General features: G+C 33.9%; 13 protein-coding genes and 3 long non-coding RNA genes across 23 annotated transcripts; 8 read left to right on the forward strand and 8 right to left on the reverse strand.

The window, feature by feature from the left end:
* Nucleotides 1-11,755: 11,755 nt before the first annotated feature.
* On the reverse strand, nucleotides 11,756-30,676 carry LOC142546882 (clustered mitochondria protein-like). Of its 4 annotated transcripts, none has more exons than XM_075654842.1 (29): nucleotides 30,483-30,676; nucleotides 29,728-29,927; nucleotides 29,226-29,287; nucleotides 28,823-29,012; nucleotides 28,419-28,556; nucleotides 28,159-28,315; nucleotides 27,824-28,017; nucleotides 27,624-27,725; nucleotides 26,748-26,883; nucleotides 26,517-26,645; nucleotides 25,949-26,345; nucleotides 25,560-25,664; nucleotides 24,599-24,717; nucleotides 24,186-24,294; nucleotides 23,890-24,024; nucleotides 18,713-18,841; nucleotides 18,458-18,628; nucleotides 18,217-18,303; nucleotides 15,755-15,886; nucleotides 15,371-15,520; nucleotides 15,224-15,292; nucleotides 14,601-14,759; nucleotides 14,212-14,268; nucleotides 14,092-14,132; nucleotides 13,858-13,977; nucleotides 13,179-13,488; nucleotides 12,987-13,094; nucleotides 12,756-12,827; nucleotides 11,756-12,551 (listed from the first exon to the last, which is right to left on the reverse strand). In XM_075654842.1, exons 2-29 carry the CDS (start codon nucleotides 29,918-29,920, stop codon nucleotides 12,093-12,095), a joined length of 4,230 nt encoding a protein of 1,409 aa, XP_075510957.1. In that variant the 5' UTR covers nucleotides 29,921-29,927; nucleotides 30,483-30,676; the 3' UTR covers nucleotides 11,756-12,092. The 4 variants fall into 4 exon arrangements, with proteins under 4 accessions (XP_075510957.1, XP_075510958.1, XP_075510959.1 ...); XM_075654843.1 differs by having other exon boundaries at nucleotides 29,728-29,945; nucleotides 30,483-30,658; XM_075654844.1 differs by lacking the exons at nucleotides 29,728-29,927; nucleotides 30,483-30,676 and having other exon boundaries at nucleotides 28,823-28,966; nucleotides 29,226-29,277.
* LOC142546883 (uncharacterized) lies at nucleotides 12,473-13,307 on the forward strand. Its single transcript, XR_012820538.1, has 4 exons — nucleotides 12,473-12,590; nucleotides 12,623-12,833; nucleotides 12,926-13,076; nucleotides 13,166-13,307. It is a non-coding gene; the product is annotated as an uncharacterized LOC142546883 (long non-coding RNA).
* Nucleotides 30,677-33,087: 2,411 nt separating the features above from the next.
* Nucleotides 33,088-34,966, reverse strand: LOC142544831 (serine/threonine-protein phosphatase BSL2 homolog). Of its 4 annotated transcripts, none has more exons than XM_075651866.1 (4): nucleotides 34,633-34,665; nucleotides 34,027-34,172; nucleotides 33,859-33,922; nucleotides 33,088-33,772 (listed from the first exon to the last, which is right to left on the reverse strand). In XM_075651866.1, exons 1-4 carry the CDS (start codon nucleotides 34,634-34,636, stop codon nucleotides 33,759-33,761), a joined length of 228 nt encoding a protein of 75 aa, XP_075507981.1. In that variant the 5' UTR covers nucleotides 34,637-34,665; the 3' UTR covers nucleotides 33,088-33,758. The 4 variants fall into 4 exon arrangements, 1 of the variants encoding a protein (XP_075507981.1); XR_012820112.1 differs by lacking the exon at nucleotides 34,633-34,665 and adding an exon at nucleotides 34,710-34,966 and having other exon boundaries at nucleotides 33,195-33,772; nucleotides 34,027-34,333; XR_012820113.1 differs by lacking the exon at nucleotides 34,633-34,665 and adding an exon at nucleotides 34,710-34,966 and having other exon boundaries at nucleotides 33,104-33,922.
* Nucleotides 34,967-40,682: 5,716 nt separating this feature from the next.
* LOC142544833 (uncharacterized) lies at nucleotides 40,683-41,591 on the reverse strand. Its single transcript, XM_075651868.1, has 2 exons — nucleotides 40,937-41,591; nucleotides 40,683-40,838 (listed from the first exon to the last, which is right to left on the reverse strand). The coding sequence occupies exons 1-2, from the start codon at nucleotides 41,553-41,555 to the stop codon at nucleotides 40,810-40,812; spliced, it is 648 nt and encodes a 215-aa protein (XP_075507983.1). The 5' UTR covers nucleotides 41,556-41,591; the 3' UTR covers nucleotides 40,683-40,809.
* A 4,871-nt stretch (nucleotides 41,592-46,462) lies between these two features.
* On the forward strand, nucleotides 46,463-47,275 carry LOC142544834 (histone H3.2). Its single transcript, XM_075651869.1, has one exon. It carries the CDS (start codon nucleotides 46,552-46,554, stop codon nucleotides 46,960-46,962), a length of 411 nt encoding a protein of 136 aa, XP_075507984.1. The 5' UTR covers nucleotides 46,463-46,551; the 3' UTR covers nucleotides 46,963-47,275.
* Nucleotides 47,276-48,053: 778 nt separating this feature from the next.
* On the forward strand, nucleotides 48,054-48,893 carry LOC142544835 (uncharacterized). The gene is made up of 2 exons (XM_075651870.1): nucleotides 48,054-48,551; nucleotides 48,672-48,893. The coding sequence occupies exons 1-2, from the start codon at nucleotides 48,245-48,247 to the stop codon at nucleotides 48,686-48,688; spliced, it is 324 nt and encodes a 107-aa protein (XP_075507985.1). The 5' UTR covers nucleotides 48,054-48,244; the 3' UTR covers nucleotides 48,689-48,893.
* A 15,950-nt stretch (nucleotides 48,894-64,843) lies between these two features.
* Nucleotides 64,844-66,141, forward strand: LOC142544836 (uncharacterized). Of its 2 annotated transcripts, none has more exons than XR_012820115.1 (3): nucleotides 64,844-65,089; nucleotides 65,185-65,592; nucleotides 65,679-66,141. It is a non-coding gene; the product is annotated as an uncharacterized LOC142544836 (long non-coding RNA). The 2 variants fall into 2 exon arrangements; XR_012820114.1 differs by having other exon boundaries at nucleotides 65,686-66,141.
* A 3,541-nt stretch (nucleotides 66,142-69,682) lies between these two features.
* LOC142546884 (uncharacterized) lies at nucleotides 69,683-71,042 on the forward strand. The gene has a single exon (XM_075654846.1). The coding sequence runs from the start codon at nucleotides 69,748-69,750 to the stop codon at nucleotides 70,852-70,854; it is 1,107 nt and encodes a 368-aa protein (XP_075510961.1). The 5' UTR covers nucleotides 69,683-69,747; the 3' UTR covers nucleotides 70,855-71,042.
* Nucleotides 71,043-72,357: 1,315 nt separating this feature from the next.
* Nucleotides 72,358-73,899, reverse strand: LOC142546885 (large ribosomal subunit protein eL31-like). Its single transcript, XM_075654847.1, has 2 exons — nucleotides 73,723-73,899; nucleotides 72,358-72,695 (listed from the first exon to the last, which is right to left on the reverse strand). The coding sequence occupies exons 1-2, from the start codon at nucleotides 73,806-73,808 to the stop codon at nucleotides 72,419-72,421; spliced, it is 363 nt and encodes a 120-aa protein (XP_075510962.1). The 5' UTR covers nucleotides 73,809-73,899; the 3' UTR covers nucleotides 72,358-72,418.
* Nucleotides 73,900-75,748: 1,849 nt separating this feature from the next.
* Nucleotides 75,749-78,418, forward strand: LOC142546887 (sm-like protein LSM7). Its single transcript, XM_075654848.1, has 6 exons — nucleotides 75,749-75,860; nucleotides 75,935-76,002; nucleotides 76,151-76,232; nucleotides 77,098-77,169; nucleotides 77,667-77,719; nucleotides 78,122-78,418. Exons 2-6 carry the CDS (start codon nucleotides 76,000-76,002, stop codon nucleotides 78,209-78,211), a joined length of 300 nt encoding a protein of 99 aa, XP_075510963.1. The 5' UTR covers nucleotides 75,749-75,860; nucleotides 75,935-75,999; the 3' UTR covers nucleotides 78,212-78,418.
* A 398-nt stretch (nucleotides 78,419-78,816) lies between these two features.
* On the reverse strand, nucleotides 78,817-81,788 carry LOC142546888 (zinc finger A20 and AN1 domain-containing stress-associated protein 8-like). The gene is made up of 3 exons (XM_075654849.1): nucleotides 81,645-81,788; nucleotides 81,454-81,509; nucleotides 78,817-79,725 (listed from the first exon to the last, which is right to left on the reverse strand). Exon 3 carries the CDS (start codon nucleotides 79,711-79,713, stop codon nucleotides 79,201-79,203), a length of 513 nt encoding a protein of 170 aa, XP_075510964.1. The 5' UTR covers nucleotides 79,714-79,725; nucleotides 81,454-81,509; nucleotides 81,645-81,788; the 3' UTR covers nucleotides 78,817-79,200.
* Nucleotides 79,722-81,317, forward strand: LOC142546889 (uncharacterized). Its single transcript, XR_012820539.1, has 2 exons — nucleotides 79,722-80,507; nucleotides 80,729-81,317. It is a non-coding gene; the product is annotated as an uncharacterized LOC142546889 (long non-coding RNA).
* A 1,820-nt stretch (nucleotides 81,789-83,608) lies between the features above and the next one.
* Nucleotides 83,609-84,654, reverse strand: LOC142544837 (uncharacterized). Its single transcript, XM_075651872.1, has one exon. It carries the CDS (start codon nucleotides 84,630-84,632, stop codon nucleotides 83,763-83,765), a length of 870 nt encoding a protein of 289 aa, XP_075507987.1. The 5' UTR covers nucleotides 84,633-84,654; the 3' UTR covers nucleotides 83,609-83,762.
* A 7,253-nt stretch (nucleotides 84,655-91,907) lies between these two features.
* Nucleotides 91,908-92,915, reverse strand: LOC142544153 (mitogen-activated protein kinase kinase kinase 20-like). The gene is made up of 2 exons (XM_075651222.1): nucleotides 92,480-92,915; nucleotides 91,908-92,443 (listed from the first exon to the last, which is right to left on the reverse strand). Exons 1-2 carry the CDS (start codon nucleotides 92,913-92,915, stop codon nucleotides 91,908-91,910), a joined length of 972 nt encoding a protein of 323 aa, XP_075507337.1.
* A 6,008-nt stretch (nucleotides 92,916-98,923) lies between these two features.
* LOC142544838 (zinc finger protein WIP2-like) lies at nucleotides 98,924-101,796 on the reverse strand. Its single transcript, XM_075651873.1, has 2 exons — nucleotides 101,274-101,796; nucleotides 98,924-99,574 (listed from the first exon to the last, which is right to left on the reverse strand). Exons 1-2 carry the CDS (start codon nucleotides 101,733-101,735, stop codon nucleotides 99,116-99,118), a joined length of 921 nt encoding a protein of 306 aa, XP_075507988.1. The 5' UTR covers nucleotides 101,736-101,796; the 3' UTR covers nucleotides 98,924-99,115.
* Nucleotides 101,797-105,398: 3,602 nt separating this feature from the next.
* Nucleotides 105,399-106,704, forward strand: LOC142544154 (uncharacterized). Its single transcript, XM_075651223.1, has 2 exons — nucleotides 105,399-105,723; nucleotides 105,887-106,704. Exons 1-2 carry the CDS (start codon nucleotides 105,399-105,401, stop codon nucleotides 106,702-106,704), a joined length of 1,143 nt encoding a protein of 380 aa, XP_075507338.1.
* Nucleotides 106,705-111,968: the final 5,264 nt, after the last annotated feature.

A 111,968-nucleotide genomic window follows, 5' to 3' on the forward strand; every position in this document is an offset into this window, starting at 1 on the left:
AATGGTACAAAATTTTTGATCAATGATGCTTTATATTCACCACAATCGAAAAGAAATTTGTTGAGTTTTAATGATATATATTCACATGGGTATGATACTCAAACAATGAATGAAGGGAATGAGAAATATATGTGTCACATATAAATCAGGAAAGAAATATGTGATTGAAAAACCACCAATGTTCCCTACTGGACTGCATTATACACATATAAGTCCCATTGAATCAAACATGGTAGTTGATAATTCTTCAATATTAAAAAATTGACATGATCGATTAGGACATCCTGGTTCAACAATGATGCGAAGAATTATAGAAAATACACATGGTCATCCACTGAAAGACCAGAAGATCTTTCAGAATAATAAGTTTCAATGTAAAGCATTTTCTCTTAGAAAACTTATTATAAGACCATCACCAGCCAAAGTCCAAACTGAATCACCAATGTTTCTTGAACGTATTCATGGTGATATTTGTGGACCAATCCATCCACCATGTGGACCATTTAGATACTTTATGGTATTGATTGATGCATCCAGCAGATGGTCATATGTATGTTTATTGTCAACTCGAAATGTTGCATTTGCAAGATTACTTGCTCAAATAATAAAATTGAGGAATCAATTTCCCGATTATACAATCAAAAAAATTAGACTTGATAATGCTGATGAATTTACTTCCCAGACTTTCAATGATTATTGTATGTCTATGGAAATCATTGTTGAGCATCATGTTGCTCATGTACATACACAGAATGGATTGACTGAATCATTGATTAAACGTCTGCAAATGATTGCTAGACCAATGATTATGAAAACAAAGCTCCCTATTTCTATATGGGGACATGCAATTTTACATGCTGCTGCATTAATTCGCATCAGACCAAGTGCATATCATAAATACTCCCCATTGCAGCTTGCATTTGGTAAAGAACCAGACATTTCTCATCTGAGAATTTTTGGATGTATGGTGTATGTGCCTATTGCACCACCGCAACGAAAGAAAATGAGACCTCAAAGAAAGATTGAAATTTATATCGGTTATGATAGTCCATGAATCATTCGATATCTTGAACCTCAGACAGGTGACGTGTTCACAGCACGTTTTGCTGATTGTCATTTTAATGAGAAAATCTTCCCAATGTTAGGGGGAGATAAGAAACATATCGAAAAAGAAATTACATGGTATGTATCATCATTGTTACATCTGGATCCAAGAACAAAACAATGTGAAAAATATGTACAGCAAATTGTGTACTTGCAAAGAATAGCAAATCAAATACCAGATGCATTTGCAGACACAAAAGGGGTAACTAAATCATATATACATGCTGCAAATGCCCCTGCTCGAATTGAAATTCCGAAGAAACAAATTGAAGATACTCATGATGTCATTAAACGCCTAAAGCGTGGAAGGCCAGTTGGTTCCAAGGATAAAAATCCTCGAAAAAGAAAATTCATAGAGAAACATGATGATCACAAAATAGATAATGATATTCCTGAAGAAACACATGATGATCACAAAATAGAGAATGATGTTCCTGAAGAAACACATGATGATGAAAATGTTCTGTCAGAACCACAAACTGACGAGAATCGTGAAATCTCTATCAATTATATTAATACTGGAAAAATATGGAACCGAAAAGATATAGAAGAAATTGATGATATATTTTCTTATAATGTGGCAATCGACATCATAAATGATAACTGAAGATCATGAACCAAAATCTTTTGGTGAATGTAAAAATCGGCATGATTGGATAAAATGGAAAGATGTCATACAGGTTGAATTGGATTCGCTAAATAAACATAATGTTTTTGAACCTATAGTCCTTACACCTGAAGGTGTAAAACCTGTTGGATACAAATGGGTTTTTATTCGAAAGCGAAATGAGAAAAATGAAATAGTAAGATATAAATCTCGACTTGTTGCACATGGTTTTTCTCAAAGGCCTGAAATTGATTATGAAGAAACGTATTCTCCCGTGATGGATGCAATTACGTTTCGGTATTTGATTAGTTTGGCGGTATCTGAAAATTTAGAAATGCGTCTTATGGATGTTACAGCTTACTTATATGGATCACTTGATAGTAATATATATATGAAAATCCCTGAAGGATTTAAGATGCCCGAAGCACAAAGTTCAAAATCCAGAGAATGTTATTCTGTGAAATTACAAAGATCATTATATGGGTTAAAGCAATCCGGTCGAGTGTGGTATAATCGACTAAGTGATCACTTGATGAAAAAGGGATATGTAAATAATTCAATATGCCCTTGTGTTTTCATTAAGAAAACAACATCCGGATGCGTAATTATTGTTGTATATGCTGATGATTTAAACATCATTGGAACGAATAAGGAAATTCAAGAAGTCGTGTCATACTTGAAGGAAGAATTTGAAATGAAGGATCTTGGAAAAACCAAGTATTGTATGAGTTTATAAATTGAACAAAAAGAATGTGGAATGTTTGTTCACCAGACAAATTATACAGAAAAGATCCTTAAACGTTTTAATATGAATAAATCAAATCCTTTAAGTACTCCAATGGTTGTTAGATCATTAAACATAGAAAAGGATCCATTCCGTCCATGTGAAGATGATGAAGATATTATTGGTCCAGAAGTACCATATCTAAGTGCTATCGATGCCCTTATGTATCGTACAAATTGTACAAGGCCTGATATATCTTTTGCCATAAATTTGTTGGCAAGATTTAGCACATATCCAACAAAGAGACACTGGAACGGAATTAAACATATATTCTGTTATCTACGAGGAACGACAGACTTGGGACTTTTGTATTCAAAAGATGCTAATCCAAGTATAATTGGTTATGCCGATGCTGGATACTTATCTGATCCACACAAGGCACGTTCCCAAACTGGATATGTATTTACTCGTGGAGGCACTGCAATTTCTTGGCGTTCACAGAAACAAACGCTCGTAACAACTTCTTCAAATCATGCCGATATTATTGCACTACATGAAGCAAGTCGTGAATGTGTGTGGTTAAAATCAATGACCCAACATATCCAAATCTCATGCGGATTATCGTTCGACGAGAAGCCTGTGATACTATATGAAGATAATGCTGCATGTGTTGCTCAAATGAAAGAATGATACATAAAAAGCGACAGAACTAAACATATTCCTCCTAAGTTCTTTGCATTCACCAAGGAGCTTGAGAAGAATAAATGTATTGCATGTTCGTCACATTCAATCAAGTGAAAACTCATCAGATCTCTTCACAAAGGCACTTCCTACGACAATATTCAGAAAGCACGTATATAATATTGAGATGCGCAATCTACGAAATTTGTGAAGAATTGTTCATGTCAACATGAGGAGGAGTTTACGTGACTGCACTCTTTTTCCCTTACTATGGTTTTTATCCCAATGGGTTTTTGCCTAGTAAGGTTTTTAACGAGGCAGTATAAAAACACGTAATGAATACAATCATTATGATCATCATCACAAGAGAGAGTGTTGAAAAATAATATTTAAAATGTGTGTATTGAATATTTGAATGTTGAAAATAAGAGTTGTAAATATTGAAAATTAGTGTGTGATGATGTAGGTAATGATGTATTTTATTTTTGGATTATTTGTAAAGAAATTCTATAAATAGCCTCACCATTTGTGAAGAAATTCACAATTGAGTAGAGAGAAAAATATTATAAATTGTGTAGTTTGGTAAATTTTGAGAGTTTGAGATTTTTACTTTTTACCATAAATTTTTACTTTTTCACAACAAAAACTTTATTTATTGGGTCCCTAACAATATGATCGCTGAAGATAATTGCACTAACATAATTATCAAGTGTATATCCATATATTATCAAGTGATGCACTAACTAAAATCAGTAAAGATTCTATTTTTATATACATGTAAAATTACTGTTGCAACAATTCTATTTTTAAAATATCCTTCTTTAATTCTGTAATAAAATAAATAAATAAATAATTTAATTTTGTTCATTATATTATATCATTAAAATGGAAGGACCCACTTGGAAAATGGTGGTGGTATCAATTTTCAACCAGCTTCCTCAGCAAGGAAATTGACCACAACGGGTAGTGACCATTATTTTGTTTATTTCGAAATTAAACAACAAAAAAAACATATTCCAAGATGTCTCATGCACGGTTTCCGGTGTTTCCTCGTAAATTTCTATTCTTGATTAAAACTTGAAAATCCAGGAAAATATGATTTTAAGTAAAATCACATTTTTTTTGTTCGCAAATATGATTAGTTTCCATTAGAAGTGACCAAGCGGAGCAAATATTTGTATGATTTCTTAAAATATATTTTAAATTTGTACCATATTTTCTATATTTTGATTTTATTGTGTGTTAAATTGCGGCACTATGGCAGGTATCTTAGATGATAAAATTCTCAAAAAAAATTCAAATCTCAAATTAATTTTTTAATAATTACTGTGGATTTTAAATTCATAAATCAACAATAGACAGATACATTAAATATGCACCTGCAAAATTATCTTTAAATTACAATTACAAATTTAAAGAAGAAACTCTGTGTAAAAACAGCGCAGAAGTTCTACATCATCAAGAAATGCTTATATAAGTAAATCGCTTAAATATTAATCATTTAATTTATCTGATTGATGCAAGAACATTTAAAATATTCCTCCAAACTTTACATTGGTACAGGTATGAAGGAACTTGATTATCCGTCGATCGACAGAAGAAAAGCGTCGCGCCAGTCATACAATTAATTATTATAGCCAAACATCACGAACTAACTACAAGAGCGACATTTGCGAGTTAACTGGGAAGTAAGAAATCGGAATCGGAGGGCGAGGTGATTTCTCTTTATTCTTCACTTTCATGGTTCTTTGAGCACTTGAATCAGATACGCGTGGCGACGAATTACAGAAGAAGCTCAGCAGATTTGACAAGAAACCCATTGATGTTTGTGCTTTCGAAATTGGTGAGATGGTAGCTTATTTTTTACGTTCAATCGAGAGTATCAACTTTGTTTTTGTGATATGAAGAATCTTTTCGATGAAGAACAAGTTGGAGTTGGCGGGGTATACATATAGTGAACAAATGATACTGTTGGGTGAATTGATGAGCACGGAATGATTTATGATTGGTTGATTCGTGTCATTCATATGTACTAATGCACACCTGTCAATCTCTTTTATAATTTATTTGATTTATATTTAAATTTGAATCAAAATATAATTATAAAAAATATTTACGGATTACACTGTCATTTTGATATATAAATAAAAAAATAAATATAAAAAAGAAAAAAAAAACTCGAAGAGGAATAAAACATCCAACTTAATATTTAGAAAATAAAGACTCTATCTGCTAAGTCACAGTAACTTACATTAAATTTTTAGTATTATATATATATATATAATTAAAATAAACCATTATGTCAAATGTTAGTTATTTTAATTATCTCAATTTAATAATATAATATAGAAGAATAGAGATTTATTTATTTATTTATTTACTATTTTTGGTCAAATGTAATTTATCTAAAATAATCAATTTTTTTCCACTCCCATTGTGATGTATCCGCGTAAACTTCTTCAAATAGAAGAAAGCCATGGATTCGAACCCCATGTAATAGAGAACAACCCCCCACACACACCACATGTAAAAAAAATGTCTATCGTCTTATGAGATGTGTCCAAGTTGATAGAACAAATGAACATTTTATCAATAGTCATGAGTTCGATTTCTCCTGCCAAATTATTTTTGAGACGATATGTCCAATAGAATTTGCTCATCGTGGTTTACCGGATAGCGATGTTTGCAATACTACGACGTTAACCCGAAAATTTACCGAATGTGTATTGATGGGTAGAGACTCTGGTCTCCATAGTCATAAAAAATATAATTTTTTCCCTTATATTAATTTTTTTTTACTAACTATATATACATAAAGTTAAAAACTCCCTTATATAAAAATATAAGTTTTTATATAAATATATATACGGATAATCTGATGCACTTGGGTAGAAGATTAAAGCATCGATCGTTGTTAGGTCTTGCTTGGTATGCACTGAGGAAGAGTCATACGTAGCAGTGAGTCATGTCGATTAATTAGTAATTTTTTTGTGAGATGGTATCATCACCAATTCAATAAACGCGTCTATACAATATATTAAACTTGATTTGAAAATCTAAATTATGGGTTGAGGGAGAAATTGTACACCTGAAAATTCTAAAATCCAAAATTTTATTAATAAATTACTCAAAAACTAAAAATCAACTCAAATAAATAAAATTGAAATTCTTGTAATCAAATGAACAAAAAGTCTGATTACTTCTCAAAACCAATTCTAACATTTTCAAATATAATTTAATAATAAGGACAATCTCTCGTATGATTTTTTCGCTGATTGACAAAAAGATATCACACCTCTGCTAGCTAGTTCAACAACTGACCTAGACATATCATTTCCAGATATTCTTCAGTTCCAATTAAACCTGTCATCAATGGGTTGAATGACGAATTATCCACCAAATATTTATGATTATTATCGAGCAAATTACATACCTTAATGGTATGATTTCAAAATGATAAATACTGTAATCGGACATATAAATTTTTTTTTTATAGACATCATTTGACAGAGTTGACCATTGATTACAAAGTTCTTACAAAAACTTAGTACCATTTTTTAGAATATTTGTTCGATCGATCCTTCATCCCTGTCCTCTCATTTCTATAATGTTTTTATTTTTATTTTTCAATCAATTGAGAATATTCATATTCAAGATAGATGGTCCCACGTGATCAAATGTTCGGATTCCCATTTCTGCTAGCTGTGTCTGAACAGATCGAAATTCCTATCCAGACGCGTGAGTTCATGGAGGCATGCATCTTGGCAGCAAGGGAGTTCAAATGGCAATCATGGACCATAGAAACGGATGGGGTTATCCGTGCGATTCACGCCATTCAGCAACCCTCGCCTTTTTACTATAACACTACTAGGGTATTCATACGTGGTTTGGTTCGATTTTAGAGAAAAATAAAATTAGAACCAAATCATATTTTATCGGTTTTATAAAATTTCAAACCAAATTAAACCGTAAAAAAAATTATAATCAAACTAACCCAAATCATGAATTTCGATTTGGTTCGGTTGAGTTAATTAGTGCATGAAAAATTGTAATTTGAAAAAAGTAGCAATGTCGGCATTTGACATAAATTGAGTGAATTTTTATTTGATGGTGAACTTAAATGTTTATAAGTAAAAATCATATTAAAATACTTATGAAGGTTACAAAATTGTGCATCTTATAAAATAAAATCTAGACTTCTAAGATTATAGTTACGTTTATTTGGACTAAAATTATAATAAATAAATTCTAAATCTAATCGGATGGTTACAAATCTCATTAATAATATAATACAAACTTAAAAAAAATCATATCCAAAAAAATATACTAAATTAACATAATTTACTACATTATTTTTTATATTATTGTAGTCATGGATCTATATGGTTGGTTTTTTTTATTTTTTAAATCCAAAGTTTGAATCAGACCGATTTTTATAGTTTGGTGGATTTTAAAACCAATCTAAACTGAGATTGCCTAAAAACTGATCCAAAACAAGCGGTTTGGTTTTGGTTTTACAGATTAGTCCTGTTTGGTTCATTTTCTAAACACCTCTAAATATCATGACACACATTTAGATATACCAGGAAAAGACATGTGCAACACATGTGAAAACACACATCTATTGTTGATAAATGTGGTTAAAGAAATGAGTTGAGAAGAGATTATTAGTTTACAATTAATTAGTGATTTTCGTTATTTTATTTAGTTAAAGAGTTAAATTCAATGTAATATAATTTATATAACATATATTATAACATGAAAATGTTATTTGTTCAAAAATTATTGTGTATTTCAAATTTAATTGAATTTATAATTTTGTAAAATATATTAGTAATCAATCTTTAAAATATAACATAGAATTGATGTCATAAAAAATTATTAAAATAAATAAGAGATAAAGAAAAAAATATAATGCATAGTGTTGACTACATTATTTTACCATTATTGATTTAGGAAAAATAAAAATATAATGTAGATAATGCATTATAAACATTAAATGAAATAATTGTGTCAATATTTTCTTCCTTTATATTTTGGACTTTTCTCTCTTTCACGATTTTTTCTTTTGTTATTCGTCTTTTCTTCTTTGTGAAAAAAAGCAATATTATCATTATCTTTAATAACTCTTGTGATATTATCGTCATCAATCATTTGCATTTTCGTACCTTGCAAGAGTAGCAATAATTTCATCATCCTTAATCTCCATTCTTGTATTGTCGTCGTCTTCTATTACTCGTATGTCAATATCATTAATGATCGATACATTTGTTGGACATCTTATTTTATTTTTAAATTTTTGTTGTTCGAAATCCACTGATCTCTTTTTGTTGTGTTCGTTGTTAAAATATATGCTTGGATTTTGAATAGCTTCAATTACAAATGCTAAATTTCCGTCTTTTATTTCTACTGACTTGTCTATTTTGAAAAGAAGTGTATATTTTTCTCTATTTGGTGTATATTTGGATTCAATTATTTCATCTATCATGGAAGTGAAAAATTCGTAAAAGTAATGAATATGTTTCTCTAAATATATATAAAGATTGAAAAGAAAAAAACATAAACATATATCATGTTGTTCCTCTTAAGGATATTTTCAATAGAAGAAAAGTTCGATTAAATATTATCTCGAATTTGAATATTAGCTTCCCTAGACTTGTATTTGGGAATATTTTGATGTCAATTATTCTCTCCATTCGGAAAAAGAAGCGGATGTTGTAAAAGATCATAACAACCAAAATAATATTTAATTCTATGACTCTGGTCATTGCATCCATGAATTACAATGTCGCTATCATATGATATATTAGCATTATTGCCTTCGATCCAAATGGCAGCAACTTATCAGCTGTAGGAATATTGTAACATCGTTGATCCACAACAACATTTTTACAAATATGTAGCCTAATTTCCCCAAGAGACGACCAATCGTTTATTCTGCGTAATAATTGAGCATAAGAGTTTCTTTCCAGGACCTCCATTAATATTTGTTGTGTCTTCACTGATATCGGCAATTTTCATCACATTCATTCTATTATTTAACTCATTACTTGTATCCCAAAAATACAATTGGAAATGAGATGGACCAGCCTCATCGGGCGCCATAGGTGAACAGTGTGGAATATTTGGCCTAATGCTCGAAACGTGTAAATTCCATGATTTAAAGAAACAAGTTTTTTGTCTATCTTAACTCCAAATGAAGTAAAAGAGAATAGACTATTATAAACACTGATTTTTTTTCTGAAAATCATCAGCTTTGTGAAATTGATTTCTATTGAACAGATCTATCAATTCAGACGGCATCACAGTGTTTGTCAACTTAATTTTACCATTGTCACAACAAAATGTTGGAGATTCAAATTCAAACTTTCTTGCTTCACAGTAGCGACATATATTCATAGGTTTCAATTCATGCAGATCAACAAGTGATTGACCTAAAAAAATACAAATATGATAATAATACAAAAAAATATGTAGTTTCCCGATATTTTATAAATGTGTGTGAAATTAAACTTAGTTTTATTTCCATGAATCAAAGTTTTCAGTAACCAAACTGTATTTTCCCTATTTAATTTTGTAGATGTGTTGGATTCACATTCGTTTAATCTTTTTTCTTCTAGAATTCACAACATTATTAATGTAATGACATTTTTTATCTATTGCCAAATTCGAATATTTTTTTCCAAATTCGAATATTTGTTTTCGAAAGTGCAACACCTATTAAATGTCAATATATCTACAATTTTTTTTTAAAAAAAACTAAACAGATTTTTAGAAATCAAATTTGGATACATATGATTTCAATTAAATACTAAAAATTTGAAATCTTCAATTGTTATACCTTGGTTAGTACTATTTTCAATTAATGGATTGGTTGGTTCAAAGAACTTACTTTTTAGAAACACAATTAGTCACAACTTTTCTTTCAATATATTATCAAAGATGCAAAGGACAATAAATAAATATAGCTTTTATCACAACTTTTCTTTCAATATATTATCAAAGATGCAAAAGACATTAAATAAATATAGTTTTTTATCAATACATCTTCGAGTATGAGGAAGATGATTTTCTACCCATAATAAACAGAAATTTTGCAAAGTATACAAACATAGGCTAAAATTTTCTTTGATACCTCGAATCGAGACAACGATTGTACCTACATCCAAAGTTATTACAAATATCAAATATTAGTACCAAAATCGAACCAAAAGTCGAGCTAGACAATAAATGTTCGACATTAGTCTCTTTCAAATAAAAGCAGATTTAAACTGTGTGTAATAATTTTATTTGTTTTTCTCAAAAAATGTGTGATATTTGTTTGCTTCGAGATCTGTTGAACATATATAAAGCGCATACTTTCCGGCATTAATCAATATTACAATGATTTATGTAATGAAATAAATATTAAAACTTTCATATTGTTTTTTAAGTAATTTGAAATGCTTTTGCCAAAAAAATTATGGTTTCTTCATTTTCCTCAAATGAACCCTATAAAAATTGTTAGTTTGTTTCGATTGACAAAGAAAATGAAGTAACGAGGAAGATGAGATTGAATTAAAGTTCGACAAAGATTTAGACAATGTTTATTTATGTATCTATTAAGCAAGGATCTGTTATACTAACAGAAGATGGTGTCTTTTTTACACCAATTGATTTTTATGAAAATACATACATATCAATAAATGTAAGAAAATTCACAACTTCTCTCGCACAAATTACATATTTAATGTAGATAGATCGTTGTACGAATAATAATAAAAAGTAGTGACTTTTTACATGTGTTGCTTGCTTATACAGTTGAACTATTTATTTAAAGATAATAAGTTTTTATTATTTTTTATTTGGAGCACCAATAAACTATCTACTCTAAAAATATAAATATAGGATTGAATTTAAATGTATAGATAATGAGGATAATTGTAATTTTAAATAAAATTAGTTAGTATAAGATATTTAACTTTAATTAAATAATAAAATATAACAAAATAATCACAATTTTTTTTTAAAAAAAAACAACAACTGTACAGGTACCAGGATGCTAGTGTGATATAATTGTAGAAAATGATGAATAAAAGTATAAAAATATGATTTTTGAAGTTTCATCTCAAAAGTGGTTGGTGCCCCTTCTCTCTCACGTTGTGATCACCAGACAACCAATCACAATTATTGCAAAAGAACAACAAGGACACAAACTCGTGTTTTGCTATCTTTTTAATGCACGAGATAAAATTGTGAAACTTTACATTTTCAAAATAATAATATCACCACACATTTCGATATGTTATCGACCAGACCAGACCCGACCCGACCCCAATCTTAAATATCTCTTGCTTGTCTTGAAAAAAACAAACTTGAAAATTTTGACTAATAAATAATTACATTACAGTAATTTTAGTCGATTTTAAATTGTACACGAATGTTTAAAATTTGTAATTATTTCGAAAATGTATGAGAGTTCCTTAACTTCTTCGAATTTCTTGGGTCAACCCCCAGATGATTATTGAATTTGGGGTTCAAATGTTCAATGCATCATCCCTCAACACCAAGCTAAATAACCCGAAACCAACATTTAAGACGATCAAGAAAGAGGATTAAAAATTCATTATTAGAAATAATTAGAGGGGAGAAAAAGTGGATAATGGGCAGCCAAAACTATTTCACGAATCATGGAAGGAAGATGTTTCCTTGTGTTCTTTGTTATAACGACATTACATATAATTCTCATGACTAAATATTTTGACAGAGATTCTTCCTGAAGCAGTATTTTCAGGAGCACGATTACTGAAAGAATAGATGATATCGGAAAGAGCAAACAGGCATGTCTATACACTCTTTCCATTTCTCGAACCGGAGTGCACCTAGGGAGCCTGTAACTCGATTCTCAGAGAGTAAAACAAGACTCTGCTTCTTATCAAAGCCACACCCAAGTCATTGAAAAAGAGGAACCTCGCGAACTTCACCGCGAGACCCAAGTCAAGATGTGGCTTTGTCTTTAGATTTCTGCTTCTTGGCATCCAAAGCAGCCAACCCTGATCCTAATCCAACTGGAGGAGCCTGATCTTGCTGACATAGTTTCAATAAATTCTCTTTGGAATCGGGCTTTCCGTTTACAATGTTAGAGTTAGCTTCTCTCTTTTCTTCATCATGTGCATTGTTGTCTACAGCATCAGGGGTCGTTCCTGAATTTATTATGTTGAGGAACTGAGTGAGTGGTGGTAAAGCTTGGACAGGAACTCCATGAGGGCGAGTCAAAAGACCCCTGGCCGCTGCTTTCTTTCGTGCTTCTGCAGCAGCTCGAGCTGCTCTTTCATCAACCCCCCTGCCTCGGGGAAGGGCTTCACCGACGATGGCACTGTTGAATGATTTGTTTGCAGTGGCACCATGACTACCACCAGCAGCCGCTTGAAAAGCTTGTATCAGGTCAGGATGAGCCTGGTACATGCATATAACATAAATAAAACACTTTCAAAAGTTGTTTCCAAGAATTCAATACAGTCTCTTAGCTAAGCTGAGAGAACACTAAAATATCAACTCCGTTTCTTTTTATTTCTGTGACCAAATAATCGAAGATATAGACATAAACAAGAAACATGGACATCGAGCTCAAACAAGAAAATATGAGAGATGAACAAATACCTTGAGAATATCGATAGCCTTTTGAGCAGAGGCAGCATTCAAAGCCTGACCTTTCTGCTTTTGAGCATTCATCTGTCAGTATGTAAAACATGTTATTTTCTCTCCATGGGGTTTGGGTGGGTTGCGGAGAAGGATTTTAATCCGTATTTTATTTATTTGTTATATGGCAGGAAAACAAAAAGGCATAAATAGGCATGCACCAACAATTAATCAACAGACGGCAGAAATAACCTGAGCCTCACGCATCTTGAATGTGTTCATCCAGTTCTGGGAGTCACGTGTTCTGGAGTCGTCCTCTCCAAGTTGTTTCACAAGAATATCGTATGTTTTCTTTTCATGCTACTATATCGAAGATTAAATATATAAGGATAGCCAATTGCATAATCAAACTTCATTAAAGAAATATTCAGATAACGCAGCAACCTGGTGAGAAAGTTTGAAGGCTCCCATGCAGTTAAATGCAATTGCCAAAGCATGATAACACACAGCAGTTTGAATATGCTCCTCTCCTAGCAGTCTTTCATTCTTTTTTAAGGCTTCTTGCAAGTATCGAAGGGCAGTATCCATCTTTCCAATATCTTGATACATCATTGCGACATTTATAAAAGTAGCAGCAACATCAGGGTGATCTGGGCCAGATGACAAACCTAAGAGGAGCAATGCCCTTGACATATGGCGCAATGCAAGCTCTGTCTGGTTGAGACCATGGTAAAACAGAGCCATATTCCCATAACTGCAGCAAAATACTACATGCATAAGCAATAGAAGATCACAAGAGTAATGAAAGATACAAAACATCCAAGAAGGTACTGCAGCATAGAAGCATTCACCATCTCACCCTACCCCTAGTCGCCTGCTAAATTTTATTCTTTCCAGTGAATGAGAAATATAGTTTCAAACAATGATTAGTTACAACATCAAGATAAATCAATATCATCATCCTTATAGAAATTTCATCAGTGTCTAATCTATCCCAAGAGTGCTGACAACCGAAATCAGCCAGCTGAATCAATCAACTGAAAAAACTGTGGAAAATAAAAAGGTCCCAAAATGCTGATAGTGTAGAACATAGTAAATAAATTAAAAGGTAAACGATATGTGCCTGTGAGCAGTGTCAGGATGGTCCAGTCCAAGGCAACGTTCATTAATAATAAGTTCCTTGTGCTGTTGCATGATGGCTCCAGCCATATCTCCAGCGTGATATAAAACCATGGCCAAGTAGCTGATGATAAAACATCGATGTTAAATATTTTGGTAGAACTAGCATAAGTAAATGACAGGCTAATGTTTTGATGCCTTGATTAATGACAGTAACATGAAGTTCAACCATAATTACCGGCAACAATTAGCAACCTCTCGATGCATTGGACCAGTAACCTGCATTTTATGTTCATACTTGATCATAATGCATAAAACAATGAAAGAGAGCATTCAAAGATTAAATAAATTATCGCACCTGCTGGAGTATAGCAAAAGCCTCAGAAAATAGCGTGTATGCCTCGCTAAGCATTCCCTGAAAAGGCAGTAAAAACTTGTAATTTTTCATGGTATCAAGTCCAACAAGAGCTCTTGATCACAGAGAGATTGAAATTATTTTTCAGGAAAATTGTGAAATTCTGATTGCTCAACACATTTGAACAAAAAAGGATAGAGCATAACCAAGTACAATTTTTAAAATCAAAAGTATCAAGATGGATGACTTTCAACCTGTTTCAAAATTTTACACAAGTTATCACAAAAAAATGTACTATCACATAGAATACTGTTGATCTGAGAACACACATGATATCTGGTACTGGAAATTTAAATACATACAAGTTACACTTCTGCTGACATGTTAATTACCTCTGCTAATTGAATCTTTCCTGTCTCGACGAGTTCCTTGGCTTCTGAGCAAACTGGAATGGAATGCTTCGCCACAGGTTGTAGATTCAATATGTCTGAAACTTGGAAAGGCATTGGGGAGTCCGGATCAAACTTGCGAGCAGAAAGGGTAATTCCGACCTATTAAGAAAAATAATAATCGTATGAATAATACAGGCTCACTGCTATTTCATGAGCACAATGGATACATACAACCAATTCAAAAGGCACTGATAAGGGCCATGACATAGAACTTTTACTGCAATTTACTACAAATTTGCTTTCTTGAATAAAATCCCATGTCAACATATGGAAGTCAAGCTCAGAGCTTCAAAAGCTAAAAATAACACATACAACTAGATAGGTTCCGCACCCCTATGGTAATACACATGTGATTTATATTTCTATTAGAACAGGAATTTTCCTCATTGATCACAAGCTGTACCCTGGAAATACATGGATTGATTCAAATAGTTATGTGAAGAGTAAATGAACAAGTCAACATATAGCATGCAATCACTTCCATCTCCCAATAAATAAACTGTGATACTTGAACTATTTGTAGAATGAAACTCAAATTCACAATCATCGTAAAAAATCGTTACCTTTTGGCAAAGATTTCGGACTGCGGAAATTTTCCTCGCCCTCAGCCTCGCATCTTTTGGCAACTCGAACTGCACATTCAAATAATATCAACAAAAATGTTTTCCACCAAGAGAGATGTAAAATAAAATCAAGCAAGGCAAAGATACCTGATATTTGAGTTTTGAAAATTCCTGGATGTCAAACCACAAACTTTCAGAGGTAATACTCAAATACAAGGACTGCTTCTTCTTTGCATACGCTCTAAACTTGGTTTGTGCCTTGGGCGACTTACCAGAAGCATGATGCCCTATATGAAGCTTTGAAATTTCCAATTATGGAAGTCAGGATAGCTGGAACACAATTTGACAAATGTGCCAAAAAAAAAATATAGAGCTAACAGTTGTATATATAATAATAAGTACACACAGCAACAACAAAATTTTATCTTCAAAAGAAGTAGGAAACAACTAAATAGAATTTCTAGATCAAGTGAGCGAAAAGAATAAGAAGTCATGACAAGCATTCAGAAGATCAAGATAATGTTTGCCTACCTTCTGGTTTTTCAGAGGTGTGCTATTTGCAACACCTTTAGCAGGGACAGACTGGACATTTCCACAAAAACAATTGAAAAAATGTGATACTGCATGTCCAAGATCATGATCCTCTATGTCTCTTAAGATGTCCTACAGGTCCAGAAGAATAGGTAGTAGTAATTAGGTTAACTTCATTATAGCATATATAACGACCAAAAGATCTAGCCTTTGAAAAGTGTTTACAGATAAAAGAAATTTAGCATTGGTAATAGCTTCAACTCCTAACCATTCATGAGAATCAGATCAAGTTCAGAATACAAAAGCATCCCAAACATCAATGGCACCTTAAAAATGTCATACGTTGTAAGAAGGAAAGCAAAAGAAATACATAAATACATAATAGGTTCTTCAAAAGAAACCGTGCCGAGAGCTAAAGAACAGCGACTTATATTAAATAAAAGAATGACTAAGCAATTCATCTCAAAACGCACTAGTACCACCAAGGAGCAAAAGTTGAACATACACCAGAATTTCAAGCATAACGACAAAGAAGAATTAATAAACAAAATTTGCACCACCCAGTAACGAGACAGGAAGGTCAACATTGCCTCCCTGATTGTTGAATTGCACAATGTGTGGCTACAGGTTAATTAATGTTCCACTAGATGTATAATTGGCATCATACTTCAGCGTCATAATCCATTACTACTCTATTACACCATGTCAGATGAATAAAGAAAAGTCAGGCTGCAATTTAAGTGAATAATGAAATGACAACGTAGTCACATCAAAATTGGTGAATTCATTTTGTGACCATATGTATAACAGTAGAACCTCATGACCTTATCTGTGATAACTTTAAGCGCTGGAGTGAAATTTAATATCCAAATTCAATCTTTTCAATTTTTGTTCTCTAGATTCCTACACGATAGTGAAAAAAGGTAAATGAAAAACGATACTGGAACTTGGGAGTGTTCACTCGTAATTGAAATGACAAGACTATGAGATTTTAAGGTAAAAAAGCATGATCTCTAAAAAAGATTAACAGAATCAAGGGGAAACCCACAAGTGGATGCTAAGTTAAAAGGACAAGTGATGTGCCAGGTCCAATTCCCAGAAGTTTGCCTCATTTTATTAACTGCGCCAAAACCGTAGAACTTTCAAGCAAAAATCATGATGTTTAAAGTAACACTTACCTAACAGTATACCACATTTTAGGCCAAATCTCCAAAGGAAACCAAGGAGAAAGAAAAGTAGTTTCCATTTAATAATGGAGTTAATTAGTTTTGGCTAAATCAACAGTTCCTCACAAAGAAGCCTATCAGTCACATCCTGGATCTAAAGTGTGATTGAACAATATTTTACCCTCAATCTCTCAAGACTTCATGTCTTCACCAAATAGTTCTGAACTAACTGTTTTACTGCAATTCTCTTTCATTCTGGTCTTGCACCAAACTGAGAATGAAATATACAGTATAAGCTGTTTTAAGGCATGCAGGTATCTCCAGGGTCCAGTGTTTTTCTTCAGAATATTTTTTCTCCATTTAAAAAGATGTAAGACACAAAAATTTATTCAATTATACAGGTAAAGGAAATGATTTGCACATTTTTTTCGAATACAATTCAATTAATTATGAAAAAGGACACAAATATTTTTAAATAGTCTAAATTATTGCTCCACAAAAATGCATAAACAGCAATTACTACATACAACTGCTTTAATAACATTACATAAAATTATGACTTCATTTCTGTTTTAATACAACATAGAAATTCCATATTAATGAATTTCAATGTACTTTTATTATTTTAAATTTAAAATGGAATCTAATTAAATCAATGTCAACCATCTCTTTCGCCATTCAGAATAAGTTTCATTTCCATGGTATTTAACTAATTGTTTAATGGAAGTAAAGTTGGACAAGAAACACCCAATCAGTGTTCTAAAAATCAGCCTAGGCGCCGGCTGACCGCACCGAAAAAGTGCTAGTCATTAGCTGGCCGATTTTCTTTTTTTTTTTGGTTCTATTTTGGGCTTTTACTTTAAATTTAAAAAAATGAAAAAGTACTTTTTTTATAAGCCCTAACCAAAGTCCAACAAAAAATGCAATATGTTCGGCTTGCTCTAACACACCAAACTTCATCTTATTATGTTGATATCATGGAATCCGCATAACGGCGCCTAAATGATGGTATGCGCCCGACTAGCGCCTAACAAATTTTAGAACTGTACACCCAATACATAGTTGTTTGAAGTTAGATTTGGCTAAAAAGGTGAGAATAGATTACAAATACACAATTTGTAGTTTAGGAAGTAAATGATGTTGTTGGCAGCTCATTAATTAAAATAATGTGATTTTAAGAGTTTTGAGGACAACAAAGTTGTTGGCCCTCAAATATTCATTAGTGGCTGCAATCATGGATAACCAACCATACACAACACAGCATCCGGAATTTTTCCTTATCGGATAGATGATCACCTTGATAATATGCTTAGCAGATCTGATAACAATCTCAGTAGAACAAAGATCCCACAGGTGAGGCATATCTCTGGTCCCTTCGGCAGCCTGTAGCACCAATAAAAAAAAGTCAGCCAGTCAAAGCTAGCAAGAGATCCCTGCACCATAAACCTTTGTTTCCCAGTTAAAGCTACAAAAATGAAAAAACCCATGTATGCGATCATAAAAGGGAATTGAGGAACCATCCAGGACATATTATTACTTTTCCGATATAACGAACGTTAATCCCGTGGGCATGAAGAGCTTCAGTTAAAGTTTGCCCATCCATTGGTGAAACCTCAAGGGTGCGAAGATCTTGTATGAATTTAGGTAGTACAACATCTTTAAGATGTAAACTTGCTTTCCGCACAAGCTCCTCATCTGCGGTGATCTCCTGAGAAATATTGTCGGTGGAATATCAACAAACTTTCCAGATATTTGGTAAAATAAAAGATGAGATAAACAAATTACAAGATACCTCTTGATTCCCAGCAAACTTAAATTCGGTAAAAACATTGGGATTGAATAGTATCTCACTTTTTGCATCTTTAATTTCAGAATGAGAACCACTTTCTTGAAAATGTTTCTTCACGCCATTTTCCATAGCCTGCAGCAACCCGTTAACAATCATATGTGACCAGAAATAGGTGTAGCTACACTTAAAACTAGAATATATGCAGAGTAAACACATTAGATAATAGTAAAATTACGTAATAATCTCTAGGCCATGCAACCTAAACTGAAGTCTGTTCAGAGGTTATCACAATCACGATGTTCTACAATTTTGCAGCAGCTGAAAATACACACATTAGAATGTAGTAAAATTAGGTCATAGTAACCATAAATTGCAGTCCGTCCAGAGCTCATCGCAGTTGTGATGTTCTATAATTTTGCAGCAACTAGCTAAGACTTCGGAAAATCAACTTAAAAGCTACATGACATTGCTGTACACCCATTTCATTCATATATGTCAACTGTTATGATAATTAAATGCAAGTTCTTATCTTCTGTTTGGCCAATCACGGAAGATAGTGTTGAAGATCTTAAATAAGAACATTAGGATATTTATTTAAAGTTTAACTAGGAGTGGATAATTAGATATTGTAGGGATATGCGGTTAGGCTTTTCTTTATGTATATTTTTAGATCGTATCATTTACGTTCAATTGAATAATGAAAGATAATTCTTTTCCTTATACAGATTTTATACCAAACTAAATGGTATCAGATGTTCAGAAATAAACCCTATAGCTGCTGCAATGACAGAATGCGGCAATATGGCTTTTTTGTAAGATTCTGATAAACAACCACCAGCTCCGACGGATCCAACCACACCCGATCTCTCTCCGCTTCGATCCATTAGCTGCCACAAACTCAATGACCAAAATTATCTACAATGGTCTCAATCCGTTGTGATGTTTATATGCGGTAAAGGAAAGGAATATCTCATCTCTGGCTCCTCCAAACGACCGGCCACTACTAATAGAAAATTCAAATCCTGGAACGCTGAGAACATGATGCTCATGTCTTGACTTATCAATTCCACGGTCCCAGAAATTCTTCTGCCAAAGAAATATGAGATGCACTCCGGAATACGTATTCTGCCCGTGACAACACTTATGAATTATTCAGCGTGGAAGGCTGCCTACATGACGTCCGCCAGGGTGAGGACGGTCACAACTTACTTCGATGCCCTCGCCAAACTCTCGCAGCAGCTGGATTTGTTCGAATCATATAAAATTACATGGAAATGTGCAACTGGTGAAACAAAATTCAAGGAGATTGTGGAGACAAAACATGTATTCAAGTTCCTGCTCATCCCTCGATGAAGTTCGTGGCCACATCTTGGCCACAAAACCCACTGCCACTCCGAGGTCCGCCACGAGGAAAGTCCCCAGAAGTTGATGTCGGGCTTTTCCCCCTACCAGTGATGCTTCTGACCCTCGTTTTTGTCCAGTCCCGACACGTCATTCGCCACATTCTACTTCCACAAACAGTCAACACATGGGGAATGGCCATCTATGGTGTGACGAGTTCAAGAAACCAAATCACACCTCGGACACTTGCTATCGCATTCATGGCAAATCGGCAGACTAGAAACTAGATAGGGAACGTCCTGCTAATTCGGCTACTGTCGATGTTGTTTCCACTGTCCCGCAACAACCTTTCACCCAACAGCAGCTCAATGCCCTTCAGCGTCTGTTTGGCCAGATTATTGCTCAGAATTATGCCCCATCCACGACACTTTTGAGTACGGCTAATGCAGCGCACCAAGGCAATTTTCCATTGCATTTTCCTCAAATCAGGATTTGTCTTTTACATGGATTGTTGACTGGAGTGCCTCTGATCACATGACCAATAGTCTTTCCATTTTTAGCACTTACAAGTCGTGTGGGGGCTCTCGATATGTACGAATTGCCAATGGTTCTAGTTCAAACATCTTGGGTGTTGGTTCTGTACAACTCTCCCATGATATTATTTGCTTACAAATTTGTGTTCTTCGTCCCTGATCATACTATTAATTTATTGTTTGTTAGCAAGATTAATGACAACATCCGCTGCGCTAATAAATTCTTTGTGACTTCTTGTCTTTTTCAGGAAATGCATCGGAGAAGACGATTGGCAGTGCTGAACTACGTGCTGGCTTGTTTCTCTTCCATATGGAGCCTCACTTCCAGGCTGGACCACTGAGTATTCCAAGACCAAATTTTCCCATTTCCTGTTATGGTTTCAATTCCAATAAAGAGAATGATATTCTTTTATGGCACTATAGATCTTTTTTTTGATACGAAACCGAGCTTTATTAAAATATTAAGTTGGATTACAAAGGATAGTAATCCTTAGAATTAGATTACAAAAAGATAATAAAAGAAAATTTATAAGCTTAAATCAGCAGCATACAAAATTCCAATCCATAACCACATCCGCAATAAGTAAATGTTTAAACTCCGGCAGCAGTGTTGTCCAAGTCGCGACCCTGAATTTTATCTTTGACCATACGTCATCCAAAGACTCTGCCGAATCCGCAAATATTCTACTGTTCCTCTCTAAACAAAGCGACCAAAAGATGCCGCGAACAACCAAATACCAGAAACTGTTGTTCCTTCTGCCGTTTGTGAAGGAAGTGTCCATGATAAATAAATCCCGGGCCTTTCGTGGAAAGGTCCATGCGAAACGAAGCTCTTGCAGTACTCTTGTCCAAAAACCCCGTGAAAAAGAACAATGCAACAGAAGATAGTCCTGGTTCTCTTCATGTTTACGGCTGAATTTTTCTAATTCTACCTCATTTAAGGCTCTCCTGAAAGCACATCCCAATGAAAATTATTATTATTAACTCCAAGATCATTTTCATTTACATCTAAAAAGCTCGCGATTGGTTTGTTAATTGATGTGGATATTAGAAACAGAGATGGAAAACGATCTTTGAATGACAAAACACCGCCCCCCCCCCCAAATATCTTCCCAAAATCGAATAATATTCCCCCCTTTTAGAACTGCCCTAATCAGTTGATGAAAAGTCGAGTATGACCGAGAAATAAACTTCCAGGGGCTTTTAAAGGTCGTGTTCCTCGCCAGCCTCACGTCCCAGCCGTTGTCTTGTAATCCATAAATACTCTTGATAACTCTTTTCCACAATGAATCTTTTTCCACCGAGCATCTCCACCACCACTTCCAAGAAGTGCTCTATTAGTCAAGCAAATATTCCCCAACCCGTGTTTCCTTCGATGTGATTTTTGCTAAGTTTCCAAACATACATGTAGCACTTTCAAACCACAACCATACAAACCCTCGACGCCCTTTTCACTCATCCACAGTGACATCTATGGGGCCATCAAAAATTAAAAATGTTACAGATACTCGTTGGTTCCTTTTGTTTATGGATGATCAAAATCACGTATCGTGGGTATTCCTCGTGAAAGACAAGTCTAGAACAACTTCCTTTTTCTAGCATTTACATTCCTGGATTCAAACTCGGTTTTCTGTCCAAATACAAGTCCTCTGCATTGATCGTGCTCGTGACTATTTTAAATTTGTGTTGGGGACTTATCTGGCTAGCCATGGGATTATCCACCAAAGTTCTTGTGTCAACACTCCTCAACAAAATGAGGTTTCTGAACGAAAAAACAGTCACATTCTTGAAGCTACCCGCTATCTTTTGTTCACATACACAGTCTCCAGCCATTTTTGGGGTGATGATGTACTTACTGCCACTTACCTAATTAATTGTATGTCTTGTCGTGTCCTCGACTACAAAACCCTTATCAAGGCTCTACTTGAACATTTTCCCCAAACTCGTCTCTTAAACTCTATTCAATGCCTTCGTCCATCTTTGTTCCCAACATCGTGGAAAACTATATCCGCGAGCCATCAAATGCAACTTTCTATGGTAGTCTCCTAACCAGAAGGGCTACAAATGCTCCTCACCGATAACCAAAAAGTTATATCACTCTCTTTATATCACCCTATTCGAAAACGAACCGTTCTACCCCAATTTCTCCATTCAGGGGAGAGTAAAAACTGTGAATCTCTAAATTGGGATCCCAGTTCATTTGCCGACCCAATCCATGTCAATCCAGAACCTAACCACCTACCAACTTCCCCAAACACCCCAATCAAGGTTTATTCAAGAAGGAAGGTCACAAGAAGCAGCACAAAGTCAACCAACCCAAGAATCATCTACGAGGCAAATCCCCAATGAAAAAGACCAAGGTACTGCTGAATTGGACAGTAATTCTCCCATAATTGATAATTGCGACATTGATGATAGACATATTGCTTTAAGAAAAGGAACTAGGACATGTACTCAACACCGGATATGTAACTTTGTCTCATTTAAATCATTATCTCCTGCATATCTTCTTTTGTGTCTAGTTTAGATGAAGTACAGGTTCCTGGCTCAATCGAGGATGAACTCAAGGATCCTAAATGGAAGGTTGCCGCCTTTGATGAGATCAAAGCATTAGAAAAGAACAACACGTGACTTGACAAAGGCCCTCCATCGACCGCATTTTGAAGAACTAAAGACCAAGCTTGACATGACAAACATATACCGCCAAACTTGAGGGAAAGTGTTGAAGATCTTAGATAAGATAATTAGGATATTTATTTAAAGTTTAAAGTAAGAGTAGATAATTGGAATATTGTAGGTATATGCAGTTAGGCTTTTCTTTATATATATATTTCAGATTGTACCGTGTATGTTGAATTGAATAATGAAGAATAATTATTTTCTTTTTTTATATGAAACGACTAATTTTATTATAACATTAGAAAAAGTTACGAAAGGGCAGATGAGAAGTCCGCTAAGCACCCTACAACGACTACTACTCAATTTTTAGCTGTAAATAAATTTGAAGGATAATTATTTTCCTTATAGAGATTTTATACCAAGCTACAGATAGTATTTACAGTACATATAGTTGTTCAAAGACGTATTATTGAAACGTCCGTAATAGCATAATACATTTTCTTAAGTAATTTTGACCAGAAAACTTTAAGGTCAAGGTCCTTTGCTTCAACTGATTTTGATAGGCAGGACTGCCAGATGGCATGTGCCCATACAACATGATAGGACACATCAATTTGGTTAACACATATTTACGTTATGTAGAGGCTACTCTTAGCATCAAAAAGGTTACTCCCACAAAACATTTACCAGTGTGTCACCATTTGATGTTGCACTTTCCTTGATTTTATTCACTTCTTCAGCATTAATAATGCTTGATTTTTCAGAGGCAACAGTAGTTTCTTCAGATTCAACCCCACATTCAGAATTTTCAGCCGCTTCAGCCTATTCAATTAAATCATCCAAAAACTTAGGAATCCACGATATCCATATACTTTAGAAGATATGCTGATAAACAAAAAGTCTAATCTATCAAGAATGGAAAATGGCAGTTATTAGTTCAGGATCCTACAAGGCAAAAGGAAGTCATTAGTTCAAGATCTTACATGGCAAAATGCAGTTATCAGTTCAGGTCTCAAAATAGAAAATCTGGAACCTGGGCCAGTATGATTTGCATCACGAGGAGTGACTCTCATCAAGTCCAAAAGATAATATCTGAACACAAAACGACGTCACAACCTAAAATGTGATCAAGCATAAAAAGTAATGAAGCAGTAATGATAAATGTGAAGTCACAACTGCACGGATCGGTCCCCAAAAAACGCTTGTACTCACCCGTCCAGACCAAGTAAAAAGAAAGAAAACTCTAATAACAAAAAAGAAAAAAAACGGCTCCAACGTGTGGCCTGAAAATGTTACAGGTCTTAAACAAGAATTTACAAGATAGAAGGAATTGAAATATCCCTAAAAGAAGCTAAATAGATGATTTACAACACAATTTTGAAGGAGAAAGTTTCACCTGTCATCGCTACCGACTATTCCCTTACACTCAACAGGAGCAGCTAGCTTGAAAAATTTACCAGATCCATCCAGCACAGTATGTTCCTTCAGATGAAGACGTTTGGCAGCTTCTAGTACCTACAAGATAAATAAAGATAAAAACGATATACTTCAGATGAAGACATTAATATGAAAACTACCGAGTCGTGCAAAACATTTTTGAATTTCAACTTGATAGAATAAAGATAAGATAACTAAGCAGAATGTATAAGCATTCACCAAATAATAAACAAGCTACCGCCTTACATATATCTGAATACAACTCAAGTCCACCGCGAATATTCTAGGAAACAAAAATTACATCTTGGAATTAAGTAACACACGCCCTCAACAAGTGCCGTCAAAAGTAAAACATTGCAGTGATAATAATAATTTAAAAAAAGACAACCTAGATACTCCAGACATTTAAAAAATAAATAACAAATACGTAGTTTGAATAAGGAAAAAATTCGTCAGGCAACATACTGCATCAAACTAAGCAAAAGTTCACAGCAGATCTCAAGATCAGAATATTAACACAGATAAATGTTGGGGTCAGAAGAGTACCAATTTCAATAGATCTTTTTCGAATTCAAAATCTTATTGGAGTAGAAGTTAGAGCAAATAAACTTTTTAAGCACATCATGTAACTCTTAATGGTCATTAAACATCATAATCTAAAGTATCCTGCCTTTCGATATTTCAGGAAAGCTGTACTTTTGATTGGCATAACAAATTTCCACCTGTATGCCAATGACATTTCTAGAGCAATATAAGCAGGAAGCGAGATACGATTCCTGATTTCCATGAGTGGATAAAGATTTGGATTTTCGGAAAAACTCTACAGTAAGTATTCTACTAGATATAGATTGAATACGAAAATATATACATACTGATTTTGGGAGGGAATAACTAACACTAGAATGACAGCTTATTTATACCTTGGAATGAAAATCTTCACTCCAGCATATTTTCTTGCCATTGTCAACAGAACCATACAAAAGGGATTCAGACTTGTCACCTTGAAGAATTCCCGGCAAGACACTCTGAAGAAGAGGAAAGGATGTATATAACACAACCCAAAAAATAATTATCACGCCAAGGGAAAAATCATCTTATTGCATCAATATATTCTGTAAAAGATACTACAATCTTCACATGTAAACATGATAACGGTAGCACATATGAGATGATCATCAGCAGATCAGATAGGGTAGAAAGCTCCATTTTCCTTAAAAAGCTAGCCAACACTCTATTCTAGTTGACTTTGACATCTAAAATACTATTAAACTTACTGCTCTCTGTTCAAGATAAGTTTGAGCGCACACACCTGTGCTACAACTCTATGACCTCGGTAATCAATGATTGCCATACCAAGATTGTACAACCCTGGAACATCAGCTTCTTGGTACGCCTTGGTGCCTCTCAAGTCATTGTTAGCACTTGCATATGTAGCTTGTTCGCTTTCAGCTAACCGGGCATCTGCAGGCATATCAGGGGATAAGCCATCGATGTCATTATTATATTTTGTATCGCAGGCAGCAGACTCATCTGCATCAGAAAATCTAGAAGCTCCTTGGGGCACATTGTTATATTTCTTCTCAGAAAAACTCTGCAATGAGGCTATGTTTTCAGTTTTAGAGTTATCTTCAGATGACTGCTTCCGGGACAGTTGTTCAAGATCCGCATCAACCGCAAAACTGAAGAATATGTTGTTGTGAACATACCTAAGTTAAAAAAATAAACCAGTTTTAATGAAACAGAAGTTATTCCTAAATGCAAGTTTCGGGAAAATGGAGGTGGAAAAGCTCTAATACGAAAGACTACAGAGAGAGAACACACACAAAAAGCATAGAGAGAACGCGTGTGCACGCACACACATACGACTCAACACTTACATATGGAAGCACTCTGGATCAGTTGGATTAATAGGTGGAATACATCTGCTAATCACCCCAATAGCACCATTGATAGCAGCATCAACAAAATCAGATGTCGCTTTGTAGAGAGCCCTATCTCTCAAAATCCTACAATAGCAATATATACAGTGAACAACTCAAATTGACTTGATCTTACTATAGGATTACCTAGGTAGGCAATGGATGTGCAAAGATGTACAAAATGTGCACCTCTCCTGATGTGTAGCATGGGGGAACTCCCGAGATGACTGTAACTCTTCATTCCAATCTCTTTGCATGCCAATCAACTCACTTCCAAAAGAGAGGGTAAGAGAACTTTCAGCCCTAGCTGCATCGCGCTTGTGATCTGAATTACCACCATCCATGAGTCTAGTAAAAATAAAATAGATACACAAATTCATACCGATCAAAACTGTTTATAACACACCAAATCAAGTCAAGTCCTGATTAAAATATGTTGGTCCATACTTTAGCAGGATTTACACACCATCTAAAAACCATGCACTCATGCTCAAGCAATTTTGGCCCGTATACATGAGCAACAACAAAATTCTACCAAATAAATTATATAAATTGAAATAGTATACATCTGGCACGTAGATGACCTATAAATTCCACATTGCCTGGCTGAAATCAACATGAGGGTATGAAAGAAAGATAATTGAAATATCAAGATAGCACATACCCAAAAGCATTTCAGAATTAGAGTTTTTGGGATGATTTATAATTGGACAAAATGCTTCCCAAAAGATCAGGTGAAAATTTACTTTTTTCATAAGAAATGAAAAGGAGGTGAAAAATGAGGAGAAGTTCCACTACATGGTCCAAGCCTCCAAGGAGAGACTTGAGATTATTGAGAAAAGAACTGAAGATAAATTGGGGATGGTTTACATCAGCATGTTCAAAAACATAAGACACAATACTTTTAATTTAAAAGATTAACTACCGACACTCCAACCTGCCCAATCAAAGACTAAGATGCTTATTGTCAATAACATAGAGAATAGTAAGACAATAGATACACTATCTCATAAATCTCAATGACCTATAAGCATCAAATTAACTGTTAGAGAAATTTGAACGTACCAGGAATAGGATACGAGCCGATCCATGAATTTGGTTGTAATAAAGATTGAACATTTTCAAAGGGATGTGCAGAGGCCTTCTGCTCCAAAATTTCGCGAAAAGCTTGAATAAGAAAAGAAAAGGAAACTGATATACTAATTCTTAGATTTTTAACCTTGAGGCACAAATTATTAGACAGGTCAGAAGTCATTTTGTGGTACCTTTCTTGAATTTAGGGCTTATCTTTTGCAAAAGCCCAACAAGAGTTGTTGCTTCAAAAGCACTTTTGTTAGGCCTTGGATCAAGTACATTTCCAAGGCTGTAGTTCACGTAGAAAGCTTTAGTTGTTCCTGTTATACAATATTTGTTTCCTTCCAAAGTTACCATGTCCAAATAAATTAAGTCTCCAGAAAGCCTACATGCAGCAAGAAACAAACTCAGTCATTAGCATGGGACTTCTGAAGGAAATAAAATTGACAGTCAAATCTTGAGAGCAAGCGAACTTCATAATTTGATGTGCTCTGTTAGTGTGGCAATGATTCAGAATTTGGGCAACCTTCTGTAGCTTGGAGGAGGATTCAATGATGAGAAAACAATACTTTCCACACATTTAATCTCTTTAGAAGGTGATGACAATAGGTTAGTTAGAGAACCAGAACCAACATCCATAAAACCCAAATTATCAAGTTCGGGCAACTCAGCTTTCGCAACATCTATATGTAGAAAAAAATAGTACCCAAATGAGAATTAAATTCAAAGAGAAAACTAAAATGAGAAACCAACACAGATAAAGGCTGAACAGGTAAAGGGTGGGACCTAATTTTCCAGATGTGGTTTTGCCTATCTCATGTTGTAGAGCAAGAGTGGTGGACAAAGAAGAATGCAGCATCGAAAGAGAAATCAATTCTCTAGTTCGATGTACGTGTGCTCTGATAGATCGATCATCATATAATGCTGCAAAGAATAGGTTTAATTTAGAACCAGGAGCAACAATTGTAGAAATGACTGGCAAATGCATAACGTGAAAAAAATGAACCTCTTTGCGGAATTTTCCACAGCAGATGATGTACTATCCCATGCAACAATATTTATTACATACGAATTAAACGTACGTGTAAGCAACCCACATCTTGTTGATTAAAGGTAAATGTCAATCATCAGTAAGTTCGAAAGTCAGTGCTAATTTTTTGCCAAAACCAGGTAGATTAAGGAGAGATTACCAGGAACCATCTCCAAAAGGCAGCTCCCACTAGTGATATCAGCCACTTCACGTATTTCATTATAATCTTCTAGATGATGAACAGAACCATCCATTGTATGCAATAGCAAATCATAGCAAGTACAGAAGCATGTCTCTGGAGCATCTACAAGAAATTGCCTCACATCCATCACAGAATCTCCTGGACTTAACTACAAACACCGATGAATTTTTAGATAAGAAGTAGATTCAAACAAAATTATAATGCCAGTCGAAGAAGATGAAAAAGTCATCATATGAATATGATTAAAAAAACAGCAGTCATCAACTTCTGAAGCAATTGCTAATATGGAGGAAATCAGTTAAACTGCTACATGCCACGACACCAGGTATCTAAATTCAAACTAAAAAGTATGCCAGCTTACTTGCAGCTCAAGCTTCTCGCCTCCTTGTATTTTAACAGAAACTGGATAAAGATGAACTTCAGCTGCGATAGAAGGAAACACCGATCATTCAGTCAGTTATAAATTGAATGCATGAACAAAGTGTGTGCCTAATGTGTGTCAGTGTGAGTATATGTATGAGGAGACCTTTGCAATAAGTCAACTGGTATCAAAACCATTCAAGTTGGGAAACATAACGGTAGAATGAGATGGAAAATATACACATAAGAGGGCCTCCAAAAAGGGAAAGGATTTTTCTAGGGGTAACGCAAATGTCCCCGGATTCTGGTAAGAGAATTAACTCTACGTCATTAAAAACACACCGCGAAAACTTTTCTTATTATTATTTGATAAACCTCTATGAGAAAAGAGCCGAAACTGCTCCTTCAAATCAAAAGTGGTGCAAATTCGCTATCCTAAAAGCCGGCCGAATTTGTCATTATTATGGGCACGGCCAAAAGAATCGGAGCATCTTAAACATTACCTTGTTTTGAAGGATGCTGGTGGGACGCAGTTCCTTTATCCATTACCTCGGACTTTATTTCAGCTGATTCATTAGAGCTTGCATCACCATTAGCACGGGCGCTCCTTGGACTGTCATTCGAGGGGGGATTAGAAGAGACAGGTTGCTCGACTGACCCTTTGCGATTCTTCCCTCTATTCGACTTTCCGGCCATCTCGAACCTTACGCCAAGAAATGCACTAATTAAAATCACGTAACAAACACAAAAGGATCATCAAATTTCTCAAAGCAAGCTCCTAGTTTCATGCATTGATGGTAAATCACCATTAATGAGCATCAAAACAAACAGAGCCAAATGGACATAAAGATAGAGCTTGAGACAGGACACTCCAAAAGTTTAATATCACCACTTTCCCAACGAGGAATGCGCATTGAACCAGAAAAAAAGTTGACAAAATCTCAATTCCCATATTTAGAACCAGTAAATCCCAATAAGAAGCTCAAAGAACGTTAACATAACTTCAAGTCCTTGACCACGTCAGCTAAACGCATAACCATGAAAAACCCATTAATAAAATCATCCAAATGTGAACAAATAATGAAACAAACAACCAGGTCATTGAAAAAACATTATTTTATCTCAGAATAGACCTCTCAGTTCTCACAGAAGCTAGCCACCGAAAAAAAAACCCCTCGTATAAATATACATGTACATGTATTAAACGAGCATGAAATGAAAATCCGAATCCGTCAAAAAAATGGAAGCAGAATACTACCAATTACAATCGCAGCTCGATTGCCTGCCTAAGTAGCAGCAGGGAGTGGTTCCTCGGTTCGTGTTCTGTCCGGTGATTTGTTGGGTCTGGGGGGCTGCCGAGGTTTTAAGTCAGGAGAGTAGACAGAGGAGAGAGCGGATTCTCGACCAGTTTTATAGTAATCGATAATTATTTGTCACAGACGAGGTATCATCAGATTGTACAAGTGTAATTATGTTTAAATTATGAATGTTCACGTAATAATTACGAAAAATATCAAAATTATATATATATATATACAGTAGATCTCTTGTGAGACAGTCTCACGAATCTTTATATGTGAAACGGGTCAATCCTACCGATATTCACAATAAAAAGTAAGACTTTTAGCATAAAAAGTAATATTTTTTCATGGATGACCCAAATAAGATATATATCTCACAAAATACGACTCGTAAGATCGTCTCACACAAATTTTTGACATATATTTATGTTTGACATTCGAACTTTTTTCTAACAAATTTGAAACAAAATTACAATGGACGTTTGGTCTCTCCAATATAGTGTATGGTAATTACTATTTATATTCTATCGACATCTTTAAAGATGGAATTTTGATATAGATCGATTGTTTTTTAGGTTGGAGGTGTTTCAAATGAAGTCCATGTCTTATTAATGAACATCTGTTAAGAAATAAACATTTGTTCATTATTATAGACGAAATATGGTTAGAGAATAAAAATCAACCAATCGGATCAACTCATTCGAATTTTGGGCAGTAATTCTTAGTGGATTATTGACGATTAGATTTACTATATACGATTAGGGGTGGACATAGTTTGGTTAAAATCGAAATAACCGACCGGATTGAAAAATTCGGTTTAAATGGTTCGGTTTTATCTGTTTTGCAGCCGATTACAGTTCCAAAATTAAAGAAATTCAGTTTTTCGGTTCGGTTTACGGTTTTGATCCTCAGAAAACCGAAATAACCGAATCGGTCCATATTATATTTAACTATTGGACTTTTTGTATAATGGACATTAGTCATGTGACAAGTCCAATATTGACTACTGACTAATCATCTCGTTTGGGAGTTAGGGTTGAACTTAATCATCATTCATCACTATATATTTATACCCCATTTTCTTTCTTTCTTCGTCTGAATTCGCGCAACTCCATTCGCTTCAAATTTCAATCTTCATAGTCCATGGTACTTCAATAACTTGTCACTTTGTTTTTTCTTTTGGATGATTCATTAATAATTATTTTTATTTTATTGGGTTGTTCTCTTCCAAGTTCTTGGTTCTGTTTCTTAGATTGTTAAGTCATAAGTATACTGTAATCATATATGTTCTACTCATCTACCATCATTGTTTCTTTAATATGTGTTGCATCCATCAATCATCAAGCGATGTATACTTTTATTTCTTAACAAAATATTATAAAATCGTATATAACCGACCATATAAACCAAACCGTATTACAAAAAAATCAGACCGAACCGTAATAAAATGTCTTGGTTTTGGACCAGATATATTCAAAACCGAAAACTGAAAAATCGAATCGTTATAGAGAAAAACTGAACCGAACCGACCGACGTCAACCCCTAGATTAATAAATCACATAATATATGTAGTCTTGATCATCAACGTATAACAATTGATTATAGTAAGTATCATTTAATTATAAACAATATAAGTAATTTTTAAATATGGGATGTTATTTTACCACCCGTATCACATACAATGTATACAATTTTCAAATAGTATTATTTTATTTCATCCGTCATAAAATTTTCAACTAAATACCAATTAGAAAAAAAAAATGATCACAAAAAAATGTGAGCAGTCTATTATTATCTATTACCGTTGGTTATTTAGGGTATATGCGTTGTGTGTATGATATATCATACATAAATATCACATTAACTTCAACTAAAATCTGTAAAATAGGACACAACGTTGTTAATAGAAAAAGAAATTTATGGAATTGAAGGTGAAAAAACTGATACGAGTGGAGAGAGGAACGTGATGGAATGAGTTGAAATAAGTTGAGAAAATACCGATATAAGTTGCAAATATGCCGAAATGTTGGGGACAAAGTTAGAAGAAAAATTGGTATCTCACAAACACAATATATCTGATATGTTCATCTATATAATAGTACAGATATATAACACTTGAACAACACCGTAAAAAAACCATTGGGTCATTTTGGATTTATCTAAAATACATTTCTCTATCGAAAAAGAATAATCTCAAATTTAACGATCCATTTTTCTTTCATTATTTTCGGAAAAAGAAGCAAAACAAGAGTCATTTGACATCACCCATGGTGTGAGGGTTGACTTCATACTAGGTAGGGACAGCTCAATTCTTGAGGTGTCTTACCCATATTTATAGATTAATATATGAGTATTTATATTGTTTTTATAGAATAATTAAATATATGTTTATATTTGTACAAGTCTTATTCAACAATGTAATTTTAAAAACTATATGTATTATGAGAAGTATTTCAATTTGGCTTAACAAAATAAAAAAATTGGGAAAACAAAGAATTTAAACGAATCAAATATTGATTAATTTATACCAATACACTATTATATAGCTTTCGTACCAATAACTATATTACATATATTCAAATAAAGCTTAAAAAAACTATTATATAGCTTTCGTAACAATAATTTTATTACATATATTCAAATAAATCTAAAAACAAAAAAACAAAACAGAAAATAAAGCAAAAAGACACCAAATATTTATGCCGTAGGAATAAACTTGTTCCGGATCGCGATGATTCTATGGTTGTCCTAGTAAGATGATACGTTAATTGGATCAAACTTTTTTATATTGCAATCTAAAGCCTCATTCCATTTTCTCTCATCCTTTTAGCCAACAAATTCTTTTATTTCGGCACGTAGAACAAAAACTATAAGCCGATTAAGATTCAAAATCTGTATGAGATTTCAATACCACAGATCTCCATCTCCCATAGATTTTAAGAAAACATTTCTACACGTATAAAAAATGCTTATCAAATTCGAAAAGATATGTTAATAACATAAAATATGACACATTTGCTCACACTATTTTCACTTGAATATCACAGTTGCTCTTGCTTACTGATTAATTTGAATGTATAAATTGTTGAACAAAAACACTAAAACTTCTAAAAGAATCAAATCCAATCAACCGAGTCTCTTCTTCTGAAAGCCACTCAAGAGTGCATACGAGAAGCAAAAAGCCTTCATCTGAGGAATGTAGATCCACCAAGAACTCTCCATATAGCATCACGCTATGTACAAATCACTGGAAATTCTAGGTATATTAACACAAGCCTGGAAGAAGTATAGGAAAGAAATCTGGAAGCAAAATCTAAATCCAAGCAAGAGAACCTCGGTCATTAGCAACTTGAGGACGGCCTCTGGTGGGTGCAGGTGTTATGTTAGCATTGAGTTCCTACGTCCACAAACAGACACCATATGAATATCGGCATATAACAGCTTGTTTAGTCAAACAAAAGACGAGATTTAGAAACAAGAAGCATGAGATAACTGAAGCACCTGCATCCACGTGTCTTTATATGGCGTTCGGGAGAAGTCTCTGGACTCTGGAGATGAAATTGCAAGGGGTGGTGGGCGAATTAGTTTTGGAACAACAACTAAATATCTGCCCAATACCAAGATAGCACCAGCATTATCTGAAGTACCTGAAGAAACAAACCAAGAAATAAACAAGTCAAACTTTAGAGGATAAAGTCGATGTACGAGCGAATATATATCCTATCATCATGTAAATCCATCAAAGCCTTTCAATGCATTCCCAAGAATGTTGGTTCCTTGCAAACAGCTTGGTCTCCGGTTCGTATACCTAGGAGCAACACCCACAATACTTGGATTGAAAAACAATTAAATAAATGCTCTCAAAAAAAGAAAACAAGTACATAAACAGAGAAACCCCATCTAAACTTTAATTTTCAAAAAAAAAAAAAAACCAACACACCTAGAATAAATAAAATTTCGGTAATTAATTCAAATTATTTCCAGCATTAACGCACCCCACCAAATTCGATACAAATAAACTGGAGGATACAATTTGAAACTAACCATTTACTACTGAAAAATCATTCCATTTTTTCATAAAGTACACATCGGTAATATTTGACAAACCCATAATTGATAAAACTGAAGCAAGATTAGCTTTTTTTTAAAGCAAGTAGATAAGTACCATATCGGAAGAAACTTACCTCGAACATCGACAAAAGCCGAGCGGTTGAGAGAAGAAAGCCGAAACCCCGAACAGAAGCAGGAGAAGAGCGCAGCCGCGGTGGAGAGGAAAAAACAGAAACCCCAAACAGAAGCAGGGGAAAAGCAAACCTGAGAAACAAAGAACGGAGTAGACACGCTTTGTTGCCGGCTCTTCTCTGATGCGGTGGACAGAACCAAGGCTTCAAAACAAAGGAAGAAGAGGAAAACGAAGAGGGAAGAAGGGAACAAATCGACACTGGAAATTTGGCGAAAAGTGAGTGCATCATGAAGTATTTTAAAAAAATGATCGATAACTCAATTTACTTAAATGTTTTTGTATTTTAAGTGTAAATACATAATTAAATTTGATTACATGTATATATTTACTTTAAACACATAATTAATTTTCATCAGTCCTCTCCGTCAACCCCTTTTTCATTTCCTTTCTGACTACAATTCTCAACACAAATCGACGCAATAGCTAATAATAATCTGATAATATTAACGTTTATTTCGATTTATTGTTTATTTTTGTTGGTCGATCGACTGATTGAAGAAGAAAATTTCGACCACGTTTTGGTCGACCCAAGCGTGAGTCGACCAAGCTTAGATCGACCATTTAATGGTCGACCAAAGACCAAACAATGGTCGACCATTGCTTTGGTCAAAGACCAATTGTTTGATCGACCAAGCTTAGATGGACCATTCAATGGTTGACCAAAGACCAAACAATGGTCCAACATTGTTTGATCGACCAATGGTCGACCATTGCTTTGGTCAAAGACCAATTGTTGGTCGACCAAAACTTTGGTCGTCGTTGCTTTGGTCAATTCACCAATTGTTTGGTCGACCATCAATTGTTGGTCGACCATTGTTGATTGTTGGGTCTATTCAAGCTTGACGCTTGGATCGACCAAAAAATAGCGTAGGTCACCCACGTTGTCGACCCAATGACAGCTCCAATACATTGGGTCGATCATGATCGATTAAATTGATTTTGGGTCGACATATCTCGATTTGGGAAAAAAGACTCGTAAATTTTAATTGAAGAAAGATTTGTGTCGACAGAGAAGAAAAAGAAGGGAAGAATTAATAAAATTAAAGAGTTTAATTGTAGTTAATGTAATACTCAAAAGTCAATTCCTTGTTTCTTAAAAAAAAAGTCAGAGTCCTTATTTTTTAAATATTTTCTATCTCACACCTACTTTTTTAACTGACCCGATCGACACTCTAACCTGTAACCCACATGTGTGTGTTGTTGTGAGAAGAGCCCATCCTACGTGTTGATGTCCCTTGTATGTGATGTGGTGGAGGAATATGCTCATGACACGTGTTGAGGATATTACCAGGCACGAGACCAAAACTGGCCGAATTGATCAAGAGCACACTTTAATATAAGTAGATATAGCATATTGTCCAGTTTTCCACAAGACCGCCACCATAGACCAATTGCCTCGTCAAACTAGAATTATGAATACATTGTGTCTTTATTAACTAAATTTTGTATCTCTGGTTCGATCACGATTATGTCAATCCCAAAAACTGTTAGCCAAGATCGAGAAGATCGGATCACAAAAATTAATTTCTTGTGATTTCAATCAACTCTTCATCACAGGATCGATTGTTCTACGTATTTAACACGAATTAATTAATTACAACACACAGAACATATAGATTACCTTTGAAGCGTGTTTTCGATCTTTCTCTGCACTAGATCTACGCTCCAAACCTCCAAGCCTTCTCTGGTGTTCTCTCAAACTATTAACGTAGGATTGTGTGTGGTCACATGTTACAATATCACATATATATAAAATATATTTGTAATATCTTGTAACAAAAAGATAATGACAATATCTTTTAAAATATAAATTCAAATGGACAGAATATATTATACCATATCTAGAAGATTTAGATGATAAACTTCCATGTAATATTCTGTCCAGATAAATTTATCCCACATATACCATAAATCATAACTCATATAATTTATCCGAGTTTATATTAGAGCCACCAAAGAGACTTGGTCGGATTCAATTAAATTAAGCTCCAATAAATTAATTTGATCCAATCAACTCATGATTAATCAAAATAATTTATTAATCTTATTCTATTCCACTAAAAGAATAAGATTGCACTCTTAAATTAATTGATATTACTGAAGCACAAAATCAATAATTATATCCTCTGATTTATCGACCCAATATATCACCCCTGTCGATCAATTAGAACATCTAAAACATGGTATCATGACCATATAACCCATATTAGACATTCATAGATTCTCAACCCTCATCTTCTCTTTGACGGTCCCATGTGATCACATCACATAATTAATTCAACAAGAATGTTGAATTACTGAGCTCAGATTTTACTGTCTTCTAGAAGAACTTATGAGTTTATAATCATACCTATTGACTAGGTGACAGATTCCATATTACGAATATATGTTCTTTGTTATTTCACTTTGATTCCCAAAACATCGAGATATTGACCAATAGTTTGGTCTTACCCATTGATGTATCAAAGAACTTCAAGTTAGTAATCAAAGTTCATTGTCCGCTCAGGATTAAGGTGTTATGTACGACAATCTAGTGATTTTGAATTAGTATGGTCAAATCAAATTCAAATCTTATGTGGTCCAGTCCAATACAACAAATGTATCCCTAATTTTATTACCAAACCAAAGATAGGTTTCAATAAAATTGAGACGATCTTATCAAAATAATTTGTCCTTATTTATTTACCGATCGTGGACAATAAAACTTTGGATTGAATTACAAATTGAATCTTTCTATATTTAACGACTTAAACACTCAATTTATAATAATACAACAATCCAATGGACATATGCATTGCTCAAAATAAATTTATTTAAACAAATAAATAAACATTATTCGAATTTCAAAAAGTCATCAACATATAACAAAAGTACTCGATGGGCATCATACTATCGAACATTATTTAATCCTCCCACTTGCCCTAGAGTAAATGAGTCATGTCTAGTAAACCCATATTTTGAATATGTTCCTCAAAAGCTCTAGCAGGTAAGCTTTTGGTGAAAGGATCAGCAAGATTTTCAGCAAATGCTATCTTGCACACTGTCACGTCTCCTCGTTGAACAATATCCCTCACTAAGTGATATTTTCGTTCAATGTGTTTTCCACGCTGATGGTTTCTTGGTTCTTTTGCATTTGCCACTGCACCACTGTTATCACAATATAAAGTAATGGCATTTAATGCAGCAGGAACAACCTCAAAGCTTAGCAAAAACTTTTTCAGCCAAACGGCTTCTTTTGCTGCTTCACAAGCCGCTACATACTCCGCTTCCATTGTGGAATCAGCAATACATGATTGCTTGATACTCCTCCAAACAACGGCACCACCACCCAATGTGAACACAGATCTTGATGTGGATTTACGAGAATCTCTATCAGCTTGAAAATCAGAATCAGTATAACCCACAGGTGCCAACTCTGAAGCCGAATAAACCGACATATACCCTCTAGTTCTGCGAAGATACTTGAGAATATGCTTTACAGCAATCCAGTGCTCTGGTCCTAGGTTTGACTGATATCTACTAACAATCCCAACAACATAACAAATATCTGGTCGAGTGCATAGCGTAGCATACATAAGACTTCCTACAGCCGAAGCATAGGGAACTCTTTTCATGTATTCCACTTCACTTGGATTATTGGGATTGTGATCCTTTGACAAGTGAATTCCATGTCTAAAAGGTGTTTGACCTTTCTTGGAATTTTGCATTGCATACCTCACCGATATTTTATCAATATATGAAGATTGAGATAAAGCAATCCGTTTGTTCTTCCTATCCCGAAGGATTTGGATACCTAGAACATAACTTGCTTCTCCCAAGTCTTTCATGTCAAACTGTTGAGACAACCAATTTTTGGCAGATGTCATCACCCCTACATTATTCCCAATAAGTAGGATGTCATCCACATATAGCACAAGAAAAATCACCTTGTCATCCAAAATTTTCTTATAGACACAAGGCTCATCAAGATTTTGATCGAAGCCATAATCTTTCACATATTGATCAAATATGATGTTCCAAGACCTTGATGCCTGCTTAAGTCCATAAATAGACTTTTTCAGTTTGCATACTTTATGCTCTTGACCGTTGTGAATAAAATCAGTCTGGTTGTACCATATAAATGGTTTCATCAAGATTTCCATTAAGAAATGCTGTCTTGACATTCATTTGCCACACCTCATAATCAAAATGAGCTGCAATGGATAAGAGGATCCGAATAGACTTTATCATAGCCACAGGTGAGAAGGTTTCATCGTAATCGATTCCTTCTCGTTGGCTAAAATCTTTGGCTACCAATCTAGCCTTAAATGTTTCCATTTATCCGTCTATTCCTCTCTTTCTCTTGTAGACCCACTTACACACTATAGGTTTCACCCCTTCAGGAATGTCTACAAGAACCCAGACGGAGTTAGTGTACATGGATCTAATTTCTGATTCCATGGCACTCCTCCATTGGTCAGCGTCAACATCCTCCATAGCTTCTTTGTACGTGATGGGATCCTCCTCTTGTTCAATGGAAACCGCATCAAACGATTCTCCATATAGCAAGTATCTAGAAGGTTGTCGAATGACCCTCCCACTACGCCTAAGCTGTGGAGGTTCTTGGTTGATTGGAATTGATTGTCGTTGTCTTAAGTTCTCTTCTTGACCATTTCCTTCATTCTCTATTTGGATATGATGGGGTGATCGATCATTGGAACCAATGTTTTCTACCACTTCATTTGTTTGGAAACCAGTGGTTAATGGTGGTAGAAATGTGAATTCAAACTGAGTAGGTTCAGTGCGGATCTCTGGAGTAGATGATTCAGCAATCTCTTCCAAAAGAACATTACTCTTTGATTCACTCTCTTCTATGTGCTTGTCCTCTAAGAAGGTTGCATTTGTACTTACAAATACCTTCTTGTCTTGAGGACTATAGAAGTAATATCATCTTGTTCCCTTAGGATATCCGACAAACATGCATAATTCTGATCTAGGTTCCATTTTATCCATATTTCTCTTTAGCACATAAGCATGACATCCCCATATCCGAATATGTCTTAGATTAGGCACGCGCCCATTCCACAATTCAAGAGGTGTTTTAGAGACAGACTTAGAAGGAACCATGTTCAATAAGTATATTGCAGTTTGGATAGCATATCCCAAAAAGGATGTATTGAGCTTAGAGAAACTTAGAATAGACCTAACCATATCCAACAAAGTCCTATTTCTTCTTTCAGAGACACCATTCTGCTGAGGTGTAGCTGGTGCACTCAACTGGGATATTATCCCATTATCTGATAAGTATGTTATAAAGTCATTGGATAGATATTCGCCGCCTCTGTTTGATCGAAGTGTTTTTATGCTCTTACCTAATTGTTTTTCCACTTCATTTCTGAATTCCTTGAACTTTTCAAAAGATTCAGATTTGTGGGACATTAGGTAAACATAACCGTATCTAGAGTAATCATCAGTGAATGTGATGAAATACTCAAATCCATCTCTAGCTTGAACACTAATTGGTCCACATACATCAGTGTACACTAATTCCAAAACTTCATTGGCTCTATGTCCTTTAGATTTAAAGGATTTCTTAGTCATCTTACGTTCCAAACAGGATTCACATACAGGCAAGAATTCCACATTTAAATTACTTAAAGGACCATCATTTACCAACTGTTGAATTCTATTAAGGTTGATATGACCAAGTCTCAAGTGCCACAAATAAGTTTCATTAGTGGGAGACAATTTAATTCGTTTGTTGGATTCAATGTGATGCAAAGAGCTGTCATCATGTTTTAAGACATACAAATCGTTATTCAAATGTCCCTTGCAAATAATGACTTTATTCAAGGTAATATCAACCATCATTTGGGAAAAAATGGACATAATATCCTTGTTTAAACAATAAAGCAATAGAAATCAAATTTCTAGTACTCTCCGGAACATAATAACAATGTCTTAAAACCAAATGTTTATTATTCCAAAAATAAAGATAAACAATTCCAACAGCTTTTGCAGACACCACAGCCCCTGTGCCAACTCTTAGAGTATGTTCCCCTTCATTGAGGCTTCTGGTTACTTGGAACCCCTGCAAAGTATTACATATATGATTAGTGGCTCCAGAATCTACAATCCAAGTATCAGTAGAATCAACCACTAAACAAGACTCAATAAAAGATAACTCACCACTAACTTGCTTCTTGGAAGCTAGATATTCCTGACAGTTTCTCTTCCAATGACCATTCTCTCCACAATGGAAACATTTTCTCTTAGGCTTGCCATCTACCTTGACTTTCTTCTCATTTTGTTGTTGACCCTTCTTGTTGGGCTTCTTCCTTTTATTCCCAATTTTACCTTTCGGCTTGGAATAAGATGGCCCAGCAGAAGCAACAACAAATGCATCACCAGTTTTAGTCTTAAGAACACTTTCAGCATTTTGGAGTTCCTTCATCAGCTCAGTCAGGGACATGTTTAACTTATTCATGTTATAGCTAACTTTAAACTGTGAGAACATCTCAGGGAGAGTCTCAAGTGCCATGTCAACCTGAGTCTCTGATTTGATTTCAGCCCCTAACACCTCAGCCATGTTAAACTGAGCGATCAATGCAAGCATATGATCTCTCACGGGCGTCCCAGGTTTCATGCGCATGTTCATAATGGTTCTAATGGCTGCTTGTCGTGCCTGGCGTCCTTGATGCTCAAACATTTCTTGGAGGCTATCCATGATTTTTGTAGCAGTGTCCATGTTCTGATGTTTCTGTTGCAGCACATTTGAGATGGATCCCAAAATGTAGCAACGGGCCATCTAATCAGAACTGATCCACTTATCATAAGCCTGTTTCTGAGCTACTGTGGACTCCGCCGTAGGCACCGATGGACAGGGTTCATTGAGCACAAACTTGTGTTTCTCCGCAGTTAAGACAATCAATAAATTACGTTTCCAATCAATGTAATTTTCTCCGACTAGTTGGTTGTTGGTTAATATCATAGACAGTGAATTTTCAGTCATTTTTCTGAAATTAAAATAAATTTAAATGAGCAATGCAATAAATAAAATTATGTGTTATGCATGAAATGCATTTGTAGATCCCAAAAAACTACTACAACACAGACCTAAAACTCCAAAATACGTAATTTTTTCTTTAGGAAAAAACATGTTATTTATAGCTAGGCTGAGACCCTCCCACTAAATTCAATATATCTAGCAACTCATGCAATATTAATTTAGTATTGCTTGATTTTGGCCATCAAAAGATATTGTAAAAATATTCTATAGAAAATTCTCACAATATCATTGACTTAAGTGTATACCCTTAAATTAATTATTTATCAAGTACCAAATTAATTATGTCACCTATAGGGTGGTCACAATTACTACATGGCATGATACATGAATGACAAATATAATCAATAATTAAGCAAGAACAAATTTATGGCCCAACCTAGACACAAAAAATTAAAGATCTAATTGGTCCCAATTTGGTCCAATTCTTCAATTTAAAAAAAAAATCCAGTCCAAGTTATCAATCCAGCAGCCTGGTCCGGCCCATGAATAATTTTCCGGATCCGACCCGAAAACCCATGACCCGAACCCGCGACCCGTCTTCTTCACCTCACCCTACAGGAAAAATTGCAGCCGCTGCCGCCGCCGTCGCGCCGCTGGAATCGCCGGAAATCTGCGTATCTCCACCGCGCCAGTCACCGGGAAATCACCGAGACACCATATCCATTTCGAAATCGAAAATAGATGCCCAATTTTCCAGATCCAATGCACAAAAAATTGTGATTTTCGCATCTCCTCCGCGCCGCTCCACCGTGAAGAACAACGCGTGAGAAGGACCGCAAATCACCTTCGCATTCATTCCTCATCCTCGCGGCCGCGTGCTTTCGATTTTTTCGATCCAGAATTGCTTTTTTTCATGGTGGTTTCCGAAATTGCAGAACAGGTCCCTAGCGATTTGAAGAAGATGCACTCTGGTCCCTGGAATCCTTTGGACGAAATTTTCCTCTAGTCCTTATGGTTTTAATGGAATTGCATCCGGCCCTCCAGTTCTTTAATCAGAAACAGAAAAGCCCAAATCCGAAAAAATACAATAAAAAATGCACGAAAATAAACAAGGGGAAACACAGAGTCGTAATCCACCCCCTTGGTTACAGACTCGAAAATACGAAATACAATTTCACCAAAAAAAACTATGGCCATAAACTGTTAAAAAATTAAATCAATCCATTCAAACCATAATCACATAAATCTAACACCGCTTTAAACTAAAACATGCATAAATAATTAATTAATTCGAAATACGCGAAACAATATCAAAACCCGCGGCTCTGATACCATATGTTAGCCAGATCGAGAAGATCAGATCACAAAAATTAATTTCTTGTTATTTCAATCAACTCTTCTTCACAGGATCGATTGTTCTACGTATTTAACACGAATTAATTAATTACAACACACAGAAAATAGAGATTACCTTTGAAGCGTGTTTTCGATCTTTCTCTGCACTAGATCTACGCTCCAAACCTCCAAGCCTTCTCTGGTGTTCTCTCAAACTCTTAACGTAGGATTGTGTGTGGTCACATGTTACAATATCACATATATAAAATATATTTGTAATATCTTGTAACAAAAAGATAATGACAATATCTTTTAAAATATAAATTCAAATGGACAGAATATATTATACCATATCTAGAAGATTTAGATGATAAACTTCCATGTAATATTCTGTCCAGATAAATTTATCCCACATATACCATAAATTATAACTCATATAATTTATCCGAGTTTATATTAGAGCCACCAAAGGGACCTGGTCGGATTCAATTAAATTAAGGTCCAATAAATTAATTTGATCCAATCAACTCATGATTAATCAAAATAATTTATTAATCTTATTCTATTCCACTAAAAGAATAAGATTGCACTCTTAAATTAATTGATATTACTGAAGCACAAAATCAATAATTATATCCTCTTATTTATCGACCCAACAAAAACTCCATTAATAACAAGTAATTCATACTAAGCACTCAAATAATATGAGATGAGAGAAAAAATCGAATGTGATCATTGAATTGTGAAATAATACATCTATTTATATATGTAATTTTTCTCATTTGAAAATGATATAAATTTAAAGATGATGCTTAACTTTAAAAAAAAAACGTATAATGTGATACCTTTGTCCCACATCTTAAAAATGAAAGATTTAAAATGAGTTTATAATGGCTTACAATGGACTTCTATAGCAACTTGGGTTAATCATTTTCGTAAAGCGGGGATTATACGAAGTAATTGCTATAGGAGCCCATTATGCAGTCACGCAACAAAAACATTCTGTCACGCAGCCGCGGGCCCGGGTTCGGGACGTGACATATAATTTGTTTTTATTCTCTTTATCTGCTATGAGCACCAACACATTCACATTAATGGCTCTTTGCCGCCACCCACCCCCGTTCACAATTTGATATATTTTTATATTTTAGAATATGAATAAAATACAACATATAAATAGGATTCTGAAATTAAATGCATTAGTTTACATGAGAAATCATACCGAGTTGTGTCTTCCTATTTGATCTATGTATCATTTCAATGGGTCTAATGAGACGGGCAAAACCAGTGTCGGCATCTAATGAATCTTTATTTATTGTCAAGTGCCCTATTAATGCATGAGTCACAACTTACGTGAAAAAATTCACATTTGTTACATCTTATTATATTCCAAAATCACAATATACTAAACCTACCTCTTCTTTTTAAAACAAAAAATAATAGTCAGTAAATAAGGGGAAGTATATTGAAATGTAAAATTTACCAACAATGTAAGGTAGATTTAGCTTTTCCATCTTGCATAAATATTCGATATGTTGATCCAACGTGCCCGTCTATTAGAACGTGAAATTATTAAAATCAAAAGTCGAGCTAGCCAAAGCATCTATAACCACATTTTCCTCACTATTAGTACGTGTGATGAACAGGAAATCTCGATATTAAATTTTGGGTTCTGCCAAAATTTTTGGCACGAAATTATGTCACGGTGAGTGATTGTCCCATATTTTTATACTCGTGCATTAAAATGCTCAGTTCTTTTCTTTCATCTAATAGGATTTGAGTCTTTGGTTATATAATATTTATGATATATTTGTTCTCCTGTATTAAGAGATTATATGTTCTCTTTAGAAACACAGTGAGTGATTGTACACCATAAAATATTATAGTAAGCTTTTTTCATCTTGTTCATGGTTTTTACCATGATAATATTTAGGGGTTTTTCACGTAAATATCGGTGTCCAATTTTATTCTTTATTTTTTTTATTTAAATCTCAAGTTGTCACACATGAGACCAACAAATACAACATTCATCTTAAATCATTTACCTTAAATTTATACCAAAAAAATATTATCATAATATTTTTTTTATTTTACATACGGTAAAAATTATCGTTTATTTAATATTCATTTATAAATTTAATGGAATAATTATATACATTAATTAAATATAAGAATTAATAGACAATTGATAGATTACTTGAATACATAAAATTTAATCAAATAACATAATATAAATGCGACTTCAAACATTTGAAAACCATATTCATCTCACAAATAATTAATTAAAGCATTTTTTTGTATAGCGAAGTGGGCATCTTTGTTTATAATTTTTTATATTTATCGATAAATTCTTGAAATATATATTCTCGTCGATAATCATTTATATGTCTGGAGTTTGTGCTTCTCTCGTATCTTGAATGGGTGTACTAAGATAACGTTCATCTTTGATAATCATATTGTGCAGTATAATACATATTATTATATCATGTAAATGATTTTTTTTCCGAACACAGTGTTGGGGATGCTACAATCGCAAATCGTGATTGAATAATGTCAAAGTGCATGTTCCACGTCGTTTCTGCAAGACTCTTGTTTAATTGCAAAGTAATTTTTTTCGAATCACGACAGAAAGAACAATACATCATGCAAGGTTGAAAAATATATTGGACGTCTCCAAAACATTTATATTATTATTGGATCATATCATATCAAAATATGCATGTCATAGCAAATATCGTAATCGATTACAACTTTCTAAAATGATTTTTGGAGAACCATTACGACCTACATATTGACCCCAAGTCGTGTGATAATTTTGTCACTTTCAATACATACAATCAAGACTTTCCAACAATATATTGAATCCTCGTTATTTATCAATATAGAGTAGTATGACAACATCACCAGAAATAAGTAATCTCTAGTATATCTATGCAAAATCTTTCACATAGCTCGACAAAATCATTGCATACAAATGAAAATGAAAGACAATTTGTAAAACTCAGAGTCTCGTGTTAATTTATAAGTAATAATAATTAATTAAAAGTCACTTCAAATAACATATATTTATATTTATATAAATCTAAAATTTGTTCTTCAAATATTTATATATCAATCTTTGAGCATTTAATTTATTTAATTAAAAGAGTGACTTAACAATTCACGAACATCCTACGTGGCAAGTCATCATTCGATGTTAGACCAATCACTAGGATCAGCTACCAAAGTCCCATTCCCTTCCAATCCTAACCGTCCAATCAAATCCTTAATCAACGGCCTACCGCCCTCTTCTCAAACCCCAAATTCAAACACCCACCTAAAATTTTCACCCCTCCCGCTCGTTCACCTTCTTTATAAACCCGGATCCGTTCGCTCTTCAAATCATTCATCTTCGTTGCAATAAATCTACGAAATCTCTTTCGTCTTTTAGGATTTTTCTGTTCCTGTTTTCACCTTTGAAATGGCTCGTACCAAGCAGACCGCTCGCAAGTCCACAGGAGGCAAGGCTCCGAGGAAGCAGCTTGCCACCAAGGCCGCCAGGAAGTCTGCTCCAGCCACCGGCGGAGTGAAGAAGCCCCACCGTTTTCGTCCCGGAACTGTGGCTCTGCGTGAGATACGTAAGTACCAGAAATCCACCGAGCTTCTGATTCGTAAGCTTCCCTTCCAGAGGCTTGTACGAGAAATTGCGCAGGATTTCAAGACGGATCTGAGGTTCCAGAGCTCCGCCGTGGCCGCGCTTCAGGAGGCCGCGGAGGCATATCTGGTGGGCCTGTTTGAGGATACTAACCTCTGCGCCATCCATGCTAAGAGGGTTACTATAATGCCTAAGGATATCCAGCTCGCTAGAAGAATCAGGGGTGAACGAGCTTAGAATTAGTCTTTCCAGTCTGGTTTCCGGTTTGGTTCAGGCTTACTATCTTTGTTCTTAGTGGGTGTGATGTCAGGATATTTAAGCTAAAAATATCGCAGGAAAGAAACAAGACCAAAGATAGCTTAAAGAGGTTCTTAGTGGGTGTGGTGTAAATACTTGCACTATCTTTGTTCTTAGTGGTTATGAACGATCTTGGGTCTTGTTTCTTTCCTGCGATTCTTTATTATCTTGATTAGAATCTGTGAATCCAGATTGTACCACAAAGAAGAAATTAATCTCAAATTATATTATACATATATTTTGATTGGATCAATTGGTGATCGACGACAAAGGCCTTTGTTCTTAGTTTTTAATAATGGGAAATCTAATGAATTCCAACCAATGTAAAATTGAGAGCTGGGTTTAGTGCATTCTCAGAACCATTGGGCTGTACAAGAATTTATGTGTTTGCCTAATAGGGTCAGAAAGGTTTCTAGCTTGCATTTTGATGGGATGAATTGATGTATTCGAATTTGAAATATTTAGTATTAATCTACACATTATTTGTATAGTTTTCAAATTCATTAATTATAAATCCATCAACTGAAACATTAAATTACTTTTTGAATGAACAAAATATCCTTTAAATCTTTGATCATTGGAGTCATTCCACTCTTCCAAATCCTTTTCTCAAATGAAATGTTTTGATTCTTACCTAACCTCCCCATTTCTGAACTGCAACATTTCAATTCTAACATAACCTGAAGGATATCTATGTCGTATGTATGTTTAAGATGCAAATCTGTTATCAAGTACTTGATATTGCATTTTAAGCTCTTTGACTCTCCCTTTGTAGATATGGAATCTCCTTTATATTTGTTAACCCTTCAATATTTATTGTTATTTAGACAAAAGAAGCATGAATGTGCATGTTTCCTTTCATTCTTGATACATTTTGTGTCAAGTAATTCTTATTATGTTTTCCCCCATCATTTTGAACGAAATAATATATTTAAAAAACAACTGTTTGAGAAGATATATCAAACAATATGTCCTAATTCTGTATATTTATTGGATCTAAATGTAGTGCCAAACAATGTGCTCACTATAGACATGAATCAACCAAACAATGTGCTCACTATATACATGAATCAACCGTAACAAAGAGTTAGATAAAAAGCACCAAAAACACGTCCCCCCCAAATGAAACCTCTATAAAATCCAAACACTCCCCACATCCAATCCACGCATCAAGAAACCACAACACCTTTCAGCAATATCCCATTCCAATAAACCAACCATAATGAAGACTTCTATCTCCAAAACTCTCCCTTTTTTGATGCTTGTAATGCTGATAACATGTCAAGTTCAAGAGAGCAAGGCGCATCCTTGTGGTGGCACGTTCTTTTCGGCTCTCATTCAGCTCATTCCTTGCAGGGGAGCAGTGAATCCATTCAGCCCCATTCCACCAAATGAGTCTTGCTGTGCTGCAGTCAAGGCACTTGGTCAGCCTTGCTTGTGCATACTTGTGAATGGTCCCCCGATCTCAGGAGTCGACCGTGAACTCGCCAAGCAGCTGCCTGAGAAGTGCATTGCAAACTTTGAACCATGTATATACAATACTTTACTCTACATCCCCCAACCCCAACCCCCTCCCCCTCTCACTCTCCCTCTCTGACTAATATAATACTGTGAGTAATTTGTGCTGATTTGAATGTTTTGTTGTGCAGGCGAAATCGCAAAATGAAAATATTAGGGAGCGGGGAGAAGAAGTGCATGAATAAGTGTGGGCTTGCTAAAAGTTCTCTGGCCACTTATTATATTAGTATCATCGTAGTAGTCTGACATTTGATGCTTATGTTTTCTACTTTTTACTGTCTTTTTTGGTTATTCCAGTTTAATATATTGCAATTGCAACGAATCATAAATCGAATTTGAGATTTTTTTACGTATTCGTCGATTTAACTAACGTTAAAGAAGCCTTAAAATAGATATCAACACAGAACTCAATATAATTTGGTTCATGCCATTTCCTATTCAGGATTATGAACTACATTTTGAAAACTTATTTACGGAGAAACTTTCAAAATTCCTCTGGTTTATTTATCGAAATTTCGACATGGATGAAAGTTTTTAATTTTAAAATTCGACGAAAAACAAATAGGCACTGCACTTCGAAATGATATAAAATTACACACATGAAGCTCAAACACACCCTTGTACGTTTGGGATTTTTGGAGCATGAAATTTGAAACATTTCTCATGAAAATTATATCAGAATCAGTAAATTCTTTTTATATCTAATAACCTGTTTTAAAATTAATTCAATAAAGACAAAGTAAGCCTCATATATAATAAATTTTGATCGATAGAATATTTTAAAAACATATTCTTAATAATAAAAAAGCCTAATATATAACAAAAGAGTGATATCCACACAGAAAAGACCACATTTAACCTAAAAACATTTTTTTTTTAAATCTTAGAATCTATGGTACAAAAGTAAGAAGCATGATGAAGTACAGAAAATCAAGAGCAAACAAGGTAAGAATTGGCGTTGGTTTTAGAAACCTGGACATGGTCATCATTCGTGTAGGAAAACACACACAGCTCTGATTGTTCGAAAGTCGATGCTTCACTTTGAAAACATCTTAATAATACGATTTCCGTAGATTATTCTGTAAATCGAACAGAATGGCATCAACTGAAAGACAAATTGAGCCTCTTTCAGAGAAAAAAAAGGGTATGGGAGCAATACCAATGGATTTGGGATGTGATGATAACCAAGCATCATCCGTATCTTCGACTGCCCATATAATTACAACCGACTGAGAAAAGTCACTATTCATCGGTACCTATAACAATGCCACAACGTGCAAGAACATCATAAATGAAAATTAAATTGTCTACGGTATTATTTTTTATTGTGAATATCGGTAGGATTGACCCATCTCACAGATAAAGATTCGTGAGACTGTCTCACAACCTACTCAACAGGAAGAGGAAAATTTCTTTTGAATTATTTATATAATGATAAAAAATAGTATATCTCAATAATGTTAAGGATGAAAACAAAAATTATAAAAGTATAATATTAAAATATAAATATATCATACATAAATTGTGTCATGCAACTTATTATTGGCTTTTTTTTAAAAATAATACATTTTTAAAACTTATTTATTAAAATATTACAAATTCTAAAACTTTGTGAAAATATTATAAACAGGAGTTTCAAGTTCCAGATTTTCTGTCCCGGATTCTGAATCCAGGACAGCGTGTCACGGATTCATTCCGTGACATAATTTCGTGCCTTTAAATCGCACCGAGTATTTGGCGAATTCATCCCATCCTTCAGCTCATATTTTCGGTTTCGGCATTCTGAGTATTTGGCGAATTCATCCCATCATTCAGCTCATATTTTCGGTTTCGGCATTCTTCTTGATCATTTTCTTTTCTTCAGTCCATGTCTTTTTTTTGTTATAAAAATTCAGTGATTCTCTTTCCTTATAAATTGCGTCGATCGTGTACTTATCGGAATTCCTAATTTGATTTGATATTTTTCTGTCGCATATCAGAATTTGAGGGAATTGCGCCAAGTTTCATTAATTCAGAATTTGATTTGATAGAATTGTGTTGAGTATCAGAATTTGGGAGAATTGCGCCGAGTCTTGGTCAAATATCTGTTTTTTCTTTCTACATTGAATTGTTTTTTGTATATTATTTCTGATAATGTTTGTAATTTATCGCAGATGTTAAACTCCGGTAGCTGATATAATTACAAATTCTGTAATATCATATTTGAAAAGGTAATTTTAATAATTTCTTATATTTTAGTTGTATTATTTATGTTGTATTACTGTAATTATACTATTTTTATATTTTAATTTTATTTTTATTTTAATATTATATAATACTACTTTGGTAATTTTGGTTAGAAATTGTGATTAAATATGTGTACGGCCAATGTCTTTGTAATATATTATTATGTGAAATAAATTATAAATTTGTGATTGTGATTGTGATTGAATAAAATTCTTTGATTCATGAATTTTACGTAGTATTTAAATTTATTATTTAAAAAAATTAATCTATTACTGGAATTTTATCTTTGGTTATCGAAATTTTAGGTTTTATGAAAATTCTCATCATTATCAATGAATAATTGTATTCTAGATGTTGTGTTTTATAAGTTTAATTTTTTAAAAATAATATAAAAATTCTCATAATTAACATAAAGTATATAATAATAATAACAATAAGAATAATAATCCATATAATTATTCTGTATAATAATAATATATATTTTTTCAATGATATATTTTAAATTAATTTACTTAAAAGTATTTTTTTGTAAGTAAATTAAGTTTTAATGTAACATAAATTTTATATGTAGTAAAACAATTTTGAAAAATATAAATTTATCTTGTAAATTTTTCATTTGTTTTTGTTTATTATGTTTTTTTTTCTTTTTAATTTATTTATACTCTTAATTGTTAAAATTGTTAATTTGAAAAATTAATATATTTGAAAATTCTAATTACACATAGTTTAAAATCTTAATTTTTAATATAAGGCATAACAATTTTTTTATTATTATAAAAACAAACATTTGTATTAATAAATATAAATTTTAATTAAATCGATTTGATAATATATATTTTAATAATAATAATAATCTTGTAAGTGATTCTTGAAATTTTATCTCGTATAAAATATATATTTTAATATATGTGTAAGAAACTCATAATTAAATTTTGTTATGATTGTATACATTATGTCATTATTTTTGGTGCAGACATGGATACTGCGAGAGCCTTACTTTACGTAGGTGGCTATGTCATTATTAAAGATGGTAGGGTATGATATATTATCCCCGCGACAAGGCCCATTAAAATCTCTCGGTCTACTATATTTTCTCAATTGGTGAATTATGTGCATCGCAAGCTGGAGATCGACCCATCAAAATTCCTGCATCAAATTGTCCATGAAATATTGTTATAGCTTGTTGGCTCGTTACGTTGAAGAGCATGTCTATATCACAGATGATGATAGTCTACAATTTATGTTTGAGTTGGCGACACTGGATTGCATGTACTTGTATGTTGATTAATCGCCAGTGTTACAGAACATAATTGATTACGATTTTGATGCAGTCATGCCAGTAATAACGCAAGGTTTGGGAACAGTAGGTTTGAATGAAGCAGGACCTTCTATGTATTACGTCGATGAACAATCAGCTCATACATACTCTGGGATCGACACTAGTCCTTGGATCACCATATCACGGCTCACACTGAAGAAGACTATGCATGGGGGATGAATACAACACGAGAATGGGATTATACTTCAGGGGGTTGGGATCATCATATCACAGGGTCCATCAGGAGTTGATGTTGCATGGGGTTCTAGTAGGACATGCCAATTGGATTTAAATTCATGGGCTGATGAGGAAAATACCACAAATGTTAAGACGTTTTGATAGTTCTACTATGGATGCAAATATTCCCACCCCAATGACAGAACACATGCCTGAGCAATATGATTTATTTGGGGACAGTTCGCATCATGTCATGAATAGCGATGATGATTTGTATGCTACATCAAGTGACGGAGAAGATGATCATCATGTTGACAATGCAAATGAAGGGACATCGGCGCGTGTGTTAATGTCTGGAGCAACAATGATAGATAACATTCCTATTGCACCAGAGCAACATTTTCGTGAAATTCCCCAATTTTTCAATGAAGTCTACGACGAACAAATTCTAAATTCATTTGATATTCCTTCTGCATCACGAACAAACTTTTACAATCCTGAAAGGCCAGCGCTCGGTGTAAAAATGGTATTTAAGAGCAAAAACTATTTAATAGCTTCAGTGAAGGATTTTTCTGTACGGGTTTTGAGATGTGAATATATCGTTCTCCAAAGTTCTCCGACAATTTGGAAGATGAAATGCAAGAACTGGTCCGAAAGTGGCAATTGTGGGTGAGGACTTCGAGCATCGTTGAAAAAAAGTTTAGGCTACTTCATGATCACGAAATATGGTGATGATCACACATGCATGTCTACCCAAGTCGGTATAGATCACCACAACCTTGACGTAAACATGATAGCCAGTACACTTTTGGGAATCGTGCATTGTGATCCTGCATACGAAATCAAATATGTGCGAGAAAGTATTAAAGAAAAATATGAGTATGATATATCGTATGCTAAGGCATGACAGAGTTTGAAACGCGCGGTGGAGGTAGTCTATGGCACATGGGAAATCTCTGTAACTTTGCTTCCTAAATATATGGGAGCTTTGTCGAAGTACAATCCAGGAACTGTTGTAGAATGGAAACATCTTCGACCGTATGACCATCCACGTAAAGTTTTGAACTTGGTGTTTTGGGCATTCAGACCATGTATAGATGATTTTCGACATTGTCGCAACGTAATAAGTGTAGACGGTACCCATATGTACACCAAATATAAGCACATACTACTCATAGCAGTGACATTGGATGCTAATAACCAGGTTTTGCCGCTAGCATTTGCGCTTGTTGATGAATAAAATTACGAGTCTTGGCATTGGTTCCTCGGTAATGTTGCACGACATGTTACCAGAGGGTGTAGTGGTTTGTGCCTTATATCTGATAGACATGCGGGTATAACAAGTGCAGTTCAAGATCTCCCTGACTTCAAGCCTCCTCGTGGTGTTCATCGTTTCTGTTTGAGACATGTTTGCTCTAATTTCAACAGCAAGTTCAAAAAAATTCATTTAAAAGACTTATGTTGGGAATCAGAGATACAACACCAAGTAGCAAAATTTAATGCGACAATGGAGGCAATTAGAACAAAGAATGCAACAGCTTTCATGTGAGACCCCGAAAATAAAATAGCATTGATGGCATTTTTGTAAATAAATTGAAAAATATTCAATTTATTTTGATGGCATTTTCGTAAATAAGTTGAAAAATAATTAATTAATTTTAAAGAATAAAATATGACATATCTTGGTCATATGAAGTCCAAATAATTTGAGATTTGGATATAACGTAGAAAACTCAAATGTATAGAAGTTTCATGTTTTGAGTTTTGAAAAATTTGATCGTTTGACTGTTCCAAAGGTATATACCGGTGTTAAAATGTTAAATAGTATATATTATATTTTATTATATTAATATAATTAATAATATTATAATATAATATAATATATATAAAAAATTTTAAAAAAAATAAAAATCGAAACATGAGGCGGTGGAATTGGAATTCAATTCCACCAAACCTCAGCAAGCAGCAGAGATGTACGTGAGGTGAGAGATAAATAGAGATTCAATTTTCTTTTCGATCGTGCGACTTATCGTTTTATCCAATCGACGAATCGACTTCAGTTTTAGAATCGTTGACACGAGGTCTTCGATTTGAGGTATAAATTTTATAGTTTTGGTGATATTTGAAATTCGTCGATTTCTGAAATAAATCCGATAAATTGTTAAATCATACAGAAATTGAAGATTGTTGAATAATGTATGATTTTAACGAAGTAGAGAAAACTATAGTGATGTTGTTTTGAATTATTCCTAATTTATTATTATTAGAGAATTTTAATCGTTGGATTGATATTGAAGAAATATTTGTCAGTTGTTATTAATTCTGATAAATATATACGGTAGAATAACCGACAAAAAATTAAGTTTTGAAGTCGGAAATGAATTATGTTATGATTTGAATTTGATATGAATTTTCAAAGTTTCAAAAGATATTTGAAACTTGTATTACTGAATTTAAATGAAGTTATTGATTGAAATGAATATGTTATTGATGTAGATAGATTATTATACTGATATCTTCAAGCTACATCGACTGGAACGAAAAATTGAAGTATGTTGCGACCGGGTAACATACGACATGTATCTGTATTATATGATATATGTCGGATTGATTTGATTGATTGGAATGAGAATACATGTCTATATGCCTTATTTTTTGATTGATATGACATACATGACATTGAGATTGAGATATCGATGTATAAAATAAATGTTTTGTTAACACACATCGTTTGATGCATACATCGATACATGACATGCACGTTGAGCTATGATCCTTGGATACCCTGATATGATTTGATTGGATTCTGGGGTTTGTGAACACAATTGCTATGTTGGTATTATATGACCCGTAAAACATAGACAATTGTGGCCCCGATGATTGGATATGAGATTTGGGATTTGATGGCGCTTTGTCGACGCTATCATACGAGTATCCCTTATTGAGGCCGGTGTGCCAGCTCGAGCATTGATTTGATAACGATTCGTTTGATTCTGACATGTGCTCAGTGGATGAGCATTTGACCTGATACCTCCACGACATACATGCATTGCATACCATATATCATTGTTTAGATATCTGTGGTATATATGATTGGTTGTTCCATACGGAACTTTGCTCACCCCCAAGGGGGTCTGTTGTTGTCTTTGTGTGTGGACAATGGCAGGTACTCCAGGATATCAGGAGACCGGAGAGGGTACTTCTGGAGGGAGCCACAGTTTGGGCTGAGGTTTTATGTTTATGTCTTGTTCCCAGTATATATATATATGTATTTATATACCGGGGCATGTCCCGAGGATATGAGTTGTTTGTATATGATTGGTTATGATTTCGTGTGGGCATGCTTATGATGTGAGATTAAATACTATTTTTAGTATTTAAATTATAGAAAAAATATTTCGGGCTCATTGTAAAGAAATTTTAAACTCGTTTTCTGCTGTAATTAGTTAACCCTAATCAGATTGCATTGTAATAACGATTAGGAGCTAAGGGTCCCACACGGAGTGGTATCAGAGCATAGCTGGGAATGCTCGATTGAGTCTTGTGTACACTTGAATAGACACAAATGAATTGTGCGTATGTGTTTGATTTATTTGTATTACTTGCTCCTACTTGATTTGATTCGAGTAAGTATCTGATGAGATTGATGATATGAGATGATGAGATTATGAAATTGTTATTGATTTGTGATATTCATCCTTTGATTGTAGATGGATCCCACAAATGAAACTGCGAGTAGCAGTACATAGAGGATTATTGGACAATTTGAAGGATTGTACATGGATGTAGTGATGGCTCGATTCCAGGATCTGAAACCACCGAGGTTCTTTGGCACTGAGAGTGCTGAAAGAGCTGAAGCCTGGTTGAAGGATATTGAGCATCTGTTTAATATTGTTGAGTATTCCAAGGCTCGGAGACTGAAACTTGCTCTTTATCAGTTGAAGGACCGAGCTAAATCTTGGTGGGAAGCCGCTGAGATTGGACTGAAAGAGGCCGGGATTGAAGTCACTTGGGATGTCTTCAAGGCCCAGTTTCTGGAGCAGTATTCCCCTCCTTATTATACTGCTCAGGAGAATGAATTTAATAATCTGCAGTAGGGAACGATGTCTGTTGCGGAGTATGCTTCAAAATTTTCTACTCTGTTGAAGTATGCACCTCACGTAGCTGGGAATGCGAGGGCAAAATATAACAGATTTGTAAATGGATTACATCCTGCTTTATATACTTATGTTGTTTCTGGATTGTCTACCAGCTACGCAGAGGCAGTGGAACGAGCCAAGGCAGCCGAGGATGGACTTAGGAGAGGAGGTCCATAGTATACTCCTCCACCTCCGGTGTCAGCTCAGCAGCCTACTTTGCGGCCGAGGGGTAAGAAGTTGAAGAATACTGGCTCTGTTTCTTCGTCTTCTTCGAGTTCGAGTGGACCACAGCGAGGGAGTCCTGTCATTTCTCCCTACTGTAGTCATTGTGGAGGTAAACATACTATCGAGCAGTGTCGAGGTATGTTTGGTACTTGTTATCAGTGTGGGCAGGAAGGCCATTTCTCTCGAGTATGTCCGAACAGGGGTAAAACTTCTGCTCAACCCCAGCCAGGATTTAGAGGTGGCCCTAGTACTATGATGAGACATGCTGTTCCTGTTCCATCTTTTCAGCAGTCGATTGTCCCACGATATCAAGGAGCGGGTGGTCAGAGTGCCCAAGTTCCTCCTCAAGTGAGAGTGTATGCCATGACTGAGGATTAGGCGAGAGAAGCTCCTGGAGGCGTGATTGCAGGTATTTGCACGCTTTGCGATTATCCTGCACGTGTTTTATTTGATACAGGAGCATCTCATTCATTCATATCTCATGCATTTGTTGCATCTCACGATATTGAGTGTACCCCGTTGTATAATACTTTGTCGATAGCCACGCCAGCAGAGAAGATTATTTTGTCTGAACAAGTTGTGCATAATTGTATATTGATATACGAGGATAATGTGGTATTTCTGAATTTGATTGTCCTCCTAATGCACGACTTTGATTGTATTGTTGGCATGGATATCTTGATGACGAATCGAGCTACTGTGGATTGCGGTCATGGAGTAGTTCGATTTCGACCGATTGATGGACCCAAGTGGAATTTTTATGGCAAGGGTTCCCAAGCCAAAATTCCATTGGTATCTTCCTTGGAAATGTCCCGATTGTTGATTAGCGGAGATGAGGGTTATCTTATCTACGCTATTGATATTTCGAAGAAGGAGTCTTCTTTATCTGAGATTCCTGTTGCGAAAGAATTCCCGGATGTATTTCCCGATGAGATTCCTGATTTTCCTCCTCATCGAGAAGTTGAGTTTAGTATTGATCTTGTACCGGGAATTGCGCCTATTTCTAAAGCTCATTATTGCATGGCACCTCTGGAATTGAAAGAATTGAAAGAACAATTACATGATCTTCTCGATAAGGGATATATTCGACCGAGTGTATCACCTTGGGGAGCTCCAGTTTTATTTGTTCGAAAGAAAGATGGTACTATGCGAATGTGTATCGACTATAGGCAACTGAATCGGGCTACTGTGAAAAACAAGTACCCACTTCCTCATATTGATGATATTCTAGTATATTCGAAATCGAAAAAGGAGTATGCTGAACATTTGAGACTGATACTTCAAACTCTTCGTACTAGTCATTTATATGCTAAATTGTTCAAATGTGAATTTTGGATGGACAAAGTAGTGTTTTTGGGCCACGTCATTTCGAGACATGGCATATCTGTTGATCCTACGAAGGTCGAAGCTGTATTAAATTGGCCAAGACCTACGAATGTTCTTGAGATCCGTAGCTTCATGGGTTTAGCTGGTTATTATCGTCGTTTTATTGAAGGATTTTCGAAAATAGCTAAACCTATTACTCAACTGACACAAAAGAATCAGCGATTCATTTGGTCAGATGAATTTGAAGCTAGTTTTCTTGAATTGAAGACGAGATTGACCAAAGCACCTGTACTTACTATTCCCTTAGGTACTGGAGGATTTGTGGTGTGTACAGATGCGTCTGGTAAAGGTTTGGGCTGTGTTCTGATGCAACATGGCAAAGTGGTTGCTTACGCGTCTCGTCAATTGAAATCTCATGAAACTCGTTATCCGGTTCATGATCTCGAATTGGCTGTCATTGTTTTTGCATTGAAGATTTGGCGCCATTACTTGTATGGAGAAAAGTTTGTTATCTATTCGGACCATAAAAGTCTGAAATATCTCTTTTCTCAATTTGATTTGAATGTGAGGCAACGCAGGTGGATGGATCTCCTAAAAGATTTTGATTGTGAGATTCAGTATCACCCTGGATCGGTGAATGTTACTGCGGATGCCCTTAGCCTTAAGGTGTATGATTCTGTGTTAGCTTTTGTCAATGTCGCCAAAGTACACGAGGATATTTGTACTTCTGGTTGGACTTTTCACTCGAATTGGAATTATGTCACTGTCTCAGCATTGCAAATTGAGCCTAATTTGATATCGAAAATACGAAAGGCCCAACGAAGCGATGCTCAGATCCAAAAGTCGAAAGAACTTGTATCTGCTGGACATCAGTCTGGATTTCAAATTTCTTCTGATGGTTCTTTACGACTTAATGGTCGGCTGGTAGTTCCTAATGATTTTGATTTGAAATCTGCCCTTCTTCGAGAAGCATATTGTAGCAAATACAGTATTCACCCTGGAGGCCGAAAGATGTATTTGACTTTGAGACCTCAATTCTGGTTGAAACGTATGAAGAAGGACATTGCTGAGTTTATTTCAAAATTTCTTGTCTGCCAGCAAGTGAAAGCCGAGAGAATGAAACCTGGAGGATTACTCCATAGTCTCGAAATCCCGAAATGGAATTGGGAACATATTGCTATGGATTTTGTGACTCATTTACCTCGTTCGCCCAAGGGCTGTGATGCTATTTGGGTTATTATTGATCGGCTTTTGAAATCTGCGCATTTTATTCCGTACGAATGGACTTATCCTTATAAGAGAATGACCCGTTTATACATTGAGAATATTGTGAGACTGCATGGTGTGCCAATCTCGATTGTATCTGATCGTGATCCCAGATTTGCTTCTAAATTCTAGGGTAGTTTTCAAGAAGCGATGGGTACGCGTTTGGCTATGAGTACTGCTTATCATCCTCAAACTGATGGCCAGACTGAGCGTACGATTCAAACGTTAGAGGATATGTTGCGTGCTGTTGTGATGGACTTCAGAATGGGATGGCAAGATGCCTTACTATTGGTTGAATTTTCTTATAATAATAGCTTTCAGACGAGTATCGGTATGGCACCGTTTGAAGCTCTATATGGGAGATGATGTAGATCACCGTTATTCTGGGATGAGATTGGTGAGAGACAATTGACTGGACCTGAAATGATACAGGAAATGAATGATAAGGTTCAGTTAATTCGGCAGCGGATGAAAGCTGCTCAGGATCGTCAAACGAGTTATGCGAATAAACGAAGACGACCCTTGGAATTCCAGAAAGGTGACAAAGTGTTTTTGAAAATATCTCCCTTTAGAGGCACGATTCGATTTGGCATGCAAGGGAAATTATCTCCTCGATATGTTGGTCCATACGAGATTCTGGATCGAGTTGGTGATCTTGCGTATCGATTGGCATTACCACCAGCTTTATCTGCCATTCATGATGTATTTCATGTTTCTATGTTGAGGAAATATGAACCGGATCGATACATGTACTTGCACCTGATGAAGTTGAACTTGATCCTTCTCTTTCCTATGTTGAACAACATGTTCGCATTATGGATCGAAAGGAAAAGACATTGCGTAATAAATCAATTCCGCTAGTTCGAGTACAATGGACACGGCATGGTGTGGAGGAGTCAATGTGGGAGTTGGAAAGCAAAATGCGAGATGCATATCCGCATTTATTTGATACTATTCCACCTGTTCCATTGTATTCGATGTATAGTGATCCATTTACCGATTTTAGTTTTGATATGTACTATAACTGGTGACATATTATATGTTTTCCAATGTTATGTATATAGAGATGTTTGAGATTTCGAGGACGAAATCTTTTAAGTGGGGGAGAAATGTGAGACCCCGAAAATAAAATAGCATTGATGGCATTTTTGTAAATAAGTTGAAAAATATTCAATTTATTTTGATGGCATTTTCGTAAATAAGTTGAAAAATAATGAATTAATTTTAAAGAATAAAATATGACATATCTTGGTCATATAAAATGCAAATAATTTGAGATTTAGATATAACGTAGAAAACTCAAATGTATAGAAGTTTTATGTTTTGAGTTTTGAGAAATTTGATCGTTTGACTGGTCCAAAGATATATACCGGTGTTAAAATGTTAAATAATATATATTATATTTTATTATATTATTATTAATATAATATTATAATATAATATAATATAATATATATAAAAAATTTTTAAAAAAAATTAAAAAATATAAAAATTGAAACATGAGGCGGTGTCCAATTCCACCGAACCTCAGCAAGCAACAGAGACGTACGTGAGGTGAGAGAGAAATAGAGTTTCGATTTTCTTTTCGATCGTGCGACTTATCGTTTTATCCAATCGACGAATCGACTTCAGTTTTAGAATCGCTGACACGAGATCTTCGATTTGAGGTATAAATTTTATAGTTTTGGTGATATTTGAAATTCGTTGATTTCTGAAATAAATCCGATAAATTGTTAAATCATACAGAAATTGAAGATTGTTGAATAATGTATGATTTTAACGAAGTAGAGAAAACTATAGTGATGTTGTTTTGAATTATTCGTAATTTATTATTATTGGAGAATTTTAATCGTTTGATTGATATTGAAGAAATATTTGTCAGTTGTTATTAATTCTGATAAATATATACGGTAGAATAACCGACAAAAAACTAAGTTTTGAAGTCGGAATTGAATTATGTTATGATTTGAATTTGATATGAATTTTCAAAGTTTCAAAAGATATTTGAAACTTGTATTACTGAATTTAAATGAAGTTATTGATTGAAATGAATATGTTATTGATGTAGATAGATTATTATACTGATATCTTCAAGCTACATCGACTGGAACGAAAAATTGAGGTATGTTGCGACCGGGTAACATACGACATGTATCTGTATTATATGATATATGTCGGATTGATTTGATTGATTGGAATAAGAATACGTGTCTATATGCCTTATTTGTTGATTGATGTGTCATAATGACATTGAGATTGAGATATCAATGTATAAAATAAATGCTTTGTTAACACACATCGTTTGATGCATACATCGATACATGACATGCACGTTGAGCTATGATCCTTGGATACCCTGATATGATTTGATTGGATTCTGGGTTTTGTGAACACAATTGCTATGTTGGTATTATATGACCCGTAAAGCATAGACAATTGTGGCCCCAATGATTGGATATGAGATTTGGGATTTGATGGCGCTTTGTCGACGCTATCATACGAGTATCCCTTATTGAGGCCGGTGTACTAGCTCGAACATTGATTTGATAGCGATTCGTTTGATTCTGACATGTGCTCAGTGGATGGGCATTTGACCTGATACCTCCACGACATACATGCATTGCATACCATATATCATTGTTTAGATATCTATGGTATATATGATTGGTTGTTCCATACGGAGCTTTGCTCACCCCCAAGGGGGGCTGCTGTTGTCTTTGTGTGTGGACAATGACATGTACTCCAGGATATCAGGAGACCGGAGATGGTACTTCTGGAGGGAGCCACAGTTTGGGCTGAGGTTTTATGTTTATGTCTTGTTCCCAGTATATATGTATATGTATTTATATACCGGGGCATGTCCCGAGGATATGAGTTGTTTGTATATGATTGGTTATGATTTCGTGTGGGCATGCTTATGATGTGAGATTAAATACTATTTTTAGTATTTAAATTATAGAAGAAATATTTCGGGCTCATTGTAAAAAAATTTAAAACTCGTTTTCTGCTGTAATTAGTTAACCCTAATCAGATTGCATTGTAATAACGATTATGAGCTAAGGGCCCCACATTTCACGTATTTGTCAAACATTCGAAAATAAAAATGGTCATTGGCTCATGATGGTGGATGGAGGACGAGGGATAATGACTGACAAACATGTCCGAGTGTACTAATGGTGTGTTGAAAGGGGTGCGACGTCTTCCAATACTGCAATAGTGGAGATGACCTTACAGCGTTGCGTGCACTATTTCATTCAACGGCGAGCGCAAAGTGATAAGATGCTGGAAAAAAATCAACCATGGACCGACTATGCATACTCTAAATTTGATATGTGGTCAAAAAAGTCAATTAAACATCGAGTAGTAAGATTTGACCAAAGGGATAAAACAGCATCCGTCGCGACAGGAGGAAGACTGAGTCGTCAACATCACATACAAGTTGTGAACATTTCTACGCGTGAATGCACATGTGGTAAATTTACAATATTTGGAATTCCTTGTTCACATGTTATATGTGCAGCGAAATGGTTTGGTTTGAATCCCGCACAGCTTGTACAACCATGGTTTACATTGAGCGAATACATGAACACATACGATGGAAGATTCTACCCTATTCATGATGAACAATATTGGGATGAACCTACATTCCAATTACAACACAATGGTGTTCGTCGACAAAAGAGGCAGGCTGGTAGAGATAGCACGACACGCATAAGAAACGAGATGGATCAGCCATGAACGAGGGAGAGACAACGTGAGAGGTAAAAGATCTACAATAACGTATTGTACATTATTTTTAAACCATAACATGTGAAGTTATTAATGTAATTACAAAATTGTGTATTAAAATTTTGTATTTATTAATAATTCTTGTTCATTGCAATGGCTGTAAGTAAATGATTATCATAATATTTAATAGGATCACACTGAATGACACCATAGAAGCCCATGCGTGCAAGAGATATGCGGACACGGAGGTGAATCCCAGCATTAAGCAATCTCCAAAGACATTTGTCAGACCGGCGTGGCGGAATTATTGCATCCATGTTTTCAGCTTTGATATTATTTGATATGTGTCTACCCCACAAATACAACACGTTATCCGTATTTTCAGCCATCTTACAAACAAAAAAATCATTAGTTAACAAATATTATATTTTATATCAACAAAATTTAATAAAATATTTTATAGTAAACGAAATTTATTTACAATTTCCGGCTCGAAAAAAGAAAAGTTATATATTGATAACAAATTGGTACTAAAACTAATTACTGTAATTAAATAATTTCTTTTAAAAATCAATAATACTTCATAAAACGTAACAAGTAATTATAATAAATACATTAATAATAATAATTATTAAATATGGTAATAGTTATAAAACATATACATTAATAATATTTATTTATTATAACATGTAATTTTAATACTTACAAAATAGTTATTTATTATAACATGTAATTATTAAGTATAATAATAGTTATAAAACGTTTACATTAGTAATATTTATTTAATAGAAATAATTATTTATTATAAAATGTATACATTAGTAATAGTTATTTATTATAAAATGTATAACATGTAATTATAATAAATACGTTAGTAATAGTTATTAGAATAAATACATTAGTAATAGTTATAAAACTATACATTTATTTTAATTAAATTAAGTATATTTATTATTTTATAATTAATATTATAATTATTTCAATAAAATAATAACTATTACAATTTTTACGTGATGCGTTCATTATTATACAATTATACAATTAATATTATAATTATATAGTTATTATTATAAAATTAATATTATAATTATTCCAATAACACAATTTATATTACAACTAATTCCAACACTACAATTAATATTATAATTTTCATAATTAAATTAAGTACAATAATTTTTATTACTTAAAACTACTATGATGCGTTTATAAAGTGTTCGGCAATGCAAAAATTCTAAATTATAGTATTATAATTCTAATAATACAATTAATATTATAATTATTGTTATTACTTAAAACTAATACAATTAACGAACAATAATAAATACAATAAACAAAAATAATATCGTTCCCTCTGAATATTCTGAAAAAAATACCGAAAACTTACGCTATTGAATAAATGGAAACTTCTGAAGATGGGTGCTGGAAAGATGCTCGGGACTCGGCGAACGAAAAAAAATGGAAAAAGATGCTCGGTGCTCGGCCAACGAAAAAAAAAAGGAAAAGATGCTCGGTGCTCGGCCAACGAAACAAAAATAAGGAAAAGAGAAGGAGAGCTCACGGATTCTTAGAGTCCGTGACCAGATTTCGGATTGTAATATTTTGATAACACTCCTAATTTTGTTATATTTTAATGAATACTTTTTAAAATAATATTATTTCTAAAAAAAACCCACTTATTATTCATAAATACTTACTGCTTGAGTTTGTTGAATATTTAGACAAAAATAAATAAAATTTAAATTTTATGGGTCTTGATTATCTGTATGGACCATATAAGTATATCATGATTCATAAATAATTGCAACTTGGGCTTGCTAGATATTTTGACAAAAAAAAAATTAAATTTATAGGTCATGATTATGTACATGAATTAAGTATATTAAAAGAAGAATTGGGAAGAATCTGCCGGTAAAATTGATTGATCCGCCCCTGCTCTGAAAGCATGTCAGAACCTTAAATTACACCTAAATCCAAATGAACCAAAATGAAACTTGATTTATATTATAGTGAACCAAACGAATCCCAGACAACCACATCACCAGGCTGGCTCTTAGATTTCTCTTATTCTGGACATATACTTGGAAATACAGGTTGTATTGCCAGATCTTGTGCCGCATCAGCTGTCAATTTGCACTTAGTTGAGGTAAATGGTTGCAACCTTTTATGAATTTTGGAGTTGAGTCTGTGGAAATGAATGGTCTAACAAATTAGATACATTTCTTTGTATTCTTTACTTAGACCTGCTGCCAAGCTTATTTCAGCCTCTTTTCCTGCTTCAGCCACTGGGGTTTCAGGTTGATGATGCAAAGTCAAAGCATGCTGGACTTGATTACGGGCCGTATCCTTCACTGCCCTAAACTGACTTCTTGAAATTTAAAGTCGGCGATCAAATTATGTATGATTTAGCTTAAAATCGCCACCATCAGGAACAATATCTCCAAATTAAAGTTTGTATCCTCAAGAATCAATATTTTTCAGTGTCATCTAGAAACCTTGAATTATCAAAGCAATACTTGCTTATTTTTTTAAAAAATTACAACTTGTAATTGACAAATATAATTCAATCAATCAACCATCCACATCAGATTTGTGGTAGTTAAAGTGCACCCTTCATAGTCAGAGTTTCGGGAATACTTCAGGCAAGAGGTTTCTTATTTTCATTCTCAATTATATGATTCGAGTTGATGTGTTATTTCTCTTATATGAGGACAACTTTTTCGTTGATTATGCAGGATGGAGAAAAGAGGGTTGCTAGCATTCACCAGGAGAGGAACATATATTCTCTCAGTGAGTCTAATATGAAGTTAGCTTGCTTCTGAATTGTTCTGCTTGAGAAAAGATTGAACAAGTAGTTACTATGTCTTCCTGGTGTTCGGAAAAAAAAAATGGGGTGGGGATGAAATGAACATCGGTGAGTTCATCCCCTGTTGTCATCAGTTCTTGTAAGTGGTCGTTCTCTAGGGATTTCCCGATTTACAGAACATGATATTTGCAATTCCTTCATCTCCTCCTTGTTTAGCGGTTGCCAACTTCGTGCGAAGAAGAATATTTCTTCCATTCCCACGTCCTTGATCATTTTGAGAAACGACTGGTTTCTTTTGTATTTCTGTCTCCCCTCCAGCCCAAACATCATCGACCTGGTCGAACTCTTTCCACATATTTAGGGTATCTCCAACCCAAGCAGCAAAATACCGTTTCTGCGCCACATTCCCTCGGCGCCAAATGTGCCGCAGAGTTGTTTTCTTTTCTTTTTTTAAATTTTTTTTTGTTTTTTTAATTATAAATATTTATATTAAGAATTATAAATATTTTTTATATAATAATATGATATTTTTATATTAATTTAATAATTAGATATATTTAAATAATAGTATAATATTTAATATATTATTTATTAATTAGATAATATTTATTATATAATTTTAATAATCAAATATAAAATCATAAAAATTAAAATATTTAATTATATAAATTTACAAAGTATTTTACAATAATTTTATAATTAAACGTCTAACACACAGATTTATTGAATAATATTTAAACATTCAAGTACACAGTTAAAATAAAAATACGAATTCAAATTCAGATAATTTAAATGCAAATATAATAAAAGATAAACAAACTAAATCATCAATAATTTGAAAAATCGGATCCAGATCCTCCAAAATCACCAAAATATTTTCCAAATACGTTGCCCTCATGTTGATGACGTTCTGCATCTCTTTTTTGCATAATTCTTGCTCGTTCATTTTGAACAATTTGACGCATTTCTGGATCGTCAATTGTGCTTAGATCCATGTACAAAACTTTATTCTCCTCCTGAATTTTAGCCAATTCTATTTGTTGTTGTCGAATTTCTAGTTTTTTTTGCTCATTTTGCAATGCTAACAGCTTAATATCATAATTTTGTTGCATATCGGTAGATCCTTTTTGCAATACATTGATAAGCTCGCGATGTCCTTCCTTCATCGTAGAAATTAATTCCAAAACATTTTCTTCTCTTTTTTTATTTAATTTGGATTTTCTCACTCCAAGAGGTCGTTGAGATGGAGTTCCACCTGCATTTTCATCACTGCTTAAATTAATTGAAAATGAATTCACTACAGGGGAACCTGATATTGGAGATTCTGGTTCTTGAGTATCCGATTGTGATGAATCCACATTTGTGACATGTTGTTTGGATACTGGTATCGGTGCACTGTCGTTGGCCGAAAATTTCTCCATTTATTTCATTATAGGCCAAACATGATCAAACTTGAATCATTTAGTGAAATTTTTATCTTGCTTCATTAAATCCTTTGTCATGTTCAACTGCACCGATTGAAGATGATAGGGAAGCACCGACTCCAATGATAGAAATGACTGTCAATGAGCATATCAGATTTCGAGAATTTCTCGCTCGATATAAAAAAATAAAAGACAAAGACGTTCATTATGCATTACGAAATGCTTTAATTGATCATTTATGGGATGAATATGATCGTTCAAATATTTGAAGTTGTATTTGTAATATGTTATTTAATTTAATGTCATGTATTAATTTTATTTCACCAATAGAAATAACTATTTCAATTCGTATAATATAGATTTCAATAATATATTTAAAATAATTAAATTAATCATTTTTGTAATATTATCACATTTATTAAAAATATAATATTAAATATATTCAATATAAAATTTAATTATAATTATATCATTAAATTTAAAAAATATATATTTAACAACTTATAAAAAATGAGATAAATAAAATAAAAAAAAATATTTCGAGAATATTCTTTTTTAGAGTAAGATTTGAAGTAGATGAGTTGGAGATGAATATTGTATTTGATACAAAAACTGCACTATTTTAGAGTAGAATTAATTTAAAATAGAATTTTGGGTTGGAGATGGCTTAGCCCCACTCCACCTCTTTTCTAAAACAATCCACACTCGTACTTCTATCCACTTAACTTTTTTGCCATTACATTATTGTCCTCTGGGTTTATATGCAATTATTACAAATCTAACAACGACCTTGACAATTATCATTTGTTCCCTCTCATAAATCAATCCGTCATTTGTGTCCTATGAACTACGAAGCATTTCTTGTCGACCTTTTTACTCAAATACAATAATGAGTTGCTTAATTGCCTGAAGTGGTGCATGTTTCATTGTTTTGAGAGTAAACTTTGTTAACATCTGGATTGAATTATATATGCCTTTTTACTGCTTATATATTATATTTTTTTTAATAAAAGGGATTGCAACAGTGTACTTATTCAAGAAAATCTTCATATTTTGAGCTAAAATCGGCTGTCTCTAAAGTCTTCAACAATTTTCGAGTAAAAATGCAAGGGCGATTGGCTTGTATTCGGCTCGGAAACAAGCGGGGTTGCCTCCAGAAGCTCTGCTTGATTGTAAAAGCAAATCGCTCGGTGGAGGTACCATTCGAATTCCGATGGTAGAAACCTACGTTAGATGTCTGAATTTGTCACTTAGTGTCGGCAATGCGTGAAGGCAGCTAAACTATGAGCAACTGCAGAAGCGTAGAGACACCATTTCCAACTGAAGATATTTTTGCTTAAGTTGCAGAGTATCAAATATTTTGACTGCTATTTGTTAAAGAACATCAGTTTTAAACTATTCAAATTGCCATTGGCTTGTCTCTGTTAACATTTGATAAGAGGCACGTGATTATTCAGTTCTTTGGAATGTTCTTAATTTATCATGATTTGATGGAAAATTCCCCAGAGTTTCATACGTGAAAGTGAGATGGAAATGTGTGTTTTGAGAAAAACAAGTGGAAATTATTTATCTTAATCTCAGAAAATAATCACCAAGATTCAACTTCTAATCAACACACCGCGTGGTTTAGTAACTTAGGGATCTTGGTAATTGGAACATGGTTGATTTGATTCATTCACCTTACAAAAGGAGTCTTTTGTGGTCTCACATGTACTAATGCATCTTTTTATGTGCAATCACAAGCACATGCCACACTTGACAAATACCTAAAAGCCAGTTAAGCCAACTTTTATTATGTTACAGACAAGAACAAGAATTCTCAGTTTCCATTAATTGAATCTACAAAATCCCACATTACAACTCAAAATGTTGGGTACATTATTACATTGTATTCGTTTGATTCCATGTCAACATAAAGTCGTTAATAATGTGTCCAATACAGAAAATATGGCAGCAGTGAGCTAGCTTCTAGTCACATGCTTTGTTATATCCTTATTTATTTCAAACCAACCACCCCATTCATTATGTCAATGTTTTTTTTATACATTAGTAAATATATATCAAATTTTAACACACAAAAAAATTAATACAAAAATTTAATTTGTCAAAATATCATAATATGTTGAATACAAAATTTTATAATATAATTGATGTAAATATCGATTTACGAGGTATTGAATGTAAATTAATATTATTTTATATATATATATAACTTTGTATTTTTTTAATGGATAATAACTCCATATTTAAATTAAATTGCTCCCATGTTTAGAGTATTTATTTAATGTGCGATTGTTACTCGTATGATGATTGTCTATGTTTGATGCCATTTAAGTGTGTACTTGAGGATATTCTTGATTTAACATAATACCAAGAATTTTTTTTAAAAAAAGTATTTAAAGAATCAAAATTTATATTTTCTAAAAAATTATAGGTCTTTTTCGTAATTTAACCTTTTCGCTAGGGGCATACTTGTCCCCGCGGCCACTTATATAACGTGGCACTACTTGCGAATCCATCTCCCCAATATTTCACATATTCACCATAATCACACGTACGTTCACTTGCAGAGGGATGAAGCTGCCCGGAGAGTTCTTGGTCAGCACATTGGCGGTCCTGATGGCCGTCAGTGCCGTCGTGAACGCCTGCTCGCCTTCGGATCGGGCAGCATTGCTTCAATTCAAGTCGCAACTCACCGAGCCTTACATCGGCGTTTTCAACACATGGTCCGGCGCTGACTGCTGCACCGAATGGTACGGCGTCAGCTGCGACCAGGACACCAAAATGGTTGCGGACATTATCCTTCGTGGAGAGTCTGAGGACCAGGTTATCCAGAAGAGCGGTCGCTCTGGATACATGACGGGTTCAATCTCCTCCTCCCTCTGCCAGCTCGATAGCCTCACCACCTTAGTCCTCGCTGACTGGAAGGAAATCTCCGGCGAGATTCCAACCTGCCTCGCTTCTCTTCCGCACCTCCGGATCCTCGACCTTATCGGGAACAAAATATCCGGCCATATTCCGGCGGATATTGGCCGGCTAAACCGACTTAGAGTGTTGAATTTGGCTGACAACCAAATCTCCGGTTCGATCCCGGCTTCCATCGTGAACCTCAACAGCTTGATGCATCTTGACCTCAGCAACAACCAAATCTCCGGCGTGATCCCACAAGATATTGGAAAATTGGCCATGATGAGCCGGGCTTTACTCAGCCGGAACAAGCTTACCGGTTTAGTCCCCAGTTCTTTTGCCAATATTCACCGGCTGGCAGATTTGGATTTGTCATCAAATGGGCTAACCGGTTCAATCCCGGATCAACTCGGTTCAATGAGGGTTCTATCAACCTTAAATCTAGACAACAATCGACTCTCCGGCCAAATACCAACGAGCCTACTTAGCAGCTCAGGCCTAAATATTTTGTATCTGAGTCGGAATTCGTTAGAAGGGAACTTGCCCGATGTCTTCGGCCCGAAAACTTACTTCACGGCCCTGGATTTATCATTCAACAATTTGAGAGGCTCAATTCCACGATCACTATCTTCGGCTAGGTACATAGGTCACTTGGATTTGAGCCATAACCACCTCTGCGGTCCGATTCCGACAGGGTCGCCGTTCGATCGTCTTGAGGCCTCCTCCTTCGCCAACAACGATTGTTTATGCGGTTCTCCCTTGCGCACTTGTTAAATTTCTGTTTGTAATTCAAGAAAACATTTGATTTTAAATGTGTAATTATGTGGTTGTAACGATGCAATATGAGTTGTGTTTTTATCTAAAAATGTGATTTTTATTACTGAAGGAATTGTAAACGCTTTCGCATAAAAATGTGTCATTTCTTTGAGGAGAGATCATACAAATTAAAGTACACATTTTTACGTCCCGTTTTTTGCATGGATATCCATAGTTTCTTCATTAAGATAATGTATGCAATTGACGAGTGCATGAATAATCTTAATATAAGAAATCAACAATATTGAATCAATGATGCCTCAAACTTCAAATAACATGCAATAAATCAGAGAGAAACTACACATTTAGTTGAATCAACTTTACTTACAATTTTAGTGAGTCTATCCAATGTACTGGTTGAGATATGTGCATTCAGGCATCGAAAGTGAAAGAACAGTAGTCTCGTATACAGAAAAAAAGGGTACTGTTGACGCAGACAATTCTATGTGCAATCGAATTATGTTATCATTAGGGATTGTTTTCTTGAAAAAATGGCCAAATTTCAGTAGCTTCTAGTCAAACGAAATCATCAACAGATCATTACCGTTTTGTTTACACGCATTTGATGCCACGATTCAATATTAAAAAGAAAAAAAGACACTTTTTTTTTTTAAAAAATCTCGACACAACTGCAATAGCCGGAAAGATTAACACATCATGTGTGACTTAGATTCAGCGTTTGTAGAGTGTCAATTAATCAAGATATTTTTGAGACTTGGTTGTAGCAAATCAAGAAATGGTGACGAGTGTTGATTAAACAAAGGTTGGAAACATAAGCATCAAATTATGGAAGAATTTAATCAAGGAGAAGACAGGGGTCAGAACAGATGCATGTTCTATCCTCTGTTCTCCCATGTGACTTGCTTTTGAGATGAGCATGAATCTTGGGTCCTACCTAACTAAATTCCCAGCAACTCCCTGAAATTACATTTACTACAACCTCAAGCTTGTCAGAATCACTTCAGTTTGAAGTCAAATTTAGCCTTTTATCATTTTGCGCGCTCTTTAGCCTGATGCAAGATACATTTACCATGGATTATTCATTTTCGCCAATCTGGAGGAACCTTCATTTTTTTTAGAACCTTTTACTAGGGAAAGTTTCAAATCCTGTACTAGCAAGATTGTGCATTTTAAGAATGACTTTATGATGTTCTAGTTTTACCATTAATCAGATGCATTTATCGTTTTAGGTTTCTCGTTATTTATCTAACATATAATGAAATAATCATTTGACCAACAAATCCAGGGTGAGTCCGAGTAATTTCAAGATTGTTTCATTTTTTTAAAATAAATGATTCTATTTAGATTCGCAGTAAGACACGTCTTCGTCTAAAGTTTACATATTTATTTTTAAAATATTAGTCCAAAATTAAAATTTCCTGCAATCCTAAAGAGTGTTTGCAAATAATAAAAAAAATTATGAATTTTTTTATCACAAAACTATGAAGAAAAAAAATCTAAAATACGATAAACCTTTGAAGAAGAATATCAAAATTTCAGAAAATGCTAAAAATGGAAAAGTTCATTCATCTGCAATGACAACGGTGCCCAAACCCTTCAACCCTCCTTCAGGAATTATAGCTACAGTCACCAAAGAGTAAAGCTCCTCTTTAGCATCTTCATCGTCATTTCTCTTCCGGGAAACGCGGACACGGATTCTCCTAGGCACACTACGTATTCCACGACTCCATATCTGTTTGTTCAACTTCACATCTACTCTGACATCAGTGGTTCCCATGGCCTTCTGGGCAAACTTTCTTATTTCTTTGATTGCAGTAGGAGCCTTCTTTTTGAAGGTGCTGCACTCAGATTGGATAATACAAAGGCAACACAGAGTATAATCAAATACTCATATTCACAGCAACGCAAGGTATAATGAGAGATAAGCAGTGTTAATGTTTATCGACTAACACTAATGTGATGACACAAGACATAGCAAGATAGAGCAACAAATATAAAATTAGCTTGTTCACCAGATATCAACATGATAAATAATAATAATATCAATTTGGGATCTAACACATGAAATACCGTAACTATACATCATACTGGAATATCTCTAGATAGTAGAAATTTTTTGTCGTAGCCATCAAGGGATACGGACCTAGATAGTGGAAATAGTTTGATGCAGTATTGGACGGACACCACTCAGTTACCACCTGTCTAGCTAGATGATCACCTAGAGTAACTGCACAATATCACCAGGACTACAGCAGGGGGAGTCAAATAGACAAAGTATTAAACTTTTTTGTTCTAATATCATTAATTCTTCATAAATGCTGTTCACATATCATCAAGTGCTACCGTTTCCGTTCCTGGTAATTCTATAGCTCATTCTCAGTAATGTTCCTGGAAACAGTGACCACGCAGGAGAGTCAACTATATCGAAAAGCTACTAAAACATTAAAATGAATTTACGTTGAACTTTGATATTTATTAATGACTAACATAACTCGGACCAAGTTTCAGATCAATAATGACAGAAACGCTACCAATTCACCTTTATCCAATCTACTCAAGAAATGCCTCAGTTCGAAGAAGAAACTAAAATACAGAGCAAAAGAATAACACCAATCAAGTTAAAACAGTACAGAAAACATCAACCATCACCCAAAAATCACCTTATTTAAGCCAGAGTAAAAAAACGAAACGACAAATATACGAAACACCGACTTGAATTAAACGAAAGAGCAAAGGTGAAATATTGCAAAACATCAAACTTTACCTCAAACCGTCAACAATGAACAATAAATAAATTTTAATTCTGACAGATCTAAATCTTTAATATTAATTTTCAAAACACAATCATAAAGAGAGTAATCGTACCATCCATGGAGGCGTTTGTGCAGATTAATGGTGTACTCTCTTTCAACGACCTCCTCTTTTCTCGCCTTACCGCCCTTCTCCACCATTGTTGCTGCCGATCCAGCAAACAAATCACAAATGCACCGCCTTCTTCTTCCCTGGAGCAGGAGACAGTCCCTCGGTCATTTCGACTGAGTTTTATATACCTCTAGCCTTTTACTTTTGCATGCTGGCTTATTATTTTAAGGCCCAAAAGGCTTTCTAAATTCTGAGGCCCAATATAGATACATATTTGGAAACTAATGCGATCTATGATTTATGGGGATTAATGAAAAGAGAGAGAGAATAATTTAATTTAGAATGAATTATATGATACCCATACTTTATTGATAAATAACTAGATCTAAAAATTTACACTTGTAGAATTTTATTGTTATACTATTTTAATGAGTTAAGGAAATGTTTTTATTGTTTCGAAAAATAAAGAATATGTGTTATTGTTTCTAAAAACTGTATTAAAATTATGTATGATAATAACAGTAATTTGAAAAACAATACGAGAAATTAACCTACTTTGAAAAATCTAACAAAATCCATTTTACTAGGGGTGAACAAAATCTCGGGTTAACTGAAATAACTTATGAAATTGAATTAAACTGAAATTCGGTTCGACTAAAATGATATATAGTTTTTTTTAAAAAAAATATCGATTAAATCAATTTAAGTGGTTAAATCTTCGTTTTGAATATAAAAAATGGTTTATTTATATATATATAAGTGGGCCAAACCTACACCCAATCTATTAAGCAATCACCACTAGTCTGCAAAAATAAACTCAAGCTCACTAAATTTTTTCAAGATCTTCCCATCCATCATTTTCTTCTCTATTGCCTTAACCCTAACTTTTAAATCTATGAAAATTATAAATACACCCTAACTTTTAAATCGATGAAAACTATAAATACAACAATAGACGAGAAATAGAGATAAAATTTTTTTTTTAAAAAAAATTGATTCTCCTTTTTAATGGTTATTTCCGAAAATGAATACATAAAAAACAATTTCTCGATTTGCTTGGATTTGAGATTTTATTCAGTTTTCTACTCATTTACACGAGTATGTAACTTTAAGTAATCGAGACAAATATAAAAGTTTATGTTTCTATTTTTCTTATTTTTGAAATTCAATAAACTGATATGGTGCGTATGTTTTTTTTAATGATAATTGTTCTTATGCTTCGTGCATAAAAAAATGTTTAATGCGATTAATTCTCCCGTCAACTAATTTGAAAATCTTGGATATTTATTTTTTAAAGATCATCAACCGAAATGATCGATTTTTTTAATGGTTTAATTCATCTCGAAGGTGAAAATGAGTCGGTTCAATTGATCGAAAAAAATTTAAGTTTGTTCGGTTGTGATAATTTCAGTTTGATCCATTCAATTTTAACCGATTGTGCACCTCCAAATTTGATCCCATAATTTCATTCCTCAAATCAATTTAACAAAAAAAAAAAAAAAACTCCAACAATAACAAATATCTCCTCAACTAATAAAACTCATTAGTTGTTTACTGCATTTAATTGAATTTGATATTATGTAATCTAAAATGTCGAATGTAATAATTTTGTGAAGTCGAAAATGTGAAATAATTAGAATGGTGAATACTGAACATTTTTTTAAGTGGAAAGGTACAATTTTTTAAGGCAAAAACTTGTGTGAAACGATCTCACGTGTCATATTTTGTGAGACATATATCTTATTTGGGTCATCAATAAAAAAATATTACTTTTTATGCTAAGAATATTACTTTTTATTGTGAATATCACTAGGGTTGATCCTTCTCACAGATAAAGATTCGTGAGATCGTCTCACAAGAGACCTACTTTTTTAAAAAAAGGGATATGAATCTTATGATACACACAAATAGGGGTAAATTAATAAATATAAGTTTTAACAGGGGTATAATATTTCATTTGAAGAGAATAGGGACACATCTGCAATGAAATAATATTTGTGGGTACACTGTAATTACGACAAATTTAAGGGATGCTACAGGTCAATAAAAGACATCATTATTTTAGGAGATTTAGGGCACAAATCTGTACGTTTTCCAATTTCACTCCACTATCGGAAATCGCAAGCTTACATTTTCCTCCGGTAAATCTCCACTTCATATTCAGAACATTTTGCTTCAATTTTATTCTGTTAACTCAATTTTCCGATGGTCGCAGGATTATCATTGTGTCGACAGGCTGTAGCACAGTTTCGCTGCTCTCAGTTAGTCGATTTGCTGAACATGGTACACTCTTCGTCTTTATCCTCGTTTTAATATTGTTGGTCTGTTTTAATATATAGTATCTGCACATGCGATCGCGGGTTTATTTCCTTGATTTAAAATGGTTCTAGAAAATATGTGTTATATATATTGTTGTATCTCTTTATTTCAGTCTGGCAGAAAAGAAACAGTTTTGGATTTAGCCAAATTTGTGGACAAAGGTGTTCAAGTCAAGCTCACTGGTGGAAGACAAGGTCAGTTGTTTGTCCCTTTTTTTGCTCATCAGATATTCGGAAAGTTTTCGGTTCTTGATTTACTACGGTCAGTGGCTTAATGTCTTTATTCTGTAGCTACATCGTCCGCCTTTAAACGTTATTCTCGAGTGTGAACTACCTACAAGTGTTTCTTTCCTTTCTTGGTGTGATCTTGCCATGACACCGCTCGAAATCTTTAATTGAAAATATCGACGTTATTATGTCCATATCTTTTGAAACAATTCGAGGGAAAAAAAATTTGAGTCAATCACATCACACTAAGTCGGTGATTGGGCATATATTTCGAAAACCCTGTGTATGCTGTGATAATTGTTCTAGCTAGAGGTGTATAAAACAGTTCGATAAATTAAATCACTCAACTATCTATACTTATTGACCATCTTTCTACTTACTTTTCCGACTCCTTTCTAGGATTAATATTCAGCACGTCTTTATCCGTTGAAATCACAAGTACTCTGCAAGGATCCTTCTCCAATTAGTTTGGCCACCATATGCTATTTGTCATGCATCCCTTTTGGGTTTTTACAGGCAGTGCACTCTTCAATTTTGCTATCATTTTCTTGCCGCGAGGACAATAGAATTGTCTTTTATTTTTGCAAGCTATTTTTTTTCTCAGAAAACATTCTGTATTTTGTTTTAAAGAAATTCACATTCATGCGCCTGCCTTCATGGAATCTGAGACCAATGTTTCTGAAAACCAACTGCTCCATGAACCATGATTTAATGTTATATGCGGTTATTATTATTAATATTATTATCTTTATGCACGAACTATTATTAATATTATCTTTATGCACGAACTATAACTTTCCCTGAAAGTTGTATGTATTACTTCTGATTTCAGTGACAGGAACTCTCAAAGGGTATGATCAATTGCTGAATCTTGTCCTGGACGAAGCAGTAGAATTTCTGAGAGGTGATTTTATGCGCTTCTTGTTGGCATATGTGGATTATGTTCCCTCTATTTTCAATTATGTGTGTTTCTGCATTAGCTTTCCACTACATGAATAGTTCAAATCTCCTAGGAGCACTTGGTCACATTACTATACAAGAATTACCACTATTATAGGTTGAAAGTCTTGCATATGATGAGAATATCTCGAAGAGAAGAAATTATCTGGATATTATATTGTTTTTTGCCATCTATTGTCATATTGATGCATATACCGTCTTTTAAATCAAGAGATGTGGAAGCAGCCATGCCTTAATCCATTTTGGTGAACCCACAGGGTGATGATAAATCAATAGAACACATTTATGACTTCCTATCTCCATTGCTCTCAGTGCCGTTTGCTTTGTGAATAACATGAAATGTAATAGATTGCTATTATATCTCCTTAAGTCATAAATGATTGCTACTCATCGATTCGTAGATGAATAGCATCACTACTAAATATTGATCCTGGACTGCAGATCCTGATGATCCATTGAAGACCACTGATCAAACCAGGCGCCTTGGTTTGATAGTATGTTCTTGAATCTTATACGCATTATCTTTACTCTACATACGAACTGAGGTTTCCGAATCCACATGTGATCTTAGTTCACTTCTCTTGATCAACCATTGCAAGCTGTGATATTTGATAGGATGAAGTGCATGTGTTTAAAGAAAAGTGACGACCTTCAGAAGTTGCTAACATCATATTGTGCCACAATTAGCTTTTGGTCCATGCTCATTGCCACTTCTAGTTTTGGATTTTTTACTTGCAGTTCAAAACTTTGAGCGACCTCTACCTACTTTTTTCCGAAAATTTACAGCACAATAGTCCATGATGTGTCGGAAGAGTTTTTATTTGAGATTGTGACGAGGATAAAAATTAAGCTGCAGGCTTTTCTTACTCTTGCAATGTGCGATTGGTGAACTGCAGGTGTGTCGAGGTACTGCTGTGATGCTTGTTTCGCCCACAGATGGAACAGATGAAATCGCCAATCCATTTGTTCAGCCAGATGGCGCATAGACATTTTCTTTTTGTACTCAGCTCCTCCTCCTCTTGGAAGTTAGAAGTCATGTATCCATTGCTTTCAGCTATCTTTTTCCTTCAGAAGTTGCAGAAATATGTAGAACTGCTGTTATAGAGAAGCTTAAAATGCTGTAATTTGCACGAATGTCCTCCAGATTTATTAATATCTAGAAGACCTATTCAGAGTTGGGGGCCTTGCTTTCATCGAGTTACACACACTGTTATGGTTTTGGGGCAGATCTATTCTGAACGTGTGAAACACACTCCCATATAGCATAATATTGGAATTCTCTGTTGGATTCTAAAGAAAAATGAAGGGATGCTGTTTCGGAACTAGTAAAAAAAAAATTATATTGAAGTGTGATTAATAATTTTAATATGGTCTGCTACACATCCAAATAATATTAAAAAAACTATTAATAAATCACAAACTTCAATAAATATAAATAATTAATGATAAATCTGTAAATCGCGATAAATAATATTTTGAAGCCAAAATATGTTTCTGATAACCGGTAGAACGAGACATATTTTTTAATATAACATTTTTAATTATTTTCTATTAATTAAATACTCAATATTAATAATCAAATTAATCAAAATTCATAAATATTACTTTATTGTTTAATTTCTTTAAGCCAGTTACAATCAACCCCAAGTTCACTGCTAAATTCAAAAAAAGCAAAGAACTGAACAATTGCAAGCATAAAAGAAACCTTCAAATAAACCAACCTACTAGCAGATTATACAAGTCAACGAAACCACCAGCATAAGAGACGGCCAAATCAACTACCAATACCAGGCCATAACATTATATCACTGCTTCAAATACGAACAGTCTTTTTTTTCCCAATGTCGGCAAGACACCAAAAACACTATAGCATCGGACGACACTAACGCCCTACAAACGCATAAGAAGCAACACAAACCAACCAGCAAATGCCCCCGCAGGAAACCAAGTGCAGCAAAAATTCAAGACTGCCAGTTTATATCTTGTCGAGCTTTTCTGCCTTGACAACAGGATTGGCTTTAGCTATAGCTTCCTGACCAGCACTTCTATAATCAAAGTTGCATTCATGTTTGTCGAAGTGACGATGAACCGAACAGAAAATACTACCACATCGACAATTAAAACCAGTCAAACCAACACGCTTCTGGCAGGCCCCACACCTTTTTGGGCCTTCTTTAACCTCCTTGCATTCTTCATTTGCTGCTGATGCAGAAGATGATAGCTTTGACACCACCTCGATCTTCGGAGAAGCAGCCACAACGTCAGTTACCGCAGCAACGTTCAGGTCACACGCATCGGTGCTTGAGCTCCCGTTCATAATATTCTGAATGGAAGACGTGGCTAATTTGGCCTGTTCTTGCTCCAAAACAAGGTCTTTGTAACACTTGGAGCACATGTTCATGGTTGCTGCTGTTCCGAAGAATCCACAATGGTTGACACAAAGGATGGGAGCTTGAGGGGTTTGACAACCAGTCTCATTTTGTTCCATTTTGTTAGTTTCCTTCGACAAGGTTTAAAAAATCAGTATACCATTATGTGTTAAAAAAACCAGAATATGCCTACTTGGCTCACTTAAGTTATTATTTGCAAAATCCACCATCAATTAAAAAAAATTGACTCAACAAGGACGAGGATAAATAATGCTTAAAATATTCATTAGTAATAATTAAATTAACCTTTAGAAGACAAATCAGTTTCTCATTAGTATTGTTCTGGTTTCATTGACAACCCGTATCTTACTTCAATACAAGACAATATATTCTGCGCATTTGATTTGAACCAAGATGGTTTAAATTACAATGTGCAATGCAGTAGACATTGTTTTTTTTGGAAATGTAGTCGCACCCATCTTGCAAGCCAATATCTGATGTTTTTCTATATCAATTGCCATCTCTAGAACTCCTTTTAAAAGCTCACTTGTTAATCTCCTCTATACCTTTCCTTTTCTTTTCGAGTATCCATAGGATCCATTAAAAACTTTGCAATGTATGTACTTCGCAAAAGGATCTACATCTTCATTCCAGAAAGCTCAAGGAGACAAGATCTAAAATTTGAACACACTAACTTAAGGATACTCCAAATATTGTTGTTTTCCTATATCTAAGACCTATTGTCAATCTAAATAATTTCACTTTTCCTTCTCCAGTTGTCCTCTTCTACTCCTTTCTTCTTCCCCTAATCTTCCTGCACTCTTGGCTCTTCCTCTTTCTCGATCATCTTAACTTAGGTATTTATAATTGAGACAAAGTGGAGATGAATAAAAAGCATCACTGAATTAGCAACGTATCCATGCTTTCATGAAAGTTTAATGAACGAAACCAAAATCTTCTTTGACATTTTGAAGTGCAGAGAGGTGGTGAAAACACAATGGTAAAAGCAGAAATCGTTGCTGCGCAACAAAAACTCCGATACGCTGAAAATGTAATTACAAGAGGGTGCATTCTTAGCATGTTATGTGCCCTTGATACTAGTGTGCACAGCTTTCCGATTCAAGCTTAAGCCAGGGAACACTAGACACCTCAATTGCACATAAAAATGATTTTTCTTCATCAAAATAAAGTTCAAAGGAAAATTCCACCATTATAAAGATAATTTTGGAGAACAATAATTTCTTTGAAATGCCCCCTGTTCTGCCTCTTACACTGTTTTCAAAATTACATTTTACTCTCGTCCTTGTCTCCTTGAGCATCCAACATCTTATTCACTTCATATCTTGTATGAAAAAATTGAGTCAAAATAATTCCACAGCATTCAACCGAGTTAGACAATTGCTTTCACGCTCAGCAAGTATTAACAAAGTCCAATATCGTAAAATCCCTTTAAATGGAAAAGGCCCCTGGTTTTTCCAAGACAAATAAATTAAAATCCCATTAAATGGAAAAGGACTCCGCCTTCCCCCCCAATACATCAGATAGAGCCGTATATAAAATATATTCTAAGGGGTATAAACTCATAATCATTAAAAAAAGTATACATGAAATCTTAGAATCCAAACCTAGGTATGCCAATTCTACATGGATGGCGGCTGTAAACATGCACGAGTATCATAATTAAGCAAAACTACAACGAAAACTCAACAGTTCTTTTTTAAAAGAAGGGTTTCTATAAATTGATTAAACAAAGTCCCCAAATCAAACAACATCAGAAATCAGTACACATCAACGAATAACTAAAACATCAATACCACAAAAGCACCAAAAATGGATATATCTCTTAACATCAAACTGACCTGTTCGCAGAGGAGACCGACGGGAACAATTTATCAGAGTATAGGCTCCTAATCCCCTGTTAATTAACATTAAAACATAAACAAACAACAAATCAACGTCCAAAATGACAATAACAAGCAGATTATCATATAAATAATTGGTAATTAGATTATAATAATCATATACAGAAAAGTAATTCGAGAGAGGAAACCTCGAAGCGAACAGGAAGAGAGACGCAGTAGCGGAACATAGGATGCATTTTTAAAGGAGGGAGGTGGGTAAGGATGAAATGAGTTGTTATCAAGTGATACGGTGTACGTGGTTTTTCACACGTTTCGTCTTCTGATTGGTGCCGTGCAAATACGATAAAAAACAATCATGGAAGATGGAATCGAGAGGCGGTGATCGTATTTCCACACACGGGTTGGGTTTCAATAATTTTAATTTAAATTATTTTGCTTGAGACACGTGGCACTCGTCCGCCAACAGCGCCAGCTAGTATCACGAGTTTGTTTAAAAATTAAAATTTGTTGATGGGAGGATAAATTAAACGTAATATATATATATATATATATATATAATAACAATATTTGAGTCAATAATAATAAAAATAAAATATTACGAATTTGTCAATAAATAAATCTAGTGGTATTTCACCATCTGTATGAAACATTGGAATTTGACAAAATTTAACGAAATAATCCTCAATAACATCGCCACTTGTGCATATATCAATAGCTCCAAATCATATGAAATTTTGTTTGATAAGTATCATCATTTATTTGCAATAAAAATAATAATAACTTTTGGCTTGTGACTTGAAAAATTAATCAAATATATTTTCGATTTTTCACTTTTGATTTCAAATAATAACCACTTTTGAATTTTCTCAGCTTCTTCGTAATCTATAACTCTTTATCACTTTTTTTTTTAAAACTAGAAGTTGCAAACACGCCCTAATTTATGGTTTAATTTTTTTATGGATGATAACTATATTGAGATGGACTAATAAAACGATTAAAAACGACGTTGCTGGACATTGTTTTTAGTTTGGTGAATGGAAAATGAATATTGAGGAAGTTTTCCCCTTCCTCCATGAGATGATAAATGATAATCACCCGAAATGAATGTTGATACTAAATGGACTACGAAGAAGTTGAAAGGAGAATAGAGCATATTACAGAACATGGGAGGAGGAAAGAAAAAGGTGAAGAAAGTTGAGTTTGGGGCTTTAAGCAAGACTCTTTTCATCCAATATACAAAAAATATTAATCATCTACTATTGATCCCATCAACCAAACACTTTAGTAACATACAAGATCAATTCTTTATCGCTTCATTGTTACGTTCAAGGGCACCACCCTTGGGAAGTGTTTAGCCATATAAATAACATAAATGCACCAGAAGTTTTGAAACACAGAGAAAACCGATTCATTCTTGGACTAAACTATTTACTAAGAAACCAAAGAAAGCATATATTAACTGCAAGATATTTTGACTCCATCCAGAAAACTCGAAAAAAAAAAGCTTGTGCTCAGAAAACTACTCACTATGCGGCAAAGCTTTCTCCCTCGCGTCAAGAACCATAATTGAACCCTGTCTGTGAGATAACTTATTATGTGTTCAGCTACTTGAACAAATAGCAATCCGTTGTCGACACAACATAAGATCACATAATACAGCACAAGAATTCAAGACTTGTACTAAAATTAGAGAACAACGAAATTTTAGTCAATTTTTGTTCACACTTTTATTATACTGGATGGATGAAACAAATGAAGTGTTCGATGTTAAGAATAGTGCCAACCATTTTCATTTACTTCATTAACTTCATCTTTTGTTTCGTGAACTCTACTCAATAAAGCTTAGAAGTATACATTTCACTGATGATTGTAAAGAAACATAAAGAACTGCCAGAATTAACATCAAGTGTCATCATAAGACAATTAACATCTAGAAATTGTACCATTGATAACTGATTCAAGGAGTCAAAATTCACCCTTGTGGGTAGCTTGATGCCTTTTAAGGCAACAAAGCTAACAATTTTATGGATTTGTGGATGTTACAATCAATGCTTAAAAAAATACTCCAAAAAAATATTATGAAAGGTCGTTCAAGCACCAAGATGACTAAATAAATGCTCAAAATTGCTACCATGTTGATCATTCATTAACTGTGCATCATTGCTTTTAAATTTATAAGAACACACATATCAACGAGTTGACCAAATATTAATTCATTATCAATAAAACAATACAACTCTCCAAGAAAATTCAGAAAAAAAAAATGCATCTCATAACTTAAATTTTATAAAGACGTGTCAAGCGCTTCACCGGAAAAACACTACAAGGATCAAACCAGCAAATGCTCCAGCAACACACAAATAAGAAACTCCGCGAAAACGAACAAAAAAAGTGTTCAAATTCTTGAAAATCTGAAGAGTAAGGGTCAAAATCTGCAGTCTACCTTGCTCCTCCATTTTCTTGAAGAAGTACATTGGCTTTAACGCTCGCCTCAACATGAATGCAAGTGAGAAGGGCATCCCAAAAGCCAAGAAACTCTGTATCAACACCTCTGGAATAGGCGAATCTCGTGTAATATATGCTGTCCAAGCTCCCAACGCAAGATGCACGAGGCCTAATCCAGCCAAAGCCTTACTTAGACTGTACATAGTCTTCATCTTAATCTCAAGAACTTCGCGTGTTTCATTCGCTAATGCTGATAAATCCCGATCGACGGTAGGCCCAGTGATCTCTTGATGCTTGAATTCCTGGTTCTGATTCGGATTCTTAATAGAGGTGTCGGAAATTTGTTCAGCTGAAGACGACGATTGATCTAAATTCGAAGAAAAGAACCTAGGTTTATCATACATTACATTACAGCCGGACACTGGGTTAGAAAAAACACGGGCATCTTGAGCTTTAAAAAGAGAACTAGAAATCGATCTGGGCACAATAAAAACTCGACAAAAATCAAACACTTCGCGATTTTGTGGGCTTTTTCCAGGAAAGTTGGGTATCTTGATTTGACTTTGGTGCTTGTAAATGGCATTATTGCAGCAGGGTTTTGGGTAGGGGACTCTGGAACCGGATAAAAGTTTATAACTTTGGTCGGAAGTGGGAAAGGAGGGGTTCGGAAAGAACCATCGCCGGAGGAATTTAGGGGAAAGCTTGCGAGGTATTCTGGAAGCCATTTTCATCTAGAAGAAAGAAATTAGGGTCACCTTTCATGTTCAATTTTATTTACGGGAAATTGACCTTCAATCCCAGTGGTCGACTTTTTTTGTGTCAGTCCCTGGATATTTTTTTAGTACCACATTTTTACATGAAGTGTACCACGTTTTGTACGATATAGTACCACAATTTTGTGGGTAGGGAAGATTTTTCACCAACTTCTCCTTTATTTTATATGATATTTTGGTAAATATAAATTACTTTTTCATATTATTCCAATTAAAATTTAAAAACTGAAAATTATACATATAAATATATTTACATAATTCTAACAATGGGAGATGTTCGGGTGTTTTTATTTCAAATTTTAAATATCTTAAAACAAGATAACTTGAACCTTGGATGATCGTACACAGGAGATGGATCGATTTGATTGGATTTTTTTTTAAAAAAAAATTATTATCAAAAATTTTACCAACCAAAATGCAATGGATTTCAATTACAAATGGATTTCAATTACAAATTGCACCAAACGGAATCGAATATGAAATTTGATTTCGGTTTAAACCTAAATTTTCTTGACTATAAATTAGGAATTGGGATTTATTAAAGATATTTGACAACTTTACAGCCAAAACCATATCACAATATTAACATTGTATAAGATTAACATTGTGTAAGAGGTCGCAAGCTCGGCCAAACATGTAAATTATTAATCATGTCAAGGTATTGTCAAGGTCAATTTAAAGAAAGTCGATGGGGTTCGGGAGCTTGGCCAAGCATTTAATTTAATAACCTTACCAAGATCAAAGTAAAGGAGGCTGGCCGATCTTGAAAGCCCGAACAAACATTTAATTATTAACCTTGTTAAGGTCAATGTAAAGGAGGTAAGCTGGGCTCCAAACATGTAAATTATTAAACTTGTAAATGTCAACATACGAGAGGTGGTCGGACTCAAGGAACTCGACCAAACATGTAAATTATTAACCTTGTAAATAGTCGACTGAGTATACCTATAGGGGAACAATAACTCATGCTCATTTTGCCCTAATCATTGATGACTTGCTTCCATTTCTGGACCTTATAGAATGGTGTAATCAGGTTAGATTGATGTGATTAGGGATCTTGAGCTAAAGTCCGGTGAGAACCTTTATAGTCTAAAGTGACTTGTATTCTAAAAATCATCATAGGCGACTTCTAGTAGGTAAGTGGCGACCAACCACCTAGAAAAAAGGCTAATTGGCTAGCGAGAAGGCCACCTAGGCGATTCTATGTGGGCTTAGGTAGCCCTAGGCGGTCCTACATGGTTAGAGTTTATATTTATTTATATGGTCTTTTAAAGTATGTGTGCTTAGGTAGCTCTAGATGATTTGTTGCTTGTCTTAAAAAATCAAACTCCATCTTCATTTGTGATTTAGATTGAGAAAATTTCATGATAATGATTTTCATATGAGATGATATTGAATTAATTTAAAAATAATTCAGTATCCTAAAATTTAAAAAAAAATCATCTTACTTTTTTTACTAACCATGTTCTCTTCACATATATCAGATAATGATTTAATATCTAAAAATAAAAAGTAAAATAAAATAAAAAATAATTTAAAGATATTAATATATAATCTTACTAAATATTATAAAAATTAATTTTTAAAAACCACCTAGGCGGCAACCTTAATGTCGCCCAAGTGATTAGGTGCTACGCGGTAGGTAGCCTCCCACTTACATATACATTTTTTACAACACTAGTCGCGACCAAGGTGAGGTGAGCCTGACGTGATGAGTGTTCCTGAGCTGAGTTCTGTTGAAAACCCTTGTAGTCTAGCATAATCGAGGTAGTTTGAGCCTGATGATATCAAGGCTCGTGAGCTGAGGTCAGGAAAACCCTTCTAGCCTAACATAACCAAAACAATGTGTGCCTAACATGATCGAGGCTTCTGAATTGATGTCGGATGAAAACTCTTACAGCCTATCGTAACCAAGGCAAAATGAGCCTGACGTGATCAGGGCTTTTAAACTAAGGTGAAAACCTTTATAGCATGATGTAACCGAAGTGAGGTGAGCCTGGCATGATCTAGGCTCCTGAGCTGAGACCGAGTAAAAACCCTTACATCCCGGCATAATCGAGGCAATGTGAGCCTGACATTTTCACGCCCCGGGATGCATAGCATGAACATCGGCAATGTTCTTGAAATGCAATAATTAAATAGACCAAGAACACTGAGCCTCAACAACATTTCTATTCTAAAATAAATTAATTCAACAATTTCATTGTCTAACAAACCAATGACAAGAAAAGAAAAAATCCGATGTTCAACTTATTCAATTAAATGTCAACACTGCAAAAAGAATTATAAATTTTCTAGCCAAATCATCATCCCCAAATTAGTGTTTTAAACCACTAAAAAAGAAACATTTATAATATTTTACTTATTACTAGATCATATATTTAAACCTTATTCACGAGTAGATCTAAAACAGAAAACAATAAACGTCAAATATATGGCTTAACTCCCCAGACAGGATCATATTTATCTGGCTTAACTCCCCAGATTAGATTATAATATCTGGCTTAACTTCCCAGATTGGATAATAGTATCTGGCTTAACCCCAAATGGGATCATGAATGTCTGGCTTAACTCCCCAGACCGGATCATAAGTGTCTAAATTTACCCTATTAGACAAAGTCACAAACAAGATCAAGACACCGCCAAAATCATTCGTTGAAAAAAATCGTCAAGTAATGCATCATATACTTAAACTTGAAATACCACGAAGATAAATATTATAACGTATCAAGAAAATACACGTTCCACTTACAATCTTTTGCTAGTATTGAAGTTAAGGTTGACTCTAAGAAAACTTGAAACCCCCAGATAGAAATTTTTCACGTTTTTTTTTTTTTAGAGAGGGAGAGAATGTTTTGAGAGAATTAATTTTTTAACTTAGCGTAGAATGAGAAAAGTGAAGGGTTATTAGTTTATATACATAGGATAAAGTTGGGCCGATGTTATAATTGGGCTCAAGGGCTTGGGCCTCACAAACATAATCAGGGCTCCTGAACTGAGATCGAGTGAAAATCTTTATAGATGGACGTAACCCTGATGATATGAGCCTGACGCGATCAGGACTCCTGAGCTGGGGTTAATTGAAAATCCTTGTAACCAAACATAACCAAGGCAAGGTAAGCCTGGCGTGATCATGGCTCGTTAGATGAGGTCTGATGAAAACCCTTTTAGCTTGACATGACCGAGACGATAGCTGATGTGATCAGGGCTTCTGAACTCGAATGAGGATCTTTATAGCCTGGTGTAACCGAGACAGGGTTATTTTCAAGTAAATATATCTCCCGAGCTCTAGCGGTTTAATCGGTATTAATGAAATATTGGATGTATGGGATCTCCGTAATGTTAGCCTGAATCCAAATATTGAATCTGAGGTGACGGGAATCCATCGATACAACTAGGGCTGTACGAGAACGACTAGAAATAGGAGATCATCCTAAAGCTGATGTATTTGAACGGAGATGACCTGAGATCTAGCGGATGACCTCTAGCTTAAGAGTTGACCGCATATGATGTCTCGCTGAAGAGCTGGTCCATGATTAATGGCCCTCGCTAAAGAGCTGAGAAATGACCTATCGCCAAAGAGGTAGTTGAGCATGATCTAAAACTTAAAGAGCTGATGGGTCATGGCTGAAGATGAAGAATTGGTGGAGGGTGACCTATAGCTACAGAGTGGAGCAAGATCTCCCATGAAAGAAATGAGGGTGATCTTTGAAAGTGGGCTCTGGCTGGTTGAAGAGTTGAGGCCTGACCTTATCTCTCCGAAGAGCAGCTGTTAATGAGCTAAGACATGTTAGAGAAGAGCTGGCGATGATATCTGCCTGAATGAGTTGAGGATGAACTCCAACAAAAATGATAAGGACGTACGAGCTTCCATGGAAGAGATTATTGGATTGCGGATGAACTCTAGACGCTACTCCATACTATTCCGTTTCTATCTGCTATCTCTACATATTTGCTCAATGTTCTCACAGACAAAGCCAGTTGAAGTTGATAAATAGCGATACATGTTGAAAGGCCGAGATGTGTTCCAGGAGGTCAAATAGGAACTAAAAATGGCCTAAAAACACAAGAAAAAACAGTAGAAAGGGGAAGAAAGGTTTTTCGACGTATCTTCTTTCAAGTTATGAAATATGAATAATATAGAAAGTACTGTGTGTGTGATTAATATGAGTGAATATGTAAATAACACAACCAAACCTTATATTTATAGAAGAAGAGTTACCACGTGATTAAAATTATTCCTTAATTAGAATTCTTCTTTGCAGAATTCTAGATCTTCACGATCTTAGATAAGATTGAATCAGATATTCATTATTAAGATAGTAGAAATGTGTGCCATGGTATGGAGCCCTCCTAAAAGAAGAGTTCGGCTGATGTGGAAGAGCTCTCTCATTAGATCGATAGCTCAAGAGGTCAACCATTGATAAGAAAATGTCAAGGATGCGATCCTGTCGTTAGGTCGGCTGGCTAGTCGGCCACCAGGTTGACCCAATGACCCCAAAAAGGCCTTAAAATAGATATTTGAGGTTGGCCAAATATCCTCAGGATGAGCACATGGATGACCTACAGGTTTAGGCTTGATTGTCGATAAACCCTTCTAAGTTCTTGGATCTAGGAAATCAGGAGTGGGCCAAGCTCTTTGGGTCGATCTCATTTTATGGGTACAAGTTTTGTTTTAGGTTTGATCAATTTTGGTTCGAGTTTTCAATTTGAATAACAAATGTATTTTTTAAGTATCAATTGTTAAATAAGATATCCATATAAATATCAAATTTTCTAATTGGATAAAATCATGTTTAAGTTGTAATTAAGAGGGTATTTGGTTGAGCTTATAAACTCTACTAAACGGTATTTGGTTGAGCTTATAAACTCTACTAAACAATTTTTCTTTAATTTGTTTGGTAAAAATTTGGTCAAACAGCTTATATGGTCATCTCCAACCACAAAATCTATTTTGATGCAATTTTTACGCTAAAATAGTGTGATTTCTGCACCAAATACAACATTTATCTCCAACCTATTTACTTCAAATCTTACATCAAAAAGAATATTTTCGAAATATTCTTTTTATTTTAAATATATTAATTATTATATTTGATTTAATATATTTTTAATTATGACTAAGATTTTATTATTAATAAATTTAAATAATAATATTTAATTTTATAATTTAATTAAACATTTGTATTTATAATTATATTTATTATAAATCATTAAATCAAATTAGTCCTTAATTAATAATAATTAACATAAAAAATATTTTAAAAATCAACAATATTATTTTTAAATTTATATAATTAATATTTAATTATTAAAATAATAAAATAAATATTATACTATTATTTAAATAATATTTATAATAAATACAGATAAAAAAATCAAAAAAAAATGAAGAAAAAGAAACAAACCTTGAAGATAAACTTTGCTAATCTATTATTTTAAAAAGAAAAAGAAAAAAAGGATTTTCTTGGATTGTGAAAGAGCTTCTTTATTAATTATTATAAGCTACTACTTTGAAGATAAACTTTGCCTATCTATTATTTTAAAAAACGCATATTAGGTAGCGCTTGCAATCTTTAAAAATTGATTTTTAAACTTTTATTTGTAAATTTTATACATAAAAACGATAAATCACTTTTTTTTAATTGCAAAAGAAGACTAATTTGCCTACAAGTTCAGAACATGAAGATATACTTATATCTTTACATAATTAAAACGAAATTATTTTCACATGCTTTGATAGGATTTTTTAAATAAATAGTATAAATAAAAAAATATTCAAAGAAATATAGCAAAATTGTGTTTTTGAAAAACGTATAATCGGAGCTTGAGACCCTGACTCCTCTTTAACATGAGAGAGAAGGCGAGGTCAGACAACCCTCCTCTTTAGGCCATCCAGAGTAATAATGATATTTCCTTCGAATATTTATGGACCCCCTGATCCACACCATCAATCAAATATTTCTCTACTCAAATATCTCATATTTCACAATCAAATATCTCACACCAACCAAATATTTATGGATCCCACTGTCACTTTAATTAATATTTTATTTTCATTTAAATAAAATCATTTCACCACTTTAATTATTTTTATATATTATTTAAGTATTATATTTTTATTGAAATATAAAATTAGATAAAATTATTTCACCACTTCAAAAAATTATTTTTATTAAATAAAACCATTTCACCACTTCAAAAAAAAGTTGTGCGGATTCCATCCAATCATCAATTTATATTTCACATAATAATTAAATATAATTAATATTTAAAAAAAGTGAGAAAAAAATAAAAAGAAGCTCGGCCCAAGCTGAAAAGCCAGGGTCGAGCTCTTCACTCCTGCTCGACCCAAGCTCTTCACTATTTTAGTGAAGAGTTTGACCCTTGTGCTTGGTCGATAAAAAAAAAAAAATTGATCTAAACAAGAGCTCGACCTACCTCGACCAAAAAAAAAAAAGCTCGACCCAAAAAACAAGCGCGTCTCAATCACGCTGGCTTCAAGAAATTTTAAAAAAATAGTAATATCCAGTTACAAATTTGTAACCGGATATTGTTGTGGCACACAAATCAATGGTGTGCAGTGGTGAATATTTAGATGATATTTGGATGATATTGATTGGATTATATCCACCACTGTAGATGCCCTTAGTATAATATTTTATCAGCCTTATTTTTTTTTTCTAGTACATTTCTTTTAAAAATAATAATAATTTTTACTACAAAATTTGAGGACCATAAATAAGTTGTTATTATTGTAAATTTATTTTTTGTTATATTTTTATTCTTATATGATCACTTAAAATTTGTAATAATTTGTATTTAATAATAAAAATAGTCAATAAGGAAAAAAATTAAAATTTATGATTCCATATTTTTATTAAAAAAATCTAATGTTAAAATTTAAGTATATTTTTATGACAACATACTTATTGTTTTACTAAAAATTAAAAGTGATAGTATAAGTCAAATTTTTTGAACAGTATTACAACAGTTCATATGTTTTTTTTCTAAGATTACGGTTGTTTTTTTACCAAAAATTTATACTGAATTACATTCAATGTCATAAGGCTGGACTGGACTGCTTCCGCCTTCGATAAAAAAGAGTGCATGGTACGCTACTACGCTTGGAGGCTATGTACATGCTTTCGATCGGAAATTTATACTAAAACTTGGAAAATATATCGAAAAAATAGATTTATTTACAACTTTTTTGTTCTGCCGTTGATCACATTAAACTGGACGGACTGCAGCAGAGTCAACGACATGAAAACAGCTGGGGACCAATGAACTGATGCCGTGAGATAATCTTGAGGTGAGATAACGGTGGTGGTGGTGGTGGTGGTGGTGGCTGCTGCATTTTCCGGCATGAGGGGAGGCGTTTCTAGCTTTGACAAAGGGATGATCTAGAAGCATGTCGGCAGTAAATCTTGATCTTGGATCCTTAACAAAACACTTCTTGAGAAAATCTACGGCCTCTTTCGAAATCTTCTTAGTACTCGGGATCTCCGGAATCTGATCACTACAGCCGATCGTCATCATCACATCCACGGCAGTCGTCGGGTTGTCGAACTTCCAAGGCGATTTCCCAGTCAACATGAACAAGAGAGTGCATCCCAAAGACCAAACATCTGATTGAGGTACGTATGTTTGATTGGCAATCGACTCCGGTGCCGCATAAAGAACGGTGCCCCTGAATCCCCCGTCATCCTCATCATCGCCGCCACGCATGTTAATAGCACTTCCGAGATCTGCGAGCTTTGCAGTTTCTTCGCCAAAAGTGTTCACACTCGTTTTCTCGTCACCTCCTTTAACCATTAAGACGTTGTGTGGCTTAATATCGCAGTGCACGTACCCGAGTGCGTGCATATGAGAAAGAGCCATGAGAATCGATCTCGTGTGATTTTTGACAACAGGCTCCGGCAAACCTTTGCCGCCGCAAGATTTGATGACATCCGCCAAACAACCTCCGGATGCGTACTCGAGAAAAATATTGTATAGTTCCTGGCCATCTTCCAGGGTGGTTTCGTCCCCGAAACATCGGATGATGAAGGGACAGTTGTTGAACCGATCGAGCAGCTTCTTTTCTTTGAGAAGAGAGTTGGAGTGGGATGATTTAGAAGATTTGACAGCGACGATGGGTGGAATATTATTACCGAGGCAGCCATCTTGTTGGGTTGTGCCTTTAGAGACAAAGGCAAAACCCCCTCTGCCCAAAGTTTCTCCTCTAATCCAATGCATCTTAATTAATTCTTCGTTTCTTTGCAATCTTGAAAACAATGGAGGCTGCCCATGTACGTACGTATTTATATAGAATGGCCGACACGTACATATTAAAATTAGCGTAATCTGTAGTTATATCAAGATTTGGATTGGGTTCTAAAAGCTTCCTTATTTTACATTGGTGAATATATGTTTTCTTGGAAAATAGATTTTTTTTTAAAAAAAAAGTCTACTAGGAGATCCAATTTGCCTTCATTTAAAATTTATAACTTTCTAGCTTTTGCAAAATAAAATAAAATTGTTTTCAAAAACTTTATATATAAAAAAAATTCGGCCAAAACTTTAATATTTGAAAGGGGATAATACATTAGGTCATCCAGAATAAGGAGGATATTTTCTTTAAATATTTGTAGACCCCTAATCCACGTCATCAATCAAATATTTCTCTACTCAAATATCTCATATTTCACGATCAAATATCACACCAACCAAATATCTATGGGTCTCACTGTCACTTTATTTAATATTTTATTTGCATTTAAATAAAATCATTTCACCATTTTAATTACTTTTATCTATTATTTAGTATTATATTTTTATTGAAATATAAAATTTAAAAGTTTATAACGATTATTTTTGAATAAATAATTTGTAACAAAATAAAAATAAATAAAATTAAAAAATTTATAACGAACTATACAAAACTAATTTACCACAAAACAATATTTATAACTATTAATAATAAAAAATTACAAACCATAAAACAACGTTTATAATAATAATAATAATTGAAAATTAGTAACAGGAAGATACTAAAAAATATGACATGAAAACAGAAATTACAAATCACACATATAGTGAAATACACTAGGCGTTCACTCATCACGACGACATGTTCCCAAATGTGTTCAACCAAATCGTGACGAAGCTGATGATGCATATGACTATCATGTAACTCTGTATTTCTTCGAAGCTATTCGTCAAATTCTGTGGTTGAACCCTGATTGGCTATGAAATTATCTCGTTCTTCAAAATCCCACATTGATATTGCACGACCTTCGTCCTCAACAATCATGTTGTGTAAAATAATGCATGTATAGATGATTTCTTTGCATTTATCCATAAACCAATGTCTCCGTGGGCCTCTTATAATTGCCCAACGAGCTTGGAGAACCCCAAATGCCCGTTCAACATCTTTTTTTGCAGCATTTTGTCTTTCTTTGAATTGATCAGAGAAAAAAACGTTGTGCATATTCCATTCAATTGTCTATTTATATTTCACATAATAATTAAATAAATATTAAAAAAAAGTGAAAAAAATAAAAAGAAGTTAGTCGAGCTCTTCACCACCCAAGCTCTTCACAAATCACAAATCGAGGTCGAGCACCCAAGCTTTTCACTTTTAGTGAATTAAGAGCTCGACCCTTGACCCACCTTGTCCCAAAAAAAGATCTCGACCCAAAAAACAAGCGCGTCTCAATCACGCTGGCTTAAAGAAATTTTTTTAAAAAAATTGCAATACCCGGTTACAAATTTGTAAACGGATATTGTTGTGGCACACAAATCAATGGTGTGCAGTGGTAAATATTTAGATGGAGAGGATATTTGGATGACATAGCTTGGATTATATCCACTATTGTGATGTCCTTGTACATATGTCCATCCCTAAAATATGGCCTCTTGTCTTTTGTTTGTCTAAAGGCGTTGTTTCCATTCTTTTCATTTGCTTTTATTTGTTATTTTTCCAAACTAAGATTATTTTTTTTTTTTCACTCTTTGTACGTTTACATAAATTTCACATTTTCTATTTATACCTATTTCGTTCATTTCACAAATTTTCTCCTTCTTTTAACATTTATTAATCAATACTGACTTTTTTGAGTAATTGTTTTAGGAATCTATATAAGCATCTTTATTTTTTCACTTGCTTTTATTTATTATTTTTTCAAAACTAAGATTATAATTTTTTCACTCGTCGTACCTTACTATAAATTTTACCTTTTTATTTGTACCTATTTCGATTATTTCACACATTTTCTTCTTTTTTAAAAAAATTAATAATTAATATTGAATTTTTTTTTGAGAAACTGTTTTTATATTTTAGTAATCTATATAAGAATCATTCTTTTGTAGTGTATTTTGCGAATTATAACTTCTAAAACGTTTTCTACAAATATTCATAAAATTATTGAAATTATCCTTTTTACCTGATGATAATTTTTTTTACTAAGTTATTTTTAAATATATTTTATCATCAATTTTACTTATCGAGAGCATTATCAACTATTTTTATTTAGCTTCAAAAGTTGTCATGGAGACCAAAAGTATTACTCAGTGGTTAGTACTGCTCTTTTGATAATGATCACCGGTACTTATATTCTATTGTTTCGAATGTTGGAAGTGAAAATTGCGAATCAGGGAAAAAAAGTTCTCCAAATCAACCAAAATTAATCAGCCTTTTTAATTTCTTTTTTTAAATAAAAAAACCACTAGCTTATTAAAACCTGAATTTTTTTGCCAAAATAAAAGTACTCTTTTTTTTAAAAAAAAATCTTGAATCCACATTATACGAAATGACTCCTCAACTAAGTTAAAAGTTGGGTTGCTACAAAAACCAATTCTCAATGTATGCAATATCAAGAAAGAATTTGAATATCAAACACAAGTATGTAAATCACGTTGATCAGATAAACTATATCGAGAAAGTTCTATGTGAATAGCTCGTCTGATAAATTATTAGTAGAGGAAATAGATATCTGACCATTAGTTAAATGCTCACTTACTAATCCAACTCGGACAGTACCCCATTCGAACTATCAAAGACATTATGATGTGATGCTTTAACTAAAACTTAAAATACTATTTTAAACAAATTAAATGTTGGGTTTATGAGTTTAATTTAGATTTAGATAATCTATACTATTATATCAAGCAAAAAATCTTATACTAAAATAATTTGGTGTGGGTTCATGATACGTGATTGAATTTTAAGAAAATATTCTATCAACAAATTCAAATATTCACACATTATCTCTAATGAATTAACATTCAATTTTTATAATATAATATATATATATATAGACACAACACACACACACGCGATGCGCGCACATGTGCACTATTATTATTGTAGAATGCAGGTGATCACGGATTGACTGCGGACTACTTGGAGAAATATCATTTGGACTAAATCGATTTTCAAGCAAAAATTAAAGGAAGATATAACTTGTAGCTCGTGAATAAATAATGAAAATAATATTATTGCACCTTTTAAGATGCCCAATGAATAACATGTGCCTTTCATTGATATATTATATATCAATGAAATGCACAAGGTACATCAATTAAATGAAAAATAAAGAGAATCCCGAAAATGCAACGATAAAATCATTTCACACAACATACATGCGATTTGCTTTGTCTAATATATATTCAACATAGCTAGTTCATGTACAACGCGAAGAAGGACAACAGGGAGGCCCCGACAAAGGATCCAACGGCTGGTAAGGCAGCCATAGCACCGCTAGTTAACACGGACGGGGCTGGCGCCTCAGCCGCGGTGCTCACCACCGTGGCGGTGCACATGGAGGCAGCCGATGCCGCAATGACGGCAAAGCATGCAATCTTCTTCATGTCCATTTTCACTGGCGGTGGCTTCCGATCGATGTTGGAGAGAAACCTCAAAAGGAAGCCGAGCAAATATGTGTATATGTTGTTGAGTGTGAATGAAATTTCGTGGGGATTTGATGGATTTTTATAGGCTTTTTTTTTTTGCTTTTTGTGGTTCTACGTAGTTATAGTATAAAACAATTTATGAATGGATGATATTAATTAAGCTACCACATGCAATAAATACTTGCTATATATTTATTATTTATTTAACATTGGTTCATAATTTTTTGGGTGCTGTTTAAAAAAATTAACATTGGTCCGTATTTGTAGATTTTTTTTAATACTTGAAAACCATGAAAAATATCAATTTTTAAAATTATGTACCTATAAATTGCTGGTATATTGAATGGCTTAGATTTTACTCTATTTGTCGAAAGGTAGGAATTTTTGCTCTGGTCTATTTATTTATGTGGAATAATACGTTTTATTGTATATGTTACATGAAAATAAATCTTACAATATGACATAGACCTAAATGTTTTTGGATGTTCTCGGAATACACAAAACGTGTGTTAGATTTATGACATTTTTAACTTACGTCAGTTGTCAATTAGAGTCTAGATTAACATGTCACATATATATATGTGGTCCAAACGTATAAGATGACAAAATTATCCGCAATATAACTCATTGATGTATCACTTTTACATTTATTTTCTAAGTTTTGAAGTTGTCATAGCCTGTATGTTAAGTGAGTATTTGCATGGTTAATCACTCACTTAAAAATAATAAATTTTTTTTGTATCTTAAACTCTAAATCTGATTCTTCAAAAGTGATTCTCAGATTTTTTTTTGGACGCTCTTCCGTCCAATAGTTTTGTTTAACAAAATTACCCTTTACATTCATATTTACAATATATAATCAAGGCAAAAACTTGTGTGAGACAGTCTCTCGTATCATAATTTGTGATACAGATATTTTATTTGGGTAATTTATGAAAAATTATTATTTTTTATGCTAAATAAATTATTTTTTATTGTGAATATCGGTAGGATTGACTCGTCTCACAGATAAATATTCATGAGATCGTAGACCTACTCCACAATCAAACCATATGTTTTGCAAACACTCCAAAGTTATTTTTAATATTTTATTTAAAAAACTTGTATTAAAATCAGTTATTTACGAAACATCGTGCCCACAAAAAAATTTCAGTTTTTTCACTTTGATTTTTCAAACACTACTAAGTTTTGCCTTTTTCTCACTCATTTATAACACATAAATTTAATCATTTCTCTAAACGGATAATCATTTGGAAACACTCCCTAATGTTATTTTCATAAAACAAACACACGTTGAAGTAAAAACAATGATAAAAATCACCTCAATTACATTGTCCACGGCTGAAATTTAACAGGACTTTCGGAGTTTCAGACTAACTTTTGTTTATCAAATATTCTACTAACGGGTCTTTTTTAACGGAATAAATGTGCGCGATTAAATATTGGAATAGCCCATTTTTTTGGTCTACTTCAAATAAAAACTGAAAAAATTAAAAAAAAATCTGATAAAAACTAAGAAATTCTATAAACAAATTCTGTAGATGTAATTTTCTACTTCAAAAATCAAATTTATGTTTAAAAAATATATATCTATAAAAACATAGGAAATGAAGATAATGTTTTAACATAAATTATTGAACCTCATACAGATAAGATAAAATATATCCTGATGAAATGAAAGATTGATAGAGCTGGATTTGATCAGATTGAATCTCGATAAACAGGATAGAATGTCTTGATTTTGGTTAACAATACTTAAAAAATTAGACCATTACACAAAAGTTACTTGTCACATAAATTTAAACTTAATAATATAGTACAACATAGAAAAAAAACAAAATTTCATACTCCGAAAATATAAAATATTTTTTTTTAAAATCTTAGTATTATAGATCATTCGCCTCGCCGCGCCTCGCCCTATTTTATTTTCCCATCATAAGCAGAAGTTTACACAGTTTTCGGCCTTCAAAAGGTAACACGATGTCAGCCAAGTTCGACTCATGTTAACGATACCGTTATAACTAATTAATGAAATGGAGACAAATTTGGGGTTAATGATAAAGACATAAATATGACATTTGATTTGATTTATGACGATAAATATAATTGATAGACATAACATGGTTACGGCTATATGACATGACAATTTATAGTAATAATTAATAATAAAACATAAAATAAGAGAGAACACAAACTCATATGTCACGTGAATGGAAAATATCATAAATAAAAACAAAATTATCTGTAAATTAAACAAAGACATGTCGAATTTCAACTTATTCGGAATATCTGCAAATCTAATTTAGCAACATTATTATTCAATAAACACTCTTCAACGTACAAACTTTTTCCATTAAATTATGAGTTCATAGCAAATCATTTCATTTACAACTCTAAATACAAAGAAATATACAAATAAAGAACACAAATCAAGATGCCAACAAAAAGAAAAACTAATTAATAATTATTTTTATGAGAAATAAGACTTTCCACAAAATAAAATAAAATCATAACAATCCTTTTAAGAATCAAATGAAATCAAATCACATAGATGAAGAGTACTGATCCCCTCCTTGCTCAATCTCAGATGCGGATTCGTCTTCGTCTTCAAGCTGCTCAAGCTCAAGCTCGACCCCCAGACCCCCATGCCCTCTCCCAAACGCCTTGATATGATCTTTTAAAGACCTTTTGTGCTTAAAATCAGAGCCACAAATACAGTACCAAATCTTGCCACAGTTCTTCTCATGTGTCCTCCAATCACCTTTGACCGCGAATGGTTTCCCACACTTTCTGCACGTGAAGGGTTTGGTTCCATGTTTCCTCTTGTAATGTGTTTGAAGAGTTCTGAAATCTTTGAGTGGCTTGGCTGTTGGGTTATCGATGTTGTGCTTGCAATCCGGCGCGCAGCAGTAGCACGGTAATCTTAGCATGGCCGTGGGCTGTGTGCCTCGTAGCGATTCAGGTCCTTTTCTGTATTGTGATCCATGCCCCCACATATGCATCTGAAAATCATGGATGTGCACGTTTGTGAGGTGACAAGCCATTAAACCTAATACGAAAGCGTAACTAAAATAGACGAGTACCTTGATATATATATATATATATTAAATCCCATAAATATAACAGACGCATATCCATAAAAAATTAAATCACGAGCTTTGACCGATTCTAAATGACGTCCCCATCGACAGACCATCGTCATTCCTCATACATGATACAACGGCGACTGCTGGGTAGACCAGGCGGCGGCAGCATATGGCGGAGTGAAAGCAGTAATTAATACCCAACCAACTAGTGTAGTGGTCAATGCAATTTGCAAAGATTTATACTAGGGTAAAATAATTCAAATTTTGATTTACCGAATAATATGTAGCACGAAGGGTATGGACACACAAACTTTACAATTTGCATGTACTGTATTCAACAACAGACAAATGAAACATTCGTCGTGTTACGTACTGTATTATGTGCAGTGCCCGGAGTAACAGATATATGAAAAGAAAAAAACATCTGATTGAGTTTCTGTTCCCATTTTGACTACATGCATTTGACTCAAGTGACTTTCCAAGGAATTTGCAGCATCTCACTCAACATAAAAAAGTTTTTATGTAAATTTTCTCAAAAATAATAGTTCTCATAAAATAATTAAGAAGTTCTTCTTAATAAACTGGATCTGGTTATCGTGTCGATTTATAAACAATCCTTAGTTTTCTTTTAGCAAAATTATTCTAAATGAACTGATTATTTTATTGTTATTATCAACAAAAGTCTACAGTTTCACTTCGAATTAATCTGAATTCGATCTAATTTTCTTTCCTTACAGTGGGTCTATAAATAGCACTAAAAAGTTCATAATCAGAATAATTTAGTGAAGACCATAAATAGTAAGTGCCCTTTATTATATACAGTCTTTCAGATTTAACCATAAAAACATATTTGATGAGATGTCATGAAGACTGATGAGGCACATAAAAGATTTCCAATCCAAGGAAGAAAATAAAATGGATAGAGCTAGGTATTCAGTTTCAAAGAGTGGAAGTTATTTAAAAAATAAAAGTTTCGTAATGGTTAGTAATTATATTATATTCACAAAATTAAGCATGATTAATTAAATAGTTTCACGTATTTTTACCGTGAGACGAGTAACCTACCAATGTTTAGGATAATAATTAGTATTTTTGACATAAAAATAATATTTTTTGATAGGTGACCAATTAAGAAATTGTCTCATAAAATTTACCCGTGATACAATTTCACAATTTTTTTATGTGAATTAATTTCCATATCTAGCTGACCAGAGAAGCCGATTTACCATTTACATGTTCAATCACTTGAAGACTAGTACATGCGGTGATATAAATGCCAAATTTCAGAGAAATTAATTTTTATATATAGCTAGGTACAATAAGCAAAAACAGAGGACCAATAATAAATTTCATTTAAAAGTCATAACTAGGAAGATGCTACAAGAAGGAATACTTGTCAAATCAAGAAGAAATTGAAGAAGAAACACCATTGCATTAAAAAAAATAAATTCTTGGTAAAAATTAAAATGGGGAATAATTAATTAAGAACAAGCGCTAAATCAAAACCTTGTCTTATTTTCAAAATAAAAGTAAAACAAATTCGTGGATTATATTGTGAAAAAGGTTGTGATTAAACCTTAGTACTCTAGCTAGGGTTCATCGGAAAGAATATTACCTGCAGATTATTGTATCTGTTAAAAGTCTTGGGACAAAGGTGACAAGAAAACTGAGTCGGGCCGATAAGAATCTGTGAAGGCGTGGGAATCCAATACTGGCCCATGTTTAACCTGTTTAAAGGCAACCCCGAGAGTATATCCACGCCATCCTTATCCATGATTTCGCCATAGCCCACCTCGGAGCTAGGGCTCGGGAGCCCTATATGCAAGGCTACAGTTACATCTTCACAGAAATTAGGATCTTTTTCTTGATTTTTCTGGCAGTTTAGCGCATAATCAGACGAGGGTTCCGTATATGAATATTCTTGGCTGAGGCTGAGTGTATTGAGGAGGGGAAGAGCTTCTCTTGGAGGAGACGAAGAGTGCGGGTAATAGTGATGATGAGCGGTGTGAGTGGATGAAGAATGGAGAGGAATGAAGTTGAAGCACTGTGCTGTGAAATTATTGTAGGGTTCTGCCATGATTGACGAAGAATATTGGAGGAGAAGGGATCGGAATATTGTGGAAGAAGTGCGAGTGGAGTGCGAGTTCGAGTTGAATGATTGAATTGTTGTGTAGCCTACTACTGTTATATAAGATTAGCTGACACAGCTTGTGGTGGCTTTGTGCCCATGTGGATTGGTCAAACCATTTAACAAAACTCATGGTATATTCTCCATCTCCACTAGTGTTTAACTTGTAAACTACACTTTTTAACTAGTCCATATTTAACTTTATCCGTTTGACTTGAGTTATACTAAGAATTACAGGGCTGGGTAGATACTGTCTATATGAATAGTGTCTTTATCCACTCAACATATAACATGTGTGTTGAATGATAAATAATGGTCGCTCATACATATATATCCACTCAACACATGAAACATGTGAGTGACCATGATTTATCCACTAGATAAAGGCATGAACATGTCATCACATATTCACACAAGTCAACCGGTGTCTATGACCGTATTTAAAAAGCCAAACTCATTACTCAACTTTTTAAATCAAAGTTTAGCTACACCCCGTGCAATAAATAATATACATACAAATAATCCTTCAAGAATCAAACTATTGTATTATGAAACCATGGCTAGTGATGAAAGGCAAAAAAACAAAATAAAAATCCATCTTGAGGTATCAAATTAATATTGTATAATGTAACAAAAAGAGTACGTATTTTAAAAAATCTGTATTTGATGATTCGGATGTGATTATTATGACACTCCATATTTAACTATAGTATTAAATATTGAATGAATATTCGATGAAATTTCAGTATTTTTGGAGGAAATATGATGCTAAGTATATATAAATTGTGGGTGTACAGCGGAAAACACCTTAAAATAGGAAGATTGTGCGAATATGTAAAAACAACATAATTTTTCATGAGTGCCTTTATTATTTAAAGAGTATATGTGAGACGGGTCAACCCTATCGATATTCACAATAAAAAGTAATACTATTAGCATAAAAAAATAATATTTTTTCATGTATGGCCAAATAAGAGATCTGTCTCACAAAATACGACATGTGAGACCGTCTCACACAAGTTTTTACCTTATTTAAATTTATGATGCATTAATCAATGTGTGTGTGTGTCTATATATATAGAGTAGGTCTTTTGTGAGACGGTCTCACGAATCTTTATCTGTGAGACGGATCAACCTACCAATATTCACAATAAAAAGTAATATTCTTAGCATAATAAGTATACTTTTTTCGTGAATGATCCAAATAAAAGATCTGTCTCACAAAATACGACCCGTGAGACCGTCTCACACAAGTTTATATATATATATATATATATAGACACACACATTTAAAGGCATGTACTAATATAACAAACTGACCATGGGAGTTGTAACATTTTATATACAAGATGACAACCTATGGAAATTTTATGTATAGCATGTCCGGCGCTTTTTAGAACATTGTATATAATAAACTGACCATGAGAGTTGTAATGTTAAATAAAAAAAATGATAACCTATGAAAATTTTATGTATTATGGATTATAATTGATATTATTAATTTTACTCTTATAACTATGTTTCAACAACGAGCTTTAGTAATGGTCGAAGTGTTCAAAAATATTACTTCTCACACGATTAAATAATAAAAATGCAATTAAAATTTATTTACATCACAAAAACTTCGGATAATTCATTTTTTAAATACTCATAGCACAGATAAGTATATGCTACCTTTTCACCTGTTTGTAACCTAAAATTGGCAAAAATAAAAAGAAAAATATATCAATATTTAATAATCTTATTATTAGTTACCCATCCCGCCCGATTTTTAGATCCATCTTTGTGCAAAGCTGCTTCCAACTTCTTTAAATAAACTGGTCCGAAGGTGGCAACTGTGGGTACGGACTTCGAGCATTGTTCAAAAAAAATTTAGGCTACTTCATGATCACAAAATATGGTGATGATCACACCTACATGTCTACCCAAGTCGGTATAGATCACCACAACCTTGACGTAAACATGATAGCCAGTACACTTTTGGAAATCGTGTGTTGTGATCCTGCATATATATATATATATATATATATATAAAACAAAAACCAGACATATATAACACATCAATATTTCTTAATACAAGATTTAAAATAAGTATTTCACGAGACATGTCCACAAATTAAGGTAGATGGATCCAAATATAGGTTAGTAATTGAGGCAACTTTCTAAAATAATAATAATATATATGCATTCTGAATGAAATACTTTAATTTTGTGCGTCATTTCTCCTAACAGGAACATATGGTAATGCATGGGGCCTGCAAAAAAGGGCATAAATACAATAATATTTGGTTGTGTCTGCTTTGTTTGAGACTTGAGGTGGGCAGGCAAAACAAATTATGATAACCAAATTTATATTATTAAAATATAAGTGAGACATTTTTGGGTCGTATGATGATTTTCTTGACGGGATAACATTATGTTAACCACAAACACAGTTTCTTTGCAGATATTATTTTGTACATAGTTTCTTTGCATATATATATATATATATATATATATATATATATATATAAAATATATGACACAGGCTTTTTTTTAAATATTATAAATTAAAAAAATCATTATAAAAATGTTGCAAAATGAAAATGTATACAAAACTAGTACAATCCGCATTTCACTGCACCAGATTCATACTTATTTTTTTAAAAAAATAAAAAAATAAAAAAAAGAAGAAGAAAAAAGAAGTGGGGCACCATTTCATGTTTTCGTCACTTTAAATAGAAATGCCCCTCTTTCAAACAGCGTGTATTCCCTTTTCAATTCATCTACCGAAAATATTTGTTCCTCGTAATTACGTGTTTTCTCGCATTCTTCCGATTCATATGCGCAAAATCCATTTTTTCTACTTCGACATTGTATTAATATTATTTGTTGATTTCGTCATCCTTTTCATTTGAAGATATATGAAGATATAATGTTTAATTTCGTTGATAATTTTATAATTATATATTAAGAAGTAATATTTTTTTTGTGTAATATTTTTGATAATACATGTCAGAGACGGATGTATTCTAGGACTGTACTGGGCTGTAGCCCAGCCCACTTTTTTAATAATTTAGCGACGGTTTTTCAAAAACCGTCGCTAATATTTGCGACGGTTTTAGTAAAACCGCCGCCGATGTGGATCGGTGACGGTTTTAATTACACCGTCGCTACTAGTGACGGTTTATTCAAACATTCGCTAATAACAGTCGCTATTAGCGACTGTTTTTTGAAAAACCGTTGCTAATAGCGACGGTTGTTTCAAAAACCGTCGTACATCAATGTCTTAGTACAATCAAGTCCCGTCCATTTACAAGGATGAGACCAAATTCATCCCATATCCTCTGATCCGCCCCACCTCATTTCTACAAAATTTCTCTCCCAAGTCCCAAGCCCTTTAGCGACAGAATAGAATTGCGGACTCCCGAAGAAATCGAATTGCTCATCGGCAAGGCAACAATTCAGGTAAGAATCGGCTATGCATTTTTTATTTTGTTTTTTATAGCTTCTCTGTGTGTGATTTGTGGTTTCTTGATTGTTTGTTATTGAGTTGTTGATTGACTATTACTTGTTTATTTGTTTAATAATTATTTTATTCTTGTTTAGGATTATAAATTGAACTATTTCAAAATGCAATATCAATCTGCTGCAAAGAAAGGAAAAACATTGATATCCTCTTTCTTTAAGAAGAGAGATCGTCAAGCTAGTGAAGATACTTCAATTCCTACGGTCCTTACAATGCAACATCAATCCAGTGAAAGTCTTCTATTTCCCAATATCCAAATTCCTTCATGTTCCTCTCCTAGAGACGATCATCAGTCTTCGTCTACTTTTATTGAACGAGATCCGGGAAAAAGAAAACAGATATGTGAATATCATGTTAATATACGAGATGAGATAAGACGTTCATATCTAAATATGGGGCCTTATCAACCAGATATGTTGGAGTATCCAGGTACAAAATTTCGGAGCCAGAATCGTCGTTTTCAGAAAAAAATGGTTTCAGAAATTTTATTGGTTGGAGTATTCGCCTTCAACAAATAAGGCATATTGTTTCTATTGTTTTCTTTTCCTGAATGATGTTAATTCATTTAATATCTCGGCATTGGTCAATGAAGGATTTGACAATTGGAAAAGGGTAGACCAAGGAAAAACATGTGCTTTTCTTGCCCATATTAGTTCTGCAGCTTCTTCACCTCATACTATGTGTGAGAGAAGGGCTGAAAATTTGATGAGGCCCTCACAACATATTGATAAAGTGATGCATACACAATCTAAAGAGGAAAAAGAGAAAAATCGTCTGCGTTTGAGCACCTCAATTGTAGATGTTCGTTGGCTAGCACTTCAAGGTTGTGCTTTTAGAGGTAACGATGAATCTCTATCTTCATCTAATCGTGGAAATTTTCTTGAATTGGTGAAGGCTTTTGCAAAAATGAATATAGAAATTGATGAAGTTGTGCTTGAGAATGCTCCAAAAAATGCCCAATATATCGCTCCAGAAATTCAGAAAGAGATTTTACATATTATGGCCAATAGAGTACGACAGATGGTTCGTGAAGAAGTTGGAGATAAATACTTCTGTATTCTTGTTGATGAAGCCCGAGATATATCTAAACGAGAGCAAATGGCCATTATATTGAGGTTTGTGAACAATCATGGGATTTTGACAGAAAGATTTTTTGCCATCAAAAGTGTTAGTGACACTACCTCAATGAATTTGAAAAATGAGATATCAAATGTTCTTGTTCATCATGATCTCCATGTTAAGAAAATCAGAGGCCAAGGATATGATGGTGCTAGCAATATGCGTGGAGCGTGGAATGGACTTCAAGCATTATTTCTCAAAGATTGTCCCTATGCATACTATGTCCACTGTTTTGCTCATCGTTTACAACTGACATTGGTTTCTGCAGCTAAGGATGTTAGTGTTATTTGAGAATTCTTTTCTCATTTGGACAATATTGTTAATATTGTCACTTCTTCTACTAAGCACATTGCTGAATTACATACTGCACAAAGAAATGAAATTGAGTATATGTTGTCAATTGGAGAACGTGATTCTGGAAGTGGTGCAAACCAGATTGATAATTTGCAACGATCAGGAGCTACTCGTTGGAGTTCTCACTATGATTCGGTAAAAAGCTTGATAGGTATGTACACTGCAACTTGCAAAGTTTTTGAAGTTCTCAGTGATTATTCTCCAAATGAAAGAGTTAAGGCTGAAGTTCGGGGGATTTACAGAAACATGGCAAACTTTGAATTTGTGTTTATTTTGCACTTAATGCATAAAATTATGAGAACAACAGATACTCTTTGTCAAATTCTTCAAAGAAAATCTCAAGACATTTTGACTGCTATCACGTTTGTCACTACTACCAAAACTTGCCTTCAAGAATTTAGAGAATGTGGGTGGAATGAATTTCTTCAGGAAGTTAAAGTTTTTTGCTCAAGAAATGAAATTGATGTACCAGACCTTATTTGTCTATATAAGATTGGACGTTCCTGTCGGCAAACTACAATAGAACATCATTACCACTTTGATGTTTTTAATGCAGCAATAGATTTCATTTTGATGGAGTTAAATACTCGGTTCAATGAGTCATCGGTGGAACTTCTTTCTCTTAGTACAACTTTAGATCCTAAAAATTCATTTGACTCTTTTAACAGTGATGATATTTGCAAGCTTGCGAATAAGTTTTATCCTGGAGATTTCACAGATCAAGAAATTGTTGCTTTGGAGTATGAATTGATACATTATAAACTTGATGTGATGCAGAATTTAAAGGTTTCTACACTTGTTGAGTTGTGTCATCAATTGACCGAGAGTGGACGGTCAAGTTTTTATGTTATGTTGACTAGATTGATTCATCTTGTTTTGACATTACCTGTGTCTACTGCCACTACTGAGCGGGCTTTTTCAGCAATGAAGCATGTGAAGACGGCACTTCGCAATAAAATGGAGGATGACTTTCTTGCCGATTGTTTGACACTCTATATTGAACGAGATTTAGCTAAACATATTGATTTAATTCTATTATTGATGAATTTTATGTTTTAAAATCTCTTAGGGCACAACTTCGTTGACTGATATAATGTAAATTTTTTTTAATAATATATAACTTATCATATTGACTTCAAGTCCCCCCAACTTTTATTCCCGGATCCGTCCCTGATACTTGTCATTTATTTCAGATATGAGCACCGTCCGTTGATATTATTACAAGTTCCGCATAATTACGTCTGAGAAGGTAATTAAAGTAATTTTTTAAATATTTTGTTTATATTATTTATATTATATTAAAGTAATTATAATTTTGTTCACTAACATTATATGATTAAGTATAATTTAGTTAAATAGTATATTTTTAATATTAATCGCGATATTAAAAAATAGTTGAAATATTAAAAAAATAATAAATATGATATTGTGATTTTTGAAATATTTCAAGGTTAGTATTTTTAATATAATTAGCTTAATTTAATATAAAAATGAATTAATAATATTGTACTTAATACTAATGAAATTATAAAGTATTTTGTTACGTTTTTTAAAAAAATTAAAAATTTATATATGAAATAGTGTTTAGTTACTCTATAACTTTGGTCACTTTAATATAATTTATATAATATTATAAAGATGTTTATGTTAATGCAAAGTAATATAAGAAAAAAAGTTTAATATAAATAAATTATATTAATTTTTATTGTCAAATTAATTTGTGTGGTTATATACAAAACAATTTTGAAAAATATGTAATAAAATTGCACCGAGTATTTGGCGAATTCACCAGTATTAAAGGTAATTTCACAGATATGGATACTGTCAGGGTCTTATTTTACGTAGGTGGATATGTCATTATTGAAAATGGTAGGGTTGGATATAGTATCCCCGCGACCAGGCCCATTAAAATCCCTCGCTCTACTACATTTTCTCAAATGGTGAATTATGTGCATCGCAAGCTGGAGATCGACCCAACAAAATTCTGCATCAAATTGTCTACGAAATATTGTTATAGCTCGTTGTCTCGTTACATTGAAGAGTATGTCTATATCACAGATGATGATAATCTACAATTTATGTTTGAGTTGCCGACACTGGATTGCATGTACTTGTATGTTGATTCATCGCTAGTGTTACAGAACGTAAGTGATTACGATTTTGATGCAGTCATGCTAGTAATAACGCAAGGTTTGGGAACATTAGGTTTGAATGAAGCGGGACCTTCTATGTATCACGTCAATGAACAGTCAGCTCAGACCTACTCTGGGATTGACACTGGTCCTTGAGATCACCATATCACGACTCACACTGAAGAAGACTATGCATGGAGGATGAATAGAAAACAAGAATTGGATTTTACCTCAGGGGGTTGGGATCATCATATCACGGTTCCATCAGGAGTTGATGTTGCATGGGGTTCTAGTAGAACAGACCAATTGGATTTAAATTCATGGGCTCCTAAAGAAAATACCAAAAATGTCAGACATTTTGATAGTTCTGCTGAGGCTGCAAATATTCCCGCCCTAATTACAGAACACATGGATGAGCAAGATGATTTATTTGGGGACAGTTCGCATCATGTCATGAATAGCGATGATGATTTTTATGCTACATCAAGTGACGGAGAAGATGATCATCATGTTGAGAATGCAAATGAAGGAACATCGGCGCGTGTGTTAATGTCTGAAGCAACAATGACAGAGAACATTTTTATTACACCAGAGCAACATTTACGTGAAATTCCCCGATTTTTCAATGAAGTCTACGACGAACAAATTCCAGATTCATATGGTATTCCTTTTTCTTCCCGAACAAACTTTCACAATCCTGAAAGGCCAGAGCTCGGTGTAAAAATGGTTTTTAAGAGCAAAGGTGATTTAATAGCTTCAGTGAAGGATTTTTTGTTTGGGTTTTGAGACGTGAATATATCGTTGCCCAAAGTTCTCCCGACAATTTGGAAGGTCAAATGCAAGAACTGGTCCGAAGGTGGCAACTGTGGGTACGGACTTCGAGAATCGTTCAAAAAAAATTTAGGCTACTTCATGATCACAAAATATGGTGATGATCACACCTACATGTCTACCCAAGTCGGTATAGATCACCACAACCTTGACGTAAACATGATAGCCAGTACACTTTTGGGAATCGTGTGTTGTGATCCTGCATACGAGATCAAATATGTGCGAGAAAGTATTAAAGGAAAATATGGGTATGATATATCGTATGATAAGGCATGACAGAGTTTGAAACGCGCGGTGGAGGTAATCTATGGCACATGGAAAAGCTCTATAACTTTGTTTTCTAAATATATGGGAGCTTTGTCGAAGTACAATCCAGGAACTATTGTAGAATGGAAGCATCTTCGACCGTATGACCATCCACATAAAATTTTGAACTTTGTGTTTTGGGCCATCAAACCATGTGTAGATAGTTTTCGACATTGTCGCAACATAATCAGCGTAGTCGGTACCCATATGTACACCAAATATAAGCACAAACTACTCATAGCAGTAACTTTGGATGCCAATAACCAGGTTTTGCCGCTAGCATTTGCGCTTGTTGATGAAGAGAATTATGAGTCTTGGCATTGGTTCCTCGCTAATGTTGCACGATATGTTACCAGAGGGTGTAATGGTGTGTGCCTTATATCTGATAGACATGCGGGTATAACAAGTGCAGTGCAAGATCTCCCTGATTTCAAGCCTCCTCGTTGTGTTCATCGTTTTTGTTTGAGGCTTGTTTGCTCTAATTTCAACAGTAAGTTCAAAAACATTCACTTGAAAGACTTATGTTGGGAAGCAGGGATACAACACCAAGTAGCAAAATTTAATGCGACAATGGAGTCAATTAGAACAAATAATGCAGCAGCTTTAATCTATTTGTCAAACATTCCAAAAGAAAAATGGTCATTGGCTCATGATGAGGGATGGAGACGAGGGATAATGACGACGAACATGTCTGAGTGTATTAATGTTGTATTGAAAGGGGTTCGACGTCTTCCAATAACTGCAATAGTGGAGCTGACATTACAGTGTTGCGTGCAATACTTCATTCAACGGCGAGCACGATTAATGAGAAGGTGCGCACCTCATTTAAAGAAGGATCCGTGACTTTGTCTTGGATTATTAGAATCCGTGATTGTTAATTTTTTAAAGAAATTTAATTGAATCCGGGAATCTGATCCTCGGATTGTAATATTTTTATAACACTCCAAATTTTGTTATATTTTAATATATACTTTTTAAAATAATATTATTTTTAAAATAAACCCTATGACACACATAAAAGTCCGTCGGTCATTTTTTAGTTTTCTTTATATCAATATATATATCAAAATTGAACTCTCACCCCGTTGTAGAAAAAATAATATATTACATCATTAATTAGGATTAATTATAATGTTGAAAAATTTGATTGATCGAGTAATAAAATGATCGATGGAGCTGAATTTGTTTGATTATTTTAAATAAATCAATTGTTTTTATTTAAAATCAAATTATATCAAACAAAAGTAGAAAACAACCCAGTCTTTGTATGCTTTCATTTAATTCGATTTAGTTAATTTATGCAAGTTTGAGATGCTTAAAAATTTTATAGGTTCGTTCTTCTCTGAGTATTATTATTACTAGTGTTAGTATTATTATTAGCAGTCTCTGGAGCCAATTTGACTCATTTTACCCATTAATTTTGTTTTCCTAAGAGTTTCAATGGATTCACTTTTAGTCAATATTTTTTTTCCTTTAATAAAATATATATTTGATAAGATCGATAGTACAATCGATTCAAAAATAATTATTTTTATATAGAAATTGGTTTAAAAATTTATATAATATAAGGATGGACATGTCTTTTCATTCTATAATAATAATAATAATAATAATTAATAAATAACAGATCTATTGTGAGATGATCTCACGAATCATTATCTGTGAGACAGATCAACCCTACTAATATTCACAATAAAAATTAATACTCTTAGAATAAAAAGTAATAATTTTTCATGGACGATCAAAATAAAAGATCTGTATCACAAAATACGATCCGTGAGACCGTCTCACACAAGTTTTTGTCATTAATAAATATGTGTATTGTGGAGAGAGAGACGGGACAGCTGTTGACAATTGATGATGAACATGATAATTACAATCCACTGTTGAGCTACGAGCATGACGTCATCCAAAACTTTATTGCCATTTGCC

Source organism: Primulina tabacum, chromosome 5, assembly GCF_025594145.1.
Source record: "Primulina tabacum isolate GXHZ01 chromosome 5, ASM2559414v2, whole genome shotgun sequence".
NCBI classification, from domain to species: Eukaryota; Viridiplantae; Streptophyta; class Magnoliopsida; order Lamiales; family Gesneriaceae; genus Primulina; species Primulina tabacum.

Bases quoted from the DNA above. Each gene is read 5' to 3' on its own strand.
- LOC142546882 (XM_075654842.1), bottom strand. From the start codon at position 29,920: ATGGCCGGAAAGTCGAATAGAGGGAAGAATCGCAAAGGGTCAGTCGAG. The intron at 25,665-25,948 runs GTGTGTGCGCTC...CCTCTTCTTCAG, and splicing joins GTCATAGAGTTGTAGCACAG to AGTGTCTTGCCGGGAATTCT. The intron at 15,293-15,370 runs GTATCTTTGCCT...TTGAATGTGCAG, and splicing joins TTTCAAAACTCAAATATCAG to TTCGAGTTGCCAAAAGATGC.
- LOC142544831 (XM_075651866.1), bottom strand. The intron at 33,923-34,026 runs GTGCTTCAGTTA...TTGTGGACGTAG, and splicing joins ATAAAGACACGTGGATGCAG to GAACTCAATGCTAACATAAC.
- LOC142544833 (XM_075651868.1), bottom strand. From the start codon at position 41,555: ATGGCCCGTTGCTACATTTTGGGATCCATCTCAAATGTGCTGCAACAG. The intron at 40,839-40,936 runs GTGAGTTATCTT...AATACTTTGCAG, and splicing joins TTCCAAGAAGCAAGTTAGTG to GGGTTCCAAGTAACCAGAAG.
- LOC142544834 (XM_075651869.1), top strand. From the start codon at position 46,552: ATGGCTCGTACCAAGCAGACCGCTCGCAAGTCCACAGGAGGCAAGGCT.
- LOC142544835 (XM_075651870.1), top strand. From the start codon at position 48,245: ATGAAGACTTCTATCTCCAAAACTCTCCCTTTTTTGATGCTTGTAATG.
- LOC142546884 (XM_075654846.1), top strand. From the start codon at position 69,748: ATGAAGCTGCCCGGAGAGTTCTTGGTCAGCACATTGGCGGTCCTGATG.
- LOC142546885 (XM_075654847.1), bottom strand. From the start codon at position 73,808: ATGGTGGAGAAGGGCGGTAAGGCGAGAAAAGAGGAGGTCGTTGAAAGA. The intron at 72,696-73,722 runs GTACGATTACTC...ATCTGAGTGCAG, and splicing joins CACAAACGCCTCCATGGATG to CACCTTCAAAAAGAAGGCTC.
- LOC142546887 (XM_075654848.1), top strand. The intron at 77,170-77,666 runs GTGATTTTATGC...CCTGGACTGCAG, and splicing joins AGCAGTAGAATTTCTGAGAG to ATCCTGATGATCCATTGAAG. The intron at 77,720-78,121 runs GTATGTTCTTGA...GGTGAACTGCAG, and splicing joins CCAGGCGCCTTGGTTTGATA to GTGTGTCGAGGTACTGCTGT.
- LOC142546888 (XM_075654849.1), bottom strand. From the start codon at position 79,713: ATGGAACAAAATGAGACTGGTTGTCAAACCCCTCAAGCTCCCATCCTT.
- LOC142544837 (XM_075651872.1), bottom strand. From the start codon at position 84,632: ATGAAAATGGCTTCCAGAATACCTCGCAAGCTTTCCCCTAAATTCCTC.
- LOC142544153 (XM_075651222.1), bottom strand. From the start codon at position 92,915: ATGCATTGGATTAGAGGAGAAACTTTGGGCAGAGGGGGTTTTGCCTTT. The intron at 92,444-92,479 runs GTGACGAGAAAA...CTTTTGGCGAAG, and splicing joins CGTCTTAATGGTTAAAGGAG to AAACTGCAAAGCTCGCAGAT.
- LOC142544838 (XM_075651873.1), bottom strand. From the start codon at position 101,735: ATGGCAGAACCCTACAATAATTTCACAGCACAGTGCTTCAACTTCATT. The intron at 99,575-101,273 runs GTAATATTCTTT...CATGATTTTCAG, and splicing joins ACAGATACAATAATCTGCAG to ATGCATATGTGGGGGCATGG.
- LOC142544154 (XM_075651223.1), top strand. From the start codon at position 105,399: ATGCAATATCAATCTGCTGCAAAGAAAGGAAAAACATTGATATCCTCT. The intron at 105,724-105,886 runs GTACAAAATTTC...TGGTCAATGAAG, and splicing joins AGATATGTTGGAGTATCCAG to GATTTGACAATTGGAAAAGG.